A 144,179-nucleotide genomic window follows, 5' to 3' on the forward strand; every position below is an offset into this window, starting at 1 on the left:
GTCTCATTCATAATTATCTTCAGCTGCTGTGCAAAGAGACTTCAGTTTCAGTTCAGTCGCTTAGTCGTGTCTGACTCTTTCCAACCCCATGGACGGCAGCACACTAGGCCTCCCTGTCCATCACCAACACCTGGAGTTTACTCAAACTCATGTCCATTGAGCCAGTGATGCCATCCAACAATCTCATCCTCTGTTGTCCCCTTCTCTTCCTGCCTTCAATCTTTCCCATAATCAGGGTCTTTTCAAATGAGTCAGTTCTTCACATCAGGTGGCCAAAGTATTGGAGTTTCAGCTTCAACATCAGTCCTTCCAATGAATGTTCAGGACTGATATCCTTTAGGATGGACTGGTTGGATCTTCTTGCAGTCCAAGGGACTCTCAAGAGTCCTCTCCAACACCACAGTTCAAAAGCATCAATTCTTTGGTGCTCAGCTTTCTTTATAGTCCAACTCTCACATCCATACGTGACTACTGGAAAAACCATAGCCTTGACTAGACAGACCTATTTTGGCAAAGTAATGTCTCTGCCTTTTAATATACTGTCTAGGTTGGTCATAACTTTTCTTCCAAGGAGGAAGCATCTTTTAATCTCATGGCTGCAGTCAACATCTGCAGTGATTTTGGAGCCTTAAAAATCAAATTGGTCACTGTTTCCATCGTTTCTCCATCTATTTGCCATTAACTGATGGGACCAGATGCCATGATCTTAGTTTTATGAATGATGACTTTTAAGCCAAACTTTTCACTCTCTTTCACTTTCATCAAGAGGTTCTTTAGTTTTTCTTTGCTTTCTGTCACAAGTGTGGTGTCATCTGCATATCTGAGGTTATTGATGTTTCTCCCAGCAACCTTGATTCCAGCTTGTGTTTCATCCAGTCCAGCATTTCTCATGATGTACTCTGCATATAAGTTAAATAAGCAGGGTGACAATATACAGCCTTGACGTACTCCTTTTCCTATTTGGAACCGGTCTGTTGTTCCATGACCAGTTCTCACTGTTGCTTCCTCACCTGCATAGAGATTTCTCAACTGGAATTCCATCACCTCCACTAGCTTTGTTCATAGTGATGCTTCCTAAGGCACAAACAGACTACCATAGGTGTTTCTAGATGTCTATACACAGTCCTACTATTTCAGTCTAGGTTCCAGACTGAATAGGACTTTTAAAAATTTTGCTTGTATTGGGTTGACCAAAATGTTCATTTTGTTTTTTACCTAACACCTTATAGAAAAACCCAAACAATATTATTAGCCAAACCAATATAACCATACTCTTTTGCTTTACTTAGTGGTGCTGTACTGTGCTTAGTTGCTCATTCATGACTTAGTCTTTGTGACCCAATGGACTGTAGCCTGCCAGGCTCCTCTGTCTATGGGGATTCTCCAGGCAAGTATACTGTAGAATGTCATGCCCTCCTCCAGTGGATCTTCCCAACCCAGGGACTGAACCCAGGTCTCCAGCATTGCAGGTGGATTCTTTACCATCTGAGCCACCAGGGAAGCCCTAGTTAGTGGTAAACGATGATAAAATAAACATTTTGACCTTTAAAGTATTTAATGAGTACAGAGTCAGACTGAGCCCTGAGCTATAACACTGGAGACCCCCAAAGAGACCAACGCTGATATAAACACTGGCACATTTTAGATATGGTTGTTGTAACAGGTGTTAATTTATCTAACTAAACTGAGATCTACTCCACATTTCTATTTCTGAGACAAATAATTTTTTGAGAAATGTTGCCAAACATCTGACAAAAGTAGATATACAATGTTTATGTCCCCAAATGTGTAATCTAATACACTATTATAAAAAGAACAGGATTAATGTCACAGGACTAATTTTTATTCACAGTAAATCTATAATTAGTGTCCATTGCTAACCAATATATTGCCAGTGGGTTCAAAGTCATTGGGTTAAACACAGCACACAGACTCATAAAAGGAAACTTATGGTCATCCAGACAATGAATGATCCATGTGTGGTGTGATTAATACTATTTACCGAAAAATATGTATCCCCCTTTTTTTAACTAACCTCATTTTACAACCTCCCTTGAAGTTAAACATTGTTATATGATTGATTTTTAACCTCCTGTGAAATGTGAACAGAAGTGAGTTCTGCTACATAACAGCACACTCTTTTTAAGAAAGAGAACATGTTCCTTTTTCTCCTCCAGTTCTCAGAGAGGCTGATGATTAACAGGGCTCTTGGAAAGGCAGAGCCACATCACAGAGGCACCCTGAATATGAATCACCACACTGAGAATAATAATGTGCTATGAGAAATATCTGCTTTTAGAGGACACACATGAGGATGTGTGTGTGTGTGTGCGCACATGTGTGCATGAGCATGAGTTGGAGGTGGGGTGCTTGAGTCATTATTTAATCTGGGGCTACTATTACAGAAATGAAGTTAAGTAATATCATTTCAATAAACGATATATCTTCTCTCCCAAGAGATTTTTGGTTCATGCTTAAGGACTTTATTGATAAAATTCTTAATTTATCTACAGCACACATTTAATCAAAGCAGAGACTTTGATATGAGAAAAAAAAATATTCTTTGCTATTCTGAAGTATTTCCACACGGTGATTTCTAACCTTGTTTCTTCTTTTACAAGTCAACTCTTTATATAAAGTTATGCTTAGCTTCCTATGCAGTGTCCAGACCTAGATGAACAATGACTAAATGTTTAGGTAGACGTGAAGCAGGGAGGCCAGGTTCTGAACTCACAGTATATATTATCACCCAATTCCATATGTAGGGATTGTGTTTTATGTCTCAGTGAAACTACAGAAAATTATGCTACACTGTGAGACAGGACATGGCACTTTGGATCCTATGTAAGTCATCTCTGGGACTGTGGAAGATGGTCTCCTTTCAACACACACACAATGCTCCTGACTATACCTCAAACCAGAGAACAGCTACCTGGGGACATCCAAGGTCAGAGAGGCTCCATTTCTACTGTGTGTTTGTATGAGAGGCAGACAGACAAAGAGAAATTATTATAAGGAATTGGCTCAAAATCCCAAGACCTGTAGTTGACAAGCTGGCATCCCTGGAAGGCTGATGGTACGGTTTCAATCTGAAAGCTGGAAGGTGGAGATACGGAAGACCCAATGTTTTACTTGAGTTTGAAAGAAGGAAAAAAAAGTGTCCCAGCTTGAAGGCAGTTGGGTAGGAGGAATTCCCTCTTATCAGAATAGCTTCAGTGTTTTGTCCTACTGAGGTCTTCAACTTATTGGATGAGGCCCGCCCATGTTAGGAAAAGCAATCTGCTTTACTCAGCATACCAATTCTAAATGTTAAAATCATCCCAAAACACCCTCAAAGACACATCAGGATAATGTCTTACCGAACACTGAGCACTCTGTGGTGCACTCAAGTTGATGCATAATGAGCTATCACAGTACTTATAACAATATTAGTACATCTCATAGACATTGCATGTTCCAGACCACCACAATACAGGATGTATCACAATGAAATCAAACAAATTTTTTGGTTTCCTAGTGTATATAAAAGTTATATTTATATTACACTGTAGTCTATTAAGTGTACAATAACATGTCTTAAAAATGTCAATAGTTACTTAAAAAACACTTTATTGTTAAAATATGCTAGCCATTGCCTAAGCCTTCAGCAAGTCATAATCTTTTTGCTGGTGGAAGGTCTTGACTCATGTTGATGGCTGTTGACTGTTCAGGATGCTGCTTGATGAAGTTTGGAATGGCTGTGGCAGGTTCTTAAACAACAATGAAGTACACTGCATGGATTAACTCTTTCATGAGTGATTTCTCTGTAACATATAATTCTGTTTGATGACATTTACTCACAGTAAATTGTTTTATCATGAGACGCAATTTGCCACATCTTCAGTCTCCACTTTATAATTCTAGTTCTCTTGCTATTTTCCCCACATGTGCAGATAAAACACTAACATGGAAGAGCACTAATCACAGATCACCATAACATATATAACAGTAACGATAAAAAAGTCTGAAATATTGTAAGAATTATCAAAATGTTATGCAGAGACATGAAGTAAGAAAACACTATTGGAAAATGGCATCAATGGACTTGCTTAATATCACAGGGTTGTCACAAATCTTCAATTTGTAAAAACAAACAAACAAACAACAAAACACACACACACATATTTACAAAGTGCAATAATCTAAAGCCTGGTTAAACGAACTATGCCTGTCTCTAATATATAGGGTTAATTTGAGCGTTAGATGAAAGAACATATTTAAGTGCTACAGAATGAAAGCTTAAGATTAAAATTACCATCTGTTTTTTCTTTCTGTTGAGATATTCTACACCTCAACTACATGTACACAAAAAAATTGTTGATTTTGCTTTTTATTTTTCTGAAGATATCATTGCCACAATTGTTCACTGGGGCAAGATTAAGAATAAAGGACTGGGTATTTTATAAATATGAATTAATACACACCGGTAGTGGTTATATCATCCTCATAAGGTACAGGAGCTCAGTCATGACTGACTCTTTGTGACCCCATAGACTGTAGCCTGCTAGGCTCCTTTCTCCATGAGATTTCTCAGGCAAGAATACTGGAGTAGGTTGCCATTTCCTCCACCAGGGGATCTTCCCCACCCAGGGACTGAACCTGCTTCTCTTGCTTTGGCAGGCAGATTGTTTACCACTGAGCCACCTGGGAAGCCAGGGGTTATATCACCTTTTATTAAAGTACTGATTCATCACCTATGTCTAAAACCAACATTAAAATGAGCAGATTAAAATAATCACATTTTGCTTGCTCTCAATGTTCTGGTAACTTTTACTTTTTTCACCATTATTTAGTGAATATTTGTCATAGCCAAATTTGAATTTATACAGAGAAGTTAGGTTGATCTTACAATTACTTATTTCATCTTAGGTTGCAATTCATTCTTACAAATGAAATTATATATTCTTTGTAGATACCTTTAAATTCTTTTTATTTCTATAGAAAACTGAAGCAAACAAAAGTTGGCAGATTCTGCCACTGCAATATGATACATAAACATCAGGCTTAAGCAGTTATCCAACTACTTTTTAATCACCTGATTGGAATATATTTAAAAAGCAATTATTGCAACAATTAGCAATGATTAAAGCTCATGTTATAAAATCAGTTCTATTGAGGCATTGTACCTTCTGATATTATTCTTAAATTCTGTGCTAGTCTTAGATTTATATGCTTTATTTTCCTTATTTGTATCTTAGATAAATATATCTCACCCTTGAATTTCTTCTGAGCTCATATATAGCTGTACTGACTTTTAAGCTATACTTCCATTTCTTTTTCCACACTGAGGTCATATATAATTGCACAGAGATATACTTCAAAAAAATTTAAGTGTTATCCAGAGTGTCTGAGATATTCTTCATTTCAGATGTATGAAATAAATTGTGTTTGAACTTTTGAAGTCTGTTTTCCTAAACTCTAGTGTCCAGGGGTAATTATGACCTGTATTTATTTGCATAATTATCATAAACATGAAGATGCCATCATTAGGATTAGTTATTACCTAGGTTACTATCATTACCGCTTCACCAAGTACTTCTTTCTTGTTTATTCCTTGAGATTGCTTGAAAAACCTTTCACCAAAAAAATACATTTTTAGTTTCCCTATTAATTAGAATTAAAGAGTTTCAATATCTTATAGTACAAAGTAAAGTAACAGAATGCATGACCTTATCCTAATCTTCAGAAAATATACAATTGTCATTAAGTAAGTTAAAATTAAAACAAATCCATGACCTCCATAACTACTTGGAAGAACTTTGTGCTAATCTTCAACATTTGGAAAGCTGTTGTATTCATATCTACCATTCTCAGAAAAAATAAAAGTTTCAGCAATATAATAATTAGTTATTTAGTTTTAACAAAATGGGTGTCTCAAGCAATTGCTGAATGGACAGATTTCCCGTATATGCACAGTGGCTCGCCTTGGAGTCAGCCTTGTAATCTGTTTTAGGAAAATATTAGCCATATACTCTTTACAGCTTGGTTGTTTAAAGTCTACATCCATAATAAAATTCGCTCAGTCATGTCCAACTCTTTGAGACCCCATGGCCTATATAGTTCATGGAATTCTCTAGGCCAGAATACTGGAGTGGGTAGTCTTTCTCTTCTCCAAGGGATCTTCCCAATCCAGGGATTGAACCCAGGTCTCCTGCATTGCAGGCAGGTTCTTTACCAGCTGAGCCACAAAGGAAGCTCATAATAAAAATCACTTACTTTCATCTCTTTATTTGAATCTTCCCCAAACATTAATATAGTCAACTATGGGAAGAAGTTGAGGTAGGTGATATAAGTCAATTCCCCTGATAGAGAGTTTTAATATGTTGCTGTGTTCTACTCTTGGGTTTCCAGATATAATTTTAACTGAGTGTCTTGTTGACATATTCTGCTGCTTCAATCACACTTTCTATTGTATTTGTTTTATTGTTGCTATTGCTTGCTATTTTTTTTCAACAAAGAGGATGAACAGTATCTTTTGCTCTTTATGCATTCAATACATGTTCATAGAAGCATGTTTTAATCACTTTTACAAAAGAAATAAAAGGGTAAACTTTGGACACTACTAGTTTAGACATCACTACAGAAAAGCATTGACAAAAAAATTATTTAAGAAATCCACTACCCTGACTTCTTCAATGCCTCTGCTGTGTTATTCAGATAATAGTTTCATCATCCTAAGGCTGATTCAACACATTCAAGTCTCCTAAAGATTTCTGCATTATTTACGATTGTTGCCCATTCTCTCTTTCTGGAAATTCCCTTCTTGTTTACAAGGTCCAATTTTCCTCCCATATTTATTTCACTTTTTACATTACTTTCTTCCTCCAATCACCTCTTACATTTTCTTTTATCAAATCCTTTTATATGTATCTTCCTCTGTGACCTCATGCATGATATGATTTTACATTCCATATAAACACTGATGAATCTCAGAGCAAGATCTACAACTCAATCATTTCTGTTGAGTCTCATCACTAAAGTTTAAATCACATACAAAGCACTTTCACACATGTATCTCAAAACAAGATATTGATGATATGACCTTGTCCTCCTGTTTTCCTTGTCTCAGTGAATGGACTCATTCAGCCAGTATCACTCAAGAAAATAGTTTCTGATCTCACTCATCCTATTCTTTGAATCAGCCACAAGGAGCTACAGAATTTACTCTCTTAACATCTCTTATATCCATTCCCTTCTCTCATTTTCATTGGTCATGACCCTAGTTTAGGATTTATCATTTTAACCTGAACAACTGGACTAACCTCCTAATAAATTTCACAGCCACTCTTGTGTTCCTCTCCATTCTCCACATAACAGCCAGAGCGATATTCCCACAATGTTCATTGGCAAAGCCACATCCCCCTTTATAGTTCTTCAGTGAGTTACTACAGGCCTAAATGTCTTAACATGGAGCCAAAGGTGTTTCCTGCTCTGGCTGGTACCAACTTTTATAGTTTTGTCTCCTGGCAATTCATATCTTCTTTCTTATCAACACAAAACTCTAGAATTTCCCTAGAAATGCCTGTTGTTGGGAAAGCAAGTTATTTTGCACTATGCTTTCCACTTTGTATCTACTGCCTGTTCCACAACATATGTATGTGTTTCCCAGGTAGCCAAACAAGCTTTGTAATTCGGGTGTGAGTGTATGTGTGGATGTGTGTGGATGTGTTATACAACTCAGTGGTGTTTCTCTTATTCCAGCCATATTCATGTGCATACTTAAGTGCAGAACTCACATTCATACCCAGGCTTATTTCTTCTAGATTTTAAGTACTCTGAGGTTAGACTGGCCCATATTTTTGTTCTCCTGCAGGGTGAAGCAAATAGCAAGAGACTATACATGTGCATTGTTTGAAAGGATACGTAAAACTATAGTGAATAAAATAATAACCCAAGATCTATCACAATATATCATATCTAAATATCTCCTGAAAATAAGTAGATAAGATTTTTCTTCATTCTCTTGTCACAGAAAAATACCACTGGAAATGCCGATAATGTCTGTAAGAAGTGATTTATCTGCTTACCCTCATAACAATTGACACATGGGACACCTGGTTACAGAAATAGTCAGCCAATTTAAAAAATTGATTTCACTGAAGTTGTATTTAAAATTGTTGGCATATGTCGCCTCTGTATTCTTTCCCTCTCAGACAGTCCTTTCTCCTTTCCATATCATCCCATGATGCTGATGGGGAGAATCCTTCCTTCATCCATTTATCTATGTCCTCAGCTATTCATAGTGTCACCCCTTCTGAGTATCCTTACTTAACAGTAATCCTCCCTTTGACACTGTGACCTACAAAACTCTCATCTAGTCCTATTGTTTTTGCAGAAGGTAAAGCCCTTATTTGAATACTATTTGCTTATTGCAATAGCCTCAGAAAGTTACTTTTTTTCTCACAAAACTTTTCTCTGGGGACAAGGTAAGAATTTTCCTGGATCTACACTATCCTTCCAGACATCAACCTTAGTTATTATTGTTCTTCTTTACATAAAATCATTTTCTTGGAGATTCAGACCACACAGCAAGATTTTCACCATCACCTCCTGTGGCAGAGAATGCTAATGCTGGCTAATACTCCTATTTCTCTTCTTTCTCAAAAGCAGAGAGATATACTCGATTGCCCAGCTCTCTTGCAACCATCTTGTGCTTTCTTTTGAGTTTCAGGCAATGGAAAGTCAGTGAACTTGAAGTGTACCATTTACAGGGCTGGCCTATGAAACTTCTCATTTGAACTCCCTACCCCTCCCTCTTTTCCCTCCTCTGTCAGTCAGATTAAGCAAATTCCAAGGCACCCAAGGGTGTGGACAAGTCCTGACTACCTCTATCACCCTGTCACACATTCATTTGCACACAGAGCTTTCTTGTTTTAATGAAAGAAATTTGAGGCTAATAAGAATAGCTATGGGACTTCCCTAATCCTGGGGACATGGGTTCAATCCTTGGTGGGGGAAATAAGATCCCACATGTCTCAGAGCAACTAAACCCTCCCACCACAACTAATGAAGCCCATGTGCTCTGGAGCTCAAGCACTGCAACTAGAGAGGCTGTGACCACAAGGAAAAATCCCGCGTGCCGCAACTAAGACCCAATGCAGCCAAACAAATCAATATTTCACAAATAACAGCTATTGTTACTGTGCTTAATTAATGTGTGTGTGTGTGTTAGTCGCTCAGTGGTGTCCGACTCTTTGCAACTGCATGGACTGTAGCCTGCTAGGCTCCTCTGTCCATGGGATTCTCCAGGCAAGAATATTGGAGTGGATTGCCATTCCCTTCTCCAGAGAATCTTCTTAACCCAGGGATTGAACCCTGCTCTCCTGAATTGCAGGCAAATTCTTTACTGTTTGAGATACAGGGATTAATACCTCTTCTAAATACCAGGTTACAATCATTAATTCCAAGAAGAATATAATGATTAACTCATTTTGTTTCTATTTCCACAATTTTCATTATCCCAGATGACTTTATTGCATTCTGAATTTAATATTTCAATGACTATAACCTCACATAATTTTTCTTCAATAAACTACTCCTGAGGGCAAAGGCAAGTTTTATAATCCTATAATCTGAACTGTATCCTAAACCCCTCTCTTTGATAGCAAATTCTTATCCCCGTGAAGCATTTTCTTTTTCACTTCAGTTCAGTTCAGTTCAGTTCAGTTCATTCGCTCAGTTGTGTCCGACTCTTTGCGACCCCATGAATCGCAGCACGCCAGGCCTCTCTGTCCATTACCAACTCCCGGAGTCTACCGAAACCCATGTCCATCAAGTCAGTGATGCCATCCAACCATCTCATCCTCTGTGGTCCCCTTCTCCTCCTGCCCCCAATCCTACCCAGCATTAGGGTCTTTTCCAATGAGTCAACTCTTCGCATGAGGTGGCCAAAGTATTGGAGTCTCAGCTTCAACATCAGTCCTTCCCATGAACACCCAGGACTGATCTCCTTTAGGATGGATTGATTGGATCTCCTTGCAGTCCAAGGGACTCTCAAGAATCTTCTCCAACACCACAGTTCAAAAGCATCAATCCTGCGGCACTCAGCTTTCTCCACTGTCCAACTCTCACATCCATACACGACCACTGGAAAAACCATAGCTTTTTCACTTAGTTTCATATTAAACCTCTCAATATATTTTTTTCATACTATGCTTCTTGGCTTTACTTTCCTAATGAACTTCATCATTATGTTTGGCCATTTCTTATTAGTCTTATTAATATCTTCAGACTCCTGTTCTCCTGATTTTCTTCCACCTCCTTCTGAACATACCTGCAACCTGCAATCTCTCTAATCACAAATATTTTCCATCCTCTGAGTTGCTGAGCTTTCCTGGAGAAAAATCACATAACTCTGCCAGATGGGGCAGATTTATAGTTTCCAATTTCAGTTGGGTCCTCAAAATCGCTGTCAATTCATATACTCAAATGACTCTGAGCTTAATGGCTCTGACCTGTGTAATGGTGTGAGCCCAGCTCTCCCTTCCTCAGTATTCTATACTTATTTCTGAGTCTTTTGCATACACGGAGTTGTGAATTTATGAACTGTGATCCCCACACTGCATTACCCTGGTCTCTAATCCTACTTTAGCTTCCACTTGCCTGCACCTACTCTGCACACAGTTGCTTGTGGAAACCTCACCACTGCCTGTCACTATCTTGATATCATAGTATCACCACCAGGAATGCTATCACTCAGTGCTCTGAGTGCCTTTCTCCCTTGCAGAGTTAGAATGATGCAAAGTTCACCTTTGTGGCAGAAAAATTTTCCTCTCAACCTGTGATCACATGTAATCATCTGAACATCAAAATAGCTAGGCTCCCAGTAAGAGACTTGCATTATTTTCCAATCTAATCCTGGGAACTTGTGGCCCCCACCTCTTCACCTAGCTGCTCAAATTTGTTCCCTGGTGCCAGAAGGGAAATAGAAAAGTCATCATTTACCCTAAACTCTCTCTCTTTCCCCTCCAGCTCCTCCTCTAACAAAAATACCTTTTCTACTACTGGATGCCAAAAAGATAACTGCAGACAAACAGAGATGGAGTGTTTGGGTTAGATTAATGTTGTGATCGACTGAAAAAATTGCACAATCTAAACGTTGAGAATTATGTTTTTTTGGTGGGCAAAAGTGAGGACTTTAAGTCCGAGAGTCAGCCTCTCAGATATCTCTGAGAGACTACTCAGAAAAGGCAAGATAGAAACCACGGTAAGACCAGATGGTTGGAACATCAAAAGATTAATGTTAATTAATGATCTCAAGGTAATGAATTTAGCACTTTTCTATGTATGGGAAAATGCAGAATCTGGACTCATTGAAGTGATTCCTTTGATATGCACCTCTGCTATCTGTGGCCAGTATGCTGTGTTTTCTCATCCTGAGGCTCCTCAGGTACACCTTCAGGGATCATGACGGCAATGGCCAATTGCTTGATGGTAGGCATCGTGTTTCTACTCTGAGTTCCCTCAGGGCTCACACTCAGGGGGCAGCTGTAATGTGACGGCTTGATGGCTGTCGTTTGTTTACTGAGGTGGCAGGCAACAGTTTTCACTGACACTGTTTCATTTTGGGTGTAATGAGTCAAATAGTCTCTGTTATCCTTTTCTGTTACCTCTCTATCAACTGATTATAAATGAAGAATACTCTATTCAAGGCTTCAAATAAAAATAATTTTGGATGTACAAACCAAGAGGGAAAAAACAGTTTCTCCTTGCATTCTTTCAAAAACATTCGTTCATTAAACAAGCAATTTTCTTAGGGCTATACCAGCTGAGGTAGTGGAGAAGGAACTGGCAATCCACTCCAGTATTCTTGCCTGGAGAATCCCAGGGACCAGGGAGCCTGTCTATGGGGTCGCACAGAGTCGGACACGACTGAAGTGACTTAGAAGCAGCAGCAGCAGCAGCTGAGGTAGACGTACATACTTTCAATGCTTACTTTCTGTCTCTAAGGCAGGCACAATATAAGAATTCAGCAGTTCAGTAGAGAAATAAGTACAGTAAAATGTTTAAATTGCTGTGATAAAAGTTGGTATAATATGAGGTCATAAAGAGGAGAGTGAATAATTTGATTTGAAATAGAAAACAAAAGCTTCTCAGAGAACATGATATATGAGAAGTTCAAATTTGATTTTGTAAGTAGTGGTTATCTCTCTTATACAAGATTATTGAAAGCATCAGATTTTCTAAAACACACAGAATCATTTTAACAAGTTTAAGAAAGTTAAATACAATGGCTTCTTTTTTTCCTACACAGATGAGTGTATACATAATTACACAAGTATATTTAACAGAAGGTTAAAAGCCTCTGATGAAGACGGAATATCTTTGTCATTGTTCTTATTCTTACCATGCCATGAATTGGTCCTACCACATCTATATAGTAAATATAATCCAACCATAGTTTTTCTCTGTTTAACCTTCCTATCTCTCACTCACCTGAACTTAAACGTCATTATTTTAATTACGAACACTTAGACAGCACTTATTTATGCGTAGGAACTGTGCTGTATGCTGCAATTAAGAAGACAAAAGATATGTGTGTGTGTGTGTTGACAGAGAAGTCTTGGTCTTTGTCCACAAGCAGTTTACATTATGATGTAAAGGAAAAAATATTTTCTGAGTTTGAAATAAACCTTCCTTTATTTTTCTCCAAAAGGGAACACTGGTATTTAGGGGTGTGTGTGTGTGTGTGTGTGTGTGTGTGTTCAGTTGCTCAGTTGTGTCTGAATCTTTGCAACCCGATGAACTGTAGCCTGCCAGGCTCCTCTGTCCATGGAATTTTCCCAGCAAGAATACTGGAGTAGGTGCCATTTCCTCCTCCAGGAGATGTTCCCAACTCAAGGATCGAACCCACATTTTCTACATCTCCTGCATTACAGGTGGAGTCTTTACTGCTGAGTAACTGGGGAAAATCTGCTTCTTTTTAAATTCCAACGTTTAAGTCTTATCTCAGCTAAAAGATGATAATCATTCTCTGCTTGATGAGACTTGTTGAAATCAGATAGAAGTAAAATAATAAAGAGCATTAGAATGGCATGCTCTGGTGGGGAATACAGCCCTAGACTGTTATTTATAGTGAGATATATGTGAATGCCACTATTTATTATAATAACCCTTTAGGTATTCCTATGTAAAAGGAAATAAAATGTATCTAGAAAGGACATTAAAAAAATAAAATTTATGTCTTTAATCTCTACAAGGAAAAGGGTTTTTTTTTTTTTTCTTTTTTGATAGTTGCTTTTTAATTTTTTTTATTGCTGTTTATTTGGATTACAGACCAGCTCTGCCTTGTGATGGCATTTGAAGAAAGCAAAGCCCTAAATGCTCTGTAGCTGCTTTACTTTCATTATTGCTATGGATTGTCAGTGTAGGTCCTTAATGAAGTTCATCATTCTGGATTTTCACAAGTAAATAGAGCCACACTAAGTATTATGAGACAAACGGGTTTAATAAAGGGGTTTGAGCTTTGCATACATAGAAAGAGAGTGGGTTGTGCAGGTGAGGGGGTTGCGGCTGGAAGGTTAGAGAAACAGTCACAGAAGGTGTTATCATGGCCAGTCAAATAGAATGGCTTTAACATGATTGCAGGGAAAATGCCACAATTCTCAATTATCTGGATACCATCCGATCTACTGTCTCAAATTGCAACAGCAAAGCTGTAAATTGTGAGGAAAACTGAGGGCTAGCCTCTTCATGAAAACTGGACATACCAAGGGAACATTTCATGTAAAGATGACCACAATAAAGGACAGAAGTAGCAAGGACCTAACAGAAACAGAAGATATTAGGAAGCGGCAAAAATACACAGAAGAGCTATACAAAAAAGGTCTTAATATCCCTGATAACCATGATGGTATGGTTGCTAATCTAGAGGCAGACATCCTGGAGTGCAAAGTCAAGTGGGCCTACGAAGCATTACTATGAACAAAGCTATTGAAGGTGACAGAATTACCGCTGAGCTAATTCAAATCCTAAAAGATGATGCTGTGAAAGTGCTGTACTCAACATGTCAGCAAATTTGGAAAACTCAAAACGACCACAGGACTGGAAAAGGTCAGTTTTCTTTCCAATCCCAAAGAAAGGTAATGCCAAAGAAGTTTCAAACTACAGTACAACTATGTTCATTTCACATGCTAGCAAGGTAATACTCAAGATTCTCCAAACTAGGCTTCAACAGTATATGAACCAGGAACTCTAGATGTGCAAGCTGGATTTAGAAAATGCAGAGGAACCAGAGATCAAATTGCCAACATCCGATGCATCATAGAAAAAGCAAGAGGATTCCAAAAAACATCTACATCTGCTTCACTGACTCTGCTAAAGCCTTTGACTGTGGATCACAACAAACTGTGGAAAATTCTTAAAGAGATGGGAATACCAGAACACCTTTCCTGCCTCCTGAGAAACCTACATGCAGGACAGTCAGTTCAGTCACTCAGTCATGTCTGACTCTTTGCGACCCCATGGACCACAGCACGCCAGGCCTCCCTGTCCGTCACCAACTCTCAGAGTTTACTCAAACTCATGTCCATTGAGTCAGTGAAGCCATCCAAACATCTCATCCTCTGTTGTCCCCTTCTCATCTTGACTTCAATCTTTCCCAGCATCAGGGTCTTTTCAAATGAGTCAGTTCTTCGCATCAGGTGGCCAAACTATTGGAGTTTCAGCTTCAGCATCAGTCCTTCCAATGAATATTCAGGGCTAATTTCCTTTAGGATGGACTGCCTGGATCTCCTTGCAGTCCAAGCGACTCTCAAGAGTCTTCTCCAACACCACAGTTCAAAAACATCAGTTCCTCAGCACTCAGCTTTTTTTATATTCCAACTCTCACATCCATACATGACTACTGGAAAAATCATAGCCTTGACTAGACGGACCTTTGCTGGCAAAATAATGTCTCTGCTTTTTAATATGCTGTCTAGGTTGGTCATAACTTTTCTTCCAAGGAGCAAACATCTTTTAATTTCATGGCTGCAGTCACCATCAGCAGTGATTTTGAAGACCAAAAAAATAAAATCTGTCACTGTTTCCTCATCTACTTGCCATGAAGTGATGGGACCAGATGCCATAATCTTAGTTTTCTGAATGTTGAGCTTTAAGCCAACTTTTTCACTCTCCTCTTTAACTTTCATCAAGAGGCTCTTTAGTTCTTCTTCAAGACAAGAAGCAATATTTACAGAACAAGAAGCAATGTCTACAACTGGAAATGGAACAACAGACTGGTTCAAAACTTGGAAAGGATACTGTATATACAAGGCTGTATACTGTCACCATGCTTATTTAACTTATATGCAGAGTACCTTATGCAAAATGCTGGCCGGAAGACCCACAAACTGGAATCAAGATTGCTGGGGAAAATATCACAACCTCAGATATGCAGATGATACCAGTCTAAAGGCAGAAAGTGAAGAGGAACTAACAAGCCTCTTGAGGAGGGTGAAAGAGGAGAGTGAAAAAACTGGCTTAAAACGTAACATTCAGAAAGCTAAGAATGTTTTTTGAACCAAATAATGGCATCCGGTCACATCACTTCATCACAAATAGGGAAAAAGTGGAAATAGTGACAGATTTTATTTTTGGAGGCTCCGAAATTTCTGTGGACAGTGACTGCAGCCATGAAATTAAAAGACATTTGCTCCTTGGAAGAAAAGCTATAACAAACCTAGACAGTGTATTAAAAAGCAGAGATATCACTTGCTGGCAAAAGTCTGTCTAGTCAAAGCTATGGTTTTTCCAGTACTCATGTATGGATGTGAGGGTTGAACCATAAAGTAGGCTGAGAATGAAAGATTGAGGGCAGGATGAGAAGGGGGCAACAGAGGGTGTGATGATTGGATGGCATCATTGACTCAATGGATATGAGTTTTAGCAAACTCCAGGAGATAGTAAAGGAGAGGGAAGCCTTGTGTGCTGCAGTCCATGGGATTGCAAAGAGTCAGCCACCACTTCCACTTAGCAACTGAATAAAAACAACATCTTATGAGATTATAAGGAGTTTTCTTCTACTTTTTATAACAAATGTGATGGCCATTCATTGGAAAGTTCTAGTTTGGAACCATTGAAGGAAGGGGGTTATAAGAAATGTATCTGACACAATAGTAATGTCTAGCTTACTACTAGCATAGGAAGGAGCTGGCATTTTAAATCAGACTTTATATTTGTTACCCTAAGACACTGCTACTCAAAGTCTTTTTATGGTAATAAGTAAATAATATTATTATAATTTTGACTATGTTAATTTAGCCAAGTGTTTATAATCTAATTTGAAGTTTAAGGGATTATGACATACATTAAACTGATTTCCTAATACAACCTAATATACTGAAAACCATATACTGAAATCTGTTGTTATTCACCAAAAGATTTTTTAAGCAGTTTATCACATTGAAATAAATTTGAAGCATTTTTATTAAGTTGATAATATGGTGAAAAAATATTCATTCTGACATATTATATTAATAATATATTAATAATTTGTGTTATATTAAGAATCAACTGTAGTGTTGGACAAGACTCTTGAGAGTCCTTTGGACAGTAACGAGATCAAACCAGGCAATCCTAAAGAACTCAGTCCTGAATAATCATTGGAAGGACTGAGGGTGAAGCTGAAGCTCCAATACTCTGGCTACCTCATGCGAAATGCTGACACATTAGAAAAGACCCTGATGCTGGGAAAGACTGAAGGCAGGAGGAGAAGGGGATGACAGAGGATGAGATATTTGGATGGCATCACTGACTCGATGGACATGAGGTTGAGTAAGCTCTGGGAATTGGTGATGGACACGTTAGCCTGGTGTGCTGCAGTCCATGGGGTCACAAAGAGTCAGACACGACTGAGTGATTGATCTGAAGAATGTAGTTGTTTTTCTGTAAAATCAAAATATAATTTCAAGTTTCCTTGTTGGCTCAGTGGTAAAGAATCCACCTGCCAGTGCAGAAGACAGAGGTTCGATCTCTGACCTGGAAGATTTCACATGCCATGGAGCACCACATACTGTGTATCACAGCAACTGAGCCTGTGCTCTAGAGCCTGGGAATCAAAATTACTGAGCCCATGTGTCCTAAAGCCCATGCTCTGCAACAAGAGAACCTTCTGTAGCGAAGAGCCCGTGCACTGCAACTAGAGAGTAAGCCCCTGCTTGCTGCAACTAGAGGAAAGTTCATGCAGAAGTGAAGACCCAGCACAGCCCAAAAAATAAAAATAAATAAATAAAATTATTTTAAAAACAATGTCATTTCTAGTCTCTAAATATATGCCATGAACTGATAAAGCCCTTATTTTTCAAAAAAGATACAATCTATAAGTTGCAATGTGCAAAAGTTTATATATGTATGGTTTATGTATACATATTTATATGCATTTATGATAGCATACATATGCCTACACAGATATAAAAACATGCTGGTGGAGTATACTTTTATCCAAATTGGTAAATAAACATATCAATAGAAGTTTTATATTCACAGCAATCCAATTTTCTTATTGAACACCACTATTTTCTTTCTGAGCTAAATCCAGTATCTTGAACTTATGAAAATGCTGTATTCTTAGTACTGCCAGTATTCCCAGAGGTACAGCAGTGATGCTTTTCTTAAAATAATTCTGCCTTCTGGGCAAGAGGCATTTCTCAGCATTAAATAGGACAAAATCAGTTTTGTAGCTGCTCTCTGTTTTATTGTGGGTAGAGCTATGTTAATATACCTTTAAAATTAAATTAAATGTCAAACCCAGGCTGACATTAGAAACAAGGCAGTGTCTGATACGTGATGAGAAGTTGTCAGCTTTCCTCCCCTGACAAATTCCCAGCAGCTTCCTCGTGAGTAGTTTAGGGTAAGCGAGTTCTGGTATGCAGAGTTCCATATACAAAGGTCTCAGTACTATATGTGTGTGTGAGTATGTGCTGGAAGTGAATATGAGACAAGCTACTTGTTGGGAAATCGAATTTTATTATTTTAATTATTAAGGTTATTTTAGGAACATTTCTTACAGATGAATAAAATCCCATGCAGAGTGAGGCATGAAAAGGCAAAAAGAATTCATTCTAAGTGGTAACTGCCATGAAAAATTGAATTTTTTAAGCTTAGGCTAGAGTTTTGAGGGAAATTTTTATTCTCTTATATGCTAGGCTAGTAGTCTGTCTTGATATATCTTAGTCTTTCATTTCTTTTTACTAAATATCACTGCTAAATGAATATGTGTGTGGTAGGGTAGGTGGCATGAGTGTGTACAATGTTGTAGCCAGAACACAGAAAGGAACTTGTAATCAGGATGCTTTGGCCCTGTTTTTGATTCTTAAATAGGCGCACACATGTGTGCATACAGCCACACCCACTTCTCATTCTAGGTGGTCATATATTTCTTAGGAAATTACGTAATACGTTGTATCTCAGAAAATGGAGGTAGTTACCTAAATGTTAGAAGATCTTCACTCTATCCACAATCAAAGCAAAAATAAAAAATAAAAAAGGAGGATACAATACTGCATTATCCCCTAAGGAAACCAGAGGGAGCAAATACTCCTTCCCTGATCTCTAAAAGTTGAGACACAAAGAAGTTCTCCTACTCGGAACCTGGGATAGTCAACAAGCAGCACAGAGGTAAATAGGGGACGATACAGTTGGCCTATGGAGGCAGATCCAGAGGAAGTGTCGCTGGCATCAGGTGGTGGCAGCTGCTGTGTCAGACAGCAGTGTCTGAGCCCTGCAGTGCCAGCCACGTCCACTTTGGCAATGGGCTCTGCTTGCTCCTTGCCCTTGCCCTTGGTTGCCCTTATGCCCTTATGCCTTTAATACTAGACTTAAAGCCTAGTATTTCATTCTATTACCTAATTGTCTTGGGCCCTTCCAACACTATGAGCTAGGCAATACATTTTGTATCAAAATTTTCCTTTTCTACCTTAGTTATTCATTCTGTGGCTTGAAATTGGAGAACCTCGACCCAAAGATAAATTGCAAAACTATATTCATAGGTTCATGCTAATTTACAATTGTTATCACACATATATATAGACACGCATTGAATATGTATGTGTGTTCTCGGATTTTAACATTTTCATTTCTTATATTTTATATGTGTTTCTTTTAAACACTGTAAAAGTGAGTATATTTTTTCATCCTTCTGATTATCTTATGCTGAAAGATTTAAACTATTTAAACTGATTACTGATTATTTTAAATTTTTATTTATAGCTCTATTTTATGGTTTCTATGGGTCATCTTTATTTTTATTTTTCTATTCTGTTTTTCTTTTGAATAGTAGAGTATTTTAAAGTTGTCTTTTATTTTGCCTTCTGAATAAAGCGCTGCATTTTGAATTGTTTACAAAAGTTCTATTGCTAACAAACTCCGTGAAAATCTTTTTATATAAGCCCACATTTAATAATTTTAGAACCTGGTGCATGAGTATACCTGGAGGCTCCTAGCCCTGCCTACCTACAATTCTGACATCTTGAGCTCCTGAGTACCTGAGTGTGAATACCTTGTCCACATAATCATGCTCTGTTCAAAATTCCTCCACCTCTTCAAAAAGCCATCATTTGACTACTACTCCTCAAGCCCAGGTGTGCAACAAGAGTTACAGCAGAGATTTTGTCCAGCCTATAGTAGATAAACCTTGGGAAATGTCCTACACAAGCTGAAAAACTAAGTTGAAGCTACTGCAACACACCTTTTTCCCCATCTCAAGTCCAGTATATTTGGTGGTATTGATACCATATATTTTGATATTCTTTTTGTTTCAAGAGCAACTCAATTTTAAAAATACCTTAAAACTCCATTAATTTTAGTTCAAAAATGCATTTCTCCTTTCTCAGAAATGTCTCAGAAAATAGCAACATCAGTTGCTAATTTACCCATTCTACCGAGTTGAAAGGTCATAAATCCTTAACATCATTTTTCTCTCAGAATCCAGATCTAGCACCAAATCTTACTGAGAATAGCTATGCTATTCATAGCTCTGGAACCTGCACTCTTTATTTTTATTATCATTTTTGTATGGATTATAATAATTCCTTTTGCACAGTTCTATGAAATATCCTTCAGATTGACTATTTCATCCTCTTCAACTCAATCTCCACACCACTACCAAAGATTTTCCTTAAACAAAACTTGATCATGTGATTATCCTGGTAAAACATCTCCATGAAGTTATGAATCTTAAATATACATTTCTCAGTATGATATGCAAGGTCTCCCTTTTTCCCCTCACTTATGCTTTATATTCTAACAATGCTGTCTTCTCAATTTTGAGCCATTCCAGATACTGTTCTCTGATTAGAAAATGTATATTGCACTGTTTAAATGGTCTAATTTCTACTTTCCTACAGTTCTCATCACAGTTGTTAGTTCTTTGATGTCATTCCTTAACCAATTAACCTAGATTAGTTTCTCATAGCATGAGTAACTCACCCAATCACTTTGCTTAACAGAGGGTATTATACCTCCTTGATGACTAAACCTCCTTCAGTGAGAAGAGGGACTGAATTTTTCTCACTTAGCTGCATGCCTGAAGAGAGTGCAGAGGATGAGATGGCTGGATAGCATCCCCGATGCAAGGAACATGAACTTGGGCAAACTCTGGGAGATAGTGAGGGACAGGGAGGCCTGGCATGCTGCAGTCCATGGGGTTGTAGAGAGTAGGACACAACTGAGCAACTGAACAACAACAAAGCAGAGGACTGAATATGTAGATATTTAGTGGAGGATAGAGGAGCCTGTCAGGCTACATTCCATGGGGAGCAAAGAGTTGGACGTGACATTGCAACTAAACAATAACAACAATTTAGTATAATAGTTCAGGTCTTGAAAGTGCAGATGAACAAGTGGGATGGTATACAATGTTCTTAGAGAGGGAGATTTTATATTCACAGAAAATAAAATTGTCTGAATGACTGAACAACAACAACTGAAGAGGGTGTTGGCTACAGTAGACACTTAGTCAATTCTTGCTGCAGTGAGTTGAATTACCCTTTTATCAGTAAAATCAATAACATTTATGATTTTAGGTGTGATTTTTTCACAGGTTTGTATACCATATGCTGGGAACATAAAGTACATAATATAGCATAAGAATTCTGCAGTCAAGTAGGTATGATTTAATTGGCCATCAACTATCTATCAGTTCAGTTAAGTCACTCAGTCGTGTCTGACTCTTTGTGACCTCATGAATCACAGCACGTTAGGCTTCCCTGTCCATCACCAACTCCCGGAGTTTACTCAAACGCATGTCCATCAAGTCGGTGATGCCATCCAGCCATCTCATCCTCTGTCGTCTTCTTCCCCTCCTGCCCCAAACATTCCCAGCATCAGGGTCTTTTCCAATGAGTCAACTCTTCCCATGAGGTGGCCAAAGTATTGGAGTTTCACCTTCAACATCAGTCCTTCCAATGAACACCCAGGATTGATCTCCTTTAGGATGGACTAGTTGGATCTCCTTGCAGTCCAAGGGACTCTCAAGAGTCTTCTCCAACACCACAGTTCAAAAGCATCAATTCTTTGGCGCTCAGCTTTCTTCACCATCCAACTCTCACATCCATACCTGACCACTGGAAAAACCATAGCCTTGACTAGAGGTACCTTTGTTGGCAAAGTAATGTCTCTTCTTTTTAATATGCTATTTAGGTTGGTCATAACTTTCCTTCCAAGGATTAAGTGTCTTTTAATTTCATGGCTGCAATCACCATCTGCAGTGACCTTGGAGCCCAAAAAAATAAAGTCTGACACTGTTTCCACTGTTTCCCCATCTATTTCCCATGAAGTGATGGGACCAGATGCCATGATCTTAGTTTTCTGAATGTTGAGCTTTAAGCCAATTTTTTCACTCTCCTCTTTCACTTTCATCAAGAGGCTCTTTAGTTCTTCTTCACTTTCTCCATAAGGGTGGTGTCATCTGCATATCTGAGGTTATTGATATTTCTCCTGGCAAACTTGATTTCAGCTTGTACTTCATCCATCCCAGGGTTTCCCATGATGTACTCTGTATATAAGTTAAATAAGCAGGGTGACAATATACAGCCTTGACATATTCCTTTTCCTATTTGGAATCAGTATGTTGTTCCATGTCCATTTCTAGCTGTTTCTTCTTGACCTGCATACAGGTTTCTCAAGAGGCAGGTCAGGTGGTCTGGTATTCCCATCTCTTTCAGAATTGTCCACAGTTTATTGTGATCCACACAGTCAAAGGCTTTGGCATAGTCGATAAAGCAGAAATAAATATTTTTCTGGAACTCTCTTGGTTTTTCAATGATCCAGCGGATGTTGGCAATTTGATCTCTGGTTCCTCTGCCTTTTCTAAAACCAGCTTGAACATCTGGAAGTTCACGGTTTACGTATTGTTGAAGCCTGGCTTGGAGAATTTTGAGCATTACTTTACTAGCATGTGAGATGAGTGCAATTATGCAGTAGTTTGAGCATTCTTTGGCATTGCCTTTCTTTGGGATTGGAATGAAACTGACCTTTTCCAGCCCTGTGGCCACTGTTGAGTTTTCCAAATTTGCTGGCATATTCAGTGCAGCACTTTCACAGCATCATCTTTCAGGATTTGAAAGAGCTCAACTGGAATTCCATCACCTCCACTAGCTCCGTTCATAGTGATGCTTTCTAAGGCACACTTGACTTCACACTCCAGGATGTCTGGCTCTAGGTGAGTGATCACACCATCGTGATTATCTGTGTCATGAAGATTTTTTTGTACAGTTCTTCTGTGTATTCTTGCCACCTCTTGTTAATATCTTCTGCTTCTGTTAGGTCCATACCATTTTTTTCCTTTATCGAGCCCATCTTTGCATGAAATGTTCCCTTGGTATCTCTAATTTTCTTGAAGAGATCTCTAGTCTTTCCCATTCTGCTGTTTTCCTCTATTTCTTTACATTGATCGCCGAGGAAGGCTTTCTTACCTCTCCTTGCTATTCTTTGGAACTCTGCATTCAAATGTGTATCTTTCCTTCTCTCCTTTGCTTTTTGCTTCTCTTCTTTTCACAGCTATTTGTAAGGCCTCCTCAAACAGCCATTTTACTTTTTTGCATTTTTTTCCATGGGGATGGTCTTGATTCCTGTCTCCTGTACAATGTCATGAACATCCATCCATAATTCATCAGGCAGTCTATCAGATCTAGTCCCTTAAATCTATTTCTCACTTCCACTGTAAAATCAAAAGAGATTTGTTTTAGGTCATACCTGAATGGTCTAGTGGTTTTCCCTACTTTCTTCAATTTAACTCTGAATTTGGCAATAAGGAGTTCATGATCTGAGCCACAGTCAGCTCCTGGTCTTGTTTTTGCTGACTGTATAGAACTTCTCCATCTTTGGCTGCAAAGAATATAATCAATCTGATTTTGGTGTTGGCCATCTGGTGATGTCCATGTTTAGAGTCCTCTCTTGTGTTGTTGGAAGAGGGTGTTTGTTATGGTCAGTGCATTCTCTTTGCAAAACTCTACTAGCTTTTGCCCTGCTTCATTCTGTACTCCAAGGCCAAATTTGCCTGTTACGCCAGGTGTTTCTTGACTTTCTACTTTTGCATTCCAATCCCCTATGATGAAAAGGACATCTTTTTTGGGTGTTAGTTCTAAAAGTTCTTGTAGGTCTTCATAGAACTGTTCAACTTCAGCTTCTTCAGTGTTACTGGTTGGGGCATAGACTTGGGTTACCGTGATACTGAATGGTTTGCCTTGGAAATGAACAGAGATCATTCTATCGTTTTTGAGAATGCATCCAAGTACTGCATTTCAAACTTTTTTGTTGACCATAATGGCTACTCCATTTCTTCCAAGGGATTCCTGCCCGCAGTAGTAGATATAATGGTCATCTGTGTTAAATTCACCCATTCCAATCCTTTTTAGTTTGCTGATTCCTAGAATGTTGACGTTCACTCTTGCCAACTCCAGTTTGACCACTTCCAATTTGCCTTGATTCATGGACCTAACATTCCAGGTTCCTAAATGATCTATACCCACTATGAATATAAGTTCATTGACATAATGAACTGTAAGCTGCTTACCGTTGTCTAATACTTTCTATAGATCATCCCTGGAGTATTTATCCTAATAATTCCTTGAATTTCTATCTCACTTTTCTTCTGCTAAACACTGAAGCCCAATTTCTTGCCTGTAAACAATACCATTTTCATGATAAATAAGAACAGGATTATCCAATTTGAAAAATACAAGCAAGCATTCTATGAAAATAAACATTCAGTTCATCAAAGATTTCCAGCTTTTGTCAAGCACTAACAGCTTAGTAAGGATGAGAATGATCAAAATATGTAATTTAAAACAGCACAATAATTCCAATAATAGTCATAATCAGAATGTACGAGTATGAGTCAGGACTAGCTTGAATAGTTATGAAGCTTTGATATATTTGATATTAGAATAATTTATCACATCCAATGAATAACATAAAAATCTAATTATTCTAACAGTGTTATCTAAATTTAGTTAGCTATGGTCTAATATCTATAAGCATATAATACTTTAATCTCTGTCTTTTTTATATGTGCTTAAATTGATAAAACATAGCTTTAAAAATAGTAAAAATGGAGAATTTAAGTCAATTATTTGTGAATAATTTTGTTTCATACATTTTAGTGGTAGATTAATTTTAGCAAAATCTTGCACTGACAGTCAGGGTGTGCTTATCTGTTCTTTTCTTTCAATATTTTAAAATAGTGTACAGAAATTAAATAATGACTAACCCAAGAATTTAAGGCTATTGTCATAATCATGAAGATTAACTCTGTAGTATAGAAACTAAAATATTTTGTAAAATAAACATAGATATCTTGTTATACCAATGTAAATATAGTGAAATATTTTTTTCTCTCACAAGTTTTCTAATTTGGTAAAGTATTTCTTGAGCAAAATTCAGGGAAATAAATAAAAAGACAAGTTTTTTCTTTCCTTCTTATGCTTAATCATTTTAAGTTAGAAAAATATTTCACAGGCAATACTAAAGTTGCTTTCTAAGTAAAACATTCCCCCAATACATGCCCACTGTCTTTCTTTTAAGAATAATTTGGGAAAAAACATTATTTGACAACTATAGGCTTCCCTCATTGTTCAGATGGTAAACAGTCTGTCTGCCATTCAGGAGACCTGGGTTCGATCCCTGGGTTGGGAAGATCCCCTGGAGAAGGAAATGGCAACGGACTTCAGTATTCTTGCCTGGAGAATTCCATGAGGTCTCAAAGAGTAAGACACAACTGAGCGACTAACACATTTCACACACACACACACACACACACACAGACACACAATGTCAATATTAAAAAAAAAAAAAAAGGCATGGCAGTGTCATTCTCCAAGTCTGCCTGTAGATACAGGAAAATCATGTGTTTTTCTTCCTAATAACCTTGAAAACAGATGCAAATGAATAACATTTCCCTGAGAAGCAAACAATCTCTGAGAACTTCACCAGATATGTGTTGCTGGTCAGCAGTGCTGCACATTACAAAGCTGCAAAATGAGCTGGAGCTCACCCCACTAGCTCTGCCCCAGTGGAGAATGACTGACACTTCACACAGATTTCTCTGCCAGAACCAGTTCCTGTTTGACACCTTCATTTGACCCAGTGACGGTTTCTTCTCTCCAGGGTTTGAAACTGGGATCAAATATATTTCTTTAATAATATCACATTCCAAAGAGTGACTCCAGTGAGGAGACCATTGAAGGGTGCAGTTACTCACATATGGACCATCGTGCAGGAAGATATTAAGTGATGCAGTAAAGAGATGCTCCCATCAGGGTGCTGAGGATTAATTCAAACAGCTGTGACAGAATTTCATCCAAAGTATGAAGTGGATATCTATGACTTCATTTCTAATTTAGAAATATCAGGTTGTTAACTAGTCTCACACAATCATACATTAAACTTCAGGTCTGCCTATATTTTGGTAAATTACACTTGGTTTTTTTTGTATTTTTCAAAATGGTTTCACATTGTCTTCATGATGACATAGTTTAGTGAACTTGTGTTTTCCAGGCAACAGCAACCACCTCATTTGCACAGTAATTTCATGAGTGCTGTAATTCCAACAAGTGTGACTTTGAGTTACAGACTCCTTTGAGTTTGCCTTCCTCTCCCTAGTGTCCAGGCTCACACACTCCCAAGCTGGTTCCAGCTCTTCTTCCTCTATCATCCCCACTCTGCCACAGGTCAGCAAGGATTGTTCCCTTTGAGCTGGGATTTCTGCCATCTCCACCCCTACTCTTTCATCCTGCTCACTGATTTCCACTGCACAGCAGGGACAGTTCTGGAAATCCCACTGCCCTCCTAACCACAGTGATGCTGGGGATCCACAGGGTGGGGATGCTGAGCACTAACTTCATTCTTCTGAATGGCTAGTCAAGGCTCTGCAGGAATCAGGATGTATGTTATATGCACCTGAGCCTCTCACAAGTCCTGCCACTGGAGGCTTAATTGAAGGATTTGTGTCCCCACTGCTTACCACCAAGTCTGAAATATACTAAGCATGCAGTAAATCTTTAAGGAATGGAGTTTAAATTTGGTTGCTGACACTCACTTTTCTTCCTCAGTCTATTGCCTATTCTTTTATAACAGAATAGACGTTTAGGCCTAAAGAGGTAAGTAGGACAGTCCTTTCATTTTGCAGAGGATTGTTATCACCAAAGTTGGAACAAGTTCAATAACCAGCAATGCTGTTTTACATGCAGTTACTGTTCCATACGACACTTACGCACTGCCACTGGCTAACTAAGGAAAAAAGGTAACTAAGTCTTCCATGCTGACTTTTCTTTTGTCATCTTTTGGACTTCTTCTCCCTTGCTCCCCCCAACCACATAATTTTATTAGACATACTATATAAACTTGAACCTCAACTATTCCTAAAATTTGTGTTTTATTTTATTTGAATATACAGCCGGCAGTGATCAAAATCATCCCCAAGAAAAAGAAATGCAAAAAGGCAAAATGGTTGTCTGACAAGGCCTTACAAATAGCTGTGAAAAGAAGAGAAAAGAAACACAAAGGTGAAGAGGAAAGATATATCCATCTGAATGCAAGGTTCCAAAGAATAGCAAGGAGAGATAAGAAAGCCTTCCTCAGTGATCAGTGCAAAGAAATAGAGGAAAACAATAGAATGGGAAAGATTAGAGATCTCTTCAAGAAAATTAGAGATACCAAGGGAACATTTCATGCAATCAGTTCAGTCTCTCAGTCGTGTCCGACTCTTTGCAACCCCATGAACCACAGCACACCAGGCCTCCCTGTCCATCACGAACTCCCGGAATCCATTCAACCCCATGTCAATTGAGTTGGTGCTGCCATCCAACCATCTCGTCTTCTGTCGTCCCCTTCTCCTCCTGCCCTCAACTTTCCCAGCATCAGGGTCTTTTCCAATCAGTCAGCACTTCGCATTAGGTGGCCAAAGTAATGTAGTTTCAGCTTCAACATCAGTCCTTCCAATGAACACCAGGGACTGATCTCTTTAGGATGGACTGGTTGGATCTCCTTGCAGTCCAAGGGACTCTCAAGAGTCTTCTCTAACACCACAGTTCAAAAGCATCAATTCTTCAGTGTTCAGCTTTCTTTATAGTCCAACTCTCACATCCATACATGACTACTGGAAAAACCATAGCCTTGACTAGATGGACCTTTGTTGACAAAGTAATGTCTCTGCTTTTTAATATGCTATCTAGGTTGGTCATAACTTTCCTTCCAAGGAGTAAGCATCTTTTAATGTCATGGCTGCAATCACCATCAGCAGTGATTTTGGAGTCCAGAAAAATAAAGTCAGCCACTGTTTCCACTGTTTCCCCATCTATTTGCCATGAACTGATGGGAACAGGTGCCCCAAAGAAAGGCAACGCCAAAAGAATGCTCAAAACTACCACACAACTACACTCATCTCACACGCTAGTAATGGTCAAAATTCTCCAAACCAGGCTTCAACAATATGTGAACCATGAACTTCCAGATGTTCAAGCTGGTTTTAGAAAAGGCAGAGGAACCAGAGATCAAATTGCCAACATCTGCTGTATCATTGAAAAACCAAGAGTTCCAGAAAAACATCTATTTATGCTTTATTGACTATGCCAAAGCATTTCACTGTGTGAATCACAATAAACTGTGGACAATTCTGAAAGAGATGGGAATACCAGACCACCTGACTTGCCTCTTGAGAAACCTGTATGCAGGTCAGGAAGCAACAGTTAGAACTGGACGTGGAACAACAGACTGGTTCCAAATAGGAAAAGGAGTACATCAAGGCTGTATGTTGTCACCCTGCTTATTTAACTTATATGCAGAGTACATCATGAGAAATGCTGGGCTGGAGGAAGCACAAGCTTGAATCAAGATCATCAGGAGAAATATCAATAACCTCATATATGCAGATGTCATCACCCTTATGGCAGAAAGGGAAGAGGAATTAAGAAGCCTCTTGATGAAAGTTAAAGAGGAGAGTGAAAAAGCCGGCTTAAGGCTCAACATTCAAAAAACTAAGATCATGGCATTCAGTCCCATCATTTCATAGTAAATAAATGGGGAAACAATGGAAACAGTGACAGACTTTATTTTTGAGGGGGGCTCCAAAATCACTGCAGACAGTGACTTCAGGCATGAAATTAAAAGACTCTTGCTCCTTGGAAGAAAAGCTATGACCAAACTAGACAGCATATTAAAAAGCAGAGACATTACTTTACCTACAAAGGTCCATATAGTCAAAACTATGGTTTTTCCAGTAGTCATTTATGGATGTGAGAGTTGGACCATAAATAAAGCTGAGTGCTAAACAACTGATGCTGTTGAACTGTGGTCTTGGAGAAGACTCTCGAGAGTCCCTTGGACTGCAAGGATAACAAACCAATCAATCCTGAAGGAAATCAGTCCTGAATATTCATTGGTAGGACTGATGCTGAAGCTGAAGCTCCAATCCTTTGGCCACCTGATGCAAAGAACTGACTCACTGGAAAAGACTCTGATGCTAGAAATGATTGAAGGTGGGAGGAAAAGGGGACAACAGAGGATGAGATGGTTGGATGGCATCACCGACTCAACTGACATGAGTTTGAGCAAGCTCCAGGAGTTGGTGATGGACAGGGAAGCCTGGTGTGATGCAGTCCATGGGGTTGCATAAGTTAGACACAACTGAACTGATATATTTGAAGCATGGCATAAGCTATTTTTAAATGAGAGAAATCACATTCAAAATAATTCAGCTTTGTTAACATACAGTAATGTTAAAAATCCAGCCTCAAAATGCAGTGAAATGAAACATTTAAGTGATGTTAATGAATTCCAGAGATTTTTGGATGTTTCTTTATGAATTAGCATTATTGGTATGGATAATTAAGTTGATTAAAAATATCAGGAGGCTTTTTTCTTCCTTATATGGATTTTCAATATAGCATGCTCTCTTTTCTCCCTTTAAAAAAAAATGTCATTATCTGTTTAGTCCTAGTCATGATAATTGAGTAGAAAGATGGAACTTAATTCAAAAGAAAGTCTCAGATCTTCTGTTTTCTCAGAATTTAATGAGTATCTGGTGACTTTGAAATCCATTACATTTTTTGAATTTGTAGGAAAGTAGGGATGGAGAGAATAAAAAATTAGGACCAAGAGACTAAAGAAACAAAAATAATCTGTGCCTTATGGCTAGAGATATAATACTTTCAAATATCTTTTCATCATATGCTGAAATTATAAATGCATGCAGTATTTGCTAGTTTGGTTTGTTAGTGTTTTCATGACTATGGATTTGATTTTTTCCCTACAAGTTATAAATTTGGCTACAGTTTTGACTCTGCTATATAGAGGTTAAAGGTGATACTTAAATGTTTTCTATAGGTATTTTAAAGATATAAAGAGCTATTCTATAAATATACATTTTGTATTTTAATATATATTTTAATTAGTAGTATAAATAGAGAGATTAGATTTAAAGAGATTAGATTTCACAAATTAGAAAGATTATATTTCACCCATTTTCAGCAAGCCTTTACAGATTTCAATTTCAATTTGGAATGTGGTATAATATATATGTGGTAAAATGTATAAAAATTTCAACAGCAGGTGCATAGTTGAAGGCATTAGATCAGGTTCTGAGTTTATGGTTGCTGGGGCTAAGCTACTTTCTGGTAAGAGTTTAAACCTTTCTGACTGTTAGAATTTCACTGAATAAATGGCCTAACTGCCCAAATGACAAGATGGCTGAACCTGTAGAATCCAGATTGTGTTTCCAAAAACAAAACTTTAAAATCTTAAAATGTGGCACATATTTGCTATAATGAGTAATAGTTGTGTGTTGCATGTTAGAAAGAATATATGAGAACTCTTGAACATTTAAAACACTGTTAGGATTGGAGAACTGTGGAATATATACTAATAGAATGATGAGTTTGGCTAGTTGAATAAATATGTGCACATATTTTTTTTGCAAGCTTTTTGATAATAATCTGCTATCCTTTGGGGAGGGGACAGTCACCCTCTGTTTGGTTGGACAAATTCTTTCATTGACTGACCGAGATAGACATCAAAGTCATCTCTACAAAACGGTGTGGATTGTTTGTCAATTGTTAGCCAAAGAGAGAGGCCAACTGCAAATGCTTACTTCATGTCTTTCTCATTTGTATAGACTTTTTCTTCTTTTCTGAGAGAAAAAAAAATTGCTTGTCTTAAGACAGAATACCACATATTGGGGAAAAAAACAGGACAAGGATCAACTAATGCCATCCTTTCACATATTTTATACTATTACTTCCACTCAGATTTTAATGGTAATAATGAGAAATCTAAATCTGCTATAATGTAGCAATATATAATACACAATAAAGGCAGAGACATATGGATAAAATGTATATCTATTATTGATTTTTATATTAAAATATATTTAATATTTATGTTTAAAAATATGCACACAAAAATATTTACTGTATGCAGATGTCCCAAATATTGCCTAAAAATATATGAGCTGCAGGTTAATTTTAAAGTTCTCTTTTCAAATCAGGAATCCGTACTGTAAATGCATTTCTTCAGTGGAGTCATGATATCTGGCGTTCCTCTTCCAGTTGGCATCCTTATCCCCTCTGTCATTTCAACTCTTTTTCAGTCTATAAATATACACATCTTCTCCAATCTCTCCCATCATAAAAGAAACAATTACATCATACCAACTCTTTCTAACATCATATCCCTCTTTGTTTATTGCATACCAGGATATGTTTCCATTTCTCTGCTCCACTTCACATGGACATTTGTTAAAGTATTTGTAATACTGTGTCACACCTGCTCACCTTCCATTCTCTCCTCAATCTATTCTATAAGGGCTTTCATTCCCAGAACTCCACTGAAACTGATCTCACCCGTGTCTCCTGTGGCCTACATCGTGCAGATACAGGCTTTATTTATTGCTAATCTGAAGGATCGTGACCTTTCAAAGTGCTGGATGTAACTGATATCTTTGTCCTCTCAAAACACTTTTCTTTTAGGTTCTGTCACACTATCTTTGCTGTCTGACCACCTCACCAGTTGGCACCCAAGGTTTAGGTTCTGTGATGCAGGGTACCCTCGGCTTTTTGGTCTTTCTCCTTCCACACCAGCCAGCAGTTTCCCTGCTGCCTCTTATTCCACAGCTTGATTACCACCTGTTGGAATGCTCCAAGGCTAAGTACTGGAACTTCTTCCCTTCCCTATTTATACCCTCTCCTTAGATGACCTTGGTCAGCATCTTTATTTAAACATTATCTTTATGCTGCTGACTCCCAAATTGATATCTTCAGCTTTGACCATTCCTCTGAGGTCCAAGAGTGTGTGAGGATGTCTAAAAAGCATGTCAGATAATACTGACCAGTATAAAATCTTGATCTCACTTCCCACTATAAAACATTCCCCCTCCCTTAGTCTTTTGCATGCTTTCAAAAATCTTTTTGAAAGGTTTGTTTGTTCTTATTCTTCACTATTACAAAAGTGCTGCTGAATATGTGCAGCAAATGTCACGTCTTCATGGGCACATTCAAAATGACAGTCTGATTCATATATTGAGGATTCTAATGGTAGCTTCTTATTTAGAGGACATTAATTTAATTCTTACGTTAGAAAAAGGACTCAACTTTCAAAAGTTTGGCAAATCACAAACACCATTAGGAAGATACATGACATAAACAGAAATCTAGGATTTTGGAGACAGGGTTTCCTTTAAGAAGTTTAAGGAAAAATTATTAAAGTTCACATATCTTGTGTTTTTTTAAGGTATGTGTGGGTCAATAAATAATGTATGTCCATTCCCAAATCATCGAGGTAATTGTCAGTCAACACCTTTTTATTACATGCTTCCTCTATACTAAAGTTTATGCTATGCTAGATCACTAAAGTTACCTTAGTAATTTAAAGAAGCATGGCTAAAGATCTCAAACTGGTAGAGCAGACAGGCAATAAACACACCAATACATCAATAATTAATACTCCAAACTGGAAAAGGGTGTAAAAAGGAGAGGAAGTCAATATTAGAAGAGCCAGCAAAGGAAAGCTGTAGAGCTGTAAGTTTGTTTGCTTATTTGTTTTAACAATAAAAGGTTCCTCACCTGAGTTCTACAAATTTTGAATAACTACAACTATGAGACACCATGTGAGTTAATAAGAAGGCAATGATGAAAAACGTGTGTTACCTGATACCACGGAGCTTGTTGCCTAGTACTGATAACTACTAAAGTATTTGTTAATGCTATTTGATTTCCCAAAATAAATGCTTAGTTCATTTATTTAGTCTGAAATTTAAGTTTGAATATGATAAGAACTTAATCTTTATTCTTATCATAATTTATGTAGACCAACGGTTTCAACTGTGTGGATCACAGCAAACTATGAAAATTCTTAAAAAGATGAGAATATAAGACCACCTTACCTGTCTCCTGAGAAACCTGTATGCAGGTCAAGAAGCAACAGTTAGAACTGGATATGGAACAACAGATTTGTTCAAAATTGGAAAAGCAGTACATCAAGGCTGTATACAGTTGCCATGCTTATTTAACTTCTATGCAGAGTAATCATGCAAAAAGCTGGGCTGGATGAAGCACAAGCTGGACTCAAGATTGCCAGTAGAAATATCAACAACCTCAGATATACAGATGACACCACCCTTATGGCAGAAAGCAAAGAAGAACTAGAGTCTCTTGATGAAGATAAAAGAGGAGAGTGAAAAAGCTGGCTTAAAACTCAACATTAAAAAAACTAAGATCATGGCATCCAGTCCCATCACTTCATGGCAAATAGATGGGGAAAAAATGGAAATAAGGGCAGATTTTATTTTCTTGGGCTCCAGAGTCACTGCAGACAGTGACTGCAGCCATGAAATTAAAAGACGCTTGCTCCTTGAAAGTAAAGTTATGTCAAACCTCGACAGTATATTAAAAAGCAGAGACATCACTTTGCCAACAACGATCCGTATAGTCAAAGCTGTTTCCAGCAGTCATGTACATATGTGAGAATTACACCATAAAGAAGGCTGAGCACTGAAGAATTGATGCTTTCGAATAGTGGTGCTGGAGAAGGCTCTTGAGAGTCCCTCGGACTGCAAGAAGATCAAACTAGTTAATCCTAAACGAAGTCAACCCTGAATATTTATTGGAAGGACTGATGCTGAAGCTCCAGTACTTTGGCATCCTGACGCAAAGAGCCGACTCATTGGAAAAGACCGTGATGCTGGGAAAGACTGAGGGTATGTGGAGAAAGGGGTGACAGAGGATGAGGTGATTGGATGACATCACCGACTCAATGGACATGACATTGAGCAAGCTCTGGGAGATGGTGAAGGACAGGGAAGCCTGAAGTGCTGCAGTTCATTGGGTCACAAAAAGTCAGATAGGATTTAGCAACTGAACAAATCATTTCAAATGTTTCAAGTAAAGGACCTATATTCAGAATATATAACAAGAGATTTCATATAAAACCATTTGTATTTTCTATCATTTATGTAAAAAAAAGTCTATAGTTACTATGCACTTAGTTAACTCTTTAATATAATAAGTGTGTATTTACTCAGAAGACATTTTCTATACATTTTAGTGATATATATTTGCAATGTATGTTATTAATCAACAATAATTCATACACATGGGAAAAGAATTCCTTATTAAATATCATCTAGATATAGAGGTGGAACTATGGCTATACTTAAATCTTTTATTTCTTCCTACCCAGACATGATGGAAAACTCAATGCTATATATCTGTATAGCACATAAAAATGCACAGAGGAGGGATGTATGATTGGTGGCACACAGAGGATTATTAGAAAATGAAATTATTTTCTTTGATTAGGGTAGACACATGTCATTATATGGTTGTCAAAACTGGGAAAATGTACAAAACCAAGAGTGAGGTTGATTGTAAAATATGGAGTTTTGGTGACTGTGATGTTATTACTGTAGATTCACTGAGTGCTAACAAATGTACCATGGTGATGTAGGATGCTGATAACAGGGAAAGATATATGTGTGTGTATTAGGGTGGGGGTGCAGTGTAGATCTGGGGATATATGGGAACTATGTACTTTCTGCTTAGTTTTGCTTAAACCCCAAAACTGTTCTAAAAAATAGCTTTATTGAAAAATAAATATGCAAATGCATGGGAGCAATCTATGTGTATGCATATGTACCTATATGTATAGGCATAAACACATATATGTATGTATTAAATGAGATTGTGGGGCTTCCCTAGTGGCTCAGATGGTAAAGAATCTGCCTGCAATGCAGGAGACCCAGGTTTGATCCCTGGGGCGGGAAGATCCCCTGGAAAATGGAGTGGACAGGGGAGCCTGGCGGGTTAAGTCCATAGAGTTGCAAACAGTCAGACACAACTGAGCAACTTTCACTTTCAAATGAGACTGTATACATTTATAGAATGTGAAAGTAAACAGAGGCAATACATGAACAAATATTATCTTGTTAAGTTACATCTCTTAACAATAGCTCTATATATACACATGTTGTTGTTTAGTTGCTAAGTCATTTTTGACTCTTTTTGTGACCCCATGGACTGTAGCCCACCAGGATCCTCTATTCATGGGATTTCCTGGGCAGGAATACTAAAGTGGGTTGCCATTTCCTTCTCCAGGGGATCTTTCCCACCCAGATATCGAAAGCTGTATCTCTTGCCTTGGCAAGCGGGTTCTTTAATACTGAGCCACCAAGGAAACCATACATATACATACACACATACAGCTATTTATAACTTTGTATGTGAATGTATTTTTAATCTTTATAGTAGCTTTTTAAAATATATAAATATTTTTGCCATTTTGGTGACATGCAATCCAAGACTTAGAATGTTTAAGGGTCTTACAAAGTTCACACAGATCAAGGGCCAGAGTAAAGGCTTAACACTGACCTTTGTTAAACATCATTTATAATCTTATTACATTTTATTGCATAATTTGTAACAATACGACTGGAAACATATTTTTTTTAAATGTATTCAAATTTACAAAATTTTTGGCAATTCTGTATTTGAGGGCCAGCTTTTCAAAATTAATTAAGCAGCAAGAGAAAGAAATATTGAATCTATCTTGGGATATAAATACTTTATAGTGTGTGATGGCTTAGGTAAAATCCCATGCCTTAGGGCATAAGGAAATGCTCCCTTTTCTCAAATTTTCATCAGGCCATGAGATTCTACACACTGACATTACTTGATTTGAAGAATAATGCTGTTGATATTGAAACTGAGTATTTTTTTACTTTTAATTTAGGGAATTCACTTTCCCTTTATTTAAAATAGGTATTTTGCCTGAATTATCAAAGAGCCATATTCCTTAACAGCAACTCTAATAACTTTTATGATAGATAGAAGATGTCCATATCATTACTGTTAAGTGCTGTTCATGTCAAAATTAAGCAAACATTTAACCACATATCACATCCCACTGTCGTTTCCTAAGTTTTATAAGTATCCTCTGAAATAGTCAGTTGATATATCAGTGTATTTTTGAAATTGTACAATGAAAGAAGATCTGTTGACACAATGTAGTAGCCCCAAACACAAAGGGACAAAGAACGTGAATTGTCTCAGAAACAGCTTTCTTAATGTTTGACTTATTCCACATTTATTGAAATACTTAGAAGTGCCAAAGGTGGTGCAGGACCTACAAAGGATTTGCTTATAAGGGTCTAGAGGCCAAAATTTAGATAGTCCCATGATCGTACAACCATGAGAACAGTTCCAATATTTAGAAATGTAGGGGGTTTTGTATAATGGATTTATAATTTTCCTACATAATTGAGGGGACTTGGCAAACACTACTGTCTTATTTAGTATGTATTATTATTCACTGTCTTATTTTGTACAAAAGTGTCTCACAGGATATAGATTTGATTCAAACACAGCAGTTTAAAAAATCCTCTATTTCCAGAGAAATTCAAGAAGTATTTGTGAATTCGCTGGTAATCTGATCTGTTATTAAGCCTCAATTACTTCCTTTTGCTCACCCACACTATATACCCCCTTCAGCCAGGCAAGTGAATTGTCTATGACTTGCAACTGGAATGCATTCTCTGCCATAATTCAAATACCCAAGTTCTAGCCCACTCCACATGCCACATTCTCCAGGATACTTCCCCCGCAAGAATTTCATCTCAGGAACTGCTCAATTACATCATTTCCTATGTAAATCATCAGTAATGTCTTTTATTATACTATATAAATTATTCCATTTAGTTGAGTAAGAACTTAAAACTTTACCTAGGTTTTTCTGGATTAAAAAGATATCAGAATATTTTATGTCTTCAAAAAGCTTTAAAATATTAATGTTGCAATTAATATTCTTGAGAATCTATTCCAAGTTAACACACTATTGGCAGCACATATTTTCTCTACAAATAATTAAATACTGACTAGATACAAATGAAGAAATATCTACAGGTTGTTGCTTTCTTACATAAATGAAATGTAGAATTAATAATATTCTTATTTCTTTCAGACAGGTAGGTTGAGTAACATATTTCTACTATTTATTTTGAAAATGAGATACATTTATAAATAAATGCTAGCAGAATAACTTTTTAAGGAAAATTCACTCTAAATTCATCCTAGAAAATCAATACCTATAGAAATACCTAAAGAATAAAGCTTGGCAAGCACTAAAACTGATTTATTAATCAGAGTGATATCTTCAAAGTCAATGATCAGACATCTTTATGACTTTCTCAACACTTGGTGATTAAATACTAACTATGTAAATTTTCATAGGGGTAACTAATGCTTGATTTAATAATACCTTGAATAATGAAAATGGAAATTTTTGCTTCCATGTGATCAATTTTGATAGAAATCAAATTGTCACACTGAGATTTATTATGATTTTTTTTAAGAATGGCATGTTTTTAAGAATTTTTAAAAGGAACTTAGCAATTTGTATTGTGCTGAATTTCATTTATAGGGTGGCTTTCATAATTTACTTCACATACATTTCTTTTCTAAAAGGATTTATGTATTGAATTCTTACGAATAGTTGAGATATACTCAGCATCCTTCCTCTTTTTTCCTCAACCTTGCTACTTCTTGTGGATCCACATTTTACAAGAAAGCTTTGCCTTTTTTCACAGGTGAAGCATACAACCTGACTTCGCCAATCAGTCCAGTACAACACTATATCAGATAAGTTCAGTAAAGGTAACTGTCAGTGACACGTGAATTCCAGAAATCAGATTTCCTCTTTTCCTCTCTATCATGCATGTGGTATGCAGATATGAAGCCTAGAACATGTGTAGTCCTTTGCTGCCAAGTGGATAATCTGAGGAGGACAGAGCCCCAGAAAATCCCGGGTAAACTGATCTAGGCCCTAATCATATTTAATATCAACCCCAGTTTAACTCTTGGCATTGCCAATCACATAAGGAAACACATTTCTTGCAGTCATTTCCTAGACTGAGTCAGGCCTGCACTTACTGGAAAATAAATTACGTATATAATGGATAAAAAATCTGTTTCCAGGAATGAGGTTACAAGTAACAGGGGAGAATTCTTTAAAAATGAAGGAAGTGAGAAAGAACAGTCTTTCTTAGGAGAAGCTGGAAATCTTTGTTTTACAACTAACTGCATGGTGGTTGGTTAAAGCGGAGTTTTTTTGTACTTTGGAACTAGAGCATGTGCTACCAACACTACAGTATGAAGCAACTGAGAAAAACAAAGAAAAGCAGTAGGATGGTGGATTCTACAGACAAAATAGAAACAATCTTGCTTTGTTATGTACCTCTCAAAGCAGAAAGAACATAAAAGAATATTTTGCTAAAAGTGGCCCCTCCCTTTGGTCCACAATACTCATGTACTAAGTTAAATTTGCAGGGACCCCCATGCTTAGGAAGGTTGTATTACTTACAACAAGCCAAGGGAAAGTTATCAAAAGTAGAGAGATGGGAGACATAGTAGGGAAAAACAGAGAGCAACAGGAAGTATATAATAACCTTATCCTACCATATTTTTAAAGCACTATCTACTGAAAAAAAATATAAGAACTCACATTATAGAAATAAAATCAAAGGTTGAGAAAAATAAATAAATATAGTAAATACCTACTGCAGTCCATTGTTTCTACTTGCTTCTCTAAAGATAGGGCATATATATATATATATATATATATATATATATACACACACACACACACATATATATGTGTGTGTATATATATATATATATATAATACATATAGACATATCTCTCCAAAATATGTCTCATACAGATAAATATTTCCCAATTAAAGATGGCAGTAAAGCTATATTTATATTATTTTGAAAAAACTTTCATAAGAATATGATATTCACATTTAAGGTTAGTATATTCAATGTTTTCAACATGTAATCAGATGACATTCTTTTTAGAGATATAAATCAAATAAGTATTACTTTTCAAAATGATTTACAGGTTTAACAATATTCTTTTAAGATGCTGTGGATATCAAACTTATTACAAACCTCATTAAGAATAATTTTTAATACACATATCAAAAAAAGCTATTTAAGGCTGATTTTCTTTAAACCATCTTTAATTTTCTGATTTCCAGTTTATAAGTGTTTAAAATGAATGAGCATAATTTTACTTCCTAGTGCTAATTTTATATTAATTCAAGATATTTTGATTCAATATATAGCAATAAATCTCCACATGTTAACCATTAGTATCTTGGGGTTTTTAGTGGTATGTAACAACCATTACCTATAAAACACATCATTATTTTGGTGATTTTACAAATCGTTTCTCCAGCTGTAAATTAAAAAAAAAAAATTCTAAGACTTAGCGAATACAGAAAAATTAATGTAGTCGACTTCCAGATTTATAAATTTCTATTTTATCCTGGAAGAGAACATTAAAAATATGTCATTGCTATAAAAGGCCATCTTGTTAACATTACAAAAGATTGGCAGGAGTAAGGACTGTGTCACTGACACATGGAATTTTGGAGTTATCTCTACAAATCATTAGGAAAATGTTCAAAGGTAAAAAAAAGGAAACAACAAAATAAAACAGCATAGAAATATTTAAACTATTTTGATGATGAATAGCTTAGTCTAAACCAAATTTTTTTGCACTCATAATACTCATTCTCCCCTCAAATGCCTTCAAAAAATACCTTACAGAGTACAGTAGCAAAAATCAAAGACAATATATTTTCAAGAACAGAAAATTCTCTAGCGAAGACAGGTGTGTGTGTGTGTGTGTGTGTGCGCGCGTGTGTGTGCGCGCGCGCGCGCACGCGCGTGCTCAGTGGTGTCCGACTCTTTTGTGACCCTATTGACTGCAGCCCACCAGGCCCCTCTGTCCATGGGACTATCCTGGCAAGAATACTGGTTGCCATTTCCTTCTATTAGCAAAAAAAGGTATGTTATAGTAAAGAGCAGACTTCTTTGGAGACATTAGTCAGTTAACTTGCAATTCATTATGAAGACTTGTCTTTCCTCATCTGGGGAGAATCTAGTAGTCTATTTGAAGTTGCCACACCGTTTTCCATTCCTTTTCTACAAAATCTGCCCTTAATCCGTTTCTTCTTCACACTTGGGGCCTGAAGAGGAGCATCTTCTTCCATCCACCTCTGAAGCTGGACATTAAATAAATTCCATGTTACATATGCTTGGATAGAGCAACTGGATGACAGAACAGCAATTTTAGCTGCCAACACGTTCACATCTTCAGCAGAGTCATCCGAATTCCCATTCTGCCCTCCAGCCAGCTGAAAACCAGCCGTTATCAAAGAAACAATTAAAGTCACAAGTCGACCCAAAATAAATACAATGGCCCATAGAGAAAACTCCTTCTGGAACTTTTCATCGCTAAAATAAATCAGGTCGCAAGAGTGGGAAAGGAATTCCACAAAATAATGCATCATCAAAAGTAGAAGTCCCAGGTGATTCAAGTACAAGAGATAAGCTCCGGCAATGTGAAAGAGGTGAAGACCAACATATACAGCTTGCTGGGAGAGTTCTTGAGGTCTGCTTCTCTGGAATAATAGTTCGGGAAAGGCGTGAAACCAGTAAGCCAACTGGGAGATGTAGAAAAACTTCATCTGAAATGTCATCATGTTATGGGTATGAGCCTTCCATAAGGCAGTCAGGTCTGACAGGCAATTTTCAGAGACTAGAATGAATGTCCCCCAAATACAGGAGACAAGGAAGAAGACGCTAAACTGACCCGATTCATAAAATTTGCCTTGCCTCTGTTTGGGGAACTGCATTCGCCTGTTAATTCTATCCAACACATACTCTTGAATGGTGGCGTGAATGATGATCGCCACCAGCGTGTAGAAGAACACGGTGGCCAAGTCTTTGGCACCATAATGATAAAGGAACTTGGGTGCTGTGGCTAGTTCTGCTTCTGCTGCAGGGAAGGTAACCCCGTGCTGGAGAGTAATAAAAACGATCGACACTTCTGCTGTCCCCTCGAACATGAGCCCCAGCACGAAGAACATCCCCACACAGGCGACAAAGTCCGCATGATTCTGCAGGATGAATTCCAGGCTCAGGAGTGGGGGGTTCTTGGAGCCCTTCTTACGAAACGTCATGGTGGCGGTTCGACTACTCACCGACGAGCGGCAGCTGCCTCCCCGTGGCTGCTCCTCACGGCACCGCAGCAGCCGCTGCGGCGGCTCCGGGGGCTTCACTCCCCATCCCGGAGCCGGTCCCGGGTCGCCACAGCCGCCCAGAAAAAAATCAATCACAGCAGCGGGCCGAGAGGACTGAGCATGCGCACTAGGGTCGGCGGAGGCAGGGAAGGAAATCGAGCACCGCGCCCCTACCCGGCGCCAGGCCGGGGGTTGCAAGCCTTGATCTTCTGCGTTGATCGGCGCCTTTTGAAATCCGCGGCCGCCGCCAAGATGCTCCGAAATCTGTCCACGGCATCGTGACAAAGCAGGACAGAGATCTGTTTGTTCTTCATCAGCAGTGATAATGATAAAAAACAGTTTAATAGTTACGCTAGAAGCCCTCTAATAGGGCTTAGTATTCACCAGGTGCTGTTTTAAGCTCTTTATAAATGAAAGCTTTCTAGAAAACTCAGTGAGGTAAATACTATTGTTTTTAAATATATATATATATATATATATAAATAAATTTTTTTCCAGATGAGAAACTGAGGCACAGAGGTTAAGTGGTGTGTCCAAGATCACACAGCTGGCAAATCAGTCGCACCTGGAAATATTTTGCTACGGCAACAGAGCACACTCAAAAATAGTTCCCTGATTAGCAATAATATCTGTGGCAATGTAGAAAAGATGGGGAGTTGGAAAGCTCTCAGTTCATGGAGAGGTCTTTTGGCTGCAAAGCTCACAAATGAATTTCCTCTTTCTAGGCGGGCTGCCGTCTATGGGGTCACACAGAGTTGGAAACGACTGAAGCAACTTAGCTGCAGCAGCAGACCAGAAATTCACTTTTCATTATTAGTTTTTTGCATATAATTTTGCTGAAATTCACAGATCTTTGTAAATGTTAATATCTTCATCAATTCAAAGTTCACGTCAGTCTTCAAATTTGTCTTTGCAGGCAGAGTAGTTTTCTAGTTCTTCTGTGTTGCATGAGATCATAATGATTACTGATAGAGTTAAGATTTGAAGTCAAAATGAGGGCATCAAGAAGAGAAAAAAAAAAACAAAAAATCAAGCTTGAAGGCAGTTGCCAGGGAGAAAAGAGTCAAAGAACAGAGCAGTGTCTAGTAGGAATTGTTGAGTTTATTCGAGAAAGTGCAAATTTACTTTACAAAGAATTTTAAATTTTTTTGAAAATAATTATAATTTAAAATATAGAATTAATCAGTTTTCTTATAGGCATAGACAATATGACTAATCATTTTGTGACATAATAAATATAAAAATAGTTGTGCAATTTCTGTTCTAAGATTTCTGTTTATATTTGTTTGATATTTTTGATAGGTCTTCCAACTCTTCCTATGCACACATGATAGATTTTGCCTCAAAAAAATGATCAAAGTGAATAGAATAAATATTTATGCATAGTTGTGAATGGTATTTTATTATCAAAAGGAAAAAAGAAAAAAGGCCATTTTCAGTTAGGTTAAAATTATCTCTTAAAGAAAAACCAACAACATTTTCACCATCCCAACCTTATTTTTGAAGTAGAGAAACTTCTTCAGTCATCAAATTATATTCTGTAGTCTAAATTATTAATTTAAAATGTATATTAATAGTGTAAGTATTTGAATTTTAGTTTCATATTTCCTATTAACATCATAAAATGTCAAATTTCTAAATTATTAGAATCTCTAAGAGTATTACAATAATATATAACATGTAGTTTGCTTTCAGTAGTTTTATTGGCACTATGTGACCAAGAATAAAAGGTATGTAATGATATCTTAAAAATTTGGATACCAGAAGGCAATGGCACCCCACTCCAGTACTCTTGCCTGGAAAATCCCATAGACAGAGGAGCCTGGTAGACTGCAGTCCCTGGGGTCGCTAAGAGTGGGACATGACTGAGCGACTTCGCTTTCACTTTTCACTTTCATGCATTGGAGAAGGAAATGGCAACCCACTCCAATGTTCTTGCCTGGAGAATCCCAGGGATGAGGGAACCTGGTGGGCTGCCGTCTATAGGGTCGCACAGAGTCGGACACGACTGAAGCTACTTAGCAGCAGCAGCAGCATGATTATTACATCATTTAATGTATGGGGGGTATTCCAGTTTTATGCACAGCCCTGTGCCTGTAGTACAGATAAGGATTAAATTCAACTGGAGATTTCTTCTCTGGCTATGAATGAGTAATGATGATTGAACTTCCACTACTGTTGTAAATAACTGAAAAACTAGACAAATTACATAAAATAACTTTTAAGTTATTGTTTGTAGTTATTGGAGAACAAGAAAGGAGGGAGAGAAGTGAGGAAAGCCCCACAACTTGCCTGGTTTTCTGCCTGGACATATTTTCCAGTTCACTGTTCAGAGACTAGGAGATGGAGGGTGGAGGGGGAGCTTGGAGCCCTTGGAACTGAGAAGAGATAGGAGTTAGGAGAAGGTGATGCCATTGAAGTTTGCTGGGCAGAGCAATTTGCAGACAAAGTTAGTTGATTAGAGCACTTTTGAAATTTGCATACACATTCCCTAGAGTGTTCTTCTAATATTAAGTCTTATATGTATAAGGTTAGAATACATGCATGAGGCCAAACAAGAAACAATAGAAGAAATGTAAATTCAAAATTTCCAAGAATTCAAACAGGACTAGGAGACTTTGAAGTTTGGAAAAGTCAGAATGCCCTTGGAACACTTATGAGACTCTACTTGGCAGAGGGCCAAGGAAAGTCATAGTCAAGAGTAAGGCTAAACTTGCCCTAGGGGAAAAGCTACCTCATACTTACCTACACAGTTTTCAAAAAGCTTTCAAAGAATCAAGGCGATCCGCAAGGAACTGTCTGTCAGAAAAATCCACAGCTCAACAATAGGGAATTTCTATTGTCCAGCGTCTAATAAAATTTGTGAAATAAAGGCTAGTTTCAGTTGGGGTCTATCAAAATACCTATATGTGGTCTCTCCATGTGGGTACTGGCATTGTCACTCAGCAGTGACTATAGGCTCTAAGACAATTTTCTAGGCTACAGAAGTTTTGCGGCCTTTTACGATCCAGCATTGGAAGTTATATCATATAACTTTCATTGTCAAAGCAGTTACAAGCCTTTTAGTTTCAAGGTGGAGCAGTTTGTGGGGACGGTGGGGAATACAGACATCACCTTTTAATAAGAGCTATACCTGAATATGTCTGGCTAAGTTTTTTAATAGGTACATTTTTTTTTCCTTTCAATAGCAATTCTTCTTTCCTCTCACATGAAATATGTACTATTTCCTTTCAATGCAAACAAAGTCTCATGCCAATAGAGCAAGAGGATCAAGTTTATTATCCAGGAATTTGAAAACTAAATTAGATTCAGGCACAGAAGGGCTCCTTAAGTCCTTTCCTTTGTTACACTTAGTCTTTATTTGAATACTTGGAAAGAAACAAGGTATCTGGGTCTCACATACCTAAGTCACAGGAAGAATGCAATAGACACATATGCTACTGCTACTGCTGCTGCTAAGTCTCTTCAGTCATGTCTGACTCTGTGCGACCCCATAGATGACAGCCCACCAGGCTCCGCTGTCCCTGGGATTCTCCAGGCAAGAACACTGGAGTGGGTTGCCATTTCCTTCTCCAATGCATGAAAGTGAAAAGTGAAAGCGAAGTCGCTCAGTCGTGTCCGACTCTTTGCGACCCCATGGACTGCAGCCTACCATCCTCCTCCGTCCATGGGATTTTCCAGGCAAGAGTACCTGAGTGGGTCGCCAGTGCCTTCTCCAAGACACATACGGGATGTGGTCAAATGGGGATGCACATAGCAGTCAGTGCTCAACAAAATTAGGACATCTATCTGCGGAAAGACCCTAGATCTTTTATTTAAACCCAGTCTCTCTCCTTGGGAAATGAAAGATTTTTCTTTTTTCTTTAAAACATGAACTAAATATTACAAGATATTTGCTCATATTTATTGGTTTGTGTATTTTAAAAGATAGAGTTAAGCAATAACTGCTGTGTGCTAACCACCATTAGGTACAGGGGTATTAACAAGGCTTCTAATATCTGGAAATAGTGCAAGCTATATATGTTTCTATATAAACATTCATAGGGCTTCCCTGAAGCCAAGTAAGGTTAATGTGTTAATGTTAATCTTTCTCTTTATGATACAACAGTGAATTATGCTATTAATTATAATGTATCAATTATACTATACTACTTCAAGGAACTTTATTTCATCAATGAATTTTTGGTGAAAGCAAGAAAGGAATGGAAGGATTAGCATATGAGTATCAGTGCAGCTGGTAAAAAATCCACCTGCAATGAGGGAGACCTGGGTTCAATCTCTGGGTTGGGAAGATGCCCTGGAGGAGGGCATGGCAACCGATTCCAATATTCTTGCCTGGAGCATCCTCATGGACAGTGGAGCTTGGTGGGCTATAGTCCATGGGGTTGCAAAGAGTTGCATGCGACTTAGCTACTAAACAACAACAACCCTCTAAAGAGGATTGCCGCATACTGGGCAAGGTATCTTTTCAAATGCTATACTGATTTTGTTATAAGAAGTTTGAAAAAAAATTGATAGTAAGCCCCATTACAATTTAGGTACTATATATTAATACAAATAATTAGTATTTTCCATTATCTACACAATATAACATTTTGAGTATTTTATAACTTAATATTATTATTTATGACTATTTTAGCTGAAATACTCTTTTAAATGAATTACATGCCTTTTTAAAACATAATTTCACCCAAGGGATAAGTGGACACTGATTTTGACTTTGTTAAACAAGTACATTAAGAACTCTATATATGAACACTGTCTCATCTGTCAATATTATTTCTTATCTCACATGGAAAAATTAATTATATCTGTATACTTCTAACATACCAGATTTTTAATAAATTTGGATAATTCAAGTAATTAAATTCAACATTTACATGCTGAAATTCAATAGCATTTGAGGAAGCATGATATGTTGGAAGAAAACTACTTCAAAAGATCAAAAGCAAGTCACTTTAAATCAATGTTTATAACTAGCAGTGATAATTGACTGAAACCACCAAATACTTAGCTCCATTAAGCAAAACATAATATGATTTAGCTTGTGCGTGAAATTACGAAGTCTCTTGAGGTTTAACTGATTCAAACAGTTTTAAATAATTCAATTAAAGAGATTTTTTTACATTTAAGTCACTTTCATAACTGATAAGACATGTTAAACATAGGCTTTAAAAAATACAGCAAGCAATATGATTGAAGATTTAATGGAATAAAGAAAAGCCTCGATGGGGAGAACAAGATGGTGGAGGGGTAGGTGGACATGGAGTACATCTCTCTCCACGGATACATCAAGAATAGACTTTCAGACACAGACGTGCATGCAAAACACCAGCTGAGAGCAGACAGGAGAACCTGACCAGCAGAAAAGAATATATAGACCCAAGCAAAACTTGGTAGGACGCAAGAACTAGGCGGAAAGATGGGAACGTTGGTAGGACTGGACCTGCCCTCAGGCAGGTGGGGGAACTGAAGCAGGGGTCTGATCCCTACATCGGGGCAATTGTCTGAGTCAGAGGAGAAACAATTAAGGCTGATGGTGAAACAGCTGATCTCTGGCAGCCTAAATGGAATGAGAATCAAACCATCCTTGCTGCACCAATACATACCCCTGACAGGGAGGTAGATGCCCTGGAAGGTACAGCTGTGGGGAGGTGGAGTTTAGGGATTGTGGAGCAATCCCAGGGTAAGGGCTGCTATTGACTGCGGAGAGACGGATCAAGGGGATGTGAAGGAGGAGATTGTGGTGGGAAATGCCTGTGGAGGAAAGCTGGGCAGCCGTGGAAACAAGGCGATACTGTTGAGTCACGCGTAGGGGGGTGGAGCCATCACCATAGCCTCTCTCCCCCCACTCACCAGCGTTGGCAGCTGAACAATAGAGAGGCTGGTCCATCAAACACCTGACACACTGAACTACTGAGTAAGACCCCACCCAAGGTGCTCCTTTAAGTGACTGATGCACCAAACTACAGAGTAGGACCTCACCTAGGGCACCCCATAAGTGCTTGACATCCCAATCTACAGTGTAGGACACCAGCCAGGGGGGCCCCTCTATGTGTCTGATGCTCAAAACAACAGAGAAAGACCCCAGGCAAGGGAGCCCTCTAAGTGCCTGAAGGAGTGGAGCTATGGAGAAAGACTGGCCCAAGAGGCCTTCTGATCGCCAGCTACAAGAGGCTCGAAAAAGACTCTGATAGGGCCATAGCTCCTGCGGAAGAGGCAGTCCGTGTCACAGCACATTTGGCGCCACCAGCGTCCCTGCAAGCCAAGCAGCTGTGCCACTCTCACTGGGACAGAGCAGTCACAGGCAAAAAATGTCTTACATCTATGTGCACAGGGTCGCTTCGGTAGGGTCTGACTCTTTGCAACTCTATAGCCTGTGGCCTGCCAGGCTTCTCTGTCAGGGAGGTGGATTCTCCATGCAAGAATACTGGAGTGTATTAACCAATATTGCTTCCCATACCCTTCTAGAGCACTATATTTCCTGCTGCCCTAGCCGCCAACTCCCCTGAGTACCTGGTGCTGCCAGAACCCCTGCAACCCAAGCAGCTGCACCACCTGGACACCTGGTCTTCACAGGGGCAAACCCAAGTCCTTCAGGGCGGCCTCAGGAGCAAACCCCAGTGGACAACGCACATGCAGAGGTGGAAATAAAACCACAATTGAAACCCAGGGGCAGTGTGATTAAGGAAGAAAACCCAAAACCTTCCCACCAGCCATACAAGCTGAAGATTAAATCCACGTGATCAACTAGGCAGACTCTGTGTCTACGGAATATATAAAAGGTCATTGAGAGCTCCCACAAAAAAAAGCACACTAGTTCTGATAGCTGTGGACATTGGAAGCAAGAACACACAGGAGTAGGACCAGGTTAGACTCTGAGCTGCCCCCACAGCAGGTCCAGAGATCAGCACACTGTTGGAGGGCGTCCTAGGGAGGCGAGGTGGACTGTGACTCCCAGCGAGGGAAAGGACTCTGATAGCAGTGACTCAACAAAAACATTCTTACGTTTTGACTTGTTCTGTAGATTCTTTTGGATTTTTCCCTTTCTTTCCCCCCTCTGCTGTAGTTGTTGATTTTATTGGCACTATGAAATCTAATTAAGCTTTTGAGCTTTTTTTTTTTTTCTCAGTCACACTTTTTATTGTTGTAAACCCCTGCCCCTAGGTTGGGCTTTTGCAGTTCTGGGGAGTTTTCTTTTCTTTCTCTTTTCTCTTTTTAATTTTTTAAACCTATTATTTTTCCTACATTTATTTTTTTGTTTGCTTTTCCTACTGTCTTTTTCCTCTTGCAGTTAATCTTTAATGTATATAAATCTTCTTCATCTACCTCTATTTAACTTTGCATATCTAATCTTTCTTTTCTTTCCTTTCCTCTCAACACATTTGTTAGTTTTATTTTCATTGCTTTATTCCCCAGTTGGCACTTTGCTGTAGTTTTCTTTTCCACTTTGTGCTTTAGTTAGTTTTCTTCTTAACTGGTAAATATCATTTTTTATTTCCTTTGTTTGCTGGGTCAACCTGTTGTACTATATTTTTGTTAGACGTTTTGACTTTGCTTGTGGGTGTATATGTATATATTCCATTATTTTAATTATTATTTGCCTGATTTGGTAAATGCCATTTGTCTGAGATTCATCTTTGGTTTCTCATTTTTGAATATTTGTTTTAATCTCACTTAATGTCATAACAAACCACTTGTGGAACCTTCATTCCTGAGCAGAGATCAAGCCCTGAGTCTTTGGAGTGGGAACACAGATCCAAGAGACCAGAGAACTAACCCTAGGGAGTATCAAATAGTGAGAACTCACACAACGGAAATCACTTGAATACAAGACCTGGCATCACCCAAGCACCAGTAGCACCCTGTGCAGGACACCTCATATAAACAACAAAAGAAAAATACAAACCCAATCATCAGCAGACAGGACTATAACCTCACTCAGCCTTGCTCATCAGAGGAAAAACAAACAAACAAAAACTCAGCACAAATCTCACCCCATATGAAGTTTACACAAACCAGTGGACCAACTTTAGGAGAGCAAAAACCAAAAGAAAGAAAATATTCAAACTTGAACCTTGGAAAAGGGGACCTGAAACACAGTAAGTTAAAAATAATAATGAAAAGGCAGAGAACTACTACACATATGAAGGAACAAACTAGAAACACAGAAGTCCAAATAAATGAAGAGGAAATAGGCAAACTACCTGAAAAGTCAGAATAATGATAGTAAAGATGATCAAAAACCTTGAAAATAGATGGAGAAAATACAAGAATCAATTAACAAGACCTATAAGAATTAAAGATTAAACATACAGAGACAAACAACACAATTACTGAAATTAAAAATATTCTGGAAGGAATCAATAGCAGAATATCTAAAGCAGAAGAACGAATCAGTGAGCTGGAAGACAAAATGGTGGAAATAAGTTCTGAAGAGCAAAATAAAGTAAAAAGAATGAAAAGAACTGAGGATAGTCTCAGAGATGTCTGGGACAATATCAAATGCAACAACATTCAAATTATAGGGGTCCCAGAAGAAGAAGAGAAAAAGAATGGTTATGAGAAAATTTTTGAAGAGATTATAGTTGAAAATTTCCCCACCATGGAAAAGAAAATAGTCAATCAAGTCCAAGAGGCACAAAGAGTCCCATACAGGATAAACCCAAGGAGAAACATGCCAAGACACATACTAATCAAACTAACAAAGACTAAACACAAATAAGGAATATTAAAAGCAGCAAGAGAGAAGCAACAAGTAACATACAAGGGAAACCTCATACCCTTAACAGCTGATCTCTCAGCAGAAACTCTGCAGGGCAGAAAGAAATGGCAGGATATATGTCATGTACTAAAAAGGAAAAATCTACAACCAAGATTACTATACACAGCAAGGATCTCATTCAGAAATGATGGAGAAATAAAAAGCTTTTCAGGTAAGCAAAAGTTAAAAGAATTCGGTACCACCAAACCAGCTTTACAACAAATGTTAAAGGGACTTATATAGTCAAGAAATACAAGACAAGAAAAAAGATCTACAAAATCAACCCCAAACAATTAAGAAAATGGCAAAAGGAACATATATATAAATAATTATTTTAAATGTAAACGGATTAAATATTCCAACCAAAAGACACAGACTGGATGAATGGACACAAAAACAAGACCCATATATGCTGTCTACAAGAAACTCACTTCAGACCTAAAGACATATAGACCAAAAGTGAGAGGATGGAAAAATATATTCCATGCAAATGGGAAGCAAAAGAAAGCTGGATAGCAATCCTCATATCTGAAAAAATAGACCTTATAATAAAGAAGATTACATGAGATAAGGAAGGACACTACACAATGATCAAGGAATTAATCCAAGAGGAAGACATAGCAATTGTAAATATCTATGCACCCAACATAGGAGCACCTCAATACATAAGGCCACCACTAACAGACATAAAAGGAGAAATTGACAATAACACAATAATAGTAGGAGACTTTAACACCCCCCCACACACACACCAATGGGAAGATCATCAAAATAGAACATTAATAAGGAAACACAAGTCTTAAATGATACATTAGATGAGATAGATCTCACTGATATCGTCAGGACATTCCATCCAAATGCAGAAGAATACACCTTCTTCTCAAGTGCACATCAAACATTCACCAGGAAAGACCACATCTTAGGTCACAAATCAAACCTCAGTAAATTTAAGAAAGTGAAAACATATCAAATATCTTCTCTGATCACAACGCTATGAGACTAGATATCAATTACAAGAAAAAAAAAACTGTAAGGAACACAAACACATGCAAATTAAATAACACTTTTCTAAATAACCAACAGGTTACTGAAGAAATCAAAAGGGAAATCAAAAAATTTCTAGAAACAAATGACAGTGAAAACACAACAACTCAAAACCCATGGGATGCGGCAAAAGCAGTTCTAAGAGGGAAGTTTATAGCAATACAATCCTACCTCAAGAAACCAGAAAAACATCAAATAACTAACTTTACACCTAGAACAACTGGAAAAAGAAGAAGAAGAAGAACAACAACAAAAAAATACCCCAAAATTAGTAGAAGGAAAGAAATCATAAAAGATCCAAGTAGAAATAAATGAAAAAGAAATGAGAGAAACAATAGTATAGATTAATAAACTAAAAGCTGATTCTTAAAGAAGATAAATAAAATTGACAAACATTTAGCCAGACTCATCAAGAACAAAAGAGAGAAGAATCAATTCAAAAAAGTTAGAAATGAAAACAGAGAAGTTAATAACATACAAAGAAGAAATGCAAAGCATTATAAGAGACTATTATGAACAAATATATGGCAATAAAATGGATAACCTGGAAGAAATGGACAGATTCTTAGAAAAGTTCAATTTGGAACCAGGAAGAAATAGAAATTGTGACAACCCAATTACCAGCACTGAAATTGAAGCTGTGATCAAAAGTCTTCCAAAAAACAAAAGTCCAAGACCAGATGACTTCACAGGAGAATTCTATCAAACATTTAGAGAAGAGCTAATGCCTAGCCTTCTGTCAAGATATGACAAAACTACTACAATATTGTGAAGTAAGTAGCCTCCAATTAAAGTAAATAAATTATATATATATATATATACAACTCTTTTAAAAATTGTAGAGGAAGGAATACTTCCAAACTCATTCTATGAGGCCACCATCACCCTGATTCCAAAAGCAGACAAAGATAACACAAAAAAAGAAACCTACAGGCCAATATCACTGATGAACATAGATGCAAAAATCCTCAATAAAATTTTAGCAAACAGAATTTAACAACACATCAAAAAGCTCATACAAACATGATCAAGTTGGGTTTATTCCAGGAATGCAAGGATTCTTCAATATATGTAAATCAATCAATGTGATACACCATATTAACAAATTGAAATATAAAAACCATATGATCATCTCAATAGATGCAGAAAAAGCCTTTGACAAAATACAGCACCTATTTATGATTAAAACTGTTCAAAAAATGGGCATAGAAGGAACCTACCTCAACATAGTAAAGGCCATATATGATAAGCCTACAGCAAACATTATTCTCAATGGTGAAAAATGGAAAGCATTCCCCCTAAGTTCAGGAACAAGACAAGGGTGTCCACTTTCATCACTGTTATTCAACACAGCTCTGGAAGTCCTAGCGACAGTAATCAGAGAAGACAAAGAAATAAAAGGTATCAAGGTTGGAAAAGAAGTAAATATCTGACTGCAGATGACATGATACTGTACGCAGAAAACACTCAAGACAGTATCAGAATATTACTAGAGCTAATCAATGCAGAGTACATCATGAGAAACACTGGACTGGATGAAGCACAAGCTGGAATCAAGATTGCTGGGAGAAATATCAGTAACCTCAGATATGCAGATGATACCACCCTTATGGCAGAAAGTGAAGAGGAACTAAAAAGCCTCTTGATGAAAGTGAAAGAGGAGAGTGAAAAAGTTGGCTTAAAGCTCAACATTCAGAAAATTAAGGTCATGGCATCTGGCTCCATCACTTCATGGGAAATAGATGGGGAAACAGTGGAAACAGTGTCAGACTTTATTTTGGGGGGCTCCAAAATCACTGCAGATGGTGATTGCAGCCATGAAATTAAAAGACGTTTACTCCTTGGAAGGAAAGATATGACCAACCTAGATAGCATATTTAAAAGCAGAGACATTACTTTGCCAACAAAGGTCCATCTAGTCACGGCTATCATTTTTCCAGTGGTCATGTATGGATGTGAGAGTCGGACTCTGAAGAAAGCTGAGTGCTGAAGAATTGATGCTTTTGAACTGTGGTGTTGGAGAAGACTCTTGAGAGTCCCTTGGACTACAAGAAGATCCAACCAGTCCATCCTAAAGGAGACTGGTCCCTGTTGTTCATTGGAAGAACTGATGCTGAGGCTGAAACTCCAGTACTTTGGCCACCTCATGTGAAGAGTTGACTCATTGGAAAAGACCCTGATGCTGGGAACAATTGAGGGCAGGAGGAGAAGGGGATGACAGAGGATAAGATGGCTGGATGGCATCACCGACTCAATGGACATGAGTTTGGGTAAACTCCGGGAGTTGGTGATGGACAGGGAGGCCTGGCATGCTGCGATTCATAGGGTCGCAAAGAGTCGGACAAGACTGAGCGACTGAACTGACTGAATCAATGAATTGAGCAACGTTGCAGGACACAAAATCAATGCATAGAAATCACTTGCATTTCTATATACTAATAATTAAAAATCAGAAAAATTAAGGAATCAATCCCATTCACCATTTCAACAAAAAGAATTAAATATCTAGGAATAAACTTACCTAAGGAGACAAAAGAACTATACAAAGAAAATTATAAGACACTAACGAAAGAAATCAAAGATGACATAAACATATAGAGAGATAGCCCATGTTCCAAGGTAGAAGAATCAATATTGTGAAAATGGCAATGCTACCAAATGCAATCTACTGATTCAATCCGATTCCTATCAAATGACCAATGGCATTTTTCACAGAACTAGGACAAAGAATTTCACAATTCATATGGAAAAACAAAAGACCCAAAATAGCCAAAGCAGTCTTAAGAAAGAAGAATGGAGCTGCAGGAGTCAATCTTTTTGACTTCAGATTTTACTACAAAGCTTCAGTCATCAAGACAGTATAGTATTGTCACAAAAACAGAAATATAAACCAATGGAACCAGATAGAAAGCCCAGAAATAAACCCACGCGCTTATGGGCACCTTATTTTTAACAAAGGAGGCAAGAATATACAGTGGGGCAAAGACATCCTCTCCAATAAATGGTGCCGGGAAAACTGGATATTTACATGTAAAAGAATGAAATTAGAACACTTCTTTACACCACACACAAAGATAAACTCAAAATGGATTAAAGACCTAAATGTAAGACCAGAAACTATAAAACTCTTAGAGGAAAACATAGGCAGAACATTCGATGACATATATCAAAGCAAGATCCTCTATAACCCACCTCCCAGAGTAACAGAATAAAAGCAAAAGTAAACAAGTGGGCCCTGATTAAACTTAAAGCCTTTTGCACAGCAAAGGAAACTATAAGGAAAGTGAAAAGACAACCCTCAGAATGGGAGAAGATAATAGCAAATGAAACAACTGACAATTAATTTCCAAAATATAGAAGCAGCTCATACAACTCAATACCAGAAAAGCAAACAACCCAATCAAAAAGTGGGAAAAAAAAACTAACAGATATTTCTCCAAAGAAGACATACAGATGGCTAACAAACACATGAAAAGATGCTCAACATCGCTCATTATTAGAGAAATGCAAATCAAAACTACAGTGGACATCACCTGACACCGGTCAGAATGGCCATCATCAAAAGCCTACAAACAAATGCTGGAGAGGGTGTGGAGAAAAGGGAACACTCTTGCACTGTTGGTGGGAATGTAAATTGATACAGCCACTGTGGAAGACGGTATGGAGATTCCTTAAAAAACTAAGAGTAAAAGCACCATATGACCCAGCAATCCCACTCCTAAGCATATACCCTGAGGAAACTAAAATTACACATGTATCCAATTGTTCACTGCAGCACTGTTTACAATAGCTAGAACATGGAAGCAACCTAAATGTCCATCGAGAGATGAATGGATAAAGAAGTTGTAGTATATATACAGTGGAATATCACTCAACCATAAAAAGGAACATGTTTGAGTCAGATCTGATGAGGTGGATGAACCTAGAACCTATTATACAGAGTGAAGTGAGTCAGAAAGAGAAAGATAAATATTGTATTCTAATGCACATATATGGAATCTAGAAAAATGGTACTGAAGAATTTATTTACAGGGCAGCAAGGCAGAAAGAGACATAGAGAACAGGCTTATAGACTAGGGGAGAGAGGGGGCGAGGGTGAGATGTATGGAAAGAGTAACATGGAAACTTACATTACCATATGTAAAATAGATAGCTAATGGGAATTTGCTGTATGTCTCAGGAAACTCAAACAGGGGCTCTGTATCAACCTGGGGTCGGGGGGCGGATAGGGAGGAGATGGGAGGGAGATTCAAAAGAGAGGGATTATATGTATACCTAGGGCTGATTCATGTTGAGGTTTGACAGCAAACAACAAAATTCTGTAAAGCAAGAAAAAGAAAATCTAACTTAAACAAACAAAAAAAAGGGTCAATACAGCATTTCCAAATTCTACTGTAATGATACTGATAACATATTCTGCTCTTGCCTGTTTTGTCAATTGATACAATGTCAATGTATTTATTCACATACTTCACTATAAATTAGTTATAAATCTCACTCTTCTCATATGTAAGTCATAAATTTCTAAATAAACTACCTAATAACCTATAATAGGGATTTTTAAAAGAAGTTATGACATTTTAACCTAATTTTCCGTAATCATAAAGGGAAATAAATGATTTAAAGTGAAATGAAGGGTTAGATGCTCGGTTGTGTCTGACTCTTTGTGACCTCATGGACTCTAGCCCGACAGCCTCCTCTGTCCATGGAATTCTCAGGCAAGAATACTGGAGTGAGTTGCCATTCCCTTCTCCAGGAGATCTTCCCAAGCCAGGGGTCAAACCTGGGTCTCCTACACTGCAGGCAAATTCTTTACCACTTGATTCACCAGGGAAGCTCAGAAAACAAATCTGTTACTAAAGTTTACCATGTATGGATCATTTTATGCATACAAAATATGATGGCAAATTAGGTTTGTGTTGATATTTACTGAACAAACATTTGTTAGAAAACTGTTAAAATGGTCATGCGTATGCTGCACATTTTTGCTCTTGCTAAATTCTGGTTGATCTCAGCAATACCCATGGCACTAAGTGACATGGAGGTGTTCTAAGCTCTAATCAAGACAGGGCACGAAAAACCAGTTTTGGTAGGTTTAATTCAAATGAAGTTTGAAGTCTAACCTAGAGATGAAGGCTTTCTTTTATGTAGTGGTTCTAGGAACAATTAATTACTGGTCTCCACCTCGGTTTTTTTTTTTTTCTCTGTAGGTTTTTAAGTTGTGGATGGTAATTACAAAGTTTTTGAAACTTGTCTCATATACAGCAGCATAAATGACAAATGAAAACCTGTCTATGACATGTTGTCAAGGGCAAAGAAGACTGTGCACCATTTATTTCTGACAAGAAAAATGATTTTAATGTCACTCACATACCATCTTTCTCACAAATTCCCCCCTATAGAATGCATCAATCAGTGGTTGTCACTTTTGTGAAAGTCATGATCTGTATTCCTCCTGCAGCTCTCTTATTTTACAGGCCCTGAAATAGATTCAGTTATAGCTTACAACTGCAAGAGAGCAGAAATCCATTTCCTTTATTCATTTCCTTGGGTTACTTCCATTTGATGTTATTGTCTTTCTGATAACTTGTCACCAAAAATTACAAAATGGACAAAGTAAGAGTTGCATTCTTTTCATACAATCTAGTAATTAAATAATAAAGATAAAAGAGCCTCACCTAAAGGTAAAATAAAAATATTTTACAATAAAGGTCCTAAGGCCAACATAAATCTTTATTATTTCCTCTGCTACAAAACAGATCTAAAATTTTGCAAATGATATAGGTGAAGTTGCTCTAATCACGTGCTAATCTTGCTCTAATCTTTTGTGACTTTTACTCTAAAATAATTCATGCTTTTTTGAATGTGAAATTACTTCTGGCTACACAACTGCAAGCCATTTTTTTCAGCACCAATTCAACTTTTACCCTATAGATTCTTATTCCTTAGCTACCTAAATCTCAACATGATTTGGGTTAACAGTAATCGGCCCACTGAATATTTTACTTTGCAAATGAAGATCAATTTATACAATTGTCTTCAACTTCCCTAAGGCACTTTTTTTTTTTTTGAGGTAGAGTAACTATTCTTCTAATAAGGAATGTATTTGAATATTAAACAAAGATTTCTAAGAGACATATTATGATAGGCACGTGCAACCTGATGCTAACAAAATTCAGGGTCAGTTAATACTGTAATAATATTAGACATAAGCTGTCAGCAAATATAATACTGTAGGCACTCAACATGGGATAATAAGGATTTCAGTTGTGTGAGAGAGAAAGACAATATGCAGGCCAGTGTCTGACACCAGAGAGGCTGTATTAAAATATGGATTCAGTGCATAGAAGAAAAACAAAGATTTAGTTTCTGGTTAAGATGTGAAATTTGAAGACTGGTCCATAAGCAAAAATAATTATATTTGCATTACTATATAATTTCAAGAATTACTATAAAGATAATATCATCAGAAAATATGGCATTGGTGAAAGAACAGACACATTGATAAATGGACAGAATAGAGAGCCCAAAGAATGACCTACACATTAATCATCAACTGATTTTTGACAGTACAGAGGCACTTCAAGGATAAATAACTGTCTTTTTAACAAATGGTACTGAAATATTTGGACATCTGTATGCAAAAAAAGAGAAAACAAAATGACATAGACAGAGATCCCTACACGTTTACAAACATTGACTCAAAATGAATTCCAGGCCCAAATATGAATTTCCAAAGTATAAAACATCTAGAAAACAGGAGAAAATCTATCTGACCTTGGATTTGTTGATCAGTTTTGATCCAAAAACCAAAACACATGATTCTGTAAAAGAATATATGATAATTTGAACTTTATTGAAATTAAAATTTTTTGCTTTGCAAAAGGCAATATGTAGAGAATAAAAAGACAAGCCATGGACAGGGATAAAATTTTTGTAAATTCTGATAAAGGGTTGGTAACCAAAATATAAAAACATGTAACCAAAATATTAACATCAACAACAAGAACAAATTAACTTGAAAAGATATTTTAAAAGATATATAGAAAACAACTAAATACATGAAAAAATGTTCACTATCACTTGGGAGTTCAGTTCAGTTGCTCAGTCGTATCTGACTCCTCGCGACCCCATGGACCGTAACACGTCATGTCTCCCTGTCCATCACCAACTCCCAGAGTTTACTCAGACTCATCTCCATTGAGTCGGTGATGCCATCCAACCATCTCATCCTCTGTCGTCCCTTTCTCCTCCTGCCCTCAATCTTTCCCAGCATCAGGGTCTTTTCAAATCAGTCAGCTCTTTGTATCAGGTGGCGAAAGTATTGGAGTTTCAGCTTCTGCAACAGTCCTTCCAATGAACACTCGGGACTGATTTCCTTTAGGATGGATGGGTTGGATCTCCATGTAGTCCAAGGGACTCTCAAGAGTCTTCTCCAACACCACAGTTCAAAAGCATCAATTCTTCTGTGCTTAGCTTTCTTTATACTCCAACTCTCACATCCATACATGACTACTGGAAAAACTATAGCCTTGACTAAATGGACCTTTGTTGGCAAAGTAATGTCTCTGCTTTGTAATATGCTGTCTAGGTTGGTCATAACTTTTCTTCCAAGGAGTAAGCTTCTTTTAATTTCATGGCTGCAGTCACCATATACAGTGATTTTGGAGCCCCATAAAACAAAGTCATCCACTGTTTCCCCATCTATTTCCCATGAAGTGATGGGACCAGATGCCATGATCTTAGTTTTCTGAATGTTGAGCTTTAAGCCAATGTTTTCACTCTCCTCTTTCACTTTCATTGAGAGGCTCTTTAGTTCTTAGTCACTTTCTGCAATAAGGGTGGTCTCATTGGCATATCTGAGGTTATTGGTATTTCTCATGGCAATCTTGATTCCAGCTTGTGCTTCATTCAGCCCACCATTTCTCATGATGTACTCTGCATATAAGTTAAATAAGCAGGGTGACAATATACAGCCTTGATGTACTCTATTTGGATTCAGCCAATTCTTCCATGTCCAGTTCTAACTGTTGCTTCCTGACATGCACACAGGTTTCTCAAAAGGCAGGTCTGGTATTCTCATCTCTTTCAGAATTTTCCTCAGTTTATTGTGATCCACACAGTAACAAAGGCTTTGGAATAGTCAATAAGGCAGAAATAGATTTTTTTTATGAAACTCACTTGATTTTTTGATGATCCAGAGGATGTTGGCAATTTAATCTCTGGTTCCTCTGCCTTTTCTAAAACCAGCATGAATATCTGGAAGTTCATGGTTCACATATTGCCAAAGCCTGGCTTGGAGAATTTTGAGCATTACTTTACTACCATGTGAGATGAGTGCAATTATGCAGTAGTTTGAGCATTCTTTGGCACTGCCTTTCTTTGGAATTGGAATGAAAACTGACCTTTTCCAGTCCTGTGACCACTGCTGAGTTTTCCAGATTTGCTGGCACATTGAGTGCAGCACTTTCACAGCATCATCTTTTAGGGTTTGAAATAGCTCAACTGGAATTCCATAACCTCCACTAGCTTTGTTCATAGTGATGCTTCCTAAGGCCCACTAGACTTCCCATCATAGGATGTCTGGCTCCAGGTGAGCAATCACACCATTGCAATTATCTGGGTCATGAAGATCTTTTTTGTACTGTTCTTCAGTATATTCTTGCCACTTCTTAATATCTTCTGCTTCTGTTAGGTCCTTACCATTTTTGTCCTTACTGAGCCCATCTTTGCATGAAATGAGTTCCCTTGGTATCTCTAATTTTCTTGAAGAGATCTCTAGTCTTTCCCATTCTGTTGTTTTCCTCTATTTCTTTGCACTGATCACTGAGGAAGGCTTTCTTATCTCTCCTTGCTATTCTTTGGAACTCTGCATTCAAATGGGTATATCTTTCTTTTTCTCCTTTGCTTTTCACTTCTTTTCTTTTCTCAGCTATTTGTAAGGCCTCCTCAGACAGCCATTTTGCTTTTTTGCATTTTTTTTTCCTTGGGGATGGTCTTGATCCCTGCCTCCTATACGGTGTCATGAACCTCTTTCCATAGTTCATCGGGCACTTTGTCTGTAATATCTAGTCCCTTAAATCTATTTCTCACTTCTACTGTATAATAATAAGGGATTTAATTTAGGTCATACCTGGGTGGTCTGCACGGTACTGGAGTGGCAAGTGCATGAGAGGAGATATCCTACATCCAAGGTAAAGAACAAAAGCTGTGCTTTGCTGGAGCAGCCATGAAGAGAAACCACATGTCCAAGGTAAGAGAAATCCCAGTAACATGGTAGGCACTGAGAGAAAGCATCAGAGGGCAGACAGACTGAAACCACAATCACAGAAAACTAACCAATCTAATCACATGGACCAGAGCCTTGTCTAACTCAGTGAACTAAGCCATGCCATGTAGGGCCACCCAAGACGGACGGGTCTTGGTGGAGAGTTCTGACAAAATGTGGTTCACTGGAGAAGGGAATGGCAAACCACTTCAGTATTCTTGCCTTGAGAATCCCATGAACAGTATGAAAAGGCAAAAAGATAGGACACTGAAAGATGAACTCTCCAGGTCAGTAGGTGCCCAATATGCTACTGGAGATCAGTGGAGAAACAACTCCAGAAAGAATGAAGAGATGGAGCCAAAGCAAAAACAACACCCAGTTGTGGATGTGACGTGTGATAGAAGCAAGGTCCAATGCTGTAAAGAGCAATATTGCATAGAAATATGGAATGTTAGGTCCATGAATCAAGGCAAATTGTAAGTGATCAAACAGGAGATGACAAGAGTGAATGTTGACATTTTAGGAATCAGCGAACTAAAATGGACTGGAATGGGTGAATTTAACTCTGATGACCATTATATCTACTACTGTGGGCAACAATCCCTTAGAAGAAATAAAGCAGCCATCATAGTCAACAAAAGAGTCCAAAATGCAGTACTTGGGTGCAATCTCAAAAACGACAGAATGATCTCTGTTCATTTCCAAGCCAAACCATTCAATATCATGGTAATCCAAGTCTATGCCCCAACCAGTAATGCTGAAGAAGCTGAAGTTGAAAGATTCTATGAAGACGTATGAGATCTTTTAGAACTAACACCCAAAAAAGATGTCCTTTTCATTATAGGGGAGTGGAATGCGAAATTAGGAAGTCAAAAAATACCTGGAGTAATGGGAACATTTGGCCTTGGAGTACAGAATGAAGCAGGCCAAAGGCTAATAGAGTTTTGCCAGGAGAACGTACTGGTCACAGCAAACACTCTCTTCCAACAACCCAAGAGAAGACTCTACACATGGACATCACCAGATGGCCAACACTGAAATCAGATTGATTCTATTTTTTTTCAGTTAAAAATGGAGAAGCTATGTACAGTCTGCAAAAACAAGACCGGGAGCTGACTGTGGCTCAGATGATGAACTCCTTATTGCTAAATCACTTGGGAAATGTAAATTAAAATAAAAGAAACGCCACTAAACATATGTTAGAATGGCTAAAATCCCCAAAACTGATAATACCAGTTACTGGCAAGGATAGGAAGAATAAAGATGCTTATTCAGTGTTGTTGGGAATTCAAACAGTATAGTCCTTAGGAAGACAGTTCGGTGGTTTCATATAAAACCAACCATAGTCTTCCTATATATCTCAACAATGGCATTCTTAAGTATTTACCCAACTGATTCAGAAAGTTACACAAAGATGTTTATAGAACACACAAAAACTCCCTTAGAGATGTTTATAGAAAATTTATAATCATAAATACTGAAAACAAAGATATCCTTTAACAGGTGAATGGATGAAATGTGGTACATTCACAGAATGGAGTATTAAATTAATCTTAAATGAATATTACCTAGTGAAATACATGAGTCTGTAAAGGCAACATACCATACGATCCCATTCATATGACATTCTGAAGAAAACAAAACTATTAATGGAAAATAGATCAGTGGTTTCCAGCCAGCGGCTTGTGAAGAGAAAGAGTTGAAGAGAGGATATACAGGAGACTTTATCAACCTATGAGATTATTCTGTTTGATACAAAAGTGATGAATAAACAAAACTATTCAGTTCAGTTGAGTTCAGGTCAGTCACTCAGTTGTGTCCGACTCTTTGCGATCCCATGAATTGTAGCACGCCAGGCCTCTCTGTCCATCACCAACTCCCGGTTTTAGAAAAGGCAGAGGAACCAGAGATCAAATTGCCAATATCTGCTGGATCGTCGAAAAAGCAAAAGAGTCTACCCAAACCCATGTCCATTGATCAGTGATGCCATCCAACCATCTCATACTCCGTCGTCCCCTTCTCCTCCTGCCTCCAATCCTTCCCAGCATTAGGGTCTTTTCCAGTGAGTCAACTCTTCTCACGAGGTGGCCAAAGTATTGGAGTTTCAGCTTCAACATCAGTCCTTCCAAAGAACACCCAGGATTGATCTCCTTTAGGATGGATTGATTGGATCTCCTTGCAGTCCAAGGGACTCTCATGAGTCTTCTCCAACACCACAGTTCAAAAGCATCAATTCTGTGGCGCTCAGCTTTCTTCACCATCCAACTCTCACACCCATACATGACCACTGGAAAAACCATAGCCTTGACTAGACGGATTTTTGTTGACAAAGTAATGTCTCTGCTTTTAAATATGGTATCTAGGTTGGCCATAACCTTCCTTCCAAGGAGTAAGCGTCTTTTAATTTCATGGCTGCAATCACCATCAGCAGTGATTTTGGAGCCCCAAAAAATAAAGTCTGACACTGTTTCGTTTGGCAAAACTAATGGAAATCCTTCTAGTACTCAGAGTGAACTTTTATATATGCAAATTTAAAAATCAATTGTGATATATGAGGATCCCAGGAAGGAATACAGAATGTAACCACAAAAAAAATCTAATTATATTACAAATGTACAACAAAACATCACATGAAAGGGATGGGCAGAAATGAACTGCCCTAAGTAACCTAGGACTCGATATGCCAGCAAATTTGGAAAACTCAGCAGTGGCCACAGGACTGGGAAAGGTCAGTTTTCGTTCCAATCCCAAAGAAAGGCAATGCCAAAGAATGCTCAAACTACCGCACAATTGCACTCATTTCACAGGCTAGTAAAGTAATGCTCAAAATTCTCCAAGCCAGGCTTCAGCAATACATGAACCGTGAGCTTCCAGATGTTCAAGCTGGTTTTAGAAAAGGCAGAGGAACTGGAGATCAAATTGCCAATATCCGCTGGATCATCGAAAAAGAAAGAGAGTTCCAGAAAAACATCTATTTCTGCTTTATTGACTATGCCAAAGCCTTTGACTGTGTGGATCACAATAAACTGTGGAAAATTTTGAAAGAGATGGGAATACCAGACCATCTGACCTGTCTCTTGAGAAAGCTGTATGCAGGTCAGGAAGCAACAGTTAGAACTGAACATGGAACAACAGACTGGTTCCAAATAGGAAAAGGAGTACGTCGAGGCTGTATATTGTCACCCTGCTTATTTAACTTATATGCAGAGTACATCATGAGAAATGCTGGGCTGGAAGAAACACAAGCTGTAATCAAGACTGCCAGGAGAAATAACCTCAGATATGCGGATGACACCACCCTTATGTCAGAAAGTGAAGAAGAACTAAGGAGCCTCTTGATGAAAGTGAAAGAGGAGAGTGAAAAAGTTGGCTTAAAGCTCAACATTCAGAAAACTAAGATCATGGCATCTGGTCCCATCACTTCATGAGAAATGGATGGGGAAACAGTGGAAACAGTGTCCGACTTTATTTTTGGGGGCTCCAAAATCACTGCTGATGGTGACTGCAGCCATGAAATTAAAAGACACTTACTCCTTGGAAGGAAGGTTATGGCCAACCTAGATACCATATTTAAAAGCAGAGACATTACTTTGTCAACAAAAATCCGTCTAGTCAAGGCTATGGTTTTTCCAGTGGTCATGTATGGATGTGAGAGTTGGACGGTGAAGAAAGCTGAGTGCTGCAGAATTGATGCTTTTGAACTGTCGTGTTGGAGAAGACTCTTGAGAGATCCTTGGACTGCAAGGAGATCCAATAAATCCATCCTAAAAGAGATCAATCCTGGGTGTTCATTGGAAGGACTGATGTTGAAGCTGAAACTCCAATACTTTGGCCACCTCATGTGAAGAGTTGACTCATTGGAAAAGACGCTAATGCTGGGTATGATTGGAGGCAGGAGGAGAAGGGGACGACAGAGGATGAGATGGTTGGATGGCATCACCAACTCGATAGACATGGGTTTGGGTGAACTCCGGGAGTTGGTGACGGACAGAAAGGCCTGGCGTGCTGCAATTCATTGCGTCGCAAAGAGTCGGACATGACTGAGCGACTGAACTGAACTGAAGTAACCTAGGAAATGAGTGAAGATTGTAGGACTGAAGACAGAAGGAAACATTTATAGGCAATGAAGTCTAGTTTGTAAATATTCATCATGTGAGTAAGGTATAAGAATTCTGTCACCAGTCCAGTTTCGATGCATGATACAGGGTGCTCGGGTTCGGTGCACCAGGATGACCCAGAGGGATGGGATATGGAGGGAGGTAGGAGGGGGGTTCTGGAAGGGGAACACATGTACACCCATGGTGGATTCATGTCAATGTATGGCAAAACAAATACAATATTGTAAAGTTAAAAAAAAAAAAAAGAATTCTGATATCACTGTACATGTGTACTGAGATCTAAAGGATACTTGCATGGATGGCATCTGGTGGGAGCCAGGATTCTCTATTAGAGAGGTAGTTGATAGATAAGTAAGGAAGGGACTAGAGTCGGAGTCACCACTATCAACTCACGTATAGTTTAATGCAACTATAAATACAGGCTATCTTAGTCTATTTGGGTTGCTATAAATAACACCACAGGCTGAATGGCTTAAGCTTTTTTGAGGCTGGAAGCCCAAGATCAGGGTGTCAACATGGTTGAGACTTGGTAAAGGCCCTTCTCCTGATTAATGGAAGCTACCTGCTCAGTGCATCATCACCTGGTAGAAGGAAAGTTCTGTTTCCTTCATCTCCATACAGAGGCATCATGTAACCATGAGGGCCTTGCTTTCTTGAGCTGATCTAAAACAAACTATCTGTCAAAGGCCAGCTGCAAATATTATCTCTAGGGGATTAGGGTTTCAACGTAAGGATTTTAGGGGGATATAAGCATTTAGTCCACAGTGTAGATGTACACATATAGATTCTCATTATTTATTTACTTAACAAATATATGATAATATATTTCCTGTCTCTGTCAGCTGTGAGGTCCTTGAGGCAAATATACACAGCACTAACCTCTTGGTTTCTAATACCATCTCCTATAAAAATGGAAGCAGTGACAAATTTTATTTTCTTTTCCTCAAAAAATACTATGGAGGTTGACCTCAGCCATGAAATTAAAAGACACTTGTTTCTTGGAAGGAAAGCTATGAAAAACCTAGTGTATTAAAAAGCAGAGACATAACTTTGCCAACAAAAGTCTGTATAGTCAAATTTATGTTTTTTCCAGTAGTCATGTATGGATATGAGAGCTGAACCATAATGAAGGCTGAGTTCCAAAGAACTGATGCTTTCAAACTGTGGTACTGGAGAAGACTGTTGAAAGTCCTTTGGACTGCAAGGAGAACAAACCAGTCAATTCTAAAGGACGTCAATCCTGAATAGTCATTGGAAGGACTGATGCTGATGCTCCAATACCTTGACCCCTGATGTGAAGAGCCGACTCATTGGAAAAGACCTTGATGCTGGGAAAGATTGAAGGCAAAAGGAGAAGAGGGTGGCAGAGGATAAGATGGTTAGACTCAATGGACCTGAATTTGAGCAATCTTCAGGAGAGAGTGAAGACAGGAGAGCCTGGTGTGCTGCAGTTGATGGGGTTGCAAATAGTAGGACATGACTTAGTGACTAAACAACACCAACAACATAAAAGGAAACAGCACACTGTAGAGAAATGACTGATTTTAAGACAGGGAGCAGGAATATGCTACATGAATCTGGAGCACCTTACAGAGACATAAAGTAAGGAAGTGCTCAAAATAAAACAAGAAACAAAGAGTACATGTCAAAGGGAAACCAACAAAAAGAGTTCTCAGAGCCAAAGCTAGAAGAATTTGAATAAGAAAATAAATATAGTATTGTGCTATAAACCAAGGATTAAAGTAAATAACCTAGAGTCCAAATGGATATAAACAAATGACTGAAAAAATAAATCAGGGGACCATGTATAAATCTTCTACAGAGAAATTCCAAGTAATTTATATAGATTCTTCCTCTCAAGGAGATGGAATGTAACTCCCACTCCTTAAGTGTAGGATCTGCATTGTAATTTTCTTCAAAAAGTACAGTATAGAAAGTGAAGGGGGCGAAAGCAACTTTACTTCACAGCCTCAGCCAGGTGATCAATGTGAGATTTACTAGTGACAAATCATATTGATAGTGTGTATACCACTGAAATGATGTGAAGAAAGTGACACTTTATTTCTACAGTTTTCTTCTTCAAAACCCATGAACCCAACCTAATCATTAGAAAAATGTTAGACAAATATGAATATAGGAACACCCTACACAGTATCTGGCTAGTATGCCTCAAGACTCTCAAGGCCATTATATCAAGGATTATGTGAAAAACTTTTACAGCCTAAGGAATTGTAAGGAGACATGATGACTGCATGTAATGTAGTATTACAGATAGAACCAAAAAAAAAAAAAAAAAAGGATCTCAGATTAAAAACTAAAGAAATCTAAATAAAGCATGAACTTTAGTTAAGAATATTCTTTCACTATTGGCTCAAAAGTGTGACAAATGTAGTATAAGAATGTAAAATATTAACAATAGCATAGACAAGATTTAGGATATACAGAAATCTCTGAACTATCTTGGACAACCTTTCTGTAAGCGTAAGTGTTAGTCGCTCAGTGGTGTCCAACTCTTTGTGACCCCATGGACTGTAGCCTGCCAGGATCCTCTGTCCATGGGATTCTCCAGGCAAGATTACTGGAGTGGGTTACCATGCCCTTCTGTAGGGGATCTTCCCAACCCAGGGATTGAACCTGGGTCTCTTGCATTGCAGGCAAATTCATTACCATTTGAGGCACCAGGGATGTGTCCCCTATAAGTGCAAAAATATCCTTAAGAGATTTTTTTACAAAAATGTAAAAGAGATTATTTACAAAAAAATAATATTGACTCAAGTGAACAGCTACATGAAATTAGTATAAAGTAACAAAACTGTTTAAACTGGCTGTAGGCAAACTAGTTGCCTTATTGGAGAAGAGAACAAGGAAACTTAGAAACTGCTATTGGAAAGCAAGCAGCATTTCCTTTTCTTTACTGACCCTGTCAATGAAACCACACTGCTAAAATTTCATCATTTAACTCTGGTATCAGAATTGTTTTTAACCTAAACTTTTTGGTGGTGTATTCAGGTGTTAAATCAGTGTTACAAACACCTTAGTTATCATTTTGCTTTTTGAGCTAAAAATAAGAATACGAGTCATTTCAATCTGTGGCACTTTTTGCCCAGCTTGGCAGAACTGTTCTAATTATGTACTACTAGGGTACTCTTAACCTTACTCTGATCCAAGCTTCTCTAATTGGATAGCAATTCCTGAAACGCTACACTTGACAAAATATGCTACTATCTAAAAAGATTTTTTTTTTAAATAGTTGACCTTTTCATAGTTAAATTACATTGTGAGAGAGAAAGTCTTTCAGTTTAACGTAAGTATGTTTAAAAGTTACAGTACTTATACTAGCGACCAACAAGCTATTACATATGAGCTAAATCCATTGGGTGGCCAACTTTTGCAAGGGCTTTGAACTAACAATGATTTTCACAATAGTGTTCCCCCAAATACATGTCCATCTGTTACCTGTTAATGTGACCTTCTTTGGAAATATTCTTTGCAGATGGAATCAAGTTAAGATTAGGTCATGTTGGATTGGGTATACCCTCATTCCAATTGCTGGTCTCCATATGAAAAGTGATACAAACACACAGAGAGACATACACAGGTAACAAGGTCATGTGAAAAAGGAACAGAGAATGTAGTGATGCATCTACAAGCCAAGGAACACTGATGATGATTGCCATTAACCACAAAAGTTGTGAAAGGGAAGAAAAGATTCTTCCCTAGGGCCTTCAGAAGAGCTGACTAGTCAGCACAATGACTTTTAGTCTCCAGAGCTGTGAGAGGATTAATTTCTCTCATCTTAAGCTTCTAGTTTATAGTATTTTTTTTTTAACATCAGCCCCGAGAAACCAATGAAAGTGAAAGTGAGAGTGTTAGTCACTCAGTCATGTCTGATTCTTTGCAACCCCATGGGCTGTAGCCCACCAGGATCCTCTGTCCATGGAATTATCCAGGCAAGAATACTGGAGTGGGTTGCGGTGCCCTTACATATGTTTAAAGGCTTGTAAGAACAATACAAAAACAAGGAAGAACATACAACATATATCATATGTGGTCTGCAAAGCCTGAAATATTTACCAGTTGGCACTTCTGTATCTCCTCTCCAAGCCCCACGTGATGAACAAGCACTCTCTGCTCAGCTGGTTGAACATTCCTCTGCCCCACATGAGTTCTTCCCACAGTAATCTCACAAGATGCCTGTATGTTTTAGTAGTCAGCTGACTCAACAGGATGCCTGCACATGTTTTCAGCATTCTTTCTTTCTCTGTGTACCTCTGCAACTTACAGACACCTCACCTTGCCTCTCCAAATTCTGATCTCCTCAAATTAGGAGGATTGTAAGACTCTGTCTGGGATCCACACCCCTGCTCCTTGGCCTGGAATGTGACATCCAACACGGTGTATGGCTCACAGTAATCCTGTGCTAATTATTGGCCAAGATTTGCTGATATATTCAAATATATTTTTGCCCAGTTTTTCAGTTGTGTATAGTTTAATGTAGGTTCTGACCCTGTTCTTGATCATATTTGGAAGTGAAAGCCCACTTAGCTTTTATTTTAAAATGTTGGCCAGTATATTTGAGCTTAATAAGAAGAGTTAAACATATAATCCATGTTATAAGTTGGTATATTATAGAACTTCTCCCCTACTGAGTGCTAGAGTGGCCATTTAATTCTGTAAAACTCATTAACAGTCCAATCCCAGGTTGTCAGTTTGATATAAAAGGTGACTTTCTAGGTAAGGCCAAAACCCTGGCTCATAAAATCACACTTTGTAACAATTCAGATCTGCTGAAGCCTACATTTCCATTGATGAAAAAAGTATTTTTTAAAAAATTAGGATATGAGATCAACATTTTGTGTGTGTGTGTGTGTGTGTGTAGAGAGAGAGAGAGAGTGCTGTTGCTGCTGCTGTTTAGTTGCAAAGTTGTGTCTGACTCTGTGACATCATGGACTGTAGCCCACCAGGCTCCTCTGTCTATGGAATTTCTCAGGCAAGAATACTGGAGTGGGTTGCCATTTCCTTCTCCAGGGGATCTTCCTGATCCAGGGATCGAACCTGTGTCTCTTGCATTGGCAGGCATATTCTTTACTACTGAGCCACCTGAGAAGCTTTTTGACACATTAGATGTTTCTAATTGTTTCCTATATACCCAAGATTTTGATGTTTGAAAGAGGCCAAAATCAGCCAAAGCAACAGTGTATATAAATGGAGTTAGAGAGTTTTATGCAGGTCATGAAACAAATTAATAACTAAAGCAACTGAATCAGTTCAAAATATTGCATTAGCTCTTAAAAACCTTACTATACCAGTTTGCTTATATCTTAAGATAAATGAAAAGGAAAATACAGCATACCAAAACTTATGAGACACAGCAAAAGCAGTTCTAAGAGACAATTTATAGTGATAAGCAATTATATTAAAAAAGAAGAAAGGTCTAACCTAAACAGACATTTCTCCAAAGAAGACATACAGATGGTCAATAAAAACTTGAAAAATGCTCAACATCACTCATTATTAGAGAAATAAAAATCAAAAATACAAAAATACACCTCATAACAGTCAGAAGGCCATCATCAAAAAAAAAATCTATAAAAAATAAATTCTGGAGAGGATGTGGAGAAAAGGGAAGCCTCTTACACTGTTGGTGGGTATGTAAGTTTAGATACAGTCACTAAGGAGAACAGTATAGAGATTTCTTTAAAAAGTAGAAATAAAAACTACCATATGACCCAGCATATGGTGACTTCAGCTATGAAATCAGAGGACACTTGCTCCTTGGAAGGAAAGCTATGACACACCTAGACAGCATATTAAAAAGCAGAGACATCACTTTGCCCATAAAGGTCTATACAGTCAAAGCTATGGTTTTTACCAATAGCAATGTATGGTTGTGAGATTTGGACTATAAAGAAGGCTGAGTATGTAAGAATTGATGCTTTCAAATTGTGGTGCTAGAAAAGTCTCTTGAAAAATCCCTTGGACTGCAAGAAGATCAAACCAATCAATCCTAAAGGAAATCAACCCTGAATATTCATTGGAAGGACTGATGCTGAAGCTGAAGCTTTAATACTTCGGCCACGTGATGCAAAGAGTTGACTCCCTGGAAAAAACCTAGTGCTGGGAAAGACTGAAGGCAAATGGAGACGGAGCGGCAGAGGATGAGATGGTTAGATAGCATCACTGACTCAATGGACATGAATTTGAGCAAACTCCAGGAGATAGTGAAGGACAGGGAAGTCCATGCAGTCCATGGAGTCACATAAAGTTGGACACAACTTAGCAATGAATGACAGCAACAATGACCTAGCAATCCCACTCTGGGCATATATCCTGAGAAAACCATAATTCAAAAAAACACATGTACCTCCTATACTTATTGCGGTACTATTTACTAGAGCCAGAACATGGATGTAACCTAGATGTCCACTGACAGATGAATGGATAAAGAATTTGTGGTTTATATGTATATATATATATATATATATATATATATATATATACACATATATATATGTATATATATATATATATAAAATGGACTATTACTCAGACGTAAAAAGAAAAGAATTGAGTCAGTTCTAGTGAGGTGGATAAATCTAAAGCCTGTTATACAGAGTGAAGTAAGTCAGAATGAGCAAAACAAATATCGTATATTAATGCTTACAGATGGAATGTAGAAAAATGGTACTGATGAACCTATTTGTAGGGTAGGAATACAGATGCAGACATAGAGAACAAGCTGTGGACATAGCAGGAGAAGAAGAAGGTGGGATGAATTGAGAGAGTAGCACTGAAACGTATACATTACCATATGTAAAACAGAGAGCTACTGAGAAGGTGCTGTATGACACCTTCAACTCTGTGCTCTGTAACAACCTAAAGGGGTGGGATGGGGTGGGATGTGAAGAGTGGGAGAGAGGTTCAAGAAGGAGGGGACAGATATATGCTTATGGTTGATTCACATTGTTGCATGGCAGAAAGCAACACAACATTGTAAAGCAATTATCCTTCAATTAAAAATAAATTTTAAAAAAATCAAGAAAGCTCTGAAATAAACAACCTAATGTTATACCTTAGTGAATTAAAAAAAAAAAAAAAAAGAAGCAGCTGTGTCTAAAGTTAGAAGAAGAGAGGAAAAAACTAAACCTTGGAGAAGAAATATATGAAATAGAGATCAGAAGCTCAAGAGAAAAAAAATGAAAAAAGTTGACCTGGTCTTTTGAAAGGACAAACAAGATTGGCAAATCCTTAGCTAACCTAATTAAGGGAAAAAAGGTAAAATTAAAACAAATCAGAATTAAAGAGGAGACATTACAACTTAAGACATAGAAATTTAAAAGATTATAAGGGACTCTTGTAAACTTTTATGCCAAAAAATTGGACAACCTAGAAGGAATAGTCTTAGAAGCATATACCTCTCAAGGCTGATTTATGAAGATTGGACAACTTGAACAGACCAATAACAAAGCAATTGAACCAGAAATTAAAAACTTCTTAAAACTAAGAAAACCTGAGACCAGATGACTTCAGAGTGAATTCTATCAATCGGGTAAAGAAGAATTAATACCCATCTTTCTTAAACTCTTCCAAAAAATACCAGAGGAAATACTTCCAACTCATTTTGTAAGGCTAGCATCAACCTAAAATCAAAACCAGATAAAAACACAAGAAAAGTACACTCCAATATCTCTGATGAGAGTGGATGCAAAAATTTTCAAAAAATATTTACAAACTGAGTTCAACACGTTAGAAGGATCATACATAATAAAGAGGGATTTATTCCTGGGATGCCAGGATGGTTTAACATAGACAAAAAATCAGTTTGATACACCACATTAACAGAAACCAGAACAAAGGTTTAAAATCATGTTATCATCTTAATACATGCAGAAAAGGCATTTGACAAAATGTGATAGTCTTTCATGCTATTACACAGAAGTATAACTGATTCCCTGTCTTTCAAAAAGCAGATTTAAATAGAAACAATGAAATATTTTCTAAATAATTACAAGATGGCAATTAATAGCTCTCCAATTCTTTTTGCATTTGTCCATATGTAACAATGATATGCACAGAGTTTATCTTCCTTACAATATTATTACCAGTTGAGTTTCTCAGGAAAACATACTTTCTCCATTTTTTTAAAAAACAAAATCCTCCCTTTCACACCACCATATATTATATTCATTAAAACCTTGGGAAAATAAAGAGTAAAAAATAAATGTTCTTTTTAGTTTAAATACATATAATGTTAATTTTTGGTATGAATAGTTCCTTATTATTGGTGTCTCTTTCCACCTCTCTAGCTCTCTCTTTCTTTCCCTCTCTTTAGACACACACACACACACACACACACACACATTATATATGTGTTCAATGAAACAATAAACATATATGTACATATATTTACATAAACAGATGAGATTTAACAAAAGGAGTTGATGCATGTGATTTTGTAGACTGAGAATCCCTATGATCTGCTGTCTGCAAGCTGAAGACCTTGTAGCTGACCCATCAGGACGGCTGATGGTGTAAACTTCAGTCTGACTCCAGAGGTCTGAGAACCAGGAAAATCAACAGCATAACTTCCTGTCCAAGGGCAGGAGAATGCCAATGTCTCAAGCAGTCCAAGAGTAAGAATTCAACTTTCCTCTACCATTTTGTTCTCAGGCCTCAGCAGGTTGGATGATGCCCATCCACTTTGGAAAAGGTCTCTGATTTACATTGTCCACCAATTCAAAGGATCATCTTTCTGAAACACCCTCACAGACACAATCAGGAGTAATACTTAACCAGACACTGGGGTATTGCATGGCTGAGTCCAGTTGACACATACAATTAGCTACCATATACACACATACCTCACACATTACATCTCAAATAGAACGTGCAGTGAGCAATGACTATATACCAGGAAATGACTAAAATGTTTTACAAACTCCATATTATTTAATACTCAAACAATTAACACCATTCCCATGGAAAATGTAATCAAGGATTGGGTAAGTAATGTAAGTCACCCAGCTTTCCAGCTTACTAAAAGGCAAGATGAAAGACCAGCTCCATCATATCTAATAGTATTTTATCATAAAAGTAAACATTATAATTCAGGTTGAGTTTAGTAGCTGACTACTGTTCAGTTTTCCAGATTGCAGAATAGTTCATCTGACATTTTTCTTTTTATTTTCTTAGCTTTCCCTATTTTCTTTGTTCTTTTCTATAACTGTTATCACATGCCAATATACACTGTACAGTTTTCTTTGTGGATAACATTTCTATTTTCTTAAAACAGATTATTAAGTTGTTAGAAATTATATAAGGAATTATAACCCATAGTGCCATATTGTCTTCTGGTTGTAAATCCTCCTTTATGACACCCTATTGGTAGTATGTGATATAATAAAACATGAGTCAGGGATAAATGCACACTATGCTTTGAATACCTTCTTGCTTTTTTTTTTCTGTAAATTTATTTTGTCTTTGTGTTATTATTGATTGAATTACATACATTTAAGAGTCTGTGGGCATTATTTAAAATTTAGGAAAGAGGCTCCATGGCAGATTCAATCAAGTAGAGTTTCTTACATAGGGTTCAAGGATCTGTTTAAGAAAAGAAGTTCCTGGATGACTGTGATGCACAGAAAGGTTTAAGGACCACGGATGCCTGCTAATGTTCCAGTGCCTTGATTTCACTCTATCTACTTTCAACGGTGGCCCCAGGACTGGAAAAGGTCAGTTTTCATTCCAAGCCCAAAGAAAGGCAATGTCAAAGAATGTTCAAACTATTGCATAAATGCACTCATCTCACATGCTCGCAAAGTAATGCTCAAAATTCTCCAAACTAGGCTTCAACTCTGGGAGTTGGTGATGGACAGGGAGGTCTGGTATGCTGCAGTCCATGGGATTGCAAACAGTCAGACACAACTGAGTGACTGAACTGAACTGAAGGCTTCAACAGTGCATGAACTGAGAACTTCCAGATATTCAAGCTGGATTTAGAAAAGGCAGAGGAACCACAGATCAAACTGATTTTCATTGGATCATTGAGAAAGCAAGATAATTCCAGAAAAACATATGCTTCATTGACTACACTACAGCTTTTGATGGTGTGGATTACAACAAACTGGAAAATTCTCAAAGAGGGATGGGAATACCAGACCACTTTACCTGCCTCCTAAGAAATCTGTATGCAGGTCAAGAAGTAACACTTAGAAATGGACATGGAACAATGGACTGGTTCCAAATTGGGAAGGTACGTCAAATTGGGTTCCAAATTGGGAAGGAGTACATCAAGGCTGTATACTGTCACCTTGCTTATTTAACTTATATGCAGAGTACATCATGCAAAATGCCAAATTGAATGAAACACAAACTGGAATCAAGATTGCTGGGAGAAATATTAATAACCTCAGATGTGCAGATGACACCACCCTTATGGAAGAAAGTGAAGAGGAACTAAAGAGCCTTTTGATGGTGAAAGAGAAGAGTTAAAAAGCTGACTTAAAACAACATTCAAAAAACTAAGATGAAGGCATCCAGTCCCATCACTTCATGGCAAATAGATGTGGAAACATGAAAACAGTGGCAGACTTTATTTTCTTGGGCTCCAAAATCATTGCAGATGGTGAGAATGCAGCCATGAAATTAAAAGATGCTTCTTCCTTGGAAGAAAAGCTATGACAAACCTAGACAGCATATTGAAAAGCAGAGACAATATTTTACTAACAAAGGTCCATCTAGTCAAAGCTATGGTTTTTCCAGTAGTCATGTACAGATGTGAGAGTTGGACCATAAAGAAAGCTGTCTGCTGAAGAAATGATGGTTTTGAACTGTGATGTTTGAGAAGACTCTTGAGAGTCCCTTGGACAGCAAGGAGATCAAACCAGTCAATCCTAAAGGAAATCAGCCTTGAATATTCATTGGAGGGACTGATGCTGAACCAGAAGCTTCAATACTTTAGCACCCTGATGGGAAGTACTGACTCAGTACTGACTGGAAAGATTGAATGCAGGAGGAGAAAGAGATGACAGAGGATGAGATGGTTGGAAGGCATCACTGATTCAATGGACATGAGTTTGAGCAAGCTCCGGGAGTTGGTGATGCTGGGAAGCCTGGTGTACCGCAGTTCACGGGGTCACAAATAGTTGGGCACGACTGAGTGACTGATCAAAACTGAACTTTCAACTGACGTAGAACACAGTAACATGATGCAACTAGCAAACTTCTCTACTATTCATCCTCCTCCGGGTGATTCTTTTTCCTCATGTCATGGAAATGTTCTTTTTGATCATCTGTATACATTTGAATACATCTGTATTCAGCTAACTTTAAGCCAGAGTGCCAGTAAGTTAGTTATCACACATCAAAATACCTACTGTCAACATGAAGTTCTACAGTTGAATATGATCGGCATCAATTATAAAATCTTTTGACTATGCTTAAGCTGTGATATGCCTTAGCTTAATAACCATGTTTAAGTTATAAGAGTCAGAAAATGCAAGATTGTTCATGTTTAACACAAAGATTCACCCAAAATAAAATATGAATTACAGAGACTGGTTATGTCTTTTTTAAAGCAAAATGTAAGCAAAAGTTACATATGTGTATATGTATGAAAAACTAGGGAATCCATTCACTGGATATTTACTTAAAAAAACTAACAGCTTTAATAATGTATATTATACATCCTAAAACAATTCACTCTTGCAAAGTATACCTACAGAGTTGTGTAACTATGAACACAATCTGATTTTAGAATATTTCCATTGTTCCAAGAAGAAGTCTCATGTTCATTTGCAGTTACTACCTATTCTCACCCTCCCTACAACCACTAATCTATCTTGTGCCTCTAAAAATTTGCCTTTACCAATTTTTCATATAAATGGAATCAAATAACATGTATTCTCATGTTCCTCACTTCTTTCACTTTGTGTGTTTTTCAATTCAGCTATGTTGTAGCATATATTATACTTCATATCTTTTTATTCCTTAGTAATAACCTATCATATAGCTATAGCACATTTTATTTATGTATTCATCAGTTGATAGGCATTTGGTTGTTTATTAAAACACAACATAATTGTTTATGTTAAAAACCATATGGACAGTATAAAAGACTACTAGAACAATAAATTAATCAAGGTACAGGAATATATAGCAATATTCAAGAATATATGCTTATCCTGATTTAGTGATTTTGTTGCTAAGTCATGTCCGACTCTTGCAGCCCCATGGACTGTAGCCCGCCAGGCTCCTCTGTCCATGGGATTTTCTAGGAAGGATACTGGAGTGGGTTGCCATTTCCTTCTCCCAAAGATAAATTTCTCCTTGAGAACATGCAATCCAGAAGATGGAAGATCAGTATATCTAAAGTACTGGTGGAAAATATAACATTCTAAAGTTTTACATCAAGTAAAAATATTTTTCAAAGATAATCTGAAGTCTTTTCAACACATGGTGCTGGGACAATTGGATATACATAAGAAAATGAATGAAATTGAACCCTACCTTGTTGTTGTTCAGTTGCTTAGTTGTTTCCAACTTTTTGTACCCCTGTGAACTGTAGAATGCCAGACTTCCCTGCCCTTTACTATCTCCTGGAGTTTGCTTAAACTCATGCCCATTGAGTCAGGGATGGTATCTAACCACTCATCCTCTGTCGCCCACTTCTCCTGCCCTCAACCTTTCCCAGCATCAGAGTCTTTTCCAATGAGTCAGCTCTTTGCATCCGGTGGTTTAGGTATTGGAGCTTCAGCTTCAGCATCAGTCCTTACACTGAATATTAAGGGTTGATTTCCTTTCAAATTGGCTGATTTGATCTCCATGCTGTCCAGGGAACTCTCCAGAGACTTCTTCAGCACCACAATTTGAAAGCATCAATTCTTCAGCGCTCAGCCCTCTTTATGGTCCAATTCTCACATCTGTACTTGACTCCCAGTTGAGAAGCACTGCTTGAAACTTTTGCTAAAATCTGACCAGTTAATTCTTGCTTGGAGAATTCCAGGGACGGGGGAGCCTAGCGGGCTGCTGTCTATGGGGTCGCACAGAGTTGGACATGACTGAAGCGACTTAGCAGCAGCAGCACAGACCAGTTAATACAGGACCTGTGTTTGTGAAAATTCTGTATTTCATACTTTCTCTTGGTTTCAACACTTATTTCTTAATAAGTTCGTTAACACTCGTCATGAAAAGTGACTCCAGATGGGTGCACAGAACCACCCCTGCTGAGAGGAAAAGATGATCGCCCCTAAATTTGGGGGAAGTAATTAGTCATTTCAATTCAAAGCTAAACCCTTATCCAGCTGTCCTCACCTTGCAATTAAAGTCTCCCATTTTCCCCACTTATCCTACATAATAGCAAACTAAATATAAAAATTTAAGATATAATATTTACTGTAGTATCAGAAAATAATAAATGCTTAGTATTAAACCTAACAAAATATATGTAAGAACTGTAGACTGAAAGCTACAAAATATGGCGGTGAGAAATTAAAGAACTAAGCAAATGGATATGATGTATCCAGAATCAGAAAATTCAGTATTGTCAGTTTTTCACTTCTCTTGAAATTGATCTATAGATTCAATGCAATCACCATCAAAGTCGCAGTAAGGTTTTGCTTGCAGAAATATAAACTGATTCTAAAATTTTTATGAATATGTTAAGGATTTAGAACAGATAGAATAACCTTGAAAGAGAAAAGAAAGTTACATATTATAAAGTACCTGATATCAAGACTTATTATGAATATATATATGCTATGGTATAACAGTAGGCATAAATATAACTGTAACAGAATACCTAGTCCAGAAATAGAAAACAAATATGGTTGATTAATTTTCCACAAAAGTGGCAATGATATCCCATGGGTAAAGAAACATTTTTGTTTTGTTTTTGAACAATGACAGGTGGGTGACTCTATAGCCACATACAAAACAAAAACCAAAACCATGACAATTGACACCATACACAAAAAATATTGGATGCAAAACAGATAACAGGCTTAACATAAAAGTTTTAAAAGAAACTTTGGATAAAAAAATAAAGAACACCTTTGCAGTCCTAGAGTATGCAAACATATTTTAGAAAGAGCACAACAGGATGAATCACGAAGGAAAATGTGATTGAACAGATACCATTAAGAAAACGAAAAGACATATTGGTAGAATACAGTGACACTACAGGCTAAGAAAATATATCCAAACTACATAAAGAATTCTAGTTAGTTATTCATTTAAAAAAATAAATAAAATGTGCTTTAAAAATGATTTAAATAGACATTTTTCATAAGATACAAAAATAGGCATTAAGCAGAGGAGCAGATATTCAATATCATTAGCCATTGCTCCTGCTGCTGCTAAGTCGCGTCAGTCGTGTCCGACTCTGTGCGACCCCATAGATGGCAGCCCACCAGGCTCCCCTGTCCCTAGGCAGCCACAAATTTAGAATCATGATTAGATATTATTACATACCTCATACTGATAGAACAGCAAACATTTTTAAAAAGATTGATAATTCAACATTATTAACGATGTAGTGTGGGCTTCCCAGGTGGCACTAGTGGTAAAGAACCTGCTTGCCAATACAGGAGACATAGGAGAGGCAGGTTCCACTCCTGGGTCAGGAAGATCCCCTGGAGGAGAGCATGGCAACCCACTCCAGTATTCTTGCCAGGAGAATCCCATGAACAGAGGAGCCCTGAAGGCGGGCTACAGTCCACAGTGTCGCAAAAAGTCGGACACGACTGGAGTGACTTAGCGCGCACATACACAAGGATGTAGTGTGATGTGAACTTTCATACATTCTTTGGTGGATTATAAGGTGACACAACTATTTTAGAAAACAGTTGACAGTTTTCTTACAAAATTAAATTATAACAAATTTACTTTTACATATAAACTTACGACATGATCTAGCTATTCCTTCACAAAGCTTTAACCAAGAGAAATGACTTACACATCTACAAAAAAGACAAATACTCATAACAGCATTATTCATAGTAACAAAAAGTTGTATACAACCAAAATGCCCAGCAGCTTAAAACTGCATAAACAAACTGTGCTATATCTACAGGGTTTAATTTTATTAAGCAATGCAAAGGATAATACATCTAACTTATGGATTAGTACAGAAAAATATATTGAACACAGCAAGCCACACACAGTAAATAGTTCATAATTCTAATTCTATTAAGCTAAAGACAAGAAATATCTATTCAGACAATTGTGCATGATGACATACAATCAGGAGTTGCCTGGGGTGGTAGATTATAAGAACTGAGGAAAGTTTCTAGGAAACTTTTACTTGTTCTGTGGCTTGACTGCAGTATTGTTGACAAATGGTTAGATTTTATTGCATTAAAATTGTTCTCAACATTTTTAAATAATTAATTACAGCTAATTCTTAACCTGTTACCGTGGTTCTGCCATTAATTTATTGAGTAGTTTAGATAAACTGCTTCAATTTGTAGGGCTTTCCTAAACTGAAAGAATACAGACTAGAAAGTCTCTAAAGTGTCATTTCACTTTCAGGTTCTAAAATCCTATGATGCATAATAGTAAAACAAAAGAATAATAGGCAAGACAGATAATTTTAGAAGTATTCTATATGAAAAACATTGTTAAAAAAAGAATGACCTCTTGCCTGTGTTATATGTTAAAATTGGAAAAAAAGTATGATTTGAAGCAGGGATTTCAGAGAGCAATTTTAAATTATGTAGAAGGTTAATTTTGCTGGTTGGAAATCCACATAAATTGAGTGGAATGAGTAGCGTGTCTGGAGGAAACTAAACAAGAGGCATGTTTCAGTGAACTGATGACTTGCTCACTAGATGGATACAATAGCTAAAGCCGTCCCAAGCCAAAAACAGAAGACACATGCTTTAGGTGTTAATCTTATGTAGGGAAAATGACTCATGTCAGGAAGGAGTTGAAATAAAAACACATGCAAATCATGAAAATTAGTCTCATTACTTTCCATTCAAATTTCAATATAATGGGGCAATTTCCCTAGTAAATATAAACTATTTTCCAGATAGTATTTGCTCTCATCTGGTAAGTCATTAACTTTCATTTATGCAAGGCACAAACTGTATCTTTCTCTCCTCCCTTAAGAATACTATCCATATCAAAAAACAAAAATGTAAAATCATTTCCTATTTTTTTGCTATTTAGTGTTATGATTATTAATAGACCAGACTAGAAAAAAGACAAAAAACACCTAGAAATCTGATAGCTAACAAACTTTTCTGACAAACGATGTTGCCGTGTGTTCAACTAACTTCCTTCTAGGGATCTAATACCACCTTTGCTTAGAACTATTCTTTGCTTTCATGTGGAACTGGCTTTTTATCATAGCTTTTGTGATATAAAAAGAATTGGGTCCTACCTGTATCTCTTTAACAATTATTTTTCTCTTCAATGTACATTATCGAGCTGAAAATAATTTGACTGACTTCAGTTCAGTTCAGTCGCTCAGTCGTGTCCAACTCTTTGTGACCCCATGAACCGCAGTACGCCAGGCCTCCCTGTCCATCACCAACCCCCTGAGTCCACCCAAACCCATGTCCATCGAGTCCATGATGCCATCCAGCCATCTCATCCTCTGTCATCCCCTTCTCCTCCTGCACTCAATCTTTCCCAGCATCAGGGTCTTTTCCAATGAGTCAGCTCTTTGCATCAGGTGGCCAAAGTATTGGAGATTCAGCTTCAACATCAGTCCTTCCAATGAAAACCCAGGACTGATCTCCTTTAGGATGGACTGGTTGGATCTCCTTGCAGTCCAAGGGACTCTCAAGAGTCTTCTCCAACACCACAGTTCAAAAGCATCAATTCTTTGGCACTCACCTTTCTTTATACTCCAACTCTCACATCCATACATGACCACTGGAAAAACCATAGCCTTGACTAGATGGACGTTTGTTGGCAAAGTAATGTCTCTGCTTTTAAATATGCTATCTAGGTTGGTCAAAACCTTCCTTCCAAGGAGTAAGCGTCTTTTAATTTCATGGCTGCAGTCACCATCTGCAGTGATTTTGGAGCCCAGAATAATAAAGTCAGCCACTGTTTCCACTGTTTCCCCATCTATCTGCCATGAAGTGATGGGACCGGATGTCATGATCTTAGTTTTCTGAAAGTTGAGCTTTAAGCCAACTTTTTCACTCTCCTCTTTCACTTTCATCAAGAGGCTCTTTAGTTCTTCACTTTCTGCCATAAGGGTGGTGTCATCTGCATATCTGAGGTTATTGATATTTCTCCCGGCAATCTTGATTCCAGCTTGTGCTTCCTCCAGCCCAGAGTTTCTCATGACGTACTCTGCATTTAAGTTAAATAAGCAGGGTGACAATATACAGCCTTCAAGTACCCCTTTCCCGATTTGGAACCAGTCTGTTGTTCCATGTCTAGTTCTAACTGTTGCTTTCTGACCCCTGCATACATGTTTCTCAAGAGGCAGGTCAGGTGGTCTGGTATTCAGCCATATATATTTTCACTATGTCATCCCAAGCACTGAACTCCTTATCTCTCTTTCATTGGGTGTTTCATCAACTTTTATCATTTGCACTTTCAGTCAGTTAGCAAGAGCTGATTAATGTGGAAAATAATAAGTACTTCTTAGAACTGCAAACTGTTTTTCTCTTGATTACAATTGCTATGTGTGTTCTATGACAAGGAATATATGATTACCACAGTTATCATTTTATAATCAGATAAGTTGGGCAAATTTGTGCTGTAAGACTTCAGCAAAATGTTTCTATAGAGTCAGGTTTGCTAAATCCCATATTATCCGGATAATTTTTTCTCTATTCATGCTTGTAGTGAATTAAAATAGTAAATTTCAATTTACAAACACTGTCAGAACACTTTCATTAACAGGTTGCTTAAGATTCACAGGAGATACACACAAGAACTGTATACTGAGAACTATAAAATGACATTCGTAGAATGGAATGGATCCATAATTGAATGCAATTCCAATTAAAAATCACAAGGGGTGTTCATAGATACTAAGAAGCTAACGGAACAACTCACATGGTGAAACAAAGATTGAGAACCAAAAAGAATCTTAAAAACTATTTTATATTCTATAGCAAGGGTCCCCAACCTCCAAGATGGAAAGCTTGATGATCTGAGGTAGAGCTGATGTAATAATAGAAATAAAGTGCACAATAAATGTAATACACTTGAATCATCCTGAAACGATCCTCCCTGGTCCACGGAAAAATTGTCTTCCATGAAGTGGTTCCTGGTGCCAAAAAGGTTGGGGACCACTATCTTACAATGTTTCATTTCAAGTTATGAGGATAATTCATTGAACAATAAAACAAACTAAAGGATCCTGGGTCTCTCTCTCACACACACACACACACACACACACACACACACAGTCTCAAGATGGGATTTGCTAGAAAGGACTTTAAGGAAACTCTATGAGATGATGAAAATATTCTCTATTTGTTGATAGGTGGTGGTGTACACATGGGTTGACAAATTCTACTAAACTAGAACCTTTGCTTATAATCTTGATACCTTACTATATTTAAATTTTACTTGAACTATACTAGAAAAATAGAAATAAAGTGACCTGAAAATGAGAAACTGTATTTTAAATGACAAACTATTAGAAAATTTAAAGAGTCTGGCTGAATTGAACTGGAATTTAAATATGGTGATGGTTTGGTCACTAAGTCGTGTCCAACTCTTGCAACCCCATGGACTGTAGCCTGCCAAGCTCTTCTGTCCACGGGATTCTCCAGGCAAGAATACTGGAGTGGGTTGTGATTTCCTTCTCCAGGGGATCTTCCCAACCTGGGAATCGAACCTGGGTGTCCTGCATTGTAGGCAGATTGCTTACCAACTGACCTACAAGGAAACCCCAGAATTTAAACAGAGCAATTTAAAAAGATTTCTTTTAGCAACCGATAGATTCAGCAACAAAGATAGCAGCAATATCAACATTAATCATTTTGAAAGAATAATATTATTTAAAAAGAATAGCAATTTAGAAAGGGAAGATTTATGCTAATATGCTATATGTATCTGTATGTTTAATCATGAGTTATACATTTTTTGATTTTGAATAACATTATAGACTTCTGTTTACTTAAATCTACTTCATCCTGCCAGTTGTTCATATTTGTATCAACTCAGTTCAGTTCAGTTCAGTTGCTCAGTCGTGTCCGACTCTTCGCAACCTCATGAATTGCAGCACACCAGGCCTCTCTGTCCATCACCAACTCCCGGAGTCTACCCAAACCCATGTCCATCGAGTCGGTGATGCCATCCAACCATCTCATCCTCTGTCGTCCCCTTCTCCTCTTGCCCCAATCCTATCCAGCATTAGGGTCTTTTCCAATGAGTCAACTCTTCTCATGAGGTGGCCAAAGTATGGGAGTTTCAGCTTCAACATCAGTCCTTCCAATGAACACCCAGGATTGATCTCTTTTAGGATGGATTTATTGGATCTCCTTGCAGCCCAAGGAACTCTCAAGAATCTTCTCCAACACCACAGTTCAAAAGCATCAATTCTGCGACGCTCAGCTTTCTTCACCGTCCAACTCTCACATCCATACATGACCACTGGAAAAACCATAGCCTTGACTAGACGGACTTTTGTTGGCAAAGTAATGTCTCTGCTTTTAAATATGGTATCTAGGTTGGCCATAACCTTCCTTCCAAGGAGTAAGCATCTTTTAATTTCATGGCTGCAATCACCATCATCTCTAACTGTATCAAATGTTCATATTTGCATGACTTTTTTTTGAAGAAACTATTCTGATACCACCAATGACATTAATGTACCCCTCCTTAACTCCATTCTATCCTCTCTACATAGAGAACATAAGTATCTTTAAATTGTTTTGTAATATTTCCCATAACACTCATTAACTTTGCATATATCTGTAAGATTTGATACTTATACATGTTTTAAACTCTTGAGTAATACCACACTGTTATATTCCTTTCAGCATTTATTTATATATATGCTTACCATTATCTTACTGGCATTTATCTATGCACAAAATTGAGTGTGATTTTTTAACAAAGAATAAACACTAAGTTTCTTTTTTGTTTTGACAGTGTTAGTCTTCTTATTTGGACATCTGGGAGCTCAGGGTCGATATGAAACCAAAAAGAATGTCTCCATGAATGCCTGAGCCAGAATAGAGAGCAGTTTCTATATGAAGTTAATGTTCTGTTAAAATCTGGATGTTGAATTGGATTCTGATTCATAAAGAAAACAATGCATACTTAAACGCATGCTGATCTGTATGCTTACTATACAGCTTGCTTTGATCGTAGGTATTTTTAGCTGAACACAAGAACAGCAAGGTCAAATTTTCATTGAATAACAACCTTTGTACTTGTGGACAGAAAAGCGTTATTGTTTTTAAATACTGTGACCACTTACTCCCCATTTTTTCCTGTACCATGATTATGTGGTTATTTTTGAGGACCACTTACAGAGAATTGTAACTAACAAACACCAACTGTTTCGTGATTTTTTTTTTTCCTATTTCTGGAACAAGACCCCTAGAAGGACTGATTCTGATAAACACGTAGTTTTATCTTTCTGCTTATACACCCAGTTATGAATATCACTCTTTAATCAGCTTTCAGTCTTAAGATCAAATTGGGTCTCTAGGTATCCTTCCATCTTCAGGTGGAATAGTGGAAAAGGATCCGCCTGCCAGGGCAAGAGCCACATGAGAGGCAGTTTCAATCCGAGGGCTGGGAAGATTCCCTGGAACAGGAAATGGCAACCTGCTCCAGTATTCTTGCCTGGAGAACCCCATGGACAGAGGAGTTTGAGGGGGTGGCGGGGGGGGGAGGGTTACAGTTCATGGGGTTGCAAAGAGTTGGACACCACTTAGTGACTGAACTACAACAACCAATCATTTCCTCACAGATAACAATAAGGGAAACAGCTAGCCTGATGGTGCTCCCGTTCAGACGCAACTCAGCACTTTAAGACCTTAATTTATGACTAACATACTATTAGTCCACTAGAGCTGCTGGGGCAAAATATCACAGACTAGGTGGCTCAACCAATAGAAATTTATTTTCTCACAGGCTGGAAGTACAAGTCAAGGTACATGCAAGGCTGGTTTTGGTGAGAACTGTCTTTCCAGCATGCAGACAGCTGCCCTTTTTCTATGTCCTCTTATGATCTATCCTTTGTGTCCATGTGCAGAGAGAAAGGACTCTGATGTCCTTCTCTTTACATAAGGACACCAGTGCTATCAGGTTAGGGCCTCTCTCTTAAGACTTCACTTAACCTTTATTGTCTCCTGAAAGCTCTGTCTCTGAATACAATCACATCAGGGGTTATGGCTTCAGCATATGAATTTGGTGAGAACACCATTCAGTCCATAACGCATACACAATTGTATACAGGTAAAATTAACTAAACTGACATGACTCACATAGCCGTCTCTGCTTTGTTTATACCACTATTTTCCTCCTGACTTCCTTAATATTTACTTTAAGTGGTTTATCTACTTTAATTAAAAATTATTTTACTTTTATAACTTGTGCTGTTCTTTGTAGACTGCAATGAAATTTTATACTGCATGTAAGTAAAAGGAGTATTTGAACTTAATCCAAACATTAAATGGGATTTTCTAAGGGTCACTCTATGCACTGTTAAGATCTTTTATTATGGCCATTGCTTAGAGGAAAAAAAAAAAAATCAAGTTCAGCAAACGCTGGTTTTTGCCTATGAATTATTAATTTTAAATAATGATTTTTACATAGGCTACATGGCTTATTTTGGAAAAAAATTCAATCTAGATACAAAAATAACCATATTTTGTTGTGCTTTACCATAACACAATGACTTGTGAAATGGATTGGAGGAACCACCTGCAAAGACATGGAAATGGACAGCTTACGCCAGTCTGTATAGTAAATATATTAATTTTTATTTCTAAAACAGTTACATAGCACGGATTTTCTGGGAACAGAGTCTAGATTTCCCAGTTGGTGTTATTGGTAGAAGAAAGTGTTCACTTAATTTTCTTCCTTTATTTACTAAGATATTTGGTGTGGTTTTATTGTTAATATTATTTGTTCCCGTGCTTTTTCTTTCTCCCCTTCAGAGAATTAAGTCTGCATACTCAGCTTTAGCATTGTATCCTACTTCAGTTTCCTACTTTTATATGGGAGAATTACTAGGATAGTAAATGATTTGTTATAAGCAGAAGACCCTTAGTATCTACCTAGCAAGTACTGGAAACCAAAAAACAAAGTTTACACTCTACTATATGTTGCATTTATCCTTTATCTATCTTCTCCTGAATATCAAACATATCTTTAAAAGCCATATATATGCATACAGAGATTAAAATCTTAGAGGTTATTTACAGTTGATATATACACAATATTAGTAATATGTATTAAATAGCAAGATGTTTAATTATATAATGTATATTGATATTTTAGAGAAATTAATTAGGTCTTTTTATTAGTCTCTTATGATAAGTTTTGTGGGTACTCAATATCCTTTAAGTTGATAAATCAATAAAATTTTATTAACCATCACAAAAATTATGAAGTCTGTAGTAATTTCAGAATAGATAAGTCATCACATTTAAGCCAAATGCTTCAAAAAAATACACAGAAATTTACAAATTAGAGTTAATATGGTATGTTAGTTCCTCTAGGAAAACATATGCATCAAAATAAATGATGCATAAGACAGAAAACCTACTTTTGTGCAAAAACCTTCTAAAGCTCTAGAGACAGTCAAGTCAGTAAAATACAAATACCATAAAAATATACTTTTATCAATAAGCATTATTCACTTTACTTTGCTATTTTTACAGCATGTAAATGTCCCATAATCACTACAGATGGTGACTGCAGCCATGAAATTTAAAGACGCTTGCTCCTTGGAAGAAAAGCTATGACACACCTAGACTGTGTATTAAAAAGCAGTGATATTACTTTGCCAACAAAGGTCTGTATAATCAAAGCTATTGTTTTTCCAGTAGTAATGCATGGATATGAGAATTGGACTATAAAGAAAGCTGAGCACCAAAGAATCGATGCTTTTGAACTGTGGTATTGGAGAAGACTCTTGAGAATACCTTGGACTGCAAGGAAATCAAACCAGTCAATCTTAATGGAAATCAGTCCTGGATATTCATTGGAAGGACTGATGCTGAAGCTGAAGCTCCAATACTTTGGCCACCTGATGTGAAGAACTGACTCACTGGAAAAGACTCTGATTCTGGAAAACGGATGACAGAGGATGAGTTGGATGACATCAACGACTTGACAGATATGAGTTTGAGTAGGCTCTGGGAGTTGGTGATAGACAGGGAAGCTTGGCATGCTGCAGTCCATGAGGTCGCAAAGAGTCATACAAAACTGAGTGATCGAAATGGACTGAACTGTCCCATTTGCAAATAAATATTTCTCTCAATTATTGCTAATTGAGCACATGATTTAAAATCAGTGTGCACACATACATACATAAGATGCAAATTCTAAGTATTACTTCATCTCCTATATCATTTATTCCATCCCTTGCCTATTTGATCATAATTTTACCTGTCATTATTAAATGCAAACTTGAAAATAAATAACCAATCAATTTCATAGACACAAAATGAAAGGCAAAGATAGGCCATGTGCACAGAAGCACAACTGGAATGAATGATAAAGCATATTTAGGGAGTCATATTTCAATCACATCAGAAAATGTAATTTACATCTCACTGTACTCATCAAATTTGAGCTTCTATAACAAAATACCACAGACTGGGTGTCTTAAACCACAGGAATTTTTTTCTCACAGTTCTGGAGTCTGGAAATCTGAAATGAGAGGTCCAGCATGGTCAAGTTCTGGTACAGGATGTTTTATATGAAAGTTTTATTGATGACTGAAACTTAGTATGATTTTTGCATCCCAATGTCATTTTTATTCTGTTCTATTAGGTACCTGATTTAGAGAAACTAGTTTTGCCTGGTTACATCAATAAGAAGTTGAGATAATTTAGGTTTTTGACTGAAAAGTTAATCTATTTCCAGTTCATTTATACTTCTAGGGGTCCAACTAAAATCTTGTGTGTTTTCTAGAGACCTTACTTCCTAGTAGGCTCTAAATTCTAATTAGTGTTCCTCAAACCTGTCAAAAACTCTGCTCAACCACAGCTGCTAAAATTGCCAAACGTGCTGGGATTTTTTTTCCTCAGGGAAGGAACCACAGCAAATATCTGGCACTGTCTCTGCTGCCCTGGATTTGAGCCGCAATCCCACAATTTAATGGCAGGTTTCTAATCTATATAACACATTTTCATAGCTAATTTTCACCTCTATAAATTGTTTTCAGCATTAGGGTTGATCATGACAACCTAGCATACAAACACCAAAAGAATTATGTGTTAGAAATAATATACATTTGAAAGACAAGCTCTTATCTGAGTTTTAAGAAGGCAGAAATCACTTCCTATTTATCATTTTATATGTGGCCTAAATTATCCTGGAATATAGGAAATGTACAATTCATTGCTTTTGACTGATTTGAAATATATGAAAATGTTCATTTCATTTTTCATGAGGAAAAAATATATAATCCAAGAGTAGAATCCAAGACATATGATAAAAATAGTGTTATTAAAAATGTATATTTATCTGTCCTCTTTGATTATTGTCTCACTCTTTTTAAATTAATTCTTTAGTCATTTTATACAATATGGATTTGACAGTTCTTACAATCTGAATTCTAGAAACAGATTAACTTTGAAATAAAATTATGGTTTAATCGTATTTCTCCTAACTAATTATAGCAAGAACCTTGAAATGAAAAAAAATATATTGATATAGTTCTCTTATTGCTCACGTTTTTTTTTATTCCATAGAAGACATAAATGATGGATCAGTTTTCAGATGAATACTTTTCCAATATCCTTGATTAAAAAAGATAACACTATTTTTTCCGAAGAAAAGACAAATTGGGGAAGTAAAAGAGACCTTTCAGAATATGCAAAACTCAATTAAGCCTTCTTCTAAGTATTGGCTTTGTCTATGTGAGTTAATGTTCTTTAATAAATCATGCTGAAATTTTCAAAGATGAACAAAATACTAATGGCAGCAATGGATCATCACATAATTTTAAAAAATCATCCTCCACACTTCTTAAGCATAAAATTACTCACAAAAGGAAAGTTTTCAGTTTTCTTTTTGCATTTTTCCAATTTTAATTTTTCAAGAGCAGAAAATATTTTTGTATAAAAAGACAATTTATTACAGAAAAAAGAAAAAAGTCAATTTCAAAACAACCATTTTTATGTAAAGATTGTGAGATCTACAATAAAACAGCATTTAGATTCCATTAGGAGTCACTCTAAATGCATTGCCAAAGAAGTTGAAACTTTGAGAATTCCAAAAGATTCAATGAAAATTATTAATCAGTAAACCCATGTGTACACTAGAATCATTTCATGTTACTTAATCAAATATTTAGTTCAAGGATTATCTTGAATCACCAAATTTTTTTCTATCTACTGTATTTTTTCTACACTATTCAAACTAACTTTTTTGCAACTTAAACAAAACAAAACAAAACAAACTGATTTCTGGTTTCTGTAATGCAGCAGACCTTAGAAATCTTAATTCCATCCTAACAGAAAGCTGAAAAACTGAAAAATCAATAATTCTCTTGAGAGAAGTGAGGTCGCCTGGCAAATCACTGCTCCCTAAACTGGAGAGACATCAAGCAGACACAGAGTAAGCGGTACTAACCAGGCCAGCAACTTCTGCAGTAAACTCTGTTAGTGTAGGCCGGCTGCTGCTGCGAAGTCACTTCAGTCGTGTCCGACTCTGTGTGACCCCATAGACGGCAGCCCACCAGGCTCCACCGTCCTTGGGATTCTCCAGGCAAGAATACTGGAGTGGGTAGCCATTTCCTTCTCCAGTACATGAAAGGGAAAGTGAAAGTGAAGTCGCTCAGTCGTGTCCGACTCTTTGCGACCCCATGGACTGCAGCCTACCAAGCTCCTCTGTCCATGGGATTTTCCAGGCAAGAGTACTGGAGTGGGGTGTCATTGCCTTCTCTGGTAGGCCGGCTAACCGTAATTAAAAAACTTCTCAAGTCCCAGAGTTAAAAACTCGCGAATCCGAGGTTTCGTGATTTTCTTTTTTTAACCTCTAGTAGGAGTTCTACAGGCCCTTGAAACAAATATTGGAGACAAATCTCATGCACCTGGCAGGCAGAGGTGAAAAGGAACCATTTTGAAATATTCCGGAGCATTCTGTTCCTTTTTACTAGGCCAACCCTCAGGAGAAACAATTTTACCAGACCCCAATGTCATAGGACTATAGAATAATTTCTCATTCCACTACCTCTCTGTGACTTATTTACAAGGATTCATTTTACCTAGGTTATCATATACACCTTACAACAAAAAAATACGATAGTATGCTAGTATTATACTAATATGCTAAAAGAAAAAAAGGAAAGTAAACAACAGTTTGAAGAAGCTGAACAAAAATGAAAGGCAGAGTCAGATATGGTAGGAATTTTGGAATTATCAGAGGAGGAATTTTTAGAAATTATGATTAATATGCTAAGCTTTTAATGGGAAAGTGCATACCAAACAAAAATACATGGGTAACATAGGCAGAGAAATACAAATTCTAAGAGAAAAAAAGCTACTTCCTCATATAAGGAGCTCTGAAGTCACCACTTTGTCTTAACAAGTGTAAAAAAAAAAAAAAAATGAGAGTGAGAAGAGTCAACATTTTTGTGATTCACAAGGAGTTAAAAAACAAACACAAAAGAGAAAACCACTGCCCCCCAGATATGACAGATGGAAAGATGAATACCAAGAATAAAAACCTACCTTTTTAGATTAGATTGAGGTAGGAAGCACCTGGAAATACAGTGTCGAAGTGGGGAAACCAGACTGAAATTGACAAATGTGTTGAACACAACGTGGACTTGTCCGCTACCCCTGCACAGTTTTCGGAGATTTACCACGATGAACTCAACAGGCTCACACAGTAGATACCGGAGAAAAACCGCGTTGAGCTACAGACCATGGAGGCATAGAAGGAACTGTTTCAAAATATGCCAGAGCGCTCTGGGCTTCCTCAAAAAGGCTGCCCTCAGGAGAAACTAGTTAACAAGCTTCTAACCACCTGGGACGTATCAAAGCCTAATTGACCTGGAGAAGGGAAATTCCCAACCCCAGGTCATTCTAACCATCCTCTCCCACCTAAGGAGAGGGAAAATTAAAATAAAAACAGGTGTCACGGTCACAGTCCAGAGGCATAGGCACAGTAAAAGGCTGAAACCTAATCATGGCACTCTAGAAGGCTTCCCCTTCCCACGCACCTTAACATCACATTAGTAAAGCCTATTTTTTAACTAAGATGTGACTAATTTACAATGTTGTGTTAGTTTCTGGTGTATAGCAAAGTGATTCAGACTATATACATATAGTCTGTACACATATACACACATATATGTATATATGTTATTTTTCAATATTTTTGCATTATAGATTAGTATAAGATAATGAATCTTCCCAACCCAGGAATTGAACCCATGTCTTCTGCATTACAGGCAAATTCTTTATCATCTGAGCCATGAGCGAAGCTGGAGAATCCTGGTGTGTACCCTATCCCTTCTCAGGGGAACTACCTGACCCAGGAATCTAACAGGCAGATTCTTTACCAGCTGAGCTACCAGGGAAACCCATAGGTAGGTAGGTAGGTAGGTAGGTAGGTAGGTAGGTAGGTAGGTAGCCAGCTAGCCAGCTAGCTAGATAGAGTCTGACACATATACATAAATATATGTTCGTTTTCAATATTTTTCCCATTATAGGTTATATAAGATAATTAGGGCTTCCCTGGTGGCTCAGTTGGTAAAAATCCCCCTGCGATGCGGGAGACCTGGGTTCGATTCCTGGGTTGGGAAGATCCCCCGGAGGAGGGCACGGCATCCCACCCCAGTATTCTTGTCTTCAGAATCCCCAAGGACAGAGGAGACTGGCAGGCTACAGTCTATGGGGTCACAAAGAATCGGACATGACTGAGCGACTTAGTACAGCACAGCATAAGATAGTGAACACAGTTCTCTGTGCTATACAGTAGGGCATTGTTGTTTATTTTATATAAAGTAATTAGTATCTGCTAATCCTAAACTCCTAACCAAAGCCTATTTTTGGCAATTTCTTCTACTAGTTACATCACTTCCAGGTACCATGAAAAAATTAGAAGGCATACAAAAAGGCAAAAGAAAAAAAATACAATTTGAAGACTCAGAGCAAGCACCAGAAATGAATGTGACAGAGATGTTAGAATTATCAGACTAGAAAATCAAAATAACTATGATTAATATGCTAAGGGTACTCATGAATAACAGCATGCAAGAACAGATGGGGAATGCAAACTGAGAGAAGGAACTCCTTAAAAAGAGCCTAAAAGAAATATTAGAGATCCAAAATACTGTAACATAGTTGAATGTTTTATTGGGTTTATTAGTAAATTATACATGGCTGAGGATAAAATCTATGAGCTTGATGATATCTCAATAGAAATTCTGAAAACTGAAACACAAAGAGCACAAAAATTGGGAAAAAAAAATACTATCCAAGGACTTTGAGACTACAAAAGATGTAATATAAGTATACTGGGAACACTAGCAAGAGAAGAATAAGAGGAAATAAATATTTGGAATACTAATCACTGAACATTTTTCCAATTTAATGTCAAATACCAAGCCACAGATCCAGGAAGCTCAGAGAATACCAAGCAGGATAAGAGCCCAAAACAAACATGAAACACCTTGAAATATAATTTTTAAAATGCAATCAAAGATAAAGAAAAATCCTGAAAGACAAGAATTATATCGGACTTTCCCTCAGAAACCATGCAAGTGAAAAGAGAGTAGAGTGAAATAGTTAAAGTGTTGAGGGAGAGAAAAAAAAAAAAAACACCACACACTAACCCAGAATTCTGTACGGCACAAAGTTTTCTTTCAAAATTGAAGGAAAAATAAAGACTTCCTCAAACAAACAAAAATTGAGGGAATAAGTTGCCAGTAAATCCACCTTGGAAAAAAATGTTGAAATAAGTTCTTTTAGAGAGAAGAAAAATAATATAAGTTAGAAAACTGGACTAATAGAAAGAAAGAAACAGCATCAAAGGATGAGGCTAAGGTAAAATAAAATTTTTTTTTAAATTCTTAATTGATCCAACAATAGCACTTTGTTCAAAATAACAATAGCAATGATATATTCTATTATGTATGCTTATGTATATTAGTATTATCCACACATATACATACATATACATATATACAAATATGCTTATATGTATGAAATGAATGACATAAATGACACAAGGGACAGGAAAGAGGAATTAGGATTACTTTGTTATTGTAAACTACCCACATTGCCTGTAACTTAGTATAGTATTATTTGAAATAGACCTGGATTAACTGTAGGTATATATTGCAAAATCTAGGGGAACCACTAAATAAAGTTTAAAAAAGAGAAGTATAATAAATAGACATTCTAAGAAAAGAGAGAAAATAGAATAGTATATAAATAATAGTATCAATTATCCTCAATTAGCACTAAAAAAGGTACAAAAAGTATGGGATACAAAAAGAAAAAAGAACAAGTGTAGCAAATATAAAACAATAAAAAATATGGTATGTTCTAATCCAAGTAATAACTGTAACCACTTTGACTGTCAATGGTCTGAATGTGCCAATTCAAAAATAACTGCTAGACATATTTTATATGTAAGACACTCACTTTAAATATAAAAACACATGTAGAGTAAAAGTAAATGGATGGAGAAAAATACCATGTGAAGATGAGTCAAATGTTAGCAGGAGGGGCCATATTAATTTCAGACAGAGAGGAATTCAAAGCAAGGAAAGTTACCAAGGATAAAGGGCATTACATAATGATGAAGGGGGTCAATTCTCTAGTAAGACTTGAGCATCCACCATGATATATATTCCTAAAATCAGAATGTCTAACTGATGGAACTGCAAGGAGAAATAGATGAATTCACTAACATAGGTGAAGTCTTCAACACCCCACTATCAGAAACTGAAAGATCCAGCAGGCAGAAAATCAGTAAGGACACAAACTCAAAAACATCAGTAATCAACTGTAAGTAATTGACATCAGAGAAAACTTCATGTAATGAAAGCAGAATACACATTCTTCTCAGGCTCACATGCAACTGTCAACAAGATAGACCACATTCTGGGCTACCAAACACATACTTTACTTAAATGAAGGAAATTATGCAATGCCTGCTCCCAGACAACAATGCAATTAAGCTAAAAATCTATAATAGAAAGATAACTTGAAAATCCGCAAGTACTTGAATACCAAACAATGCACTTCTAAGTAACACATAGGTAAAACAATGTCTCAAGAGAAATCAAAGATTATTTTTAATAAAATAAAATTGAAAATAATCTTCCAAAACTCACATAAGAAGAAATAGACAATCTAAATGCACCTATACCTATTAAATTGAATAATTAATTACCTTCTTAAATGGAAAGTACTAGGCCCAAATGGGCTCATTTATATATCCTACTAAAGATACAAAAAGTATGCCAGTACTCTACAATTTCTTTCAGAGGATAGAAGTAGAAGGAATGTTTCCTAACTCACTTTATAAGATCAGCATTTTTCCTAATACTAATTAATTATACATGATGATCAAGTGTGATTTATCCCAGCTTTAGTTATTCTGATGACAAATAAGCATATGAAAAGATGCTTCACATCATACATAATCAAGGAAATGCAAAATTAAATAAAAATGGGATACCACTATGAACCTATTAGAATGGTCAAAATCCAAAACATTGACCACACCAAGTGCTGACAAGGTTGTAGAACAGGAACTCTCCTTTATTGCTGGTGGCATTAGTCATTTTGGAAGATAGTTTGGGAGGTCCTCAAAAATAAACGTATTCTTACTGTACAGTCTAGCAATTGTGCTCCTTGACAACTTCCAAAGGAGCTGAAAAATTATGTCTACACTAAAACCTGCATGAAATATGTACAGCAACTTTATTCATAGTTGCCAAAACTTGGAAAAAACTAAGATGTCCTTTGGCAGGTAAATGGACAAAATGTGGTAATGAGGTATTCACAACGAAATATTGTTTAGTGTTAAAAAATATGTAATCAAGACACGAACAGATACAGAGAAACCTTGAATGCATTTTTAGTTAGTGAAAGAAAACAATCTGAATGTCTAGATACTGTATGATTCCAGCTATATTATACTCCGCTGCTGCTGCTGCTGCTGTCTCTTCAGTCGTGTCCGACTCTGTGCGACCCCACAGATGGCAGCCCACCAGGTTCCGCTGTCCCTGGGATTCTCTAGGCAAGAACACTGGAGTGGGTTGCCATTTCCTCCTCCAGTGCATGAAAGGGAAAAGTGAAAGTGAAGTCGCTCAGTCGTGTCCGACTCTTCGCGACCCCATGGGCTGCAGCCTACCAGGCTCCTCGGTCCATGGGGTTTCCCAGGCAAGAGTACTGGAGTGGGGTGCCGTTGCCTTCTCTGATATTATACTCTAGAGAAAGCAAAACTATGGAAATAATAATAATAAAAAAATAGTAGTGCCAGTGGTTGAGGGGAGACAGAATGGAGAGGAATAGTGCAGAGAATTTTTAGGGCAGTGGAACTACTCTCTGTAACACTATAATGGTGGATATATTTCATTATACATTTGCCCAAATCCATAGACAGTATAACAACAAAAATAAATACTAAGATCAACTATAGACCTTGGGTGTTTAAGATGTGTCAGTGTAGGTCTGTCAATTGTAATTAAAGTACCACTGTGATATAGGATGTTGATAATGGGGAAATTGCTGTGTGTGGGCAGGGACACCTTGGAACTCTGTATTTCCCATTCAATTTTGCTGTGAACCTAAAATTGCCCTAAGAATAAATTTTATTAATTTTAAAAAGCCATCTTACACCCACTGAATCTACTACTCTCTGGATCACATTCTTTTTATATCCAAAGTTTCAAAGAAAAAATAATTTAGTCAATTCCAATTTTTCTTTTAACAGTCTCTCTTGAAACTGCCAGAATTGGTCTTTTCTATGTCACTTCACCAAAATGCTCTTACCAATGTCACCATTGACCTCCATATTTTTAAGTTAAATGATCAATTCTCAGTTCTTTTTGCATTTGATTATGTAGTAGCCTTTGATACAGTTATTTAGTTGTTAGTTGTCACAGTCTCCCAGTTTTCTTCTTTACTTGTTGGTGTCTGCTTTTCACTTACTTGTTCTTAATATGCTTCTAAATTTCTTGTTTGAGTGTTTACAGAATCATAATTTCAACTATTTTTATTTACCATCTATACACACTCCAGAGGTGATAACTAGCTTCATGTTGAAATCTGCCAAATATATGCCCAGTATTGATCTTTTCTAAACTCCAGACACACGCATAATAGACATTTTTATGTTTTAAATGTAACATGTCCAATTTTGATTTCTTAACTTTCCCTTTCATAACCGTTCCTCTTATAATCTTTTTTTTATTACGTTAAGGTAATCTCATTTTCCAGTTACTCAGGTACAATTATTCAAAATTATCCTTGATTTTCTCCTGTGCGGTATCTAATATATTTACAGATTTTGGTTTGTCTCAGGATATCCCCAGAATACAATACTTCTTATCACCTCTTCTGCTGCAACTTTGGATCAGACACCACTGTGAGTCTGATTCTAAATTTTGCCACTCCCCCACACTGCATTTTATTCTCCAAATAAAAGCTAAAATGATTTTTTTTGTTGTTAGAGAATTAGCCATTCCTCTGCTCAAACCTCTCCAACTCATTTAAATCAGGAAAATGTTAAGATTCTTTCTTTGACTTATAGAACCCTACACAATCTGCTGTTTTGTTATATCTCAGTCTCATTTTCTAATATCCTCCCTCTCACTCACTGTATCTTTTATCGTTACGCTTCTTCCATTTCTCAAATGCTGCAGGATGATGCCATCCAGGACCTTTGAACTTGTCAATCTTTCTGACCATAATACTCTTCTTCCAGACCTCTCAGCTACTCTCTGAGCTGTTGGAATTATAATTACTTCATTGAATCTTTCCTAATTACCGATTTTCTTCCTCAAAACTTCCTATATATTTTCTTTACTTCATTGGTTCCTAAGTCTTTATCATTCACTATGCTATACATATTACATATTTGTTTTCATTTCTTGCCTAAATTCAAGTCCTTAAGTTCTCCTACAAATAAATTTTTAGTCTCTTTTATTACTTCCTATATCATGAGGTCTAGTATCTTCTCAGAATTGTATTTTAGGGCAAATACAGCAATTATAGTTTAAAAACTCATTATAAAAATAATTTTGTTATTTACACCAATGATAATTTCTGGAAAATATTATTTAATAATTTAAACAGATTTCCTTCAGCATTTACTATTCTTTGGTATTAGATGCTAACTCTTTTACTATATTCTTTGTGTGAATTTGAATATGGATTGTATTTGTAGTTCAGTTCAGTTCAGTTGCTCAGTCGTGTCCAACTGAACCACAGCACCCCAGGCCTCCCTGTCCATCACCAACTCCCAGAGTAGGCTTCTCCTCAATTTAAATTCACAACAGAAAGAAAACCAAATAGCCTCTAAAACAATTTACTATGTCAAATCTTTTTTTGAGGAGAAAGACTTGTTTGTGTTATATTAAATATGTGTCAGAAAAACCAGCTTGTAAGAAATAAAGAAAATAAAATCTTAGGACTAGAATAGACTTTCATACTATCTGAACATTCTCATTTTTCTTGAAAATGTTTTTAAACTTAGTATATGCCTGGATACATAGTGCAAATCACAACTAGGCTAAGTATATTTATTCATTCCATGCATTTCTAGGGCCAACTATGGCATATTTTTCAATTTTTCTAACAATTAAAGATTAAATTGCTGGGTTGGAAAGAATAGATGAAAGTAGATGGTGGTAAAATAAAAAAAAAAACCTGTAATCTTCATAAAAGTTAAACTATTAAATGACCCAAATCACATAATCAATATACATAATAGCATAATGGTACTAGTACAGCAATAAAGTTCATTTTTAGGATAGCAATAAACATCACATAATGGATCCTGGCCTTCATTCCAGCCATTAAAATCACAACAGAACACTTCCTGGGTTGTATCATCATTGACCCACATAGGGAAGGCAGTGAAACAGTGCTAATTTGTGAAGCTTGTAAAGACAATGACAATTATAGTTTGGTGTTTAAGTTCTTCAGTTAGAAAAAATAATTGCGAAGAAAAATAGAGATAGATAAAGGCCTCTGATACAATCTTTTAGCCTTTTCCATAGAGCCAAAACATTTCATTATCATCTTTACACAATGTCCATGATATATTCTGCCAGTGAAACCTAATTAAAATTCTAATATCAAACTATCCTGAGACTGAAGGTCTACTTACCTTGTTTGTCCCATCACTGTTAATGTAATTTCTTTGAAAATGAAGAATTAATCATGTTACTTAGTGGCTTAAAATGCTTCTATAGTGTCTTTGGGATTTTTTATAAATTAGATTTAGTATCCCTCACCTGCTTATCCTCCAATCTCATCTTCTCCAAACTCAATATTAACCCTTTTCTTCTCCTATATCAATTCATTTACATAGCCTTGGATGCCTCTAAAAATTCCAATAGTTTCCCATCTTTGGCTTTTCCTCCTACCTGAAAACACTTCTCCCCTATTCCATGTCACCTTAATTGGTTAAAGCCAATTAAAACCAAGCTAAAGTATTATATTTCTTGACATACTCTTACTTGTTTAGAAACATCCAATTTCTTGTTTAGTTTCAAATACTATTTTTCTTAAGTTAAAAAAAAAAAAAAAACCTCTCTCAGCCATTGGACTTTGAAATCCTTAAACAAAATTATAATAGCCTTTAATTTCCATATTCAAAATGCCCAATCATTTGCTATGTATTTAGTATATGCTTGGTGACTCATTATTTAATGAACTGCTTAATTATTTTACCAATTACCCCAAGGATTATGCTTGTTCATATTTTCAAAAATTATATAGTAGTTCTATATACTTATCACTAAAACTCCAGGTAAAGATACAGATTTGAAGTATCTGACAAGTGTTAAACCTAAACACTCTCTCTCTATATATGAATATAAAACAATTTTCCTGACATTACACAGTTAAATAGTTTCAGTTATTAACATATGCGTTCAGATATTAACTATTAACTATACTATTAATAGTAATAGTACATTCAATAAACACAAGCACAAATAACAACTACAACACATTCTATAAATGTAAAACTTAATTAACAAATGCAAGCAGTTTTAACCATGCTGTTGGAAATAGCTCTTTTGCTTTCCTCACAGGAATAAAATCAGTACAAAGTTTCTTAATTTCTGTTTGATCATGTATAATAAAAGACTTGAAAAGGTAGTACTTTTACCCCTAACATTTCATTTCCAAAAGTTATTTCTCGTCAAAATTTAACTGGCTATTCTGTGAACATATATTAATTATTATATTAAAATATTAATGATAGCAATTTTGTATTGAAATAGTTTTTGATAACCATAACAAGAATGTTAATAATTTTATAGAATCTGGATAATATTCTCACAACATAGATCTTACAATTATTACAATAGTCTACAGCTCCATCTACACTAACTTTTTATGCCTAAGATATATTGTAATATCTACATAGTAACGTCAACAGATTATCTTATTGACCTCAGGTGGAGGTTAAAGTCAATCAATCAAAGTCAAAAGTATTTTTCAAATTATCAGAGTGTGTGAAAATAGTTTTTCCTTGGAATATACATTTTTAAATATGATCAGTACAAAATATTTCAAGTATTGAAGGTGAGGCATATAGGACAAAGCCAAAAAAGTGATTATTTGAAGTGGTAATCTATAATCTTGGAGCCAAAAATCTATGCACAAACAGGTACATAATTTATCTTGAAGGATTAGATCAGAACTTCTGAGAACAAGCATCAAAAATGATAACTATTATCTCAACCTCGAGCATCATTTTTTTTCTTATTTTTCTGTTGGTCTTGTCTCCTTTTTTAATCTTTTTTCTTTTCATTTATATTTCATTAGGTTAAAATGCTAATTATGACCACTAACTTGGATTCACAGACAATGTGATATTATTTCCAGTGTTTTAAATGCTGCTGTACATTTCGTGCTTATTGTACATTTCAACACTAAATAATGTCATATTTCTAATTGTCAAAAATAACTTAAAATAGGCTTTTAAAATGTATAAATCTCTTACTACTTGTGAGAGTAAATATTTACTTAAAATATTTTATGTATTTTTTTAATTTTATAAATTTAATGATTGTTGTCAAATGGCAGAATTCATTCAATGTTAGAATTCAAATGATAGAATTCACTCAATATATACTGATAACCATTAATAATAAGAATTTTTAATGTTGATGATAAATATTTTTCAATATCTTTTTACATACTCTACATAATTTATTTCATGAAATCCTCATAGTAGTCCTAATGGAATGGGCATTATAATCCTTTAATAGATAAACTATGGTTGGTTGACAGAAGGTTACTTCCCATTTTTAGTCATTACAAAATATTGGCTATATTCTTCATGTTGCAAACTATTGGGTGTAAGATAGGTTAAGGGTAAATATTTTAATAAACTCACTAGTCATAAAGAAACAATGAGGAAAATCCATATTTTAAATTTTCCAATCATGGAAAATCCATATTCCATATTTTGGAATCCATAGTGTGTTCCACAAGCAAGCTAACCTAAACTATTCAAAATGTGGCAATTTTGAATGAAAATATAAAGATGGTTTAAGTAAGATGAGAGTAAAATAGCAATAAAATATTTTATAAATAATTATAATCAATTTGAATTTTTAAGCTATAAAATAAATTTCAGAATGAGAAAATAATTTTTAATTTAGCCTTAGAAATATTACATAATGTATTAAAATTATCATTTTTTTTCTTTTGTGTAATAATGGCATAATGGCTAGGTAGCTGCTGCTGCTGCTAAGTCGCTTCAGTTGTGTCCGACTCTGTGCGACCCTATAGATGGCAGCCCACCAGGCTCCGCCATCCCTAGGATTCTCCAGGCAAGAATACTGGAGTGGGTTGCCATTTCCTTCTCCAGGGCATGAAAGGGAAAAGTGAAAGTGAAGTCGCTCAGTCGTGTCCGACTCTTAGCGATCCCATGGACTGTAGCCTACCAGGCGCCTCCTTCCATGGGATTTTCCAGGCAAGAGTACTGGAGTGGGGTGCCACTGCCTTCTCGGAATGGCTAGGTAGAGAACATCATTTTTAGGAGATACATACTGAAGTATTTAAGGTTGACGTGTACAATACATTTCTGTGTGGGAGAGAGAGAAAGCAGAGATTTATTCAATAAATAAGATAAAGTATTAATTACTGCTAAATTTAGATAAAGAATACATGTGTTTATTTTCATAATCATTTTTCTTCTTAGCTTACATATAAAAATTCCTGAAACGTATGTTTGTTATTAACTCAATATTCATACATTACAAAATTTAAATACAGAGGTAGAGATAAAGAAAGAAAAGAAGCTCATCATAATTATATTGCATAATCAGCAATAATTACTATTTTACAGCCCTGACATAAATTCTATCATTCTATAATGTAATTTTATTCATACATAAACTGTTTTTGCAAAACTTATTTACATATGGCTTTGTAACTTTGGGTTTCCCTTGTGGCTCAGCTGGTAAAGAATCTGCCTGCAATGTGGAAGACCTGGATTCGATCCCTGGGTTGGGAAGATCCCCTGGAGAAGGGAAAGGCTACACACTTCAGCATTCTGGCCTGGAGAATTCCACAGACTGTACAGTCCATGGGGTCACAAAGAGTCAGACATGACTGAGAGACTTTCACTTATAGCTTGCACTCTAGGCATAAAGTACATTTTAAACATATTTTGATTTTGTGAGATTATGAGTATTTTCATTTTGCATTCTATATGGCTATTAACACTACTTGGAAATAATACTAAATTGTCCCCAGTCCATTAGTTTTCCCAGTCTCCTAGGTGAATACTGCAAGCCTTCACTCTTAGTATCTTTAACTGCTGCTGCTGCTGCTGCTAAGTTGTTTCAGTCATGTCCAACTCTCTGCGACCCCATAGACGGCAGCCCACCAGGCTCCCCCGTCCCTGGGATTCTCCAGGCAAGAACACTGGAGCGGGTTCCATTGCCTTCTCCGAGTATCTTTAACTAGCCACCTCCTATTCTCATTCATTTTTGTAAAATTAATTTATTTATTTTGGTTGGAGGCTAATTACTTTACAATATTGTAGTGGTTTTTGCCATACATTGATATGAATCAGCCATGGGTTTACATGTGTTCCCCATCCTGAACTCCCCTCCCACCTCCTTCCCAATCCCATCCCATCCCTCTGGGTCATCCCAGTGAATCAGGCCTGAGCACTTGTCTCATGCATTGAACCTGGACTGGTGATGTGTTTCACATATGATAATATACATGTTTCAATGCTATTCTCTCAGATTGTCCCACCCTCACCTTCTCCCTCAGAGTCCAAAAGACGGTTCTATGCATCTGTGTCTCTTTTTCTGTCTTGCATAAAGGTTTATCATTACCATCTTTCTAAATTCCATATATAAGCGTTAGTATACTGTATTGATGTTTTTCTTTCTGGCTTACTTCGCTCTGTATAATGGGCTCCAGTTTCATCCATCTCATTAGAACTGATTCAAATGTATTCTTTTTAATGGCTGAGTAATATTCCATTGTGTATATGTGCCACAGCTTCCTTATCCATTCATCTGCTGATGGGCATCTAGGTTGCTTCCATGTCCTGGCTATTATAAACAGTGCTGCGATGAAGATTGGGGTACACGTGTCTTTTTCAATTCTGGTTTCCTCGGTGTGTATGCCCAGAAGTGGGATTGCTGGGTCATATGGCAGTTCTATTCCCAGTTTTTTAAGGAATCTCCACACTGTTCTCCATAGTGGCTGTACTAGTTTGCATTCCTACCAACAGTGTAAGAGGGTTCCCTTTTCTCCACACCCTCTCCAGCATTTATTGCTTGTAGACTTTTGGATAGCAGCCATTCTGACTGGCATGAAGTGGTACCTCATTGTGGCTTTGATTTGTATTTCTCTAATAATGAGTGATGTTGAGTATCTTTTCATGTGTTTGTTAGCCATCTGTATGTCTTCTTTGGAGAAATGTCTGTTTAGTTCTTTGGCCCACTTTTTGACTGGGTTGTCTATTTTTCTGGAATTGAGCTGCAGGAGTTGCTTGTATATTTTGGAGATTAATTGTTTGTCTGTTGCTTCATTTTCTATTATTTTCTTCCATTCTGAAGGCTGTCTTTTCACTTTACTTATAGTTTCCTTTGTTGTGCAAAAGCTTTTAATTTTAATTAGATCCCACTTGTTTATTTTTGCTTTTATTTCCAATATTCTGGGAGGTGTGTCATAGAGGATCCTGCTGTGATTTATGTTGGAGAGTGTTTTGCCTATGTTTTCCTCTAGGAGTTTTATAGTTTCTGGTCTTACATTTAGATCTTTAATCCATTTTGAGTTTATTTTTGTGTATGGTGTTAGAAAGTGTTCTAGTTTCATTCTTTTACAAGTGGTTGACCGGTTTTCCCAGCACCACTTGTTAAAGAGATTGTGTTTTCTCCATTGTATATTCTTGCCTCCTTTGTCGAAGATAAAGTGTCCATAGGTATGTAGATTTATCTGTGGGCTTTCTATTTTGTTCCAATGATCTATATTTCTGTCTTTGTGCCAGTACCATACTGTCTTGATGACTGTGGCTTTGTAGTAGAGCCTGAAGTTAGTCAGGTTGATTCCTCCAGTTCCATTCTTCTTCTCAAGATTGCTTTGGCTATTCGAGGCTTTTTGTATTTCCATACAAATTGTGAAATTATTTGTTCTAGTTCTCTGAAAAATACCATTGGTAGCTTGATAGGGATTACATTGAATCTATAGATTGCTTTGTGTGGTATACTCCTTTTCACTATATTGATTCTTCCGATCCATGAACACGGTATATTTCTCCATCTATTTGTGTCCTCTTTGATTTCTTTCACCAGTGTTTTGTAGTTTTCTATATATAGGTCTTTTGTTTCTTTAGGTAGATATATTCCTAATTTTTTTATTCTTTCTGTTGTGATGGTGAATGGTATTGTTTCCTTAATTTCTCTTTCTGTTTTTTCATTGTTAGTGTATAGGAATGCAAGGGATATCTGTGTGTTGATTTATATCCTGCAACTTTACTATATTCATTGATTAGCTCTAGTAATTTTCTGGTAGAGTCTTTAGGGTTTTATATGTAGAGGATCATGTCATCTGCAAACAGTGAGAGTTTTACTTCTTTTTTCCCTACCTGGATTCCTTTTATTTCTTTTTCTGCTGATTGCTGTGGCCAAAACTTCCAAAACTATGTTGAATAGTAGTGGTAAGAGTGGGCACCCTTGCCTTGTTCCTGACATTAGGGGAAATGCTTTCAGTTTTTCACCATTGAGGATAATGTTTGCTGTGGGTTTGTCATATATAGCTTTTATTATGTTGAGGTATGTTCCTTCTATTCCTGCTTTCTGGAGGGTTTTTATCACAAATGGATGTTCAATTTTGTCAAAGGCTTTTTCTGCATCTATTGAGATAATCATATGGTTTTTATCTTTCCATTTGTTAATGTGGTGTGTTACATGGATTGATTTGTGGATATTGAAGAATCCTTGCATTCCTGGGATAAAGCCCACTTGGTCATGATGTATGATCTTTTCAATATGTTGTTGGATTCTGTTTGCTAGGATTTTGTTAAGGATTTTTGCATCTATGTTCATCAGTGATATTGGCCTGTAGTTTTCTTTTTTTGTGGCATCTTTGTCAAGTTTTGGTATTAGGGTGATGGTGGCCTCATAGAATGACTTTGGAAGTTTACCTTCTTCTGCAGTTTTCTGGAAGAGTTTGAGTAAGATAAGTGTTAGCTCTTCTCTAAATTTTTGGTAGACTTCACCTATGAAGCCATCTAGTCCTGGGCTTTTGTTTGCTGGAAGATTTCTGATTACAGTTTCAATTTCCGTGCTTGTGATGTGTCTGTTAAGATTTCTATTTCTTCCTGGTTATCCTATTCTCATTCTTAAATGAGGAGCTTGGTTTCTATTTCATTCAATAAATTTAAGTGGTCAGAAAAGAACATCCATAGCCACAGTCATGCAGATGTATGTGTCCATGCATATCCACCACATACATTATTTTCTTTACGCTTGTTCTGAATATACTGTCCACACCAAAGGCTAAGACCACTTTCTTCAATCTTGTTCTAGATCATATGACTTCTCTCCTCTCAAGGATGTTGTTTTAACAAATATCTTTCTTCTCTTTTGCATTATCACCCCTTCATTTTACTGGAAATTTCCCATCAATCAGCACATATATTTTAATAATTCTCATGACAACCTTTACCCATCAGGCTCCCACCCAGTTTTCCTCCCTCCTTCTAGAGAAAGAAAAAATGTCCGTTGTCCTTTGAATACTCCATGTCCTTCATTAGTTCTTTGAAAGGTTACCAATGACTTCCATGTGGAAGTTACCCATGTAAAAATAGACCTAAGTCCTATTGGTGGGTAGTGAGGACTCACCTCGATGGACTCGTCAGCCACACTTGATAAGTCTCTGTTCTAATAACACTCAACTGACTTTCATAACATCATATTTAACCTTACTTTATTCCTACTTCTTGGGTTTGTCCTTCTCAGTCTCATGTGTTGTCTTGTCCTCTTTTCCATGGCCTCTAAACATCAGCCTACTCTGGGCCCTTCCTGTGCACTTCCCTTTGCTAGATGCACTTAACCTCTTTGGTTATCACAACCAGTAGATATCTTCCATCTGTTTACATCTTTATCAGTTTCTCTCAATAACATTATATGCTATTCTATAAAGAAGTCCTATATAACTTTGCTTAGATTCATTTCCAGAAAATTTATAGTTTTCCTGCTATTGTATTTAAAATTTTCTTTGTGTTTATTGATGACATATGAATGACCATTGTGAGGTTGATTATGAAAAAATATTTCTAAATAAATGTTATTTAATTGGATTTAGTATTATCATTGAATTAGACCAGTGTTCTATAAATAAGATCATTCAATCAATTTCTGGCCTTATTCTATATTCACCCTAAAGTTTTTCACCAAAGATCAGTGTCTAAATTACATCTCATCTAAATTCTTGAGATGTATATCCCTTTTATAACTATAGGCTACCTTCCACTATGTTATATACATAGTAGATACACAAATTCAGTTTTAAGTATGAGTGAATAAGAAAAATGTGAGTGAGCAGCCCTGAGGAGAGCCATTTATTCAGGTCTCCACTATAAATAATTTGCATTATTTAACAATTATTTGGTCTAGTGTTTGCCAATGGACAATAGAGTATATGATAGTCATAGTTTCATCCCATAATTACACCATCCAGTGATGTAATTTCTTGTATATAGGAGGCTAATTAAGTAGTTGTTGGGTTAATAGATTCAAGAAAGAAATGATATATATGATGAGAAGAAAAAATAATTATGATGATCTCTACCTAATAAAAGCACATTTAGAAATAAAAATAAAGTCTCCAGAACCCACCATGTGGAAAAACAGTAGAAAATAGTTGGATCTAAGTCTGAAAGACAACAAATAATCATTTAAGTAATTATTATCAGTAAATGCAATATGCGTCTTTTGTGTGTCAAGCAATATGCATTTACATAGCTGATCTACTTTAATCCTCCAAATTCTATTTTTTTGTGGATGTGGAAGCTTTGAGATGTTAACATGTCTGAACCAAGCAACCACAAAGAGACTGCCTTGAACAGCAGTCTTTGGAGACAATAACAAGTTGTTCCCCAAGTGTTTGGATTATTTTTTTTTTAATCCATTTACTTTTCTGAATTCTTCCCATAGTCTGACTCTAAGCTCAGATCAATTGACAAATGAATAGTACATCTAATCTGACTAACATGTGAATCCCTGGGCTCAGAAGTTGACTTGTTAATGTCTCTATTTATTCTCTGTACAACATAAGCCTGAAGGGAATTCCCTATTCAGTTGTACCAAATTTTATTTTTTAAAAAATTACGTTCAATCTAAGACAGAAGCCCTGTAAACAAGAAAGCATCCTGTTAGGCCACATTTATGAAAACCTAAGAAAAATAATATCCAAATACTCTCAAATTTTTCTTCATAGAATACAAAACACTTCCTTTAATAAAAATTATGTATTTTCATCCTGCATAGACAGTATTCACACATTGTCAGTCAAGACAGTTAAATGTATGTGCAATTTTATTGGACAATGAAAACAGCTACATTGCCTTAGAGTCAAAACAATGGAAAAACCACTCAGAGACATAATCACAAAGCACAGCTTAGCAAAATTTAGAATTGCAAGATAATATACATGTTTCAGATCAGATTGGGGTAAACCTTTCATTTTTGTTTCTGTCAATCTTCTGAAAAGAACAGCTTCTCAATTCTGTCTGAGAAAGCAAAAGTGCTTTCAAGTTAATATTTCTGACAAAGTAGACCCTAAATCATTTTTTGAATCTTGCTATTAGACCATTAATCCTATCTATGATTATATATATTATATATATATATGCAACAAATGAGAGATTGATATTTATAAAATAAAGTTATTGAAGGTTCAACAAGTTCTAGTTTGTCTTGATTGTCAATTTTATATTAAACAATGGATTAGAAAGTAAACACAGATTTATAGTAGTTCAAAGGCAGGTTTTTCACATTAGTCAATGCCAAATCCACATTCAAACCACTTTCTGATGGGAGATCTGCAAGCTTTGTCCCTATTCTGCAGTGCCCACTTAGCCCCACTGTGGATCTTTTTAAGGGTTGGCCAGCATTGCCCAAGGATCTCTGAGAGGGCTCTCCACCTCAAACAGCACTCACTCATCTCTCCTATTCATCACTCTCAGAACAAATCCTTTCCTCTGGTTGGGCAATTCTTGGAGGTAAAACAGTATCCTGAATTGTAGAATAATGTCTGTTTTGGCAGATATTAAGAATGTTATACCTGACTTTTAAAAAAGACATTAAAATAGATGCCTGAAATGCACCTTAACTCAGGATCTTTTAACACCCAGATTTATTAATTCTGCTTATTAATTTTTCAATTTATTAGAGATTTTTTTTCAGACAGCTCCAGCACTTATTTTCTTAAATGATTTCACCAGACTCTTTAACTAACTCAAGGGAAATGAGTGTATTTAACATATTAAAGAAAACAAAGCTTTGCTAAAACTATGTTAATCTGCTGACTTTTATAATATTTCATTCAATATAATACCTCTTGGGGTGTGAGTTGTCTAAATGAGAATTTCAGTTTTCCAAATAAGTCAAAAAGTTTACAATGCTTCCTGACATAATGGTTTCCTGTTTATTCATTAGGAAAAAAGTGATGTAAAATTTGAAATATCCAACGAGCTTTTTCTGTAAACACAGTGTCTATGCACAAAATAAAAATGTGATCCTCACCCAAGCATATTTCTTACTAATTGACCACATGGAATCAAAGAAAGTTATAGTTTCATTGTTGCCATTTTATTATTGGGGTATGAAGTTTCACACAAAATGCACAAAAACAATGGACATTTAAAAATTGAAAAATTTTCTTATTCTATGAATTAGTAAATGAAACTAATAGATCAAAAAAGGATGATAACATAAAATAATACCTGCTTGAACCTGTATTCCTTATTATTCTTTACTCCCATCTATTTATGTCATTCTGTATCCTCATTTCTTCAGCTATGATAATTAAAGCAAAGCTTTCCCTTTCCCTTTCTTCTCCTGCTGTTTATATTTCAAATGAAAAGCAAGAAAGGAATAGTGAAGAGGGAGTTTTGACTTAGTTATCATACATGAAGAGTACAAGAATCATCTAAAATATTACTAGGAGTGAGAAGCATAACCAGTAAGAATATACTCATTGCCATATAATTAAAACTTGATCTCTCTATAATTACACTTACAGAAAAATAATTTTATACTTTTCAATTTTATCTCATTTTATCTATTTAAGAAAAAATCTGCATTGGCAAAATAGTAATTATTTTTTAAAATTTTATAAGAGTTCTAAAAAAATTCTCCACAAACATCTCTAATCCAGTTATTAGTGTTAAAAATTTAGAATATCTCGATCATCTTTATATTTTCTTGACCAACGAAAAAATGACATCTCCATACATTTAATAATATATTTAATGATTGAATTGATACTATAAAAGTATTGTGTTCTTTAACTTACATTCAAAAGTGGAAAATTACTTCACTTTTTAAAAAATTAGACTTTCCACTTTTTCATTCTGGAAAATTACATCCAATTGTATTTTCTTTCTTGTATTTATTCTTAGAGCTATAACTTTTTCCTCTTTCAGGTTTAAAAAAATACTTTATATAAATTTACTTGATTTTCTATTTTCAAGCTTGAAGGACAGGAGTTAGTGAGATAGGATATAGTTCCTCCTATTCCAGCTCCCAAAGCTATAATAACCTCATCTCATCATCTCCTTCCTTGAGCAGAAATTTCTGATCCCCTTCAACCTCAACCAGCAGTTCTATAATTCCCATCTTTTGGGGTAACTCAGTTGAATGATGTATACTGAACATATCACATGTCAACCTCTGTTCTAGGTTGACATGTTCTAGGAATGAATTGTGTATTGATGGGAAAAATAATAGAATTCAGGCAAAATCCTGACCCAACTGGATACAGAATAATCATTTTTTCTTTTCTTGACTAATACTTATTTCTGCCCTTAGAGTAATAGGGTGTTTATTTTTGTACTCACATATTTTTCCTTGACCTACAATTTGATACACAAAATTCTTCTAGAGTTTCCTTTCCTAAATATTAACTTAAATGCTATGTCTGCTGATGCCACCATTAGTTACATTGCTGTCTTTCTTGATATCAAATTATATGCCTTTGGGTCATTTGGACTCAATTCTGTTTCCCAAAATAAAATACAGTAATAATTGTACTCTATAGATTAAGTATATTATAATTAACAAATAGCAAATATTTTAAAAACCTAAACAAAATTGCTGCTAAAAAAAGAACTAGAGAGAGAATACAAATCTAGAATGAAGGAGTAACTGATGCAACAACAGCTCCACTGTGGAGCCAGGAGGACATGTAAACTTGACAAAGGTGCAGAGACAAATCTAAAGCAGAAGAAAGGTCTCTTCCTTCTGTACAGAGAATAAGAAGGCAGAAGTAACTGTGGAGGGAGATTTTGAATACATGGAGTTTAGAAAGTTTTGTCTAGTGGTCTTTCTGAGATGTAGGAATTGAGTTTGTTTGCTGAGAACTAGGTGATTTGATGAAAATTGAAAACAAATTGAAAACAATTTCTAAAGAAATGGGAGAGAGTGCATACCAGAAAGATTGCAAGTTGGAGTTTAGGGTCCTGTTGAGATTGAGACTGTAGGATTTGCAGTGACACCAAATAATGAGGCTCTTCGATGTTTCATGGCAATCAGCTGCACTTAGCAGCTTGCTGATAGTTGAGCCATGAGAACGTGATGCAAGAAACACTTAGAAAGATGGGGAAATTTCTATCTGTAACTTGGCTGATGTTTGTTACTGAAACTAAGAACAATCTCTAACTTTTGTTTTCTAGAAAAAATGCAAATTTTAAACTAATCTAGCATACAATATCAATAATTTAATAAACAACAGTATATAGGTCTTTCTGGAGATACAAATTTTCACATGAGAAAAATTTGTGAGTAAACTTTTATCACGGTTAATCAGATGAACACACACACACAGAACATTAACTAAAATAATGAAGTGATTTTAGATGATATTTTGACCACCAAGATGTATTCTGCATTTGAATATTTCCTTCATTAATAAAGCAAAACTTTGAAATACACTTAAGTTACAATGTTGAGTTTTAAGTCTCCTGAGAAACCTGTATGCAATTCAAGAAGCCACAGTTAGAACCAGACATGAAACAAAGGACTGGTTCAAAATTGGGAAAGGAGTACAACAAGGTGGTATATTGTTACCCTGATTATTTAACTTCTATGCAGTGTACAAGATGCTAAATGCCAGGCTGGATGAATTACAAGCTGGGATCAAAATTCCCAGAAGAAATATCAACAACCTCAGATATGCAGATGATACCATTGTAATGGCAGAATGTGAGAGGAACTTGATGAGGGTGAAAGAGAAGAGTGAAAAAGTTGACTTAAAACTCCACATTCAGAAAACTAAAATCATGGCATCCAGTCCCATCACTTTAAGGCAAATAGAGGGGGAAAAATTGGAAACAGTTGCAGATTGGGTTCCAAAATCACTATGGATGATGACATGGAATTAAAAGATGCTTGCTCCTTAGAAGGAAAGCTATGACAAACCTAGATAATATTCAAAACACAGAGACATCACTTTGCTGACAAATGTCTGTATACTCAAAGCTATGGTTTTTACAGTAGTCATGTACTAGACATGAGAATTGGACCATAAAGAAGTCTGAGTGCTGAAGAATTGATGCTTTTCAATTCTGCTACCAGACACGATTTATTGGAAAAGTCTTATGGGCTTACCCATTGGGAAAGGCCTTAATGCTGGGAAATTTTGAAGGCAAAAGTAGAAAGGAGTGGCAAAGAATGAGGTGGTATCACTTCATGAGTTAGATAGTATCATTAACTCAATTGACATGAATTTGAGTAAACACTAGGAGAGAGTGGAGGACAGAGGAGCCTGGCATGCTGCAGTCCATGAGATCACAGAGTCGGCTCTTTGCATCAGGTGACCAAAGTATTAGCGCTTCAGCTTCAGCAACAGTCCTTCCAATGAATATTCATGGTTGATTTCTTTTAGGATTGACTGGTTTAATCTCTTTGCAGTCCAAGGAACTCTCGAGTTTCTCCAGCACCACAATTCAAAAGCAAAAACTAACACATTATAAATCAACTATACTTCAATAAAAAATAAGGATTGAAAACATTTTTAAGTAAAATTAACTTGTTATAGTTTGTAAGAATTTCAGCTCTTTGTCTAAAATTGTTTGCTTTATGTGTAAGTCACACTATCTATGTATTTAAAAATCGTAGACTTATGGGATATGGGATTCCTGGAATTCCTATACTTTTCACTGAATATATTTTAGAATTTTTTTCTTTGAAATTCCAGTGTATCTTTCCTAAGGATATATTAACAGTATCAATGTCAGAGTAAACCTATAATATGGACAGAAGAATAAAATATCAACTAACTGATAAGAATGAAATACTCTACTTTTAAGGTACTTGGGAACTATATTAATTTGCTATAACAAATTACCACAAATTGGTAGTTTACAACAGCAGAAAAAATAAATTAAAAACCAAATTATAATAATAAAATATTTATTTTGAGTGTTTACTCTAAAATTAACTGATATATATGAACTTTTTTATCTCATTCCTACTATCTAAAACCAATATATTGTTTTCAATTCTCTCCACTATACATACATATAGAGTATAATATATATTATACGTTTAATAAAAATAGTTGGAATCAATGTATATATATATCATAATTATATATTTCATGTGTTATTTACATATATACACACCTGCAAGCACAAACACACATACACAAACACATGCTGAAAATCTGATGGAAAGCATAGAGGAACTGCTTCCTTTTCCCACTATTAGTACTCTTTATTTCTTTTTCATTTTTATTATATTTTCACTAGAAAACAACAATTAGCAAGGGGGTCTTTTTAGTTTCTGCACGGCAGGAAGCAATGACCTCTCTCCTTAGATTTACTTAAAGTAGAATTTTCTTAAGTATAAATAGTAAAGTTAAAGACATATTTTTAGATACTATCCAAATAGAAGATAGAAAGACTTTCCTTGTGGTCCAGTGGCTGAGATTCTATGCTCCAACTGCAGAGGGCATGGATTCTGGTTGGGGAACTAAGAGCCCGCATGCTCTATGGCATGGCCAAATAAAAATAAATAAAGGTATTAAAAAAGAATTAAAGGAAATGAAGGAAAAAAAAGAGCATCAGTGAATCATGGAACAACTTCAAAGAACCTTGTGAAAAATGTTAGTCCCTCAGTCCTGTTCTACTCTTCGCAGCCCCATGGACTGCAGCCTTCCAGGCTGCTCTGTCCATGGGATTTTTCAGGCAAGAATACTGGAGCGGGTAGCCATTCCCTTCTCCAGGGGATCTTCCTGACCCAGGGATCAAACCGTTGGGTCTCTTGTGTTGCAGGCAGATTCTTTACCATCCGAGCCACTGTAACTGAAATCCTTGGAAGAGGGATGGAGTGTCAGAAAAACTATTTTACAAAACAATTTTGAAAATAATTTTAAATTAAATGGAAACCATAAATGCACAGATTCAAGAAACTCATCAAAATCACTCTGAGAACAATAAAGAAAACTACATGAAGACAAATAAAGATCAAATTGCTCTAAAGCACTGATAAAAACCCTTTAAAGCAGCCAGAGTAGAAAGACCCACTATAAATATTGGAACAAAAATAGGAATGACAGCAGAATTCTTCTTCAAAGCAATGAGTATAATAAGGAAGCAGGGCAAAATGTTGAAAGGTAAAACCCATCAATCCAGAATTCTATACTCAGTGAAAATATTTTTTGACAGCAAAGTCAAGGTGAACTTAAGAGCTAGGAGGTGAAAAGAATATATCTCCAACAGACTATCATGAAAAGGAATGTTAGAGGAAATCCTCCAGGCAGAAGAAAAATATACCAGGAAGAAATATGGATCATAACAAAAGAATGAAGAACAATAAATTTTATTGAAATATACACAGTATAAAAGCAGGAAAGAGAATGAAAAAGTATCCACAAGAGATGACATTTCAACACATTCCTTATTGAAGGAATAATAATAGATATTTATAATAAAGGAGCATTGTGGGAGAAATACTGACCTAGAGTATGTTCAAAGAGAGGGGAGCTATGGTTATAAGAAGCCCTGTATATTTGGCAGAACATAAGAGAGCTTTAAGTGTCTAAAAGAACTTGTTAATTTTAGGACTAGGAGAGGTATTTGGACTGAAAAAAAAGTAATTTCTAGAAAGCTCTGTGTATGAAACAGGATATTCCTCTATCACTTCTCAGAAGTGTTAAGTCACAGAAAAGCCATAAATCAGCAACATAAGTAGAGAGTGCATTGTGTTTACTCACATAGAAAAGTATGGAAGCAGGTCTTTTAGAAAGGTTCAGCATACTATTAAAGATTCTGAAACCTATCTTTCCTCTAGCTTATCATTTGACTTATTTTTCCCTGGTGGCCTCATGGTGGCAATGCAGTTCCAGAAGCAACATTCATAGTTCAGGCAAAGAGAGTGAGGAAAAAGTTTACTGGTTTATTTTAATCATGACCAAAAAAAACTTCTATAGAGACTTTTTTCTACATCACATGGCAAGAATGTATATGTAGCCACTTCTAGTTGGAAGGGAGCTTGAAAGTCAAATATTTCAACCTACAAGAATCCATATAAGAGAAAGGCAAAGGAGAAAAGAGTTTAGAATGACTTCATGTGACTTCTTGTTTATAAGGGCCCACATCATAAAGCAATAACCCTGAGATAAAGAAGCCAAAAATATAAGGCTAGAGAGGAAACTGATTATTCAAATGGAATAGAGGATTCATTAAAAATAATTACTTACAATATTCTAATAGGCATCCCATAATCTGTCAAAAAATTGCAAAATGTACCAAAAATTTTATTTTGTAAAATAATGATTATAACAATAAACTATGTAAGAGATTTTTAAAATCTATAAAATTATCATTTTCTGCAAGAAACAGTCTGTAGGAAATCATCATTTCTGTAAGAAGCAACTGAAAGGACAATTAAAGAGTAAAATTACGAACAGTTTTTAGTCTAATAGATTCAGATCTTTGTTACGCAGGGATAAAAAGGTAAACTAATTCCCTTTCTCTCTCCCTCTCTTTCTCCCTCTCTCTCTTACACACACACATATGTGCATATACACACAGAGTCACTCAATGTTACAAAATAAAGATTTTTCACTAAGAATGAGGAAGAATTCTCACTCCTACAGATCTATGACTTCTGTTCCTCACATGAAAACGCTGCCAATTGCTGGTCTGATAGGAGCAATCTTATTCAAAAATTATTAATAAACTAAATGGACCCATCATAGACTTAAGTAAATGATAGTGCATGATTTAAAAAGAAAACATAAAGAAACAGTGTAATCAAATTGATGGTGAAGAACAGGGGGTAAGAATATAGCAGTAAGGCAATTAAAAGTCAAGATACAAAATATACTTTTTTAAACCTGAGGGCTTTAAATATAGAATTAAAGGTTTGGATATAAAAATTCAGGGAAGTTATGATGGTTTATTATTGTGGCTGTTATTTGATTGCTAAGTCATGTCTGACTCTTTTGTGATCCCATGGACTGTAGTCGACCAGGCTCCTCTGTCCATGGGATTCTCAAGGAAAGAATACTGGAGTGGGTTGCCATTTCCTTCTCCAGGGGATCTTCCCCATCCAGGGATCAAACACTGGTAGGCAGATTCTTTACTGTCTGAGTCACCAGTGAAGTCCATATGGGTGAGGGTAGATGAGGCAAAATATTAGCTGGTAGAACTCAGAAAGAAAAAAAAAAAAGCAAAACAAAACAGCACAGAAAAAGTAAACTTTCTATAGATAGTGAAAATAAAAAAGTATAATAGAGTGGGTATTGCAAAGGAAACAAAAATGAAATCTAAAATAACTTGTGAAAAATGATATGAAAAAGTAATAACTATAGAGGTCAAATAAAGGAGAATATATATTTAGAGTGACTACCTATTAAGAAAAAAATAGAGTAAAAGCATTTGAAAAAACTTTTTCAAGCAAAGTTTTGAGGGAGTAGTCAATATGCTAAAAGAGTTCATGTGAAAGTGGAAGTCGCTCAGTCGTGTCTGACTCTTTGCAACCCACGGACTGGTCCACGGAATTCTCCAGGCCAGAATACTGGAGTGGGTAGCCTTTCCCTTATCCAGGGGATCTTCCCAACCCAGGGATCACACCCAGGTCTCCCACATTGCAGGCGGATTCTTTACCAGCTGAGCTACAAGGGAAGCCCAAGAATACTGGAGTGGGAAGCCTATCCATTCTCCAGTGGATCTTTCTGACCAAGGAATCGAATCGGGGTCTCCCGAGTTCATATTGTATTGTACTGTAAAGTATTCAGATCTAATAGTATTGAGACAAGTCCTAGGAAATTTCCTGAGCTTCAGAGATGATCAAAAAATGCTTTGAAGCAGTCAAGCAGAAAGACTATAACATCCTTAAACAGTGCTGTATTTCACTATTGCACCCTGACAAAGACTCACTGTGCTTGACCAAATGACCTTACTGATGGATTGGTCGCTGTGCTATTTCAATTACCCAATACTTGAATAGCACTTCTATGGGTAAATAGGGATGAACATTAAGAGTAAGAATGCTCTAATGTCAGATGCTTCAAAACAATAGAGAAATGCAATAAAAGTTCAAAGGGAATTTAGAAAACATAATAATCTAAGGAAAATGGAAGGCAGGGATAAACAATTAAGTCAGGAAATACTGAATAGAAAAACAGAAAAACAGTAACACTCCCAGATAAACTCAAGAATTCAGTCTTTGAATTTTCTAATGCATAGATAAAATTCATGTAAGAAGAAAAAGAGAAGAACATACAGATTTGTGAACTCATAAATGAAATTGAGGGAATAATAACATCCAGAGAAAGTTTAACAACAATCCTCAGAGATATCTTTGTTGTTGTTGTTTTTCAGTCATTCAGTCATGTCTGGCTCTTTGTGACTCAATGGACTGCAGCATGTCAGGCTTCCCTGTCCTTCACCATCTCCTGGAGTTTGCTCGAACTCATGTCCATTGAGTCAATAATGCCATCCAACCATCTTATCTTTTATTGTCCTCTTCTCCTGCCTTCAATCTTTCCCAGCATCAGGGTCTTTTCCAATGAGTCAGCTCTTTGCATCAGGTGATCAATGTATTGAAGCTTCAGCTTCAGCATCAGCTCTTCCAATGAATGTTCAGGACTGATTTCCTGTAGGATTGACTGGTTTGATCTCCTTGCAATCCAAGGTATTCTCAAGAGTCTTCTCCAACACCACAGTTCAAAAGCATCAATTCTTCAGCATTCAGCCTTCTTTATGGTCCAACTCTCACATCCATACATAACTATTGGAAAAACCATCGCTTTGACTATACAGACCATTGTTGGCAAAGTAATGCCTCTGCTTTTTAATACTCTGTCTAGGTTTGTCATAGCTTGTCTTCCAGGGAACAAGCATCTTTTAATTTCATGGCTACAGTCACCATCTGCAGTGATTTTGGAGCACAAGAAAACAAAAAAATAAAGATGATAACACCCTTATGGCAGAAAGCAAAGAGGAACTAAATAGCCTCTTGATGAAGGTAAAAGAGGAGAGTGAAAAAGCTGGTTTAAAACTCAACATTCAAAAAATTAAGATCATGGCTTCTGGTCCCATCATTTCAAATAGATAGAGAAACAATGGAAACAGTGACAGACTATTTTCTTGGCTCCAAAATCTTTGCCTAGTGTTTTATAAAAGCATTTAGTAATAATAGGGGGTTGATGAGGAAATACATGCTAAAAATATTGACCAAAGAGCAGAAAGACCTAAACTGTTTTTAGTCATAGAAGAAATAGAAAAGAATTTTTTTAATTTCCTTTCTCTGAAAGCATGATTCCATAATTTCACATTTAAATTCTATCAAAACTAAAAGTAATTCATTACTCCAATACTATATTAAATATGTCAGAACATAGAGAAGAAAAAATAAAACAAAAAGCTTTGAAATTCATTTCAAGTCTCCATCAAAATGTTGACCACACAATTAGGGTACTATTTCACAGTCACAGTTAACTGCAGACCAGTTTCCTTTCTCCATATTAGAGGGTCACTGTGATGGTTCAGTATTAATAACTGTCAATAAAATTTGCAATAGTAATAAAGAGAGGAAAATTATGGGCATTCATTCATTCAGGATAGATAAAATCAACATCTATTTTTATTAAAAATAGATTGATGTTGGACTCATTTTTCTCTCACAACCTACAATTCATTCTGTCCGTAAGTCCTGTCAGCTGTCACAATACAACTAGACTTGAACATTTCTTATCACATCTCCTACTTGTACCATAGTCCAATCTATATCACATCATTCCTATTGCAAGAATCTCATACTTACTGGTTTCCTTATTTCAAATCTTGTGCTCCTGGGGTCTGTTGTCAAAATCACAGCAAGATCAGACTCATATCTCTATTCAAATTTTCCAGTGATTTTTCATCTCACTCAAACTTTCCAATATCCAAAATCTTTACCAAGACTGAAATGCCTTAAAAAGTGACTCTCTTAGAATAGCACTGAAACACGTATATTACATGTAAAATAGATGACCAGTGCAAGTTCGATGCATGAAGCAGGGCACGCGCAAAGCCCGGTGCTTTGGGACAAGCCGGAGGGATAGGGTGGGGAGGAAGATGAGAGGGGGATTCAAGATGGGGGGACACATTGAGCGCGCGTGGCTGATTCATGTCGATGTTTGGCAAAAACCACCACAATATTGTAAAATAATTAGCCTCAAATTAAAATAAATAATTTTTTTTTAAAGTGACTCTTTTGCCTCTTACTCTCTGTCCTTGAGTGATAGTGGTAAAGAACCTGCCTGCCAATGTAGGAAACATAGAGATGCAGGTTCGATCCCCGGGTTGGGAACATCCCCTGGAGGAAGGCACAGCGACCCACTCCAGTACTCTTGCCTGGAGAATCTCATGGACAGAGAAGGCTGGCGGGCTACAGTCCATAGAGTCACAAAGAGTCGTACATGACTGGAGCAATTTTGCAGGGCACACATGCTCTGACCTTACCTTACACTATTAATCCATTCCTCCTGTACCTCAGCTCCTCTGGTCACCCAGCTTTAACTTTATGCAACAAGAAAGCACTGTGTTAGGAATTTGGCTCTTAAATCGTCCTACCTAGAGTCTTCCCCTATATCCATGTGTGTGGCAATTATTGTTAGATGAGCAGATGATATAGCCATATTTCTATTCTTCCTTCTTAGAGGAGAAGATGGAGAAGGAAATGGCAACCCACTCCAGTGTTCTTGCCTGGAGAATCCCAGGGACACTGGAGCCTTGTGGACTGCCTTCTATGGAGTCGCACAGAGTTGGACACGACTGAAGCGACTTAGCAGCAGCAGCAGCAGCAGAGAAGAACTGCAATTTGGACAGATGCAGCAAGAGCCCCAGCACCAGAAACACTTCCTAGAGTCTCTTAAAGAGAATGATGAGTAAGTGACGCAGAGCTAACTAGTGATGTAAGCAGAAACCACTGGGTACTGACTCATTCCCAAAAGCCCATAAAGGTTAGTTGGGGATAAGAAGGGTGGTAGTTTTATCTGGCATGCACTATTGTTGATTGTTATTCCCTGTTCTTCCACTTGGACTATTACCATAATACCTAGAGAAAAAATAATTTCTTAAGCTCATAAGGGCATGAGTCAAGCCTTAAGAACAACGGAGCAGATATGGAAAGAATCTGAATGCTAACGCTATTGAAGTATTCACTGAATGAGCCCTGGGTTTTCTCTTGTGTCCGTTCGGGAGTTTAAACCATTCCAGATTGGGTTCTGTAGTATGTAACTGAACCATTCCTAAACAGATATGGTATATAAAGCATTTGGGACAGTCACCGGTGGTGGTTTAGTCACTAATATGTGTCCAACTCTTGTGACCCCATGGACTGTAGCCCACCAGGCTCCCCTGTCCATGGGATTTCCCAGGCAAAAATACTGGAGTAGGTTGCCATTTCCTTTTCCAGGGACAGTCACTACTCTTTAATAGCCTCTTAAAAATATCCACACAGGTGAACTTGCAGGCCTCTCTTAGTCACTTGGCTAGATAAAATGACAGGTACATATTTGTATGAAACTGTAAGATGCTACATTTTCCAAACACTAAAGATGATAAGATCAATTAGTAAAAAAAAAAAAAGATTGCTAATAATCTTTATATGTAAAATTATATAATTAGATAATGGCAATGCAGTTAAAATCCAAATAGCATTAATATTAAGAATTCTAATGATCTGTATTAGAATTTCCCTTTTTTTACCCAGACATATGGGGTATATCTTCTTTGTTTTTTAACTCTATGTAATGTTTAGTTTATATTGTTTTTAATCTGCCACTTCTTAAATGTGCATTCTCTCTTTTGTATACCCAGGCGTGTGGATAATGAGTTAATGTCAAGGATGCTCACTGATAGCATCTTTGATGAATTGCTTGGTACAATTTTCCTGGTGGGCCTTTCTTATGCACACTTCTGGCAAGACTGAACCATGAATTTCAACTTTCATCATGATTGATACCAATTACCACAGTAAAGACAGTCTGTGTTGGTCTGAATTAATCATTATGACAGCAAGACCCTTGTCCTCTGTCCATTTTCTGTCAGTACATTAGCCCAACTTTTTCTTTCCAAGCAGTTCAGAGCTGTGTTACTATCTCATGCAACAAGAGGCATTAAATATCACTGCTATTTATTTGACTTTGGAAATGAGGTTATCAAACTGATAACTAATTATATGTGTAAAAAAGTACTGATAATGCTACTCCAGCATTATTCTGTTCTGTTTTCTTTTGATAATGATTTCTTTTGTCCTGGTAAGGAAAATTCATAAAGACAATATGCTCTTTGTTACTTTATTAATGGATACAAATTTAGAGAAGTCTGAGTTACTCAATAGCTTCATGAAGCACAGCACACCAATGGGGTTATCTTTGTCATTCAGGCACTTAAGAGGGCAGAGTAATCAAGCAGGGACAGAGACACACAATTCTGCCTAATTTTGCCACTAATCCCTTTTCACTAATCTCCTGAATAATTCCCTTTATTTAAATTGCTCTAAGAATTCAGAGATATAGTGCCTTTCAGCCTGAAAACACATATGCCTGACATTAGAGAGAATGAAATTACAGTCTATAATTTGTTTTTATGTACATTAAGCTTCATTTCCTGTGTCTGCAATTGGCAATATAGGTGATAAAATGGAAAGGATTAGATTACACAATAAACAGCAAGTTCTCAGTCAATTAAATATTGTTTAACAACAAAACTTATAAGCAGGGATATAAACACAAATTGTATTTTGTTGCTAAAGTGGAGGTGACCTTGAATAGAGATCCTGTAAACAGGGTAAGTCACGAGTTCAGATTTTTTTAAAAAAGGGCATTATTTTAAATTGTACGATTAATTTAGAACTTCACTTGTATAGAGATGAGACATTTATTCCATTAGGGCAAAGTAAATGATAAGTATTTTTTCTAATTTTAAAATGTATTTGTCACTTAAAAAGACAGACATACATATGTGTGCATTTTAAAGAAGTGAATATACTGTTGTTTTTTTTTCATACTTTGCTTTTTGTTGCATTAGTGCTGTGCAAAAACTTGAACATTGTCTATTTTTTCCATCTATTCTAAGGATAACAAAAATTAAATTAATGGTATATATGGGGAGTATAAGATTTACCTGTATAGTTTTATTTTCCCTATGACTTCATTAGTTCAATTTCAGATACTGCAGGAGGGTCTGATGCCCTACATTAGGCAATGTAGGAGAGTCATATGTCTGTAGTAGGTTAATGTTTTTCCTTTTAACTTTTTAAACAAAAATCAGCACATGGACTTCCCTGGTGACACAGTGGATAAGAATCTGCCTGCCAATACAGGGAACATGGATTCGATCCCTGTGTCCAGGAAGATTCCACATGCAAGGGAGCAACTAAGCCCACGCACCACACCTACCTGAGCCCATGCTCTGTAGAGCTCACGAGCCACAACTCCTGAAGCCTGTGCACTCTAGACCCGTGTGCCGCAGTGAAAGGGCCCCTGTAGTGAAACTACTTAAGGCCAGCAAGCTGCACCAACTGAAGTCAGAGTGCCTAGAACTTGTGTTCTGCAACAAGAGAAGCCACTGCAATGAAAAGCTTGTGTACTGCAACTGGAGAGTAGTCTCCATCCTCCACAACTAGAGAAAGCCTGTATGCCGCAACAAAGATCCAGTGCAGCCAAAAATAAATAAATAAATAAAATAAAATGCAGCATCATGAAGATATTTCCACAGAGATTATTCAATAGAATATACCTAAAGCTGAAATAGTTTTCTCTCTGTTAATGAATACAAATAGAAATAATTTTTTCTGAAGTGAAGTTATTCCCATAATTTGTATTAGTTTTTGTGAAATGGTAGTGTGTTTTGTCTATAATAATATGGCTATTCTTAATTTTAAATTAAATGCTTCTGAGTTACATAGAAATGCATCTTTATCACTGGGTCCTGGTTGGTTGATTGATTAAATTGCATTGCATTTCGATTGTTAATGTAACCTATTAAGTTACTAAATTTGCTGATATAAATACTTGGTGAAACTCTATCCCTGTGTGTTCATATTTGGTGTGTGTGAGAGAATGACTCTTTATCACCTTAGAATAGAGTTTGAGTACTGCTTTTTAGTTTATAGGTTACACATGACAGTTTTCTTATATGCACAGCCTTATTTAATTCCCAGTGATCACAGTGATAACACTACATCTCTAGTCTACTCCTTTCAGTCAAACTAGGACAAAAATCAAATTCAATGACATCCCCCACACCTCCAGGAGACCTTGTCCCTGAGTAGATAATTAGGAAACATTCAAAGAAGGAGAGGAGGTTCAACAAGTGGTTGCAGTAAACATATTAGAGTATGAGCAAAGTAAATAGTTTGCAATTACAAATTAATAAGATTGAGGATTAGAACAGAAAGAAGTCAAATATTTTTAAAGTTAAAATTATGGTAGCAGTTATAATCAACTGTATTTTCAAATATATTAAAGTATATTTTGCCTAAATTCAAGGGATAATGCAATGCATGATCATTTTGTTTTTGTTCACAAACAGGTTAATTCTGTCAAAATTCCTGTTATCAAAAATTTGATGTACTGCTCCATTACAGTGAGAAATTTTGATTAAAAAATAATTCTACAAATGTAATTTAAGCTCTTAGCTTCACCATGTCTTCTCACTCTCTAATATAGCGTGATCAAGATAATTAAATTATACCTTTATGTTGTGGTGATGTAAATCCAGGTTCAAAAGCATGTAACTAATTCTGACTCTACCATTTGGGTCAATTAGAGTGTGTTTAGTAATTGCAAGATATCAGGCAGCTTACAAAATTGGAAAGGACAAGAATCCTTCTTGCTGTAGAGAAATGAAACTTGCTTTGACTGATTCTATTACCTATTCAGGACATGTTATCCAAACTACCAGCCAAAGTAATCAAACACAAGGTTATACAGTATTGAACAAAATGCTCCTGATTTGACAATGGGAATAATAATGTTACATGCCCCAAAGCTTGTGCCTGACAATAGATTTACAATGTATAAAGCAGGAAAATTGAGACCATCATGGTAGCTACAATGACTTCTGACCTAACTTGCAGGAGTTAGTGAAGATTTCACAGACTAAGGGTACAGATCCCAGCAAGACTGCCCTCACTTCAGGAACCAGCTGCTAGCTTAGGGGATCCTAGATTATCTGTACTTCTGAGCAATTGGCTACAAATCCTGGACTTCCTACCAACCATTCAGATACCATTCACTCAATGTGCTATACTTATGATTACAATTTTATTATAGCAATAAGGATACAAATCTGGGACAATGAAAAGAAGAGACACGTATAGAGGTCTATGTAACCACATAAGAGGTCCAGGAAGGCCCAGTCTTGAAGCTTCTATGTCCTCTCTCTTTTGGAGTCAGGAGGTGTCATTCTCCCAGCATGTTGACTCATAGAAATATGTGCAGAATATTGTTAACCAGGAAAGGGAACACAAGTTTCAAGTTCATTTCATAAGCATGATTGATTTAATCATTGGCCACATGATTTAAACTCAAATAATTCCAGCCCCCATGGGATACCCACAGGTCAGGCTTACATCACCTGGCTCAGAGCTCCACACCTCTAATCACATGGTTGTTCTTTCTGACAGGACTAGGCCTCAACCTGAGTCATCTTGTTTGCATACCCACCACTTCTTTAGCATGAACTCATCTAATCTGATGGTCTCATTACAAATAACAGAGACTTATATTGCTCAAGAAATTACCAGGTTATAGGGTTTCCATGCCAGGAAGTAAGGGAAAAAGTCAGCAAAGTTCTTTGCTATACGGTAGCTGCAGAGCAAATTCAGACCTGTTCTCACTTTGGAGATGAATGTGTCTGGCTACACACTCATCCAATTTTAATAATGATAAAGAGATGTACTTTGCTTCTAAATTATGCTTTATTATTTTATCATTGTTACTTCCATAATAATAGTTATGTTAGGCTATTATTTGAAGAAACATAGGTTGAGTTATATTAAAATTGTTGTTCCACAATACAGGTCAGTTTTCAAAACATCCAGGGAAATAGTGTCATTACTTTCAAGGAACAAAACTAGCTTCAATAGTTTAAAAACTATTCCTAGGGTCATGGATTCTCCAAAGATTTCTGATTTTTTGTTTTATTTTTAATTATGCCTTTCTCTGAAAGATTTTGTTCAAATTGTTGATAGACTTGTGGCATTTACGCTTGTACTTGTTTTTTTAGACCATTTATTTGTGGTGATCCAGTGACATTCTCTATGAAACAACTAAAAGGAAAAAAGACAACACACAAAAAAAATCTCAAAAATAGAAAAAAAAGAAAATTACTTACAGAAAAGAAATGTACCTTTTGGAGGGAATGGAACAAATGTTTTTATAAAAGAGCAATCTTAAGAAGACAGAAATTGCTAAATCGTGTGATATGTACCATAAATCATTTTAGCTCATTTCTTAATTTAAAACAATATAAACTATACTAAAACCAAAATGCCTTCGTGCTGTGAAAATGTTCAATCAAGATGGGCTTTGAAACTACATAGATATTTGTAATGATTTTAGAATTTCTATCTTAAATTTTATTTCAAATTGCATAAATTGCAGTTATAAAAGTTATTTCAGAAATAAATGTTTATTGTCTGTGAAATGTCACAGGCAGAGACTGAGAAAGACCGTGAAAAACAGAGACAGAGAGAAACAGAGATAGAGATGGATTTATACTAATGGATTAGCTCATATCTTTATGGAGACTAGTGAATCCAAAATCTGCAGTGTGGGGCAGCAGACTGGAGACTCAGGATAGCTGATATGCAGATAATGTCCAAAGAAATCTTTTGAGATTTCTCTTTTGCTTCCTCTTGTTTGGAGAGACTGGTATTCTGGGTTTTTTAGGCCATTAGTCTGATTTGAGGAGGTCCAAGCAGATGATACCACTCTAGTGGCAGAAAGCAAAGAAGAACTAAAGAGGTTCTTTTTTTTTTTTTCATATTTATGGTTTTCAGTTTATTCTATTTTTTAACTTTACAATATTGTATTTGTTTTGCCATACACTGACATGAATCCACCATGGGTGTACATGTTTTCCCCTTCCAGAACCCCCCTTCCACCTCCCTCCCCATCCCATCCCTCCGGGTCATCCCAGTGCACCAGCCCTGAGGGCCCTGTATCATGCATTGAACCTGGACTGGCAGTTCATTTCACATATGATAATTTACATGCTTCCATGCCATTCTCCCATATCATTCTGCTCTCGCCCTCTCCCATAGAGTCCATAAATACTGTTCTATTTATCTGTGTCTCTTTTGATGTCTCGCCTACAGGGTTATCTTTACCGATTGACTAAATACTATATATCTGTGTTAGTATGCTGTATTGGTGTGTTTCTTTCTGGCTTACTTCACTCTGTATAATAGGCTCCAGTTTCAGCCACCTCATTAGAACTGATTCGAATGTATTCTTTTTAATGGCTGAGTAATATTCCATTGTGTATATGTACCACAGCTATTGGTTTTTAAACTTTCAACACAAACTAAAAGATTCATACACATTACCATAAATTGAAAAAAATATCTTTAAACTGATATCATAAAAGTTTGCTTAAGAATGGAAGAAACATGGGACTTCCCTGGCAGTCCAGTGGTTAAGATTCTGTGCAGGGGGCAAGGGTTCAATCTTTGGTCAGGAGGAACTAAGATTCCACATGCCACATGGCACAGTCAAAAAGAAACATAAATAAATAGAAGAGCCTCAGCCAATTTCATTATGGCGTCCCTGAACTCAGAAAGACATATTTCCCTTTCTTGCCAGATGATAAATTAACTCCACTGCTGAAAAGTTTTTAAAAACTGTGTGTAAAAGTTTTCAGATATAACCAAATTAAACATGATTGTAACATAATTGCTTAATTTTGTCTTGCACATACTAATGTATATTTTTTCATTTTAAAAATAGATTCAGACAAAAGAAAAATATAAGCACTTTGCTGAATTTATTCATGTGAAATTATTTTTGTATGTATTTTGTGATCGTAACTTTATGTGTTTTTTCATATTACATGATTTTACAAGTTATATTTAACAACAATTATTTAATAATTTAACATTTAAGGAACACTACTTAGAGATCTTTTTAAATGTTAATTAAAAAGCTAAAGCACACATATTTAGATTAGTGACAGATTCATTAGATTATTTTATATATTTCATTAATTTTATATATGAAAAATCAAATTCACATAATTAAAATTCTTGAAGTAATTCAGATTGAAGAAATGTTGCTTCTATGGATTTCTAATTGCTTAGAAAAATATTAAAGTATTGAATTTTAATTTTAATATTTAAAATATTAAAATATTTTCAAAATATCACATGAGAAAAAGCTGAAGATAGAGACTATTCATAAGAAAATAGGGCTCTATTATGGAAAATTAATTTATAAGTAATTTTTTCTATATTAACCACAATAAAATGTACAAATATCAGCCTCTATTTTTGGAAAGAGGAGGTAACTCTTCTGGGAAAATACAACTTATTCTTATCTGTAATAAAATGTGCAAATAAACCATATTGCATATTTTGTGCTTCTTTTAAATTATTATCCATATTTAATTCAAGTTAAACTTTAAACAAATCTACCTACTGAAGTGAATCTTTTATTAGGCTATTGGTAGTAATTATTAAATGTACACCTTCTCTTAATAAATTCACTAATCTTTCAGTTTTGACTTTTTAACTGAAGTGGTCAATGGGATATCAATATTTGAAACATGCATAATTCTATTTTTGAGGTACAATATGATCTAGCAAGCACAACAAAACCTTTAAAACTGAATATTCATAAAACTTTTTGAAGATCGTGGTCTAGAAACTATACAATATCTTTACCCACTTTTTATTGAGAGCAGAGTAGTCTTCCACTAATACATACACCATTATTAAATGTGCTCATTTTCATGAAAGCACTGTAACTTGGTAAGATGCCCATATGTCTATCAAAGCTTAAAGTCACTTTAACAATAGGCAACTGAACCTGATTGCCTCTAGGGCTTGTTTAGGTTTATAGAGTGGTTATGAGCACGGACTCAGGAGCCAAAATGTGTAGAAGTGAATGCCAACTTCTCAGTTTAATGTATGTGTGGCTTCTGATAGCTTGTGAAAAAACAAGGGATGATGTTTTGAAAGTGCTGTGTGTTTGTAAGGCAATTGAATCATGCTCTAATTCGGCTATGTGGCTATATGCTTTTTAATGGGTCAGATCATATTTCTAAAAAAATATCACAAGCCTCATTCTCTTCTTCAGATGTGAGCAAGAACAGCAGAAGTTTTCACTCAGTTCTAACTCTCACATCCATACATGACCACTGGAAAAACCATAGCCTTGACTAGATGGACGTTTGTTCGCAAAGTAATGTCTCTGCTTCTAAATATGCTATCTAAGTTGGCCATAACCTTCCTTCCAAGGAGTAAGCGTCTTTTAATCTCATGGCTGCAACCATCATCAGCAGTGATTTTGGAGACCCCAAAAAACAAAGTCTGACACTGTGTGCACTGTTTCCCATTCTATCTCCCATGAAGTGATGGGACCAGATGCCATGATCTTTGTTTTCTGAATGTTGAGCTTTAAGCCAACTTTTTCACTCTCCTCTTTCACCCTCATCAAGAGGCTCTTTAGTTCTTCTTCACTTTCTGCCATCAGGGTGGTGTCATATCTGAGATTATTGATATTTCTCCCGGCAATCTTGATTCCAGCTTGTGTTTCTTCCAGCCCAGTGTTTCTCATGATGTACTCTGCATATAAGTTAAACAAGCAGGGTGACAATATACAGCCTTGACATACTCCTTTTCCTATTTGGAACCAGTCTGTTGTTCCATGTCCAGTTCTAACTGTTGCTTCCTGATCTGCATACAGGTTTCTCAAGAGGCAGGTTAGGTGGTCTGGTATGTCCATCTCTTTCAGAATTGTCCACAGTTTATTGTGATCCACACAGTCAAAGGCTTTGGCATGGTCAATAAAGCAGAAATAAATGTTTTTCTGGAACTCATTTGGTTTTTTTGACGATCCACTGGATGTTGGCAATTTGATTTCTGGTTCCTCTGCCTTTTCTAAAACCAGCTTGAACATCTGAAAGTTCATGGTTCACGTATTGCTGAAGCCTTACTTGGAGAATTTTGAGCATTACTTTACTAGTGTGTGAGATGAGTGCAATTGTGCGGTAGTTCGAGCATTCTTTGCATTACCTTTCTTCGGGATTGGAATGAAAACTGACCTCTTCCAGTCCTGTGGCCACTGCTGAGTTTTCCAAATTTGCTGGCATATCGAGTGCAGCATTTTCACAGAATCATCTTTCAGGATTTGAAATGGCTCAGTTGGAATTCAATCACCTCCAGCTGCTTTGTTTGTAGTGATGCTTCCTAAGGGCCACTTGACTTCACATTCCAGGATGTCTGGCTCTAGGTGAGTGATCACACCATCGTGATTATCTGGGTCATGAAAACCTTTCTTGTACAGTTCTTCTGTGTATTCTTGCCACTTCTTCTTAATATCTTCTGCTTCTGTTAGGTCCATACCATTTCTGTCCTTTATTGAGCCCATCTTTGCATGAAATGTTCCCTTGGTATCTCTAATTTTCTTGAAGAGATCTCTAGTCTTTCCCATTCTGTTGTTTTCCTCTATTTCTTTGCATTGATCACTGAGGAAGGCTTTCTTATCTCTCCTTGCTATTCTTTGGAACTCTGCATTCACATGGGAATATCTTTCCTTTTCTTCTTTGCTTTTCGCTTCTCTTCTTTTCACAGCTATTTGTAAGGCCTCCTCAGACAGCCATTTTGCTTTTTTGCATTTCTTTTCCATGGGGATTGTCTTGATCCCTGTCTCCTGTACAGTGTCACAAACCTCCACCCGTAGTTCATCAAGCACTCTGTCTGTCAGATCTAGTCCCTTAAATCTATTTCTCACTTCCACTGTATAATCAAAAGGGATTTGATTTAGGTCATACCTGAATGGTCTAGTGGTTTTCCCTACTTTCTTCAATTTAAGTCTGAATTTGGCCATAAGCAGTTCATGATCTGAGCCACAGTCTGCTCCCAGTCTTGTTTTTGCTGACTGTATGGAGCTTCTCCATCTTTGGCTGCAAAGAATGTAATCAATCTGATTTTGGTGTTGACCATCTGGTGATGTCCACGTATAGAGTCTTCTCTTGTGTTGTTGGAATAGGGTGTTTGCTATTAGCAGTGCATTCTTTTGGCAAAACTATATTAGCCTTTGCCCTGCTTCATTCTGTACTCCAAGGCCAAATTTGCCTGTTATGCCAGGTGTTTCCTGACATCCTACTTTTGCATTCCAGTCCCCTATAATGAAAAGGACATCTTTATTGGGTGTTAGTTCTAGAAGGTCTTGTAGGTCTTCATAGAACCATTCAAGTTCAGCTTCTTCAGCGTTACTGATCGGGGCATAGACTTGGATTACCATGATATTGAATGGTTTGCCTTGGAAACGAACAGAGATCATTCTGTTGCTTTTGAGAGTGCATCCACGTACTGCCTTTCGGACTCTTTAGTTGACCATGATGGCTACTCCATTTCTTCTAAGGGATTCTTGCCCACAGTAGTAGGTATAATGGTCATCTGAGTTAAATTCACCCATTCCAGTCCATCTTAGTTCGGTGATTCCTAGAATGTCGACGTTCACTCTTGCCATCTCCTGTTTGACCACTTCCAATTTGCCTTGATTCACAGATCTAACATTCCAGGTTCCTATGCAATATTGCTCTTTACAGCATCGGACTTTACTTCTATCACCAGCCACATCCACAGCTGGGTATTTTTTTTTCTTTGGCTCCATCCCATCATTCTTTCTGGAATTATTTCTCCACTGATCTCCAGTAGCATATTGGGCCCCTACCAACCTGGGGAGTTCATCTTTCAGTGTCCTATCTTTTTGCCTTTTCTCATTACGATAATGTAAAATAATTAGCCTCTAATTAAAAAAAATAAATGAATTAAAAAAAATGTTAACTATAATACAAAATAAATTAGGAAAACTGGTATAATTATTCATATAAAAGGAAAAAGGGGTTTCTTTTTTGTAGTACTTTGAGACTAAGAGACAAATTATTTTGTTGATTCATGTTGAATTAACTGATAGTTTTAGTTCTATACTCTTTTAAAGGAGCAATGTTTAGGAGACATGTTTGTCACTACAAAGTACTTTGATAAAGTGTTGACCATAAGTGATGCTGAAATGCCATTACTTTGGCAAAGAGTCAACTCATTGGAAAAGACCCTGATGCTGGGAAAGATTGATGACAGGAGGAGAAGCGGGCTACAGAGGATGAGATGGTTAGATGGCATCGTTGACTCAATGGATAGGAGTTTGAGCAAGCCCCAGGAGATAGTGAAGGACAGGGAAATCTGCTGTGCCGCAGTTCATGAGGTTGCAAGGAGTTGGACATGACTGAGTGACTGAACAACAAAAACAACAAAATAAGTAAAAAATAAATAAAAGTCTAACACTTAACACTTATTTTGTTGTTGTTGTTTTTCAGTCACTCAGTCATGTCCAACTCTTTGCGACCCTGTGGATTGTAGCCCATCAGGCTCCTTTGTCCATGGAATTTTTCAGGCAAGAATACTGGAGTGTGTTGTCATGCCCTTACATATGTTTAAAGGCTGTAATAAAAAGCAGTACAAAAACAAGGAATAACAGGCAACATATATCTTACGTGGTCTGCAATGACTGAAATATTTCTCAGCTGGCCCTTTAGGAAAAGTTTGTACACCCTTGCCTTAGAAGCTTATATTAAAGCTTTCAATGGATGGGTACATAGTAGCCTTCAATTTAGGAATAATTTGTGCTTATTACTACTGATTTGACCCTTCTAGGATCTGCTCTCCAAACTCCACATGATGAACAAGGACTCTCTGCTCAGCTGTTTAAACACTTGTCTGTTCCACATGAGTTCTTTGCTCAGTAATCTCACAAGATGCCCGCATGTTATAATAGTCAGCTGACTCAACAGGATGCCTGCACATGTTTTTAGCATTCTTTCTTTCTCTATGGACCTCTGTTTTGCAACTTACAGACACCTCACCTTGCCTGTCCGAATTCTGATCTCCTCAACTTCGGAGGATTGTAAGGCTCTGTTTGAGATCCACTCCCCTGCTTCCTGACCTGGAAAGTGACATCCAACAGCATATAAGGCTCACAGCAACCCTGTGCTATTTCTTGGCTAAGATCTGCCTATATTTTTAAATATATCTTTTTGTCCAGTTTTCCAGTTGTGAACATCTGAATGTAGGTTCTGACCCTGTTCTTGATCATATTTGGAAGTGAAAGCCCACTTAGCTTTTATTCTTAAATGTTGGCCAGTATGTGTGCTGTGCTAAGTCACTCAGTCATGTCTGACTCTTTGGGACCCCATGGACTGTAGCCCTCCAGGATCCTCTGTCCATGGGATTCTCCAGGCAAGAATACTGGAGTGGATTGCCATGCCCTCCTCCAGGGAATCTTCCCAACCCAGGAACTGAATACAGGTCTCCTGCATTACAGGCAAATTCTTTACCATCTGAGCCACCAGGGAAGCCCTGTATCTGAGTTTAAAAAGAAGACTTAGACATATAATCCATGTTTTTACTTGGAATATTACAGAACTTCTACCCTTTCTATGCCAGAGTGCCCATTTAATTCTGTAAAACTTGTTAATAGCCCAATGTGAGGTTCTCTGTTTGAAGTAAAAGCTGACTTTTTATAGAAGACCAAAAGCCTGGTTCCTAAAACCACACTTTGTAACAATTAAGATCAGCTGCAGGTTAATATTCCATTGATGAAAAAAAAATTTTTTAAAACAAAGATAAGAGACTAATATCATATTTTTGCTTTTATTTATTTATTTTTTTAATATGCTGCTGTTGCTACTGCTGCTTAGTCACAAAGTCATGTCTGACTCTATGACTCCATGTACTATAGCCTGCCAGGCTCCTCTGTCCATGGGATTTCCCAGGCAAGAATACTGGAGTGGGTTGCCATGCCTTTCTCCAGGGGATCTTCCTGACCTAGGGATCCAACCCAAATCTCCTGTATTGCAGGCAGATTCTTTATCATCCGAGCCACCAGGAAAGCCCTAGCTCCTCTAAATTTTAGGACAATATAATATAAGATAAATGTTTTAGCATGTAATGTTTAACAAACCAGCAGTAAAAATAAGATCACTGCTTACAGAATAAAATTCCTTAGAAAATATAAATAATATAATTATCTTTGAAAAGAATCTACACTTATTAGAAATTAAAGTGATTTTATGTAAAGATTTTATTAAAAATAACTTAATTTTGAAGACAAACTGATAAAATATTTTTCTAATTTTTATCTTTGCTACTTAGACATTTATATATGTCTGAAAATTTTATATTTAAGCCTTCTGATATTTCATGTCAATAGCTAATGTACACTGAATCCTTATAATAGTGTTATGTCACCATGGAACATATTTCACTAGCAGCAATTAAAGTTTTAATAGCTGATAACAATTTTTGAAATTTTATTTTGTGCTAGGTAACACCCTAATTTTTTTATAGATACTAACTAAATTTATTTGTATAATAATCCTCTTAGGAAGAACCATGGATAACCCAGTTTCACAGTGCAATATTTGAAAATAAGAAATATTTAATGTGTGATTGGTTCATCCTGTTATAATTTAAGTGTCAGAGCTGAGAAATAAGCTCCAATCTGTTTTCCAACATTTTTACTATGTTTATAAGTAATGAAATCATTCATTCTATTTTATTAATATATAAAATGTTTCCAAAGGCAAATTAGTTGGGATAGCCAAATTACAGAGTAATTCAGTCATAAAGAATATTAATAGCCATATAGCAGAAATATGCTTTGAATGTTAAAGTGCCATCTTCTTTACCCAGTGTGTTAGTATATAACTGCTAAGTGAAATACATTTTACAGCATCTGAGACAACTATAAGGTCAATATTATAATGTACTGACTGCAAGGAAAATGTTTCTTGAAACATGTGTTTCCATTTAATTCAGTCATTATGATTTGTCATGTAAAAACACAGAGATCATCTCTAATCTGTATTCCACAGGAAACCAAAAATCATTATTAATGTTCCTCTGATTTTTCTCTTTTCTAGGTCAAAATCTGATAATGATATTGAATGGCTGTGCTTAATTCATTGCAAACATATGCAAAATAAATATGTGTCAGAGATTTTATTTAACTTATCATGAGGTGACCAATAGATGTTGAAATTCAAACAAAAACTTGAGAAGTTTAGTATACATGGGCAATTTAATAAATAAATTTAGGGAAAGTACAAATTTATGGCTGTTTATACAAAACAGGTTAATGTTCAACAAGGCAATAAACTAAAATATTTGGGGCTATATATTCTGCGGTTATTCAAATCTCTACTAGACAAAAATATACAGATTAACTTCTGCCCCAGAGTTTTAAATTGTTTATTAAGATGCTCAGAACTACACTGGCCAACAATCTTTTATGATTATTTCTAAGAATTTAGGTACTTTGTTCTAAAATCAAGCAAAACATTCTTTGAAACTTATAGAATCTCACTTTAATTCTATTTCAGTTAAACTTCCTCTGCCTTCAATTTAAATTACTTAATCTCTGAAATCTTGGAATTTAGCCTGTCAACTATCTTTTCTTTTCTTTCTTTCTTTCTTTCTTTTTTTTTTTTTTACTTCTTTCCACTATCTTTAGTGGAACTTTATACTTAAGCTTTCTAGAGACAAACAACACTATTGTTTAATCTGTGCATAAACTGGCTCCTGACTCTACTTTTTACAAATTTTACCTAAAACTGTGGTTCAACACCTTAATCTCATTTTTATAAAATTATTGAGGTATATCACTTACTGAGGTATGATTGACATGTAAAATACTGTGCACTAAAATAATGATATGACATGTAAAAAGCCGTATTTAGTGTATAAAGTGAGGAATTTAGGAATAAGTATAAAATCAGGAAGGGCTTCCCAGATGACTCCACGGAAAAGAATCTGCCTGCAATGTAGGAGATGCAGATTTAATCTCTGGGTCAGGAAGTTCCCCATGAAGAATGAAATGGCAACCCACTCCAGTATTTTCACCTGGAAAATCCCATGGACAGAAGAGTCTGACAGGCTACAGTCCATGGGGCTGCAAAAGAGTTGGACAGGACTTAGCGACTAAAGAAAACAACTAAACTAAGACACTGTCACCACCATCAAGGTCACCACCATCAAGGCCAAGAACATAGAAATCATCTCCTAAAGTTTCCTCTAACCTTTATTATTGTCATTAAATACATATTTGCTATTTATTTACTATATGTAATATATAAGAATAAATATATATTATATATTGTGGTAAAAACACTTAACATATGATCTATCATCATAGATTTTAAGTATACAATACAATATTGTCAGCTATAGGCACAAGATCTCCAGAACTTATTTATTTTGCATAATTGATACTATACTGCTCTCTGCTTCTGTGAGTTTGACTATTTTAGTTTCCATATATAAAATCTTACAGTATTTGTCTTTCTCTGACTTATTTCACTTAGCATAATACCCTCCAGGACAATTCATATTGTCACAAATGCAGGGTCTCCTTCTAGCTCTGAATATTTCATTATATGTATATGTCTCTTTTTAAATATTTTATCCATTTATGGTCATTTAGGTTGCTTCCATATCTTGGCTACTGTAATACTGTAATGAAAGAGAAAGTGTAGATGTCTCCTCAAGATTCTGATTTTGTTTCCTTTGGGTATATACTGAGAAGTAGAATTGTTGGATCATATGCTACTTCTATTTTGAATTTTTTGAGAAATTTCCATATTCTTTTCATTATGACTGTACCAATTTAGAGCCTTACCACTATGTACAAGTTGTCTCTTTATACTTCACCATCTCTAGCACTTATTTTTTTTGTTTGTTTTGAAAATTACTATCCTAAAAGACGTGAGATAGTAGCCCTTAGTGATTTTGATTTACGTTTCTCTGATGAATAGTAATTGAGTACTTTTTCTTCTATCTGTTTGCCATATGTAGTCTTCTCTAGATAAATATCTATTCAAATTAATTTTTATTGAATTATTTGTTTTTTTGCTATTGCATTGTATGAATTTCATTTATACTTTGGATATTAACCTCTTAAGTTATGATTTGCAAATATGATTTGCAAATATTTCTCCAATTCTGTACATAGTTTGCTTTATCTCTCTGTTGATTTTTTCCACTGCTATGCAAATGTTTTTTAGTTTGATGTAGTCTCTCTTGTATATATTTGCTTTTGTTTCCCATACTTATGGTGTCATTTCCAAAAAAAATCATTGCCAATATTAGTATCAAGAAATGTTTCACTGTTTTTTCGTCTTTGTTTATGGTCTCAAGAATTACATTTAAGTATTTAATCCATTTGAACAGCTTCTTTTGTGTGTAATATAAGATATGGATCCAACTTTCTATTTGTGATTGATTTCTTTTATTCATGTCTTCTAGTTGTTTAAAACTAGTTCATCTACTTCTGGCAGAGCTGGGTCTTCATGGCTGCAAAGGGATTTCTCTAGCTGCTATGAGTGGGGGTTACACTTTATTGTGGTGCTCAGACTTCTCATTGTGGTTGCTTCTCTTGTTGCAGAGCACAGGCTCTAGGCATCTGGGCTTCAGTAGTTGTAGCACGTGGGTTCAGTAGTTGTGGTGAAAGGGCTTAGTTGCTCCGTGGCATGTGGGATCTTCTCAGACCAGGAATAGAAGTCATGTTCCCTCTATTGGAGATGGATTCTTAACCACTGGACCACCAAGAAGTCTCTGTCTTACAGTTTTTAGTGTACAATTTTTTTACCTCCTCATGGAGACTCATGTACACTGTTTCACGTATCAGGAGACTCTGAGCCAGTCAAATAACCTATTTTCTATTGAGCAGTAGAGCAATGATGGTTTGGCCATATTCTAATCATTTTGCACTGACTGAAAGAGGCAAAACCCTCTAGGAATAGGAAATGTTTGAGGTTTCTTTGACAGATTTCTACAATTCTTTCTTTTGAGACTTCTCTACAAATGTATTTTTCCACTGTTTACTTTGTCAGAATACATTTATATCATCTACTTATGTAGATAAGTGAATATCTACTCTTCTTAATCTTGTTCTAATTTAGAAAATTATTAATTAAAATTCTGAAAACTTATTAACTGTGAATTTAAAATGACACTATTTCTTGCTATGCTGTGCATTTTGATAAACATTTAAATCCATCCTCCAACACTGCAAAGCACTATTGCAAGTTGTATCTATTTTTATAATTTTAGACATTTGAAGCATAAAACTGAAAAGATTTTAATTAAATGAAGTGTTCATTAATAACTATTCTGAAGAACATTCCTTAAATACCATTCCAGAAATTCTAAAGTTAAATATACACACTCAATAAACACATGACAAAATGGTCAACATTGCTCATTATTAGAGAAATGCAGATCAAAACTACAATGAGGTATCATGTCACAATGGTCAGAATAGCCATAATCAAAAAAAAAATACAAATAATAAATGCTGGGGAGGGTGTGGAGAAAAGGGGACACTCTTACACTGTTGGTGGGAATGTAAATTGATGTAACCACAATAGAGAACAGTATGGAAGTTTCTTAAAAACTAAAAATAAAATTACCATATGATCCAGCAATCCCACTACTGGGCATATACCCTGAGAAAACCATAATTTAAAAGACTGACTCATGATCCCAGTGTTCATTGCAGCACTATTTACAATAGCCCGGACATGGAAGCAACCTAAATGTCCATCGAGAGATGAATGGATAAAGAAGATGTGGTATATACATACAATGAAATATTACTAATCCATATAAACAAACGAATTGGGTCATCTGTAGTGATGTGGATGAAACTACAGTCTGTCATCCAGAATGAAGTAAGTCAGAAAGAGAAAAACAAAAACCGTATATTAACATATCTATGGAATCTAGAAAAATAAGTACTGATGAACCTATTTGCAGAATAGAAATGGAGACACAGATTAGAGAACGGACATGTGGACATGGCAGGAAGGGAAGGGTAGGATGAATTGGGAGAGTAGCACTGACATACACACACTATCATTTGTAAAATAGATAGCTAGTGGGAAGTGGATGCATAGCACAGGGAGCTAAGCTTGGTGCTCCGTGATGACCTAGAGGGGGTCGAATACAGAATTGGAGGGTGGTTCAAGAGGAAGGGGCTATACGTATATATACAGCTGATTCATTTTGTTGTACAGCAGAAACTAACATAACGTTGTTGTTGTTTAGTCACTCAGTTGTGTCCTACTCTTTGCAACCCATGGACTGTAGCCTGCCACGCTGCTCCGTCCATGGAATTTCTCAGGTAAGAATACTGGAGTGGGTTGTCATTCTTCCTCTATATAACATTGAAAAAAATTACACTTCAATTAAAAATATATATAAAATACAAACTCAAAATATTCTTATGAATGCAATTTCTCATGAGTCAGAGAAAGGTTTTGCTTTCTCAGAGTGTAGTTGTTGTTCATTCACTAAGTCATGTCCAACCCTTTGCAACCCAATGGACTGCAGCATGCCAAGCTCCTCTGTCCTCCATTATCTCCCAAAGTTTTTTCTAGTTCATGTACATTAGTAAGTGATACTATCTAACCATCTCATTCTATGCCACCCCCTTCTCCTTTTGCCTTCAATCTTTCCCACCATCAGGGGTTTTTTCCCGGTGAGTCAGCGCTTTTCATCAGATGGCCAAAGTATTGGAGCTTTAGCTTCAGCATTAGTTCTTCCAGTGAATATTCACTGTTGATTTTCCATAGGATTGGCTGGTTTGATCTCCTTGCGGTCCAAGGGACTCAAGACTCTTCTCCAGTACCACAATTCAAAACCATCAATTTTTGGGTGCTCAGCCTTCTTTACGGTTCATGACTACTAGAAAAAACCATAGCTTTTAGGATATGGACCTTTGCTGGCAAGGAGATGTCTCTGCTTTTTAATATGCTGTCAAGTTTTATCACAGCTTTCCTTCCAAAGAGCAAGCATCTTTTTAATTTCACAGCCGTAGTCACTGTCTGCAGGGATTTTGGAGCCCAAGAATATAAAATTCGCCATTGTTTCTACATTTTCCCCTTCCATTTACCATGAAGTCATGAGACTAGATGCCATGATCTTAGTTTTATGAATGTTGAGTTTCAAGTCAGCTTTTTCACTCTCCTCTTTTACCCTCATCAAGAGGCTCTTTAGTTCCTCTTCACTTTCTGCTATTAGAGTGGTATCATCTGTATATCTGAGGTTGTTGGTATTTCTCCTGGCAATCTTGATTCCAGCTTGTTATTCATCTGGCCCAGCATTTAGGATGTTGCACTATGCATAGAAGTTAAATAATCAGGGTTTAACAATCAGCTGTATAACAATATACAGCTGTGTTGTATTCTTTTCTCAATTTTCAAACAATCAGTTCATTTTTGGTTCTAACTGTTTCTTCTTGGCCTGCATACCATTTTCTCAGGAAGGTGGTCTGGTACTCTTATCTCTTTAAGAATTTTCCACAGTACCTCTTGTTATTTTTATGTTTAAAGAGAAAACATTAAAAAAGCTTTGCTTTTAGATGAAACTCACTGTTAAAATTTTATATAATGAATTAGCATTAAATAATAGACAAAGTTAAAATTGCTGTCTTATAAAATCTCAAAGGCTACCATTTAAATTAGTGAGTTGAATTAACTGAAAATTTTGTTTTTCTTTTACTGTGCTATGTTACTTTTGTTTAGAATAAATGGTTTCTTAAGATTCAGATACGTGTTATTAGACTAACTTGCCTTATTATTATTACTAACAAGCTATGATTACAACACATCTAACATTTTATGACAGATTAATGGCAGGTATTTATCTCTGAAAATTTGCCATAACAAAATGAAAAAAAAAACAAGATATCAAATTTTATCATTCTTAAGATATTTATATTTTATTATTTGTTGACATATTAAACACTATCTTTACTGACTTTTGGAAAATATTGCTATGATTCAATTTTCATCAAAATAATAAACCTCTGGGCAAAGTATACGATCTTGTAATAGATCTTAACCTCAGTTCAGAAACAACCAAGCACACTATCATTTTATCAGAAGTTGTCTGTGCAGTTATATGGACATGACATAATCAATAACACTGTGATCGAATGTGAGCATTTGACATTTCAAATACTCACACTGGCACCACATATTATTGTCAGATGCAAGAGTTGAAAAGATAGGAGATGAAGCATTGAAGACAGAGGGGCAAAGTTCAGAAAGCAGTAAAAACAGGGTCAATCTACAGTCTTTTCATGTGTGGACTGTCTTTACCTTTACTTTCTAATTCATTCATTTTTTCTTTGAAAATAAAAGATACTTTCAAATTCAATCAAGTATGACTTTTGGATATCCTGTCAAATATAAAATAATAAGACTTGAAAATCAATTTCAGTTTAAAGAGTCATATGTTCTATTTTTCTTTCTAGTTCTATATCTCATTTAATTTCATGACTTCAGTCTACCTATACATACATAAAATTGATGTTTTTAAAAATTCAAGGTGATAATTGAAAGATTTATCATATCAATTTCTAAACCAAATAATTATATTAAACTTGTTTTGATAGGATTTAATCAAAATTTACTTGCCATTAGGTATTTTAAATAATTATATATATAAATCATACTAATATATAGCAATCATATGACTGGTTAGATTTATAACTATCACTTTGAAGTTGTATGTATAAAATATGCAATATTTATTATAATATTAAACCCTTATATTTTACGAATTCTATGTTAGTTTTAGGAATACAAGAGCATTGAGAGTTAATGGCAATTATGTGCAAAAAAATATGCATACCAGAGCCTGTCCCAAAATGGCAGAGGAGTAGGATGGAGAGGCCACTTTCTCCCCCATAAGTTCATCAAACGATCATTAGAATGTTTAGCAACTTCCACAAAAAAAGCTTCTGAACGCTGACAGAGGACACCAGGCACCCAGAAAGGCAGCCAATCTCTTCAAAAGGAGGAAGGATAAAATATAAAAGAAAAACAGAGACAAAGGATTTAGGGACAGAGACCCATCCTGGGATAGGAGTCATGAAGGAGGAGAAGTTTCCACACAGTAGGAAATCCTCTCACAGGTCAGGTGCTCTGTGGAGAGTTTTGGAATCTCAGAGGGAAACATAACTAGGAGGAGAAAAAAAAAAAACAAGGAATATGCACCTAACTGCAACTCCCTGTGAAGTAGCCCAGACACTCGCATCCTCCACCAGCAAGTGAGAGCTGAGCAGGGAGGTGTGGGCTGCATTATTGATCCTTAGTTAACAACCAGGCCTGAATGCCCTGAGGACAATCTGAGATAGCAACCCAAACCCTGGGATAGCCACAAAGACAAAAAAAAAAAAAAGACGTTTTCCATGAAATGCTCTAACACAACAAGGTGACCCCTGGCATGCTCACAAAACAAAGAACTGAGCAAATATCAAAAGAGAGCAAGCCAGCTGCCATATAGGCCCCTCTCCCGCCACCCAAGGCAGAGAGGCAAATATGTGAAGGCCAGAGCCAGAAGGTGAGGGGCTGCTGCAATGTCCGCCCCAGAGATGGCAACTTCCACTAAACTGTAAGCAGGCTCCCAATTGCTAACCCCATCTTGCTGGGATCCTGGACAGCTGAAAGCTGCCTGGAGTGTTGTATCCTGAGATCAGCTCCCCAGAGGAGACACATGGCACACCTAAGATTGTACTCTCCAGGAGAATCTGGAAAACTGAGCGGCTGTGGCTGGGGAGGTGATTAAGACACGTGGTCCACTTGGGACAGTGTGCTCGCCAAGCACCTGGTCGCCTGAGCTGCTCAGACCTGGAAAGGGGACAAAACGTCCATCTGGGTCTGTGCCCTGGCAGAGTACCTGAGAACCTGAGTGACTTAGACCTGGGAAGTGCATGAAATGCAGGGCACACATGGGACAGTGCCCTTGTAGAGCACCCTGGAGCCTGAGCAATGTAGACCCAGGAAGCACGTGCCACCTTGGACTGTGGCAAATGCAGTGTGGTCCACACATTATGAGCACTCCCCACACATGCCAGTGATATTTGTTTGCAGTGTCCCTCCCTTTCACAACTCAACTGAACAAGTGAGCCTAAATAAATGGCCAGCTTCACCTCTTCTGTAAGAGTGGAAATTAGACACTAAAGAGACTTGCAAATGGAGAAAGCCAAAATAAACAGAGAAGAGGGAACCACTCTGGAAGTGACAGGTGCAACAGATTAAAATCCTACAGTTAATACTGACTGTGCATTGGAGGGGACCTATAGACCTTGAGAACAAGTACAAGCTGGAATAAGGAAATATATGACATTGAACTGACCCCACATTTCCCATAACAGCTCCAGAGAAATTCCTAGACATATTTTTAATAGTATCACTTTATATTTATAAAAAGTCTTTGTTACTCCTTTAATTTTCATTTTTAAAACATACTATCACCTTGCCAAAAAAAGCACCTATTTTAAAGCAAATTTCATATATATATACACATATATTAATTTTTTGGTTGATATTGTTTTGTATTTTTTATATTGTATTTTTGAGAGTCTAACCTCTATTCTAGATTTTTAATCTTTGCTTTTTGGTATTTGCTATCAATTTTGTACCTTTAAGAATCTCATATTCAGTGTGCATTTTCACTTAGGGATTTGATTACTGGCTTGTTTGCTTTCTCTTCTTTTGACTCTTTCTTTTCTCCTCCAGGTTACCTCTATCTCCATCCTCCCCCTTCTCTTCTCTACTTAACTCTGTGAATCTCTCTGGGTGTTCGGGGCTGTGGAGAACACTTAAGAAACTGATTACTGGCTAGATTGCTCTCTCCTCTTTTGATTTCCTCTCTTCTCCTCCTGGTCACCTCTATCTCCCTCCACTTTCTTCTCTTCTCTATGTAACCCTGTGAAACTCTCTGGGTGTTCCTTGTTGTGGATAATTGTTTCACCACTAATCAAGATGTTTTATCACCTGTGCTGTATGGATGGAGACGTCTTGAGGCTACTGTAAGAGAAAGACTGAAAGCCAGAGGCAGGAGGCTTAACTCCAAAATTTGAGAACATCAGAGAAGTCTTGATTCCAGGGAACATTAATAGACAAGAGCTCACCCAAATGTCTCCATACCCATACTGAAACCAAGCTCCACCCAAGAGCCAACAAGTTCCAGTGCAAGACATACCATGCTAATTCTCCATTAAAGCAGGAACACCAAACTGAGCATTAAAAGACAGACTGCCCAAAGCTATGCCAAAGACATAGACACCTCAAAAATTATTCCTGGACCCTTCATTGCACTCCAGAGAGAAGAGATCCAGCTCCACCCACCAGAACACAGATGCAAGCTACCCTAACCAGGATACCTTTACAAGCCACTAGTCCAATCCCACCCACAGGGAGCAGACTCTACAATAAAGAGGAAGCACGAACTTCTAGCTTACAGAGAGGGCTCCCCAAACACAGCAATATAAACAAAATGAAATGATAGAGAAATAGTCAGCATGTAAAGGAACATGATAAATACCCGCCAAACCAAACAAGAGAGGAGGAGATAGAGAGTCTACCTAAGAAAGAATTCAGAATAATTATAGTAAAGATGATCCAAAATCTTGAAAACAAAATGGAGCTACAGATAAATAGATTAGAGACAAGAATTGAGAAGATTCAAGAAATGTTTAACAAGAACCTAAAAGAAATAAAAAGAGTCAGTTGATAATGAATAATGCAATAACTGAGATCAAAAGCACTCTGGAGGGAACCAACAGTAGAATAACTGAGGCAGAAGAGAGGATAAGTGAGGTGGAATATAGAATGGTGGAAATAAATAGAGCAGAGAGGAAAAAAGAATTAAAAGAAATGGGGACAACCTCAGAGATCTCTGGGACAATGTTAAACACCCCAACATTCGAATCACAGGAGTCCCAAAAGAAGAAGACAAAAAGCAAGGGCATGAGAGAATACTTAGGAGATAATAGAAAACTTTCCTAAAATGGGGAAAGAAATAGCCACCCAAGTCCAAGAAACCTAGAGAGTCCAAACAGCATAAATCCAAGGCAAAACACCCCAAGACACATATTAATCAAATTAACAAAGATCAAACACAAAGAGCAAATATTGAAAGCAACAAGGGAAAAGCAATAAATAACACACAAGGGGATCCCCATAAGGATAACAGCTGATCTTTCAATAGGAACTCTTCAGGCCAGAAGGGAATGGCAGGACATAC

At 36.6% G+C, this 144,179-nt stretch overlaps 1 protein-coding gene across 1 annotated transcript; it reads right to left on the reverse strand.

Annotated features, from left to right (window-relative positions):
• Nucleotides 1-39,003: 39,003 nt before the first annotated feature.
• Nucleotides 39,004-41,229, reverse strand: LOC145535061 (translocating chain-associated membrane protein 1-like 1). Its single transcript, XM_081563516.1, has one exon. It carries the CDS (start codon nucleotides 41,029-41,031, stop codon nucleotides 39,913-39,915), a length of 1,119 nt encoding a protein of 372 aa, XP_081419642.1. The 5' UTR covers nucleotides 41,032-41,229; the 3' UTR covers nucleotides 39,004-39,912.
• Between the last annotated feature and the right edge of the window lie 102,950 nt (nucleotides 41,230-144,179).

Source organism: Giraffa tippelskirchi, chromosome 1 (assembly GCF_054371585.1).
Source record: "Giraffa tippelskirchi isolate mGirTip1 chromosome 1, T2T-mGirTip1v1.2.pri, whole genome shotgun sequence".
NCBI lineage: Eukaryota > Metazoa > Chordata > Mammalia > Artiodactyla > Giraffidae > Giraffa > Giraffa tippelskirchi.

Excerpts from the sequence above, each read along its gene's own strand:
- LOC145535061 (XM_081563516.1), bottom strand. The coding sequence starts at position 41,031 with ATGACGTTTCGTAAGAAGGGCTCCAAGAACCCCCCACTCCTGAGCCTG.